Below are 121,896 nucleotides of genomic sequence, written 5' to 3'. Positions count from 1 at the left end.
CTCATCCTCTTCCCCATTGCTATTACCCTTTTCTTTTGTCAAGTACAGTTATTCAGACAGGGAAGCTTGTGATGCTCTAGACAATAGCTCTCAACCATCCATTTCATCCTAGCATTTATTCTCCCCACCCCCTTTGAAAACTTTACATACTTGGGTTAGCACACACTCATGCCTTTGTTTGTTACTCACCAAGTATCACTGCTTTGACCTTTGCATCTCAGTTCTCTCTCTTTCTGCCTCCTGTTGCTGCACCTGTAGATCCCTTACTGCAAAGCCAAATGTTGCACTCCAGCCTCCTCAGTCATGCAGTGAGACTGGCGGCTGGAAAGCAACTGCAGGTGGGCTGCGGGTACTGGGTATGCTGCAGAGGGGAGGGTCTTTGAATGGGTACACCTGCGTTAGTGCCTGCCAGAGGAGGGTGGATACATGGCCTTGGCCCATCCACTTAGAGAGGGACCGTATGGAACACTACTTCTGAGAACAAGAAGCCAAACCCCAGTCTTTAGGAGTTATGTTATAGGGATTAAGTGCCGATCGTAACAAAGACAAACCAGAGCTCAGCATAAGAAGGAAGATTATCCTTCACTATGACGTGCACTGTAATTTCAGTGAGGACGTGCTTTGCTTTGCTTTCATGTGACCCACCTGCTGAAGAGGTGTATAAGCTGTCTCTCCCTTAGCTGGCGTCTTCGCTAAATGGGTTACAGCTGCTACTAATTTAGGGCCTAACCCCATGATGACAGAAGCCATGACTTGTGCACAGGAGTTTGATGAGTCCTAGCTGGGTATTTGCACATGGTATTTCTGCAGCTCTCCTACACAGCAAGGAAAATATTTTCAGCTCAAGGAGTGTGACCTGAACTTTCATTGCTAACAAAGTGAGCTGATACTAACATGGTTAAGGTGGGCATTTATAAGTGTGTCAACAGGAGGGAAAAATCCCATGTATGTTAAGGAAGACAGAAATAAAATTAACAATGGCTCAGGGGTGGCAAGAAAGCAACTTTAACAGCACCTTAACAAAAGGAAAAGGCTCATAAGGTCACTAAACGAAAACCAGCTAAATGAGTTTCACTACTGATAATGAGCAGGGAACCCAGTGCTTGGGATCATGAGTTTATGTAAATCTGTTATTACTGCAAATTGGCATCCTAAGACCTTGATCATACAACACTTGCACATATGCTTAACTTTGTGCACATGAGCAATCTCATTAACGCCAAAGACTTAGTCGTGCGTAAAACTGAACAAATGCATGAATTTTTGTAAGACTGGGATTTAAACACAAGGGTTAGAAAACAAATTTACTGTATCATCAACAATTATTTCTGAAATCCATCAGAAGCCAAGGTGGTGCCAGAAGTCTGTTTAGTGCAGACACATTCAAAGAGAGAGAGGAGTGGCATTTTGCAGATTGCTGCCTTTAAGTCAGTCCATTAGGCCCGATAACAGTGGGCCAAACGCAGATGGAAAACAACACTGCCCAGCTTAGAATATAACTGATTATGGGTAGTGGAGACATAGTATTTCCCATCATATTTTGCAAGATAAACTGGATTGCCTCTTAGAAATACAGATTTCAAACTTAGTTTATAATCAGCTTGGGCTTGACTAAATTATTCAGCAGTATCTCAAAAAGTCTTACAAAATTAATTTAAATGGTGTTAGGTTTACGTAGATTCAGAGCTGACTGCAGCATTTATATAAATAGCTGCAATAAATACAAAGGCTTACATTGGAGGGAGGCGCCTATTGCTCTGCAGTGAGGACCGATGGCTAGTCTTACAGCTACTTTTAATTAGAATATTCAGCAATGCTTCAGAAAAGAGAATAGCTCTCTTATGTTATGAAACCTGATGAAAATATGCTAGTTCCTTGGGAATTCAAAAGAGTAAATACAATAAAATTTGAGTACTTACCAGCAAGAGAAGAAAAAACAGCTGTAAAACAATGCCTGTAGAAGTAAAGCTTCTGCCAAATTTAAAGGGATAGCTCCAGGAAAAGAATTCTGGGAAAAGTGCAACCCTGCATTGGGAAGATGTAAAAATAAGGCCTCTAAAAATAAATAAATAAATAAATAAATAAATAAATAAATAAAAATAAATAAAAAGTCTTGTTATCCTAAATAGAATCAGGCAAAAGTCATATTTCTCTTTCATGATCATTTCTGTATGCTTTTTAGGGTTTTTTTTGTTGTTGTTTTGTTCCAGTTTGAAACAAAATAGTACCTTCTCAGCAGTCAGTTTTATTGCTACTTTTTGTCATGTGGGGTTTTTTTTCACACTTGCTGTTCTTTTCACCCAGCAGGATTGCTGCTGTCAATTGTGCTGTGTAACAGTAAAGTTGACGGAATTACGGTACTTTCTGTTAGTCACATCTTTGTGGCTTGTTTTGAAGCAGCAGTTTCAGGATCTCCAGGTCCCGCGTGTGGCCATGTATCTGACTCCTGGCAAAGTCTGGATATTGCACCTCTCTTGGTTCTCCGTAGGGCTTGTTGGGAAGGGTTGTCATGGAGATAGAGAGTCTGAAAAAGGCAGTACAGTCTTTCACGTGGCTGCAGTCTATATGGACAGGCTGCCCACAGCAATGGCCATGAAAGCTGGGCTGGCAGGGAGCCAGGCAACTTGTGAAAATGCTTTAGCACATTTGCACTTGACATTTTGGTTGTGTTTAAATGGAGTATCGGTGCATTGATGACCGGCTGTTTTCAAGTCTGCATTCATCTTAAAGGCTTAATTTTCTTTAAAAATAGCTATAGGGGATGACTTTGGTGAGGTAGCATCTTCAATTCTGTAATCTCACAGCACAGTAATGCTGCGTGTCCTGAATGTATGTGAACAAAGTGAAAAGAGTAACAGAGGCTGGAGCAGGTTGTTTGCCGGGAGGACTCCTCCCACTAGCTCTTTTCCCAAAGGAAAGGAAGTGTTAACTTTCTTCAGGGGTAAAGTTTTGGCTCTTTTATCTCATCTGTGCAGGTTTCAGAAAAGGAGGTAGGACTTCTGTGACTAACTGGCACCTGGCAAGAGTGTGATTCTGAACGGGGCTTTAAGAGATTATCATGACAAAGATATAAAAAAGTGGTATTAATTGTGAGAAAAGTGATGCTGGAGGTGTAAAAAGCTGGAGGAATCAGCCCTGCAAATATCTGTTTATTCTGCCTAACCTCACCATGTGTGACATTACTTTATACAGCTGATCAATAAGATGCACAAGTTTGCAAATTCCTACCTTTGGGGTACCACCATGTTCTGAGTTGAAGGACTGTGACAACTGGAGAGTGGAGGAAAGTCTGAAATAGGTTTGAACAGTATTCAATGCCTACCTGTTTCATTCCAGTAGGTGAAGAGCACAAACGATCTGTTCATCAGCCCAGCTCTGTCAGACTGAGCCTCCCAAAGGCTGTAATGATAATTAACTCCTAAATGTTGTGGTTTCTTTGAAATACACTTCCAATTCTTTGAGGAAATAATTATTTCAGAATAAACCAGTCTTTCTTAATCCAGACCTTGTTTATTATATTCTGAAGCACACCTTGAAATGCAACACTGAACACAAATTTCTCTTTGATTGGTTTAATGGAAACAATTTCTCTCTTCAGCAAGCACTTGCTTTCAGAGCGAAACCTTAACATTCTACTTTTTATCTGTCTTGTCAATCATTGCTTTATTATTTTTTTTCCTCTTGGCCCCACCTGGAGATGTCATATACCTCTCAAAAGCATGTAATCTGAAAAGACGCCAAACAAAGTTTTTAGTTTTCAAACCAGTCAAGTAGTTACCAGTTGATCTGACAAATATGTCACACAAATTTATTTTTGGAGGAACAGTTTGTTCAGCTGATGCACGGCACTTGAGTGCAAGTTTGCTTAACAAAATCATAACTAATGGCCAACTGTTATATTTCTGATTTGATATTTTATTTCATAGACTTATAGAACAATTCAGGCTGGAAGGGACCTCAGAGGGTCATCTCATCTACCTTCCTACTCAAAGCAGAGTCATGTATGAGAGCAGGGTTCTGGGGGCTTTATTCAGTCTTAAAAATCAAAGATTTTATCACAACCGCAAAACCTTTCTGGGCAACCATTTCCAGTCCTTGACTATCCTCACGGTGAAAAGGTTTTTCCTCATATCTGGCTGAAACCTCTCTTTTTTTCAGTTTATGCCCATTGTCTCTAATCCTCCCTTTCTGCTGGGTTGGGGCTTGTGTTACTAAGGGCTGCGACAAATAAACCCTTTTATTTCTTGTCAGTATTTCTGCATGAATTAGGGAGGACAATTACAATATCCTTCAGGCTCTAAGGCAAAGAATCTAAACAAAATTTTTCTGCTCCTTATGTGCTGTATTAAAAGATGAAAACTCATCCTTGCATGTAAGGAAAACAGAGTTTCAATGAAGATCTGACCCAGAGACTGGAGAGCACAGTTTTCCTATAAAAGATGTTCTTTCATTAAAGAGACTATTGTAACCTAAACACTTTATGATGTATTTTCTTTCCAAGGAACATTTTCAATCTCACTGAGCATGCTGAAGTCATTATATAGTTACTAGACATGCTGCTTTGTCCAGACAGACTTACTATAGGTTACATTTCTGCAGGAGATTAAAAATGATGAATTAGTAGATACCCTTCTAGAAATACTCTTTTAAGTAATATGTATCTGCATCTTCCCAAACCTGGAAGAACATATACAACAGCAAAGGAAATACAGCAAATAATTCAGGGAAAATAATATATAACCATGAGAACTTTGTTACCACTGTATTTATTTAAATGAAGGGAAACGTCCAAATGTGAATGCTAAGCACTTCAGTTTATTCACATATTTTACATTTAAAGGACCAACAGAAATAATTTTTTTTTGCCCTCCGAAGAAATGACTCCTCTTGTGGTTTCAAAAATTTTGACAGAGGCATGGAATATACTTAATGAAGCATGTCACTGCAGTGCATACAATGAAAGCCTTGTGTATATGGAAAAAAGATAAAAACCAAACAAATTTGAGAATTACCAAAAAAGGTTTCCTTCAATATAAATAAAATTCAGACTAGTGCTTTATTTTAACAGACAACACAACAGTGGGATTTATTAACAACTACATATTTACAGTGCCTCACTGGTAAAAACACTGGGCTTCATCTGAGATCCTAGACACTTCCTGAGAAGGCAACGTGGACTGAGGATTGCTCAGCACTTCACATGTGCTAGGTGCTAAAAGAGTGAAATTAAAACATACTTTAAAAATAAGTAATATGGCAAAGGTGGAACTGCTGATGCATGCTGTTTGTGCCCTGGTCTAGCAAAACTTGCACCTCAAGTACTCCCTTTGATTTCAGTAGATCTCTGTATGCTCCTAAGGTTAAACACAGGATAAGTATTTCAAAACCAGGAGCCTCAGAGGAAGGCAGCTGCTTGACTCAAAGATCCTGAGTAGAGAAAACTGCTGTAATTACAATTTTACATGGTATGGAGGCACATGACCTTGAATTTAAATCTGTATTCTTCTGCATGGGTGATTTCTACCACTTCACTTTTAGTTTGATCCTATGAAGTCTGGATTCCAAATATCTGTACCAAGTGACAAACTTGTGAAAGCATCTTCTTCCCACAGCCTCCAAAATCATAGTGCCAGTTTAGCAGATCTCAGTCTTTTTGGCAGTTAAATAAAGCAAGAACCGGGTCTTTTTCAAAGTACTCACAAAATAATCTTTCACTTATAAAATGTCTGTCCCACCATTCTTGTATCAGATCTGACCTCAGCTCTTCAGATCTAAACAGTTCTTTAAAAGTTATAAAAATAAAGAATTGATTAATATACAAATATATATTTCAGAATGATAAGAGAATAATATTAAACAAATTCCTCTTTTAATCTACTTTAAATTAAAAGAAATGTTTTCAAAAGTCTGGGCTGAAGCAGATCTTTATCTATTGACTCTTTAATGGAACCCATTCCCTGCAGATGGCCACATACAACTTAATGTAAGAAGCTCATTACTACAAAAAGACAGTGAACATGCTTCCACTAGCAAAGCAATTCATAAAATCTGCTGTGCCACTTGGTTTTTGGTATCTTGCTATCAAGAACTGCAGATATTTCTAATATTAGAAACAAAACTTAAGTCATGAAAAGTCTTGAGCTTCTTTCCCTGGTCTTCATTAATATTTGTTTTGCAAAAATCCAGTTTGTTTTGTATACTGTTTGTATACAGCATAATATAAATGCTCTGCATGAATGCACTCGTATGTACAAAACCAGTCAATAATTCAGTTAAGAGATATGCCTGCTCACTAGCTCATTTCATACTTTCACAATACCAGATTTTTCTGTAATATCCATAACAACATCATCTGGGTTGCTGCCTTCTTCCACTGAGATGCTCATGCATGTTTTCCTTCCATTTATCTCAAGCATCCGAAACAGCAAGGAACATTTTTGAACAACCTATAATACTCTTCCTGAATCTGAAACAAAAATAATTGAATGCAAATATGAAATAGATTTATTAATAGGTCTATATGTCTTCAAACTCATTTTGTACTGCTCCTGTCACTAGATGTTCTAAGGTGAGGCTTCTTTTGAGTTTAGGACAGACTACTGAATAAAATATCATTTCAGGATCATGTGTGTGAATCCTGCTGCTAACTGGAAAAACTGGAGGGGTTTTATTGCACACATGTTATTTCATGTGAAAAAATTGTGATGCTGCAACCAGTTTTACAATTTTTTTTAAAAAAATTTCCATGTTTCATACATTGGGTTTAGACCTGGGAGGACATACATGAGAAGGTAAAAATTGGACAGAGATTCTGACTCCACTGAAGGCAGCAGCAAAATTTCCCCTCTTCCTTCCTCTCCCCCATCAATGGCACAAGGTTTTCCTCCCTTGCCCTAATAAACGTTTGCACCACAACTCCACTTTAGGGCTGGGCAGACAAGACTGCCTGAGTTGATTCCCACAAGGAATGGGACACTTACCTTCCTAGACAACACACAAAGAAATATGAAAATGAACATCCCCTGGAATGCATTGAAGATTGTAAAAAGATATGCAGTAACCACGGATCCCTGGACGACATGGAGGACCCCAAAGATCCAGGTAGCCCCAAGGAGGAACAGGAGAGCAAGAGCACCTCGCGCACAGGATCTAGACAGGAAGGCAACAACGTGAACATGTGGGCATGTGCTATTCTCCTTCCCTCACCGCTTTGGATGACAGATGCTGCCTAGGCAATTTTTTCACAGCTGCGAAGGCTGAGAAGTGCAGATGCATGGGCTGCTCTTTAGGGTGTGCTGTAGCACTGTGGCATGAATAAACTCACATAATCACTGCAGAAGAGCAAAGGAGTAAAACTGGAGGGCCTTAAAACACTGGCTTCAGATATGTTTTCTCTGGTGTACTGCAGCACCGTATGATTTGATTTAAATCTACTGTTAGTGTAATTCCCCAAGGAAAAACATATGTCTGTTATGAAGCATTCCCCCACTTTTCCTCCTCCCCCTTATCTTCCTCAAAAAATAACCCAGAAAAATGTACAGTATGCTCTTAGGTCAGTACATGTGCATGACATCAAAGGGTTCCCAGGCTGCCTCTCAGGTTCACTGCAGAAGACGGTGCCAGTCGTAAAACTGGGCTTTCTTTGTTTCATTCTTCCTCTTTTTTTTTTTTTTTTTTTTTTAATAAAAATTGTTTTTAGAACACAATACTCTCAAATAATTCAAATAATTCCTGGGTCAGGATATTGATGCCTTAAAATTATAGGAACTGATTGGCTATGATTTTTTTCCCCTCAACGTGCTGTAGAGCCCTGCTCACAGACTTGAGCAAATTACAGCATGTTGTCTTGGAAATAAAGCCACTGATTACTTTCTTATTCATTCTCAGCCCAGTCATTGCAGGACTTCTTTTGAACAACAGACATTTTTAGCACTGTTCCTCTGAAAATGAATAATTTTCAACTTCATTAAAACCAGGTCACCACATGAAGCTATGAAGGGTGAAGAATAAGAGAAAGTAATCAATCAAACAATTGCTAAATTCTAACTATAAATCTAGTGCATTGCATTGAAACTGCAGGAGTGTTCCTAAGCAACACAAACAGTAAGTTGTTTTCAATGTTCCCTGTAGTACACTTCAGCTTTTCCTGCACAAACGGTTTTCAAGGTCCCTATAAATCAGTTTTAAAGAGAGTGAGTTGATGGAAAAATCATAGCAGCATGCAAAGTAAAAATACTGGAGTGAATCCCCCCATGCCCCCCAACACCACAAAAGCACCATGTCCTACTGTAAACATTTTACAAATAACATGAATGTCTTGGTTCTCTTATCACTGAATTACCTGTTACCTCAAGGCAAGTATTTTGATCCCAGTTCAGGCATAAGTTATGAAATCTGGTTTGGCTTGCATAGAGGTTGTGGAAAGTACTTAAGAAAAAAGGACAATTCCTTCTTTAAGCTTGCCATCAGCCTTTACCCTCTGGTTGATATGGGCCACTTGTATTCCTCATACACCTCTCACACAACCCCAGTGTTACTGTGCAAGATATTGCTCAATCGAAGTAAAGATTGCAAAATCTACCTCCAAATCTATGAGGGATTAACAGGAACCCCCCCCCCCCAAAACAATTGAACTTTCTTTTTCTACAAATCTTCCAGAAGATTAAACTGTTATTTATGAATACTGAATTTCATCTCTGGCTGTATTTAAACTTAGTATTTAAACTTAGAGAAGGCAGAAGTTGTATTAAATGGCAAACTTACCTTATATTTTCATAACAACTCACTTCTGGTTTTAACATTGCAGTGTGTCTAAATACTTTATAAATAATCACTCCGAAAGCCAACAAATTAACCTGGGGGGAGCGAAGAAAGGAACTTTTAGTTCAGACCAGGATGATTTTGTATTTCAGTAACTCTTACACATTTAAATTAAACAGATCAGATAAAGTTGCTGTGTATTTGAAGCCTACAGAATCCAGTGCCGGGAGGAGAAAAACCCACCCTGTTCTGATCCACTTCTATTAAAAAAATGTGAGCCTTGTAATAAACATTGATCAAACAGGGCTGTAACTCTACCTTATCTCAACAGTATCACTGCCAACAGTCTGCAAATGTTTATTGATTTTATTGGTAAATCTCTTCAATTTCCTGCTGAGATTTTTTTTCCCTAAGTAGAGATATATAAGAAGAGAAGAAGAAAAAAAGAAAAGGAAAGAAAAAAGAAAATCAAATAAAATCAAATAAAAGCAAATAAAAGCAAAAGAGAGAAAAGAAAAGAAAAGAAAAGAAAAGAAAAGAAAAGAAAAGAAAAGAAAAGAAAAGAAAAGAAAAGAAAAGAAAAGAAAAGAAAAGAAAAGAAAAGAAAAGAAAAGGAAAAGAAAAGAAAAGAAAAAAGAAAAGGAAAGGAAAGGAAAGAGAGAAGAAAAGAAAAGAAAAGAGAAAAAAGAAAAGAGAAAAGAGGGAAGAAAATAGAAGAAAAGAAGGGAAAAAAAAGAAAAAAAAGAAAAGAAAAGAAAAAAAATGGGAAAAACCAAAAAAGCCACCCCCCTCCCCTTTTCTATTTTACAGTATTGTGTAGATCTTGACAAAATGTATGTCTTTTGTTGTTGAATAACACTAATAACATCATATGTTCTGAGGTCTTTGGGCTGGGAAAACTTTCAAGTGGCACAAAAAACTTTGAGGCTTACTCAAAAATACTTTTACAAAAAATAGCTTTGGTTCAAATACTCCCTGCTTTGTATTCTTTCTTATATTTTATGTTTGTTTTATAAGTGAATAATTTCAGTATGGTTTTTTTTCCTGCCTTCTTTATAATGGCATTGTTTTATTTTAGTTTGAAACAGAAAAAAGCAACTAAAAGAAACAGTTTTGTAAATGATGCTCAATTGTTGTTCTGAACCTCTGTTTGCTCAGCTAGGCTTTGCTGATCTTTCATTTAAATTTATACTGCATTCCTTTAACAATGTGGATGAGTTTGCTTTCTTGCTTTTTTTAAAAAAAGTATTTTGCTTTGCAGCATTTAACATCAGAATCTATTAAAAAGGTTGGTAAATGAACCACATTTTAGCTGGATGTCATCCAGATACTATTTGTAGATCCTTGGTTGTAATCCCTTGGTTAGTTCCTGTGGGCTTCCAGCTATAGACTGAATAGAATTAATGTCTTCCCCAACTTGTTTCTCCAGAAAGACTCTGGTGTTTTCCTCTCCCCTTCTTTTTCTTAAAAATAATAATAATAATAAAAAAAAAATCCTCTGAAATGGAAAATCCTCCGAAATGGAAACAAAAGGCTGCTGGAGGAGCACAGCATCACTTTAAAACCAATCACTTTCATTTGTTAACACTTGTTATGTATGTCCTTAGAACATTTTTGTTGTGTCAAGGGGGGGGGGAGTATCTGATATTAAATGCAGGCTTTGCTTTAATTAGCTGCACGCTCATACTTTAATACAGCATAATGTATGTACAATTTGATAAGACAGGAGATAGAGCTGATTAGCAGTTTAGGGAATTAATCCTTCACTGAATACCTTGTACTTGCGCTGATCGTGAGAGCTATTCTGAAGCTCCTTATATTTAAAATTGTAATCTATAATATCTCCTAAACCAGCAATTTTTTCAAAGTTAATTATAAGTCAGTCAGCAGTTGTGGGTAATTATATGCAGACTTACTTTTATCTTATATTTGTTGGTGAATAATATATCAAATAACTTAGTGCACACACTGTAATCTGCATAACCCACCTAATGTGTTTATTAGTCTGAAAAAGGTAGGGAAATGTGATCAAAGTACCATGAGCATGGAGAAAACACACTGCTACTTCTTCAGAAACTGCTATCAAGATTGCCACACAAACTGCGCCACCAACCTTCCTTTCTGCCAGCCCGTCACCAAGATCACTCATGTCAATGAGAGCCTTCCTGTTGCCATTAACAGGCTCTGTAAGAAGCTCTGTGGGCCACCCCCCCTTATCGTTTGGCCACAGAAAGCACCTGCAGAGCTGCAGAGGTTTTGCTGAGCAAGGGTGGGGTGGGTAATGGGCAGATGTGGGGCCCTGCAGCCCTGGACTCCATTTCTCTTTGTCCCAGGGGGGCTCCTTTACACAAATATTATTTACGCTGTCCATTGCACAGGATAATAGGATTTGGCCCTCTGCATTAAAGTAATACCCATTAACCATGGTCTTTTCATTCATCAATCCATTCTAATGGGAATAATCTGTACATATCGGGGGAGCGGGAGAGGTTAACACCGGCTTCTCGGAGTCAGCTGCCAGAACACAATTATTGTACAATACGTCTCAGGTAGCCTTGCAGGAGGTAGTATTACAGGGTAATGAGGGTGAGCTTAACTTCTGAAATACCCGGTCATTTCCAAGATTTATTAAAGTCTTAAGTCAGTTTTTACCCCATTTTGAAGCATCCCATTAATAAAACATATATATAGTGAAGTCCATAGACTGCCTTTACACGGTGTTCAGTTCTCAAAATACTAGTTTTTGGGCAACATAGTGGGTCTTTTTGATTTTTTTTTCTTTCCAACCTAAGTTAGAGGCCTTTGGAACTGCATTTAGTCCTTTGGGGGAAGAAATAGGTAACAAAAGTAGTTATAACTATCCTGGACACAGAAATGCAGCAAAACTTGAGGGAAAACCATAACATGAACTCACAGGTAAATCCGGGGGAAAAAAACTAGCTAATGTTAATAATGTGTCAAGTGTGGCCTTTAGAGAAAACAGGTAATCCAACGATATCCTAAATTTAACATAATCTGCTTTAACCCAATGCTCTGTATGTTCTTTGCTATGAACATACCAGTAGCCTCAGCTGTTTCTGGGAAATGTGAAGTATGTTCATGTCGGACAGTCGCACCGAGTGGGGATACTGAGTCGTTTGACTGAGTAGGACTAAAGAGGAAACAGCTGTTATATAACTGGTGTCCCCAAAGAGCCATGTGTATTTCAACAAATGGGATGGGAAGTCAAATCACCCACAATCCCTGGTCAAAGATACAGCCCTTAAGACATTTGAATTTGTATCAAAAACTGAGCTTCAAATGAGCAGAAGCGTGGTAGGCTGTAAAAGTAATCCAGACTGTAAAGAGGCACAAGGAATCCTGGATCCCCAAATCTTCCGGCTGGGACAAACTGAGGGAGTTTTGGATGAGGGACACCAAAACATCTAAAACCAGTTTCTACTATACAGCCAAATATTGTGTTTTATACTTACTTTGGTTATAAGCGTGTGTTTTCATTTTCCTAATTAAAGCCCAATCTTCAAATCTTGTTGAATAAACCTTTGATGACGTTATAATTAAGGCTGCCTTAAGGTGACAGGCAAGGTGGATGAGAACGGAAAGGCAAACATAAGGCACTGTCTCCGGAGAGGCGGCAGGCTGGAGGGGAGCGGGATGTGCAGGCGGCTGTGAAACCCGGCTCGGGATGGGCTGTGCACAGGCCTGGGGAGGGCCAGCCTGGGACCGCCGCTGCCGCGTGCCGGCTTTCGGGAGGGGTTACCTGGAGAGCGGGCAGAGCTACTCCGCAGCTTTGGGCAAACCCAAAGTGCGAAATGGTGCGGCGTGGCCACAGTTTTATCAAGTGAATAATGACATTACAGTGTGACACGGCAAGTTCTTCTGCCTTTGCTTTCAGTGTTATTACATGGCTGAGCAGTCAGAGAAACCGCTGCATGTCCTGAGAGGGGCTTCTCAGCAAGTCTAATGGGAGAAAGGGGAATTACATTGATTCCAAGCCCAGAACTGAATTATTTTCTTCTATTTTTTATTTTTTTTTTATTTTTAAATATATATAACAAACCACCCCAAACTGCCGTTGGGCAGACAGTGCACTTAGTCCTTACTATTTCACAAAGGAACCCCCTGACTTTCTCCCTGGAAGCCTAATTCTGTGAGGTGCTGAGCATCCTCAGCCCTCCCTCCCCCAGAGATTCAGTGGGGTTTCACTCAACATGCTCAGGTGCACTACAGGGGTAATTTTAATAATTAATCTATTCCCCCTTTTTTTTTTTTTTTCTTTTAAGTGGTTAATCAAAGACAAGGGCTGATATAGGAACAGCCTCCACTCATAGAATCTTCAGGGAATCATTTCTCCTTAAGGATATGTGTGAAAGTATTTTTTAGCTTTTTTAAATTCTAGAAATGTTGTGGTATATTTATGAACAAATAGTAGGAAACTTAAAATATATTTATGGGAAGTAGACATTAAATAAGGACAATTATTAGGATCCCATGAAATCAAGATTCTGTAGATATGGGCAACTACATTTATGTATCTGTATAACCCAGGATATCCTCCAAGGAGCCACAAATCTGAACAAGCTAGGTTTTATTGTACACCCATGACTGAGTTTAAAGGGAGGATGGTAAGTGTTTGGTACATCTCTCTTGCGGAGGTCACCTATGTGAAGGGTCACAAGGATTTAGGACTTTGGAGTGACTTCTAGCCCTGTTAAACCAATGGCAGAACTCCTGTTAAACGGTGAAACTCCCATTGCCTCCACTGTTGTCAGGGCTTTATCTCTACACATCACAGAGAGTGACAGTCTCAAGGGATTCACGGGCAACAGTGAACGCTGCTGTGGGTTTCACTCTGCAGATTAGCACTTGCGTGTATCTTGGATGCACACTGTGGTATAGAGCAGGATAGTGACATTTTTTGGCAGCTGTGTTCTGGGGATCTCCATGGTACAGTTCCCATGTTCACAGCTGTGATGTGGGTGGGTCAGATACAACTGGCACACAAGGATGAGTTCAGAGCTGTCTGGAGTGGTACAAGTCCTAGGATCAGATCTGACCCACAACCACAGCACCGGTCTTGATAATTTTCTCTTGTAAAGAAATTTGCAGGAGAGAAAAAGCAATTGCAAATTCAAAGAAATTCCCTGGTGCTTTCCTAATCATCTTGTCAACAATAAGGAGGTTTTGCTGAAGGAGTTAACCTGGGGAGCTCTGTTCAGTCAATCACATGTATTTTAGGACGGGATGGGGAAAATTGTCTGTGGTTTTAACCAACCTCCATCTAGAGGTAGGATGGCTCTGTAAATCTGTTTGCAGATTTGCGTCCCTCCCTCTGTCTCAGTACTGCCACAGCTAACTGGATGGTGTACTTCTGCACAGGCTTCTGTAACGAAGGAAAGCCACCCAACGGTGGGCATGGCTAGAACTGCTTTGGCTTCTACTCCTCACAGTTCTGGGACCACGATGCAGAATTCCACCCATCCATAGTTTGTACAACGAAATAATAGAGTTGTATGTATATCAAGACTTAGTAACATTTATGCTGCTCTTTTTCCTGAGATAAGGATCCAGAAGAGCATTGAGAAACAATGTCATCTAGTGTCTAAGCAAATTACAATCTTCTCTGTTGATTACTAATTGTATTTTGCAAACTAAGAAATAATATAAAAACGAGCATGTAGGCCCCAAAATACTAAATGTTCCAAGCTGTTTGAATTCTGCTAATAGCACATTGCTTAGCAACTGCTATATTTAAAATAGGTCCTTAATTCCACTGTTTAATGTGCGTATTTTACATATTGGAAGAGTAACACAATATTCTGTCCTCAAGTAAATATGATGTTAGTGCTTCACACTGCATGAAACTCTCTCTGTGTAGGTACAGAATGGTAGTTATTTTTAGTTGAGCACTGAATGGTATGAAATACACAAAATTTAATAAAGCATGCAAAACATCTGCCTGCAAATAAAAATATTTGCACTCATGTTGAAGAGTTGTAGTTTCTTTTATAATTAATTACAATTAAATTGTAAGATACTGAGTGAAGTGATATATCATCATTTTGCCCCATCAAGGAAGCTGACAGCTGTCAAATTTGGCAGCTAAGAAATCTTTTTCTTCCTCCCTCCCTCCCTCCCTTTTTTAAGCAAGACAAAAGAGCACTTGAAAGCTCAGAGGGAAATGGCCCATCTTTCATGGCGGTAGCTCAGTTAGCACCTAGACATCTGGTAAAATGAAACAGATTAGGGCGAGAGGCATTCAAGAAAATTTTGTCCAACATGTTTTTGCTGAAAAACGTCAGTTCATTAGCACTAAAAGACATTCACTGTTTTAGACTATCCTTTCACCAGGAAAGGCTTTCTGACTAGGATAGCTTTTCTGATTAAAACCAGAAAGGACACTCCTGAACAATGAAAATCCCTGTGGACAGGGCATTCATCCAGGATGCTGGAGACACTGGCACAATTTTCTGTTGTACTTAATATTCAGACTAGGCTATGACCCCTAGTTTCTCCAGCCTCTGTACCAGCTATTCACTGCTATTGTTCCGTCAGCGCTGCTGGATCTATTCCATACCATATAAATAATTAAATATTCACCGGAGCAGGGAGACCTGGATCTCCCTCATCGCCCTGTTCCTCATCCTGGACTATCTAAAGACAGTTCTTTTTTTAACGGTGGAGTAATTGTTTAATACAAGACTGAGTTTTTGAGGCTATTTCCAATACACATGTATTTATAGAATGAAAAAGGAATTGGTGATTTCATATATGATATCCTTGTGTAAAAGCTACACTCCTGCCTTTCAAAAGTTATTAAAACACTTTAAATACCAGTCTTTTAAGGCTCTCTAGTGTTACAAAGAAGAGAAGCTATAAGAAAGAGGCAGCTAATTCTAAAGATTCAGACATACTAGTTCTGATTCAGTCTGAGCACTTTACATTCAAACTTCAAAAACGAAACCCCCAAATCATTCCCTTTTCCTTTCTTAGTCTCTGTCTCAATAATTGATGAAACCATCTATATGCTGATGTCAGATCTCACAAAAAAGAATGAGAAAATTTCTCCTGCTGCTCTCTTAGGCATATACTTGAATTTTTTACATATATCATGCTGAATTTGGCTCTTTCAAAAAATGTCTGAAGTTCAGAGCTGCTGTATCTGTATCAGTCTTTACAATGACCCTCATTATGAGTCTTTGAATTAATGAGCTTGTGATGGTCTGAATCCTGCCACAGAGAGCAATACATTTCTGTCTTTCTGGCTGTATGGCTAATGGCTGGGTAAAATGGCAACATTCAGTGGGTCATCGTTGCTTCAGTCAGGGGAGAGCAGAATTAAGCTATTAACAATACAACAGTTTAAGCTACAAAATGAAAATGTATGCCATATTAATTGCATAAATTGGACACAAGCTGGCAGTCAAACAGTCTGGGTTTGTCTCCTGACTGATTTATCTCATTATCATGTCCCCAGTGAATATACCTTCTCGAACACTTTAGGTATACAACAGCAGTCGTATCTAGGAATAGAAAATGTAATAAAAACATTTAATAAAAAACCCCTTTAGGCCATATTTAGGGGAAATATTTTCAATAATGTAGGATTAGAATTTTATGACTCTAAGATTTAAATAATTTCACTTGTTTTAAGAGTTAAAACATAGCTAAATGAGTTTATTTCAAACCCTGTCTCAGGAAATACATAATTTTCACAAAGGTTGCTCTTTATCTATGCATACTTCAAAGCTGTTCTTTTACATACCTCAAGCTGTAGATTTAGACTCAATTAAATGTTGCCTTTATATTTTTAGAACACTCATAGCAAGCTGTAAATAAATAAATAAATGGGGCTTCTATAATTTTCATCAAACACCTTCTGAGACTTCTGGATTCAGTGTTGTTTCTTATTGGATTGCAAAGCTAAACACATACTGACCTAAATATTTTTATTTAACCTCAGTTCTGCAGTCAAGAGCAGGAGGGATGAACCAGTAGAGCTGTATCTGACCTCAGCCATAAATGTTAGCCCAGCTAGAGCCAGTGGTAGGACTGGGGTCTATCTTGCTTGCAGTGTAATTAATTACTAGATTTACTCTTCTCCTTTTCCAAGAAGCTTTTGAGAAGGTGTATTTACTTGGTGCTAATGACATAAATCAGGCTGTTTAATGAACTGATTCCAGGTGCATCAAAGACTTCAGACTACACGTTACACCTCTGCCACAGTTTCTTTGCATAAATGCAAACCTGTCTTAGGCTATATCTGGAGCCTCATGCAGGAGCCTTGCAGAAGTATTTTTACCTGGCAAAGAGAAGTGAAGTAGTTGTATTTTATCTTTTAGCACAACTAGCTTCACTGAGATACCAGGAATGAGGCAGCATCAGGAGCACAATTGAGATGTCAAGTCTGACAACAGGCTATATTTGCCATTTTGGAGGTGTGAATAGTTGGCAGAAAAGCTGTCCATGCCTTCCACAGTTTGCCAAATCCTCTACATGATTTGGCCCTTTGATTTTTAGAAATATTCACGATTCTGCTGCGGCTGTAGTGACAAAATTCCATGCTGTCGTTTATGATCCTACTCAAATCCACAAAAAGCTCTTTCAATGACCAAGTGAGATTTCCAAACAGAGTATTCACATGCAATTACTACTGTGAATTTAAATTTGCTTCTCTAAATGCCTGCCAGCGATGAATCAAAGGGGCAGTGGAATAGTGGAAGAAATGTGATTTGAGTGAGAAAATATGTAGTGTGGATGTAGTCATTATGTAATTACTAAGAAAGTCCAAAAGACATCATTGGTTTATGTTAATTATCCAAAGCAAACCTACAGCGTCCTTTCAATGAACAATTTTGGGTAAGCACATGTGTTTATAGAAATTGTGCTTATAGCAAGGCAGTGTAAAGAATGACCAAGATAATATTAAGCAATTAGAAAAAAACCAAACCAACAACCAACGACAAACAAACCAAACGAGGACTGATTCAGTTGTGTGGCTTTCCTGAAAAAAATTCCATTGAAGCTTAGCATACATGGATCCATTTAACCAGTGGGCAGAGTTTATCTTGCTAGAAAAGGAGGAGGATGCCTGGGACATTAACTGCACTGAGTTATGGGACATCTCAGGAAATCTGCACACCCAGCTGGCACCTGCGGGTGCTTTTCCCATTCCCCTTGGCATCTAGCTGTACTCCCTCACCTGCTGTTCCTTGTTGCCTCATGCTTGATGACAGAGAACACACCTGACTTTTCAAGTCTAATGTCCTATCAGTGAATCTGAGAGAGAACTTTTTCACATGTTTTTTCTTATAACACTACTAGCTAAGTTGATATTTTTTAAAAACCAGTTTTATATGGAATATCCTTCAAGGATCTTTGAGCCTTATATGATTAATTTGTTCCCGTGCAAAAACTTTAAAGTAAGTAATTTTCATGTTGTAGACTAACAGCTGCAGCCTCTTTTTCCAAGTATTTCCAGGGGCTTTAGAACAGGCATTTTAAAGACAGAGGGAAGGAAGGAAAAAAACTGAATTTCACCTGAAAGCCCTGGTCTTGCTGAGAAACTGCATCCATTGGGTATGGCAGTATAGAAGCTGTGGCTTGGAAATTAAAGCCGGTCCTGTCCACTGAACAGGGCATGTACTTTCCAACTCAGTGATTATTTAGCACAGCAGGTATTGTTGTCGCTGAACAACACTGCAGTTTGAACTAATCTGTTTCAACCAAAGTTGCAGACTCAGTCTTTAACGCCACTATATAATTAATTGTCTCCACTTTATCCACAATGGCATAAGAAATGCAACAGAGACACGTTTAACTGAAGCCACAGAGGGGCTAATGAAAAAGGGACTATTATTCTTCCATAAAGAATAATAAAGCCATTGCTAGTCCCTGTAGGAAATTTATTTCTACTAAAAAGGCAGACTGAGGAACAAGCATAGGTATAAGAAAAGTTTAAAACGGCTATTTTCTGAAAAACGTACAGTAAACTGTACAGAGTATATTTTTCTCATCTAAGAAACATAAGTAGGCATTTATCACAAATAACCTCTTAGAAAAACCCCACAGAGTTTACCAAAGCATAAATATTCACTGAAAAATGTGAGATGGTGGTATAGTTTGTTGTGATGGAGGTTAGAGGTCAAACCACTTTTCAATAGTAATCCTTAGAATATCAAGAAATATCAAGAGTAACGAACATGAGCTGCTTCACTCATGTGAAGAACAGAAATAATAATGTGAAGAAGCCCGAAGAGGCAATGTACTTGATTACACCAGTGTGGGGTTTTTTTTAAGTGGGAGAAATGGACTATAAGATCATGCTCAATATTGAAGTCTGGGAAAATGTAAAAATTAAAACTCTTGATATATTTACTTTTCTACAAGAAAGATGTTCAGTTTGAATGGCCTAGATTAAATACATGAAATTTGTGAGTATATGGGAAAACAGCAGAGTAATGGATTTGCCAGGAAATTTTTCTGCATTGATTGCAGCAGTATTACTAATCCTGAATCAACCTAAATGTACAGAACTGAATAAGTATTAAAGCTGTCCAATAAGATTTGATGAATGCACTATTCCATTAATTTTACCTTTTTTGTTGAATAAATTATTTGACAAATAATGGTAAAATTCATCAAATAAATTATCTGATGAATGTATTTTTTAAGTAATCGACTGGCTCTAATGAATATGCAGGCAGTTCCTTAATGAAAAGCATTACTCTACTGTTAGCCTGCTTTCATCACTCATATGTCACTTTTTTTTTTGTATTTTGCAACTGCAATTTGTATATTTTATTCATTTACCCATTCATTTATACATGGGAAGTTCAAAACAGTATGGTTAATCAATCACTGCATTTCTTAGAATATTTTTACTTTACGGTTGATTATTCATTACATTTATTACATACAGGAATGCTTAATAAAAAGAACTTGGCTTTCCTGAGGACACCTCTCCCAAGTTCCAAGCCAAGTTTACAAGAATGCTCTGAAAATTGCAGGGTCCATTTATAAGCCATTTCTGCAGTTGCAAACACAATTGCGAATTGTTTCAAGAAACTGGAGCTTGAAACCAAGCCAGACACCTTCAAGGTCCCTGAAAACACACATTAGAGGAGTAAAACAAGGAAGAATGCACAGGAGCCACCTCCTCACTGCATAGCACAAGGATGTTTGGATAAAATCCACCGAGAGGATTAATTGGATGATGTTCAATTTTGGAATTGTTCCAGCCTCAAAGAGCAAGTCTGTATTTTGTTATTACAGAGGTGACCTCAACAAATGATACTAATAGGTTTATACTGTTAAATGGGAAATTGCACCTGTTAATGTTGCAACATGTCACACTTCTGAGTCTTGGGTCATCACAGAGCTATGCCAGTTTATTGTGACAGTGACAGCAGGTGCAAGAGTCAAGCCTGCATGACTGTCAATACTGCAAAAGTGCAAATCATGTTATCATGGGTGACTTTGAACTTGCTGCATGAAGCTCAGCTGAACAGATTTGATGGGAGAAAGCTGTGGGAGAGAGGTATATTAGAAGGGTTGCCTATAACTGCACTTGGAGTAGCAGTGATTCTTTTCCAAGTTTTCCTTTTAATGGCTAGTAGACTTTCATTAGTATGGTGTTAATAGTTTTTGCCCAACTTTTCCAAATGATGTAATTTCTGCTGCCAGCTGGACAACAAATATATGGCTGTCCCTCACAATAGCTACAAGTGGGGGGAATTACGCTGTGTCCAAAGAATTTAAAAGGTGATGTTCCCAAAAACTTCAGCAATGCAGTATAAAGTCCTTACATAGGTCTGCTTCCACTCAACACAGAGCAGGCTGTCATTCCAGAGGCTGGGAAAGCCATGCAGAAGTCCTCCACAATGGGAAGGAGCTTTTTATTGGCTGACATTACATGCTTATCAAAATTGCAGCCACATTAACCTGCAGACAAATGGTTATTTCCTTTCTACACACTTCTTCTTACAGTGAGATTGTTATTGTAAGAGTGTTTTACAAAAGAAAAGAAAATGTCCTAGGGATTTTTTTTTTTTTTCATTTTCATACCTTTTATCTCTGGAGCTTATATTTGTATTTGCCTTAATCAGGAATGGATTGTGGTGTTTCGAAATATTTGTCCCTTAAAGCTTCTGATAAACTCACTTCTCTATTAAAAAGTTTAAATACTTGTTATAAATAATTTCTCCATACTTGTATGCTTTGATCTAATCTACTGCATAGTTTTAGCTAAAATGGTTGTGGTTCTAAAGATTACAAGTATTAGGAGAAAGAAATAAGTTGTAAAAATTATCTTCAGCTTGCAGCTTGCTTTACAAAGGTTTTAAATGCACTTTCTTTGCTAAATTTATCTAAAGAGTTTCTGACCCACTCTTTTTCATGTACAGTCACCAATCTAATAATAATAATATAATAACAATAACAACTTTTAGATGGGATCAATAAGGCCATTGCTTTGCACTTAAGAACTCTAATAGAACCTTAATATTAATAAGCAAACACTTTCAGAGGTAGTGTTTCTAGGCTTAGGCAATCAGAGGAGAACTTAGTTTGTACTGCAGATAAATGCTTGAGCTCCCTATGCTTCAATATTACTGCAGATTTAAAGTCCAAGGATGTGTTTGAAACAACGTACCCTGAGACAGAAAATCCATTGGTACAGAACCAATCCTGTTCTTCAGTGTTTACGTGGTTTCTCAAAGCCATATTACAGTATAATCCAAGGCACAAATCTCCTGGGTCCCCATTCACAGAAACTAGAAGCACTATTTGGTACATGACCATTTGTGCTGACAAGGATTTTAAGGCTTTTGTGCAAGAATCAGATTTGTGGTGAGCAGCTCTGCAGCAGCTTGATATCCAAACTCTCCAGGCTATCATGAAAAACCTTCAAACTCAATGCCATTAGTAGATGAACCTTGGGATTAAAGGTAAACTTGAAGCTGCCAGATTTTGCAGCTTTCTATATGGCGGTTGCGCTGCCCTATCTAGTTATCCCAGAATAAAATTAACATTTCCTTTTCAGAGTCCTTAATTAGTAATATTTATTTTCTTTCATTAGGTGTAGGCAGAATGGAAATCTTGGAAAAAGATTGGCTTCTGTAATTAAAAGGACTTCCTAAGTGGCACTACTTTGGAAGGAGTTTAATCTTTGTTATGGTGGTGCCCATGCATATATCTGCCCAACAGGAAGACTGGGCAATGGAAACAGAATTACCACCACCACCATGCCTTCCACTGAGCAGACATCCAACATCAATGTCATCTTCCAGAATCAGTGCCTATTTTCATAAGGTTTTCCAAATTTTCCTTAGACAATAACCTGGGTAGAGTGCAAGCAAATTACCTAGCTCCCTGCACTCTTTGAAAACATCCCTCTTGCATTCCAGGCTTCAATTTGCTATCACCTCATCAAAACAAGCTGTCCAAACAGCTTGAAAAACACACAGCAGACAAAGCAGCTTGCTGAAAGTGAGTTGCCTTTCCTCCCAGGTCCAGTAGTGCATGATTATGAAGAGAAAATAATATAAGACAATAAAGGCACGCTAATACTGTGAAAACATGTTATCACCAAATACTTCCATAACACACAAAAAATAACAAAACAATCACAGGGCTATTTGCTGTCCAGCTACAGCTCCTTTCTGTGGCTTCCTTAGGCAAGGAAGCGGGATTAAAAAAAGAAACTGGATGCTATTGCGTTGGTGCATAGGGCCCATATCAACTGCTGTCAACTCCCCTATTTTCTTTTAATTTGCAGGGGTTGCTGGAAGATCTGGAGTGTCAAAAAACAGCTACAACCCTCAGAGCCCAGCTTGCAGGATTTGCCTCTGTGGCCAGCTAGACTTGTATCAAAGCCACTACAGACCTGCTCTGCCTCTGTACTTTGTACCTAAAATCCCGCATTAGGCACAGCTCAGCTGGAGCTGAAAACAAGGTTACAGATGCATAAATTTGGGGCATTTTGTATATTTTGATAATGCAGTTTTCCTGTGCTAACAGTGCAGTGATACATCACTGCTCATAAATCTTCACCTGAAGGCAGATGAGGAATAGGAATGAGAGCAGCAACAAAAAAATCCCAGCCCTGCTAACTTCATGGAAGAAAGAGATAAGGTCCAAAGAGGAAATAGGAAATTGTCAACTTAAACCTAGAAGCTGTAAGAATTTCCTAGTAAAGGATGGTCTCACCCCATGATTTGGTTTCACTGTAGTAATCTTTTGGCTCTCAGGACCATCTGACCCCAGGCACATGGATCCAAGGAGTGTTACGGTGCCAGGCCATTCTCAGAGTCTACTGTGCTCACCAGGAGGGTGAGATGGGGTGATCACTCTGCAGTTGCATCTAGCATGTTGTTCCCAGCCTATCCCCAATCTACAGTAGGAATTTGGGGTGGAATTTGACCAGAATGATACCTGATACCTTATTCAGCTTTGAAATGGCTAATGCATTGAAATAAAACTGTTTTACTATCATCCTGTGTGTGTTAGGCACTGCCACTTCTTTTTTACAAATCCTCATGTTTGTCACCAAATGGCTTAAAAAGCAACAAAGGGTTATAACTGACTCGACCGTAGATGTCACGAGGCCTCACCATTGCACCTTCTCCTCCTGTTAGCTCCAGCTATTGCCAGATCACTGTCAACCCACTCATACACAATAATACCCCATTACAGTTGGAATGGTTTGTTAAACTTTATAGCACTTAGAAATGCTCCCGAGGCACCAAAAATGTCTCGATTCAGAATTGAACATATAATACCTGCCAAATTTGCAGGTTTGAAACCACTTCCAATAAGAATTAAAAAGGCCCTCTTCACAGCTGAAATAGGGCTATCAATACTTGACTTGTCTGCCCATGTGAAATAGCGGGTTCTTTTCTCTGACGTCGCAATTTAGTTTAAAATAGCTATGATGATGACAGGGTACATGTGAGTGATAAAACCATAAAGATGACAGTCTAATCTTACAAAGATGACCGATCACTGATAAAAGATTAAGTCACACAACATTTGAAAAACCAGATTATCTGTCTGCTAGGATAGTGTCTGTGTACACCTCCTGCTGAGCCATGCTGAGATGCCAACGACGTAACAAAGATGCTGCTTCTTAAAAACCAGAAATGCTTCACAGACTTTTTCAAACCATTGGGATAAAAGCAAGAAAGCAAGTAAGAAAAAAGGCTGTGATCTTATACTGAGCTTTTCTTGTCAAACATTCATTTTTCAGGCTAGCAAAGTATTTAGATGTACAGCATATAAATAATTTAGAGACACTATAAAAAGGTCTAAATTAGCCAATTCTGCCCTATAATTAGCACTCGCAGCAATGCTGGCAATGGGTGGGTGATTATTAAACACCTTTTATTATCGGTTTTATGTAGTACTATAAAAAATGAAAATTATACTTACAAGAATTATTAGACATGCTGGTCCTATAAAACTCCATATAAAGTTATTCTTTGTGCTGAGCCAACATCTGAAAAGTAAACAGCAGAAAACTCCTTGAAATGTGCAATTGTGACTATTGCAACCTTATGATTTGAACACAGAAACAGTGACTTACACTTCCGTGGTGCCATAGTACTTGTATCCCAGTGCAGCGGAGATTCCAACAACCACAGCTGGACTGACGTAGCCAAAGACATAGAAATTCTTGTGCAAGAAACCCTTGTTGTAGATGACGCCCACAACTATAAGGTAGAGGTGAATACCTTCAATGCACATCCATGCAAAAGCAGCTAGAAGGAAATAATGGAGTAATCCAGCAGTAATTGAACAGAAGAGCTAGAAATCCAATCAGAGAAAGCAAGAGTCATAATTTGATTAATATGTCTCTGTTAATATAACAACATATGCACAGCAACCTAGGAACTAAAGTGGTGGTCCAGCAGCCCAGTTGTAATGCTGAGTGACAAGAACTTGGCCTGCACCCACAAGCATACTTGTTCATTAGTGTTTTGTGTAGCCACTGGTAAAATAAAGAGACTACATTCAACTGTTAAAATTGGTGCACGGTCTCCCAGAAAAACTGTATGAACAAATTGACAAAGTTGGTGTCATAGTTACAGCTGAGTAGCCTATATGCTTTCCTGATCTAAACAAAGTTCATTTTTATGATTTTGATAACAAGTTAATTAGGCATCACAAGGAATTATTTCTGAAATAAACTTTTGTTAATACAAAGCATTTGTAAAATGATGTTTCTCAATCAATCAATACTGGAGTGCTACTTCAGGGATAGCAGCTCATATTTTTTCAAGTAATTTTAAATCTGATTCAGCTACTTATAGTAGGGGTATTTTGATAATTTATGCATAACCTAATTTCCTAAAATTAATCTGAGATGTAAAAATCAACAGCCCAGCTTGTATGAGAAGCAACAGGGACAGGTCAAGACCTCACATGTAGAGCGGGAAGGGGTCCTCCAGCCAGCAGTGCAGTATCTTAAATGCCAGCTTGGGACTGCAGCCCAGCCTGGCTTTTAGGGGAGACTGTCACCCGGACAGCCACCAGCGTGGCTTTGTGCAGCACCCAAACACATGTGAAAAGTAAAAATGCTAACCACATTGGGACCAAAGTCTCAGCCAAGGTGACAAAGTTCAAATGAAACCCATGGAGCAAAGTCAATACACACCAGCTCAGATGAAGACCCTGCTTCTTTAAAATGACCATTTGGTATCTCCTGTCACTAGACTGGGAAGTCAACGTCACTAGAATATTCATGCTGATGCATCTTATACTGTATATTTACAACACAAAATCAAGGTACAAGTGACAGCTACCCACCTTATTGTTGTTCATGTTAATTCCAATCAGAAAAATCAGTTCTGCCAGGAAAAGGCTGCAGCAGAGGTTTTTGTGAATTGTCGTTCTAGTGCTCTGAATTTCACTGAAGAACCAGAATGTAAAAATGCACATGGAGAGGCAAATCAACGAAATAATTATTCCTAGCTGAGTGATTCTTGTAAGAATGTTATAATTTGTAACACCCTGGGGGAAAATTATAATATAATATTTAAAAGAATAGCTTTGCACCTTCTCAAGAAAGACTTTATTCTATAATACAGTTCTTTTCGTCTTTTCTACAAAATATTAATCAAAACGGTTTGTAGAGTTTCACTGCAAATGTACACTTTGGATAATCCAAAAAGTATTGTTTTTTTGTGAGACAGATGTAATTCTAGGGGAAATTAGTAATGAACTGTATATATTCCTGCTCCGGCATTTTCTGATATTTCTTAACAAAACTTTTTTTATTAACATCAGTGTCTCCTAATATGATTTTAAAAATCAGATCATTTTAGTGAATGACAAATACACTGGCAGTAGGACATATATTAATATGACATGAACATTTTCTAATATAAAAGGGCTTATCACAGCAGTGACTTAGATAAGCAAAATTGAATAACCGTCTGACTAAATTTGCAACATGATCAAAACTAGACTCTGAAATAACGATCACTTCAAACAGATGCTATTGCAGATATGTAACATGACCATTCTCCGAAAGAACACAGGCTATTTTAATATTGGATGAGAATATGTTCTGTATAGGAATACACTTTACATTTGCTGCTTGATATTTGCACAAAACATCTCTGAAATACATGACTGTGCATCAGCATAAAGATAGTATTCAGCTGACCATAAAATGCATCTAAGTATTATTTTTTGTAAATAAAGGACCAGAGATTATTCTCCTCCCAGCCTTCTTTTCAAAATAACTGTGTAAGTACCTGCAAAGGTTTTAAATTTGAACTGAAGACTTAGAATGCTATTTAGCAACCAGGAAACAGTCTCTATCAGCATGAAATTCACAGTGTGAGAGAAATCTCTCAATACAGTATATTCATGCTAATGTTCTGCTTGCTGTCAGTCCTGATACCTTATAAAGCTGCCTCCTGAGGCAGGACCTGAGCTCCTGCAGATCCCCACATAGACCCCAGAAATCTATGGGGCCTCTTAATATAAGAAGGACATAAATTGAGTGGTCATTCTCACTCACAATTTTGTGCTGGTCATGAGTGTCCATGGTTAATAGTCATAAACTTCAAATTGATTATGCTGTTTCAAACTCTCAGGAGAGAATTTAAAACAGATGTTTAGATGCCAAGGTTAGACAAATGGGTGGCAAAGTTTTGTGAGAGAGAAATCCAGGGCCATATGGTTACTGACCACCAATGAATGCCAGTTAAATCTCACAGCAGTCTTAAAGTGGGATTTAAAATTAAAAGCAATGCACCAAAAATAAGCATAACAGACTGTGTATTTGGAACAAGATACTTTGCTGCATCACTGCTCTGTAATACTGCAGAAAGGACATAAGGAAATTCAGACACATATGGGAGGAATTTTGTTTGCTCTGTGCACAATAAATTGTGTGTTTGTTGAACAAAAACAAGAGGCAACCTAAAGGGGGAAAAGCACATAAGTTGCACTGGAATAAAAACATAAGACATGGAGAGAGGAGAAAGTGTCAGGTAAAACACTACATTAAAATAGCACTTACAACAGAGCCACCTGAGGACATCAAAACAGCAAAATGAGTCAGATGATTACATTTGCATGAGATATGAGTGGAGTTGGAATGTGTCAGCTCACAGCCTTCTGTAGCCCAGTTGCCATTCATTGTGTCTGCTGAGTAGTTCCAAAATGCACATTTAATATCTTTATCCGCAGTCTGGAACAGAAACAAGATGTTTTACCGATGGCAAAAGGCAGGATATTTCCCATCAAGAGACCTTTCTTATGTTAGCCAGCACAATTCATTAAAAATTGCTTGTTACCCTTGGAAGGTTGTGAAACTAAAAGCACATTCTGCAAGGCCTATTCCAAGCAATTAAAACATGACTGGGGATGGAAGCATTTTATCCACATAGCTTACACCCCACCAAACATGTAGTCTAATCAGATTACTGAACGCTTCTGGCACTTGCAAAGGTGTTGGAATTTTTACCTACTGAAAACATTGTTATATATATACCCCTGCACCTGCTGAACATGGACTAAACCCCAAGGTTACAGCCACATTGCTTGTCCTGCTCATTTTCCCTTCCAAATGAGTAGCTCAAAAACGGAGACGTACTCTGTGCATTTTACAAAGAAATCTGGGATAAAGCCAGGGTCGTATCACACCTGCTGTATCAGGTGTGACGACAGCGATCGTTAAGACCATTAGTATTATTTATTACACTTAATGCTTACTAACACTAGTCAAAGATAAGGTCCCCACTGTACTATAGGTTGTATAAAAATATGCAAATTTATGTAAAGGTGATCTCTAGCTCAAGTATTAGAAGGCAAATAACAAATTTAAAAGCTGCATAACAAAGGTTAACACCTTGTCCCACTGCCCACCTCCCTACAGAGTAACTCTCTTGTTATGTTTCTGATAATACTTTGTGCCATGTAAGGTGTTTCTTCACATACAAGTCAGCAAAACCTAGGTAATATTGGAAGTAAAACTTAGTTTTTAATAAATGTGTTTAGATTTCAGAAATAACAAAAATTGCAGGTTCTGCTATTACCTCCTAGCTCCAGGATAACTTTTTGTGTTAACTGTGAAGCATTTCTTCACTTCTTTTAGGGTGCATGCTTAACCATCTCATAAAATTTCAGAAAAAACCCGCCTACTAAAACAGAAGAGTCAAGATCTTGTAATAATCTCTGGTTCAGGCATCTACATTTTATCCATACTATAATCCAGCAAAGATGGTATTTTTGCTCTTGCTTTAGTCCCATAGCAATATTCAGCTGTATCATATTTAGTTAATTGCACTTAGGATGTCACATTTGAGATCAATCTTATTAGAGAAATAAATGACAAACATCAGCAAACAACAGAATTATGTCTCAGTATATCACTGCAGGTATGGTTACATCGCATAAAATGATTAGCTATTTTTATGTTTTATTTGATAATAAAAAACCCCTTACCTTGGCATACTTTAAGGTAAATGTTATTTTCTCGAGCTCATAGAGTGTAGGTGGATTTGAGCTAATTGCAACAGCTATAACTGATGAGCTTACTGTCTGTCTCTGCTCTGAAGTATCTTTCGAGGAGCGGTTTTTAGGCGATGAAAGCAAAGAACCAATATTGCTATACCGCAGAAAGACAACTGCAACAGTGCCTATCAATCAAACAGACCATGTTTAGTAGTTTGTGCGGTTTTTTATAGAAGAACAAAATTGAAGACATTAAGGAAACAATAAACAATAGACATTATTACGGCTATTGCATAAAATATGCAAAACAGATGGAATCTTTGTGGAATACTTATAAAAATGTTTTAGAGACAATGAAATATAGCTTTATTTAAAACAACATAACTGCCATTAGAAATAAAAATGTGTGTTCGCATTGGAAATTCTAATTAGGTACATGAATATATATTTTTTTCTAGAGTAATATATGCTTGCTGCTGCTCTGCAATTGGCTACACATGTGGTGTTAGGTCTCATAAACTCAAAAGGCTCAGACCTGAACTAAATCCTAGGCCTCTCTGAAGCATCTGGGGGGCTTTGACTTCCATTACAGTGGAGCCAGGATGGAAGACACGTAGGGAGAAAGAAAGCAAAAGGTATTTCTGGACACAGTGCTGATCTGAAGGAAACGTCATGATTTTTCTCCCTGAGATAAACCACATGTTTAGCTACTGATAGGTGGTGAGATCCAGACTAGCTGGAAGACTAACATTTAAAAAAATCTTTTATATATTTATTAGGTTAATTGATTTAATTCCAGACCTGTTTAAACACGTTTATTTATTTTTAGTGGTGACAGTAGTTGTAAGCCATTTCTGAAGCACTCTGAGGTCCAAGCCAAGATCTGGGACTTGCCGGTTTTAGTACTGAACAATACATGTCCTTGCTCCAGTGAGTTACTCCCTAAACAAAGAAGATGCACCCATTTTTGGAGGAGTAACATGGAGTTTAAGGGGCCGGTCCAAAGTCACACAGCAGGTCTATGGCTGAGAAAAGGATAAAGCTCTGGTCCCAACATCCAGTGTTAAAACTCATTGGATACTCACTGCACCACTGGAAAAGTTAGAAATATTAGTCTTGAGACTATAAAGGAGTAGGAGATATGGTGAAAAAATACCTTGACTCCTCTGTAGTCAGCAGGGCTGAAGCTCAGCCTTGGCAAACTGCGTATCTGGTTATTTACTAGTGGGTACAAGTCCATGCAACATGTTTATTAACCCACCTACTCTCTAACCTTTGCTTCTTACCATTATGCTGAGATTCCTCTCTCTTCTTTGGAGAGATCTTTATGTAATCTCCCCCCGTGTATACATGAGGGTGAATGTGTTTCATGTGGTGTGAATCAAAAGCAAAAACCTTGAGTGCTGCAAAAGAAGAAAAATACTGTACAAATCACAGCTCCATTACAGTCTACCATAATTTACAGTTGGTTTAATAAATGTGCTATTGGATTGCATAATTACCATGAATTTAAAGAATATATCATTGTGCCAAATATTTCAAGAAAAATGCCATTAATATAACACGTTTGCTTAAACCTCTATGTTTTGTTATTTTCATGCATACATTTTGCTCTCATACTTTTTACTCTTTCCATGAAAAATATGGTCTTTTATTTACCTCGCATTAAATTAGGCACTGGAAAGAACAATGTAGGTTTACTTTAGGAAGAGCTATTGCTTTATTAAAAATGTGTTTCTGAAAGGGACCACAAATCACAATTATAAAAAGCAAAGCATAAAGTTCTCTACTGAACAGTAACATTTGATAAAAGCCAGTTTTTGAAAAGTATATATTTTATAGTTATCTATCCATGCTACAAAATGCACATTGCACCATGAAATAATGATGTGTCTTGTCAAAAAGCAAACAAACAAGCATCACCCCTCAGGACAAAAACTACATTAGAGGACATTGAGCTCTTTACTTGCTTCATTATAGTACTGCGTTTCAATCACCCAGGATGGGAACAAAAAAAAATAAAAATCAATCAGGTCTTTTTTAAAAAACAAACCAAAACAACAACAACCAAATCTAAAACTTGACTGTTGGAGGAATATCACTAAGCTAGACCATCTGCATTGCTTATAGCACAGCACACAAAAATAATATGAGCTATTCAACAGACCAGCTGTCAGAAAATGTTTGTCAGGACGTAAGACATAGTTTTCTGTGGCTACAGCTTTGAAAAGCTTGCAGTTCAAGAGCTTGCACCATAAATAACAGTGGGGAGAGAGGGGTAATGCTGTAGGTCTTGTCCCAAAATAGATGTGTGGGGCACATATGAGCCCTGTGGAAGATATATTTATGCTGAAAAACCATAAAAAAAATACAGTGTTTGGGTCCGATTTGGAAAAGAGCTCATACAGTTTCACATTTCAGAACAAAAGCGAGCAAAAAAATCATTGACCTTTCACCATGGAAATTCCTCCCAGTTCTCTGTATCACCTTTTTTTGTCACCTTGGTCTGATTGACATCTACCCTGCCACTGGAGGCTGCACATGAATCCTCTCTTCTCGACTTTCATGGCCTCAGCTCTGCCGCCACGAGAGCCTCTGCTTTCAGTGCTAGTGATGGGCAAATGGGGGCTTTATAGCCAGCTCTGTATCTGCTGCAGAGCCAGAGGTGCTCTGCACTAACATAAACCTGCTTCTATAGAGTTCATGTCATGGAAAATATCTGTCCCTATTTTTTCATCACTCTGGCTAATTTAGTTTCAGAAAAGTGAGGGAAGAACAGGTGGTTTGACCTGCCTTGGAACTAAAGGAGGAATCTTTCTTATCAAGTCATCTTTTAAAATGGTAAACCAGTAAAAGGCACTGAAGGACTGTACTGAATCTGAAATAAGAAATCAGGTCACATACAGGTTGGGTACATTCAGAAAAATAAAGATGAAAGAGTGGCCATTGCCAAAGGAATGAGCAATGCTGTATTAGGATTTTCAAAAGCAGCTCATATTAGCCTTATTCTAGTCCCATTGAAGGAGTGGTAAAGCTGTTATTACCACAGAAAGATCAGAAGAAGTTGGTGTGAAGACACCTGCATGAAGGGAGAAGGTAGGAGAGCAAAATGCTGCAGTTGAGACTGACCAATCAATTCTCCTCCTCTGAAATTCCTCTTAAAATGAGAAATTTCTTTGAAAAGAAAGCCACTTAAGATCAGACTCACTAGATATAACCCTTATTCCAAGTTCATTTACAACACCTTCACTGAACCAAAAAGAGTGAAAAATCCATATAGAGCAAATCCAAATTTCATTCCACTGGTTTTTTTTATGCATATAAGATGCATGGGATAATTTTGTGCATATAAGTTGAATCTGGATTCACTGTGACAATGTGACTATAAGGAGAGATTGAAAGAGAATCTGAAAGGACAACTTCCTACAGCCTCTTGTTTTTTCCGGGCTCTGGGCTCAAACATTCAATCTTTGAAAATTAGGATACCTACACCGAAAGTCAGATGCTAGTTATGAAACTCACAAATTAACACCCGCGTTTTTCACATAACACCGTTTCTAATCTTCATAATTGTGCTGAAAAACTCCTCAGTGTAATCCATATCTAGAGTATACCTTAGATTAATTTTCTTTATCCTACCTATATCACTCGCATTAACATCTAGCTGTGTTGTCTTTTTGAAGTTCTGCGACATGAGAAGCGTCGCTTGTTCTGCAGTATGAAGCAGCTTAGTCAGGCTCGGTCTTTGGTTATCTACAGGAAGCTCTTCCCAGACTGTAATTTTGTCTTTTTGTAAAAAATTGTTCACAGTGTTAACCAAAACCTGTAAATAAAAAAGTATTTTTAAGTGGAAGAGTCATACGTATTTGTAAAATAAGAAATAACCCCCCAACTTTAAGGCTTGATTCACTCACGTTAATGGTTGTATTAAGAAGTTCTTCATTATCAGAAGTAGAGTAACGCATGGTATCCAACGATGAATAGGATAGTGCTTCAACATATGAAATCACATCTACAGGTAAAAGCGGTCCCAAAGTATTTTTATTAATTTCTTGCAGCATCTCCAAGGGTGTTTTTAAATGATTAATCTGAAAAATACAAGAACTCGCATCTTTATGAAAGTAAAGACACATTTCTGCAAGTGAAAGTATCTCCAATGCAAATGATTGATTTCTGTGAATTAACATACGGGCTTTTAAGGTGTGTGTGTGCATAAAATGAGGCACTATTTAAATCAGCAGGTTGACCTATAAAGTAATGGTGTTAAGCATGTCTGGTATAACGCCAACAATCAACTATGATTAAAAAACCAGCGTCATGTGCTATCATTACACATTGGTGGTTTTTTGGGTTTGTTTGCTGTTTTTTTTTCTCACAACCGCAGCTCAGTTTTATTTATCCTAGTGCTCCAAAATGAGCTGGTAAATGTTCTGCAAAAATAATTAAATATCAGTCATATGGTTACTCCGTTGACTCTTGTTAAATTTTAGCTGAAGAGGTGGGAACAGATGGGCAGTATTTGTATATTTTGTGGTTGTTTTTTTACAAATGTAGATTATAAAGCATGTAGTTTAGTGGAACTGTACTGCCTGTTTCACCTTCACTGCTTCATCTTATGAACTGCTAAATACACTTAAAACCCACTTAGTTTAAAAAAATAATAAGCTAAAAATGGTGAGATGAAGATCAAGCTTGCATGTTTTGGTCTCATGGCTGAATAGGAAAAGAATTCTTACTTCACGATACTGATATCTAATGAGATTTTATCCATCGACCTCCCCTTGACAACTGATTCTGTAAGATCCATAGTCTCTGCTGCTGAACAGTTTTTATGCAGCTTGCTTCGTCTTTGCAGCTGAATAGAACTAGAAAACAGGCTAAAAACTAGGCTAAAATCTATACCACTTTTATTTACATAAAATTGAAGTATTTTGAATTATTAGTTTGATTTAAGTTTAGTATGACTTTATATTACCAAAAATTCTCACTCTACGATCCTGCTGTGGCCTTTACCATGTTTTTGCATGTAAATGTGGTAAGCATGTATTATATTTAAAATAATGTATTACATTGCAGGTTAACATAGAAAGCATGTTAATACAATGTATATCTTACACTAGGTTAATAAAAACTTTTAAACTAATATATTTCTGAGTCTCATAAGTTTGGCAAACTGCTTAATATAAAATGCAAACATATACAATTTGTTTTAATTTATTTATGCTTATGTTTCATTTATCCTTTTAAATTAGACAGTACTATCGCTGTAGACTAATGAATAGTGAATTCATTAATATTTTTTCAATTTGCTTCAGGAATCTCTGCTTCTGGTGAAAAAAAATCTGGAGTCCGGAGTCTTTGAGTCTATAAATTCTCTACCACTTTACATACTATGCTTTGAGAAGTAAATACACGAGCGTACTAGGATGTTATTGCTCCATTTTCTATTTTGTCACTTGTTGACATTACTTTTGTAAGCTATCTTGCTGCCTTTCACTCTGAACAAGCAAATAATTGCACATCAGTAAATGCAGCAGTGTGTAACTTCAGAAATTACAGGAACAGCTGAGTGATTACCACACTTCTGAATTTTTCATGCATCATGACTCCCTTTGCTGGAAACAGAACACACTGATTCCCAGCAAGTTATTATCATGATTTGAACATACAACCCAGTTCAAATAATTTGAAATTATTAAAAAGACTTCTGTAAACATGCTTAAGTTCAATTGTATGCTCGAAGCATTCGTTAAAAGCTCCTTAAGAACCATTATAATCGAAATAACAGTTTCAAACAGAAACAATTACAGGATTTGGAAATTAATCTATAAACCAATGCTACTTACTCCAGCTAAAGTTCTATTAATGTGTTCAGTTATACAGTCTTTGTATAACTCACACTTGGCCTTCAGATTTTCTGTAGAAATAAAAAAGAAACTAATTATATATTGCAGTTTAATCAATATTCAATATATACTCATTGTAAGAGCTCTTGTCAAAGTAATTCCCAAACCACCAGCATTCTGAATGTATGCACATAAGACACATGACTCCATTCTCAAACTTCCAACTACAAAGACTTTGTTTTGGCCAAAGTTACAGCACCGGATTGGACTCTGAGCTTTTGTTTTACTCAGGTAGTGACTTTGGCCCCTTTCCTTGGGACGTTTACAGGTGAGGTTAAGAGACAGCTCAAATTTACAGAGAGGAGTACACATCTGACAACTATGAGGCAGTAACCATTATTTTGAATGGATTTCATCACACTGATTTGCAAAATACATGTACAAAATGATTATATTCTCAGGAAATGTAGATGCCACTGCCTTGCCTCTCTTTCGTGTCTTGCTGATTAATCTAACCAAAGATAAAGAGGCACTGGTGAGTTTCTCAGAAGATGTAGCTCTATAATAACACATAAACCTTTATAATATCATGTACCTTGGCAGGAAGTGCCATCATTTGGCTTAAACTGCAATTTTCCTGTGGATGGTTGATAACCTTCCTTACAGGAGCAGTTAAACCCTCCATCCACGTTTTCACATTTTGCATGATCTCCACAGGCAACAGCTCCTTCATTGCTGCACTCATCTAAATCTGCAAATATCATGAGAAATTGAATTTTTTATTAAGTATTTACAGACTAACACCTTTCTGCTTTGTTGATAATGGCCCTGCACACTGCAAGCAGTTCCATAGTAAAATTCCATGGAATAACAAAAAGCAAAACCTAAAAAGGCAAAGTTAATGGCAAAGCACCTGCCAATTATAATACTTGGGGATTAGAAGGATAAATCTTAATTGATCATACTTTTATACCACCACTTTTATTACTACATAATACTGCATTGTTCATGTTTTAAAACCATGAGTGTAAATATTAATTCTATCATAACAAAATGCTTGGCATGATGCAAATCATCTGAAACCTATTTTCCAGAGATTAGACTAAATAGATTTTCTCAGCCTTATGATTCAGTTAGACAAGAGAAAGAAAACTGCAGCTGTTTCTTTTAAGTCACGGCTTTAAAAAGATGCTGCAAAAGATCACTCTATCCATCTCGTTATAAGATTTAAGCTCTGTGCCCTTTAAGGTGCTTGGCATGCCTTTTTTAAAATCCAGATTTAAATTGCCTTTGCCTAAAATGGCTTTTGTGCTTCTAAATAATTTGCCATTAGGCAGACAGGTTCAGTAACTGGGTGGGGCATGGTCTAATAGTAAAACTGTTGGATTCCGGTAAGGGAATCCATGAATCGATCAATTTAGTAGAGCTGGGTACTAACTCCCTGGCTGAAGTAGAGATTATTTTGCATTATTTGGTTGGCTGAGGATAAAGATCAAATAACTCAACAGAGAAAGTAAACTGGGAACCATACCAAATAATTCTGAAGAATGAAGTAATGGACTGTGAAGTGCTGCGCTGGAAAGGAGAAAAAAGTGAACAGCTTTGGGACAGGTATAGCTGATGAAAAGAGTTGAAAAATGAAGTATTGATACATGAGTAGAACTGAACTGAAGGAAAGTAAAGGTGGAGCAGGGAAGGGATGAACCAGAGAGGATGGCAAACCTAAGTTAAGAACTGGCACGACACTGAATTTGGGAAAGAAATTAAGATATTGGTGAAAGGAGAACTGATTAACTGGTTAGTGGAGGAGAACTACACCTGAGCTGATAGGAGACCTTTGCGCAGCCAGATGGGTGTTAAGAACAGGCGGACAGAAAGCAGCTGTAGGGGGCTGGAAATGACTATTGGTATATGGAAACTACTTTTGCACTTTTATTTTGATATGAGATTGTTAGTGAGTTTCAAAAAAAAGTGGAACAAAAATGAGCAATAATATACATGAAATAAGGTTGCTAAAAAAATGGAAATTGTGGAAAATTGGAAAAATGTACTGCATACTGTGGATACATCTGGGGAATACAGAAAGATGTCTGAAGGATACCTAGGAGCCATCTGCCTATTTGGACAGCATTTTTGGTAACTTCCTAGAACTTTCTTTACTAATGGCAAGAAAGCCTCCATAAATAATTAGCTGAATGTGTTTTTCTGTTGAGTTGGGTTTTTTTTTGTTGTTGTTTTTTTTTGTTGGCTTTTTTTCTTTAATACAGGGAAACTGTAAAATGCATTTAAACTTTTAATGGAGTATCCCAACAGTTTCTGCATTCACATGATCGTTGCTGTTCTGTGCATAATTCCCCAGCTTATAATCCTAGAGGTCTCCCTGGGTTTCAAGAAGATGGTTGAGGTCCCATCTCACCTTCTTCCCCCTATTTTCCTCGCTGAGCAGTGGATCTAATTTGCACCTGAAATGCTGTGTTTTAAGCCTGAGGTTCAGAAGCTGCCATTGAAAAGCCATTCAGAGTGGGCACAGTGCAGATGGGAAGGAGAGATGGGGCTGGATGTGCGTTGCCCACCCCCCACCCCCCCAGCACAACCACCTCTGCTCTTCAGGGAGAACCGCCAAGGAGGTTGTATGTTTGAATGGGCTGGTACAAACACTGAAGTTTGAAGTACAAGGTTAAATTATAATTATCTGCGTTAGCGCAATAGTTTGTTCCCATATTTAATGCCCCAAACTGCAAATGTTTCTCTTTAATGAACCGAGTTTTGCATTATCTGTATTTGTGTTCCTTCTGTGACCTCAGTATTCATAGTCATGGAGCTAACCATGTTATACTTCAATGAATCTGGCAAAAGTGAAGAAAAGGGGGGGAAAAAGCAAGATATAGTGCTACTCATAATTAAATGCTGTCATTTAAAGACATAAGGCTAAAGTTCTTACTCTTGCCATTTAAATAACCTCTCACATCAGGACATTATAAAGCTTATTTTGAAACAAGTGGGTGCCTGCCAGTGCCCTGTTGTGTGACTCTGTGGAAGACAGAAAAACTTTGAATGAACTGAAGTGGCAAGAGTGAAAACCGTGATAATAACAGTTTGCATATGAGGAACACCCATCAACCTTATACCAAAGATTTCTTTGGCCTTGTCAGCTACATGGAGAAGGACACGTACATCTTAACAAGGTACTCAACATATAATGCAGTGCTAACACACCAGCAAATGACAACAAGCTTTGCTAAAACTTAGAATGACTTACAAATAAGTATTTGAATACTTTCCAGACGACCATTGCTAAGTATCAGGTTTCCATGTGATTTACTGATGCAAATATTTCAAAATTATGATATTTTGCTTTTCATGAACCTTTAGTTAGGTATATCAATTACTTGTCATTATTGGGCAGTCACACAAATTATGCTTCCCTTTGTAATTATGTCAGATATTAAGTGTAATGGAGATTTTAATGAGAACTCAGGATTATCAAAAACAACAGCAGAAACTCCAGCACCAAGGCACATCTCTGGCAAAAGGATGGCTATTTAAAGTCTGATAGAGACACCCTGTCGAGTATATGCAAATAGACTTTCTGCAGTTGAGTTGTCCATATGGAATGAATCCATATCACACTTATCTAATTTACTGTTTCCTGGAGAAAAAAAATCTCCTGGATGACAAAATTAAAAGGCAATATGCCTGATCTTGCAAGCTACTAATCAGTTTCGTATCCCTTTTAAATCAATGAGATTGTCAGGGGTAGCCAACAATTTGTGACAGTTACAAGAATACTGCTTTTAAGTTTCTGCTTTGAAATACTGTGTGCAGTAGCTGTAGGTTTTTGTTTCTTTATATTTTGTAGTTATGCCTTTTTAACCAAATATGCAATTGTTGGACCACACAAGGACAACAGCTTGTCAGTGCTTTCAGCAATCCAATTTTACTTTAGCTTTGGGGCGAGGATCTCAAACCGTCCTCCTTGATCTACTATGGGAGCGGGACTGGGCTGCCAAGGCTTGCGAGAGCAATCTTCACAGACAACATTCCTGAGCAAAGGTTGAAGAACAGCAGCTTTTTAAACAGAAAAGCATTTGGCGCAGCTCTGCAAAAAGCCCTAGCTTTTTAGTAAATATTCAAAACAAATCCCGGAGCTGAACTTTGAAGCTTTTATAATAGCTCCGATCAGAAAAATATCACCAATACCACTTAGGCTAGTGTGAAAATAGATTTATAACCTTTTATTTTATTTCTGTGCTTTGTCACTCCTCATTTACTGCAGCAGGCAAGGAAATTCCAATTAAATTAAAAGTACTGAGAACAGTTATTATGTTCATTCTTGCCAATTACTGGATTGTACCTACATCGCTTTGATTCTTCACCAGTCAGTCAAGACAGCTTGATGTCTACATTATACCTTCTGCTTATTAGTAGCTTGCAAGTGATTGAAAAGTCCAGTTGCAAAGGACTAGATGTTCCCTCCCCGTGTCTCCATACTGCGGAAGGCAGCAGCATACACAAAGTAGAAATGAAAAAGCCTACGAATGCCACAGGTAAAAGAGAAGTCAGCAATGTGGCATAATGCTGTATCCCATCCACTGTACAGCTCCTCTGTCACAGAAAAAGGTGTGATGAAGAATGGGTGCCATCCCAGTGCTCACAGAAATACCTGAAGAAAACTAACAGCATGTTCCTGGAAAAGGCAGAGTGGCACGGATGTCACTTTCATTTTACACATGGCCATTTTCACATTTTTACTCTGTTGACTGGGATGAAAAAAAATAGGTTTATATTTCACCTTTTTATCTGCAGCCAAACATTCAATAAAATGTGAAGTCTAAGGAAAAAGCATGGCTTTTACACAGTAAATAGATTTTAATAACTCGTATTCAGGACAGCAGAAAAATATCATCTTCAGAAATATCACATCTCTGCATTCCTCTTTTTCTTCTCCATTTCCTTTCTCCTTCTCTTTCTCTCTCTCTCCCTTCCTATCCTCCAGTTCCTCCTCAAGCTGCATGTTTCATTGTCACCTCTTCACCAAATCTGCCTGATAACATGGGTGCAATAATGCTGACCTTCAACTTAAAACTCAACATTCTCGTTGGATTAAGGGTGAACTGACGGTTCCCGAAGCCATTGTCCGAAGTTTTGTTTTGATCCACTACTTTAAGAGTTATAATCACTTTGTATTCAGAAGTTTAGTGTAGTGTCCGAAGAGGGGAGGTACACGCATGCACATGCACGTGGACTTCACACACACATGCGGTGCTGTACCATGCTCGCACCATTGGGAACTCCAGACAGATTTGATGGCATAAACAAATAGGTTGCTTACTGCCATACTCTCCAAAATGCAATCATTATCATTATTATTAAAGTTACTGCCATATGAACTACACACCTACCTTAAAAAGAAAACTTAAGACTTTGCAGAATTTGAAAATATTTGGGGGCCCTATAAACTTGGGTAGGATGGATACTTGGTAGCTCTGTCCTCCGGTTTGCCCTGGGTAACTTGCACTGAATTAACGATAACTTTGGTGTTTGCTTCCGCTGTGTGTGGTATGCCCTGAATACAGTACTGTCAGCTGCTCGTGTGCAACTTGTATCTACTACTTGTAGCAGCAGATCCATTGGGTACAAAATATCCTATTATGGTTTCCCTAACAGATAAAGTAGAAAATTAATTGTGGATCAAAAGGTTGTCTTTAGGACTCTCTGCTTGGTAAAGTAATTGGTACACTTGTTTAATGAGAAAAGGTGCCCACAGGTAAATTTTTATTTCAGTGTGAGTTTTGGAAGCTCTCAGCTCCTCCCATATGGATTTGAAAAATGAAGGAAAGTGGTAAACTAACCCCCAATAGAGGATAAAAAAAGATCAGTTTGCCCAGTAAAGAAAAGAGGGCAAAAGGAAAAAAGAAAAAGAAAAGGAAATTAGCAAGCTAAGTGATACAAGAACAGTCAGAGAAATAACTTTGAAGACAAAACTTCTGAAGCTGAGGAAATGTCATAATGTAAAAATCAAAGCCTGGACCAGAAACCGTGAGAATATTTACAGCTCAATGTGCTAACAGTCTCAATCCCAGCTAATTTAAGAACGATTCATAGCAGCTGGATAAAGCAGAGCTCTTTTAGATGGATGTGAGCAATGGGCAAGAAATGTTGATTAGATCACTTTCTGGCTTAATATGCAGCCATTCTGTTGATATTAAGAGCAGTAAGAGGAGAGGTTGTCAGCACTCGCAAGCTCACAGGAGACATATCTGGAATGAGACACAGTCAGCATAAAGGTGTAAAGGGCAATAGATTTATTTCTCATTTTCCCATTCCCTGAGGACCGTTGCAACATACAGAGAAAATTACCAGGAGTTTGAAAAAAGAGGAACAGTTACAGTTCTTCCATTCAAGCGAAATCCTAAAGGATTGCATAGCTGTTCAGAAATAACATTTTTCCCTGTAACTTTTCCTCCACTCTAATCTTAAACATGTTCCATCCAGCTGCTACAGGAACAGAGGCTGATGGATGGCACAGGAGGTAGGATAACTACTGGTCTTCCTCATTGCTTTTGATCAGACTTGAAAAATTACCCAAAATATCCCAACTAAAGCCCCCAAACAAAAGGTATTTGGAGCATAGTAGGTCAAATGTATAGGGGATTTTGTTGTGCCAGAACGATGTGAATGCAGAATACTTTGTCAATCTCCTTTGTTTTAAGAATATGACCGCCTTGCTCACAGATCAGTGAAGCAATGTCATGAATAGGTGGATTGGGGATTTCTGCGTTATCTTAACTATATATTCATTGTCTAAAACTGTGACACATGGAATAAAAATATTGCAAGCAGAGTCAAGATTGAAGTGCTACCGAAAGCAATGGCAGCAGCTGTGTTATCAGTGAGAAGTGTGGGCCTGAACTGGAGTATTAAGTCTGTACCAGTCCAAATTGTGGGAATTTTATATCCGTACTCCAGACTTTAAATCTGTAAGCTTTTGGCTAGGCTTTCTGTAATTAACAGAAGCAATAAGAGAAGAGTGACAATGTAAAGCTAGTTGGCAGACATTAATAACTTACCCACGCAGGAGGTTCCATCATTAGGTACAAAAGTTTGTTGACCATTGCTGGATTTGAAGCCAGGCATACACATGCAGAAATAACTTCCCACCGTGTTTGTGCAATTGGCATGCTCTCCACAAGGCTGAGTAGCATTTTCACATTCATTATCGTCTGTCAAAACATAAATTACAGAGAAATATATTTGCATTTGCCGATTGAAGAAAACAGTAAAGTAAAAGCTTAGTTTGGCCTCTGCTATTTTATTTATATGTTTTGAATGCTGAGCTGGCACTCTTGGTGTTTGTCTATATAGTTTTCCCATTGCCAAGGATGTAATCAGGTGTTCAGCATCACTCTCCTGCCCTCATCCTGTGTGAGTCAACAAATGAGAAAACCAGCAGGATACTGAAGTGAATAGTTTAATTGGATATTCACTTGGAATAAAGGATTGAGACAAGTGCATGTTCTGCTATGGTAGTATTTGATAACATTTTTGCTACCCTCCAAAAAAAAAAAAAAAATGCAGGCTGAGAGTCACCCTGAGGATGCATCTGGGAATTTTAGAATCAGAAAACAGCTCAAAAAGGATGTGAAGAAGTCAGCCACTTCATTTCCTAACACTAAAGCAGGATCAATATAGCTCAACTGACAGGTTTTTTTTCCTGTCCTGCTTTTGAAGACCTTCTGCGGTATTTCTTAGCAGTCCCAGACAACAAACTTATGGTTTGTTCTACTGACTGACTGAGTCTCCAAGTATATTGTTTTTTCTTAGTTATCCCAAAGATCTTACCAAACAGATGAGCAAGACACATGGCTTGTTCTTTACCTCTTAGCAATTGCTGTGCAAGTTACCATTTTTGTACCTGCAAATTCACATGATCAGTTTTACAGAGCTAATCCCATGCCTCCAATGATACATGAAAAAGGAACTATTCGTAGAGTTTTAAAACTACTTCACCTCTGCAGAGCCTCTGTGTGTGCTGTCGTTGTGAGCATGGGGATCCGGCTAGCTTGATCAAAGGTCAAATGAAATCATAAACTCATGCTTTGAACTGTACAGATGATCATCTGCAATGACTCAATAAAACTGTTTGCAGAATCTTCCGAGGTCCCTGTTGTCTATTAAATAATTTTCAGACCAAAACTTTCAAAAACTTCCTTATCCAGACATTCTGATTATCAAACTGAGAATGACACTCACAATACTGATAATTCCGACTTTGAAAATAGTCCATTTCTCCCAAAGCACCCCAAAAGTCTGAAATAAACAAATCAGTGAAACTCTCCCAAAGAAGACGACACTCTGAGTGGCGTTCTCTATTTTCTACATCGTGAGAAAGGAAAAGAATTAACAGCTTCCAGAGTCTACTGGGATTTTGTTCCTGTTCTCAGGCAAAAGGTACTCATAACATGATGAATGACAGGAAAGAATTCTAACTGGGAGAGAAATAACAATTTATTGCAGAAGATGAATGATTAAGGTGTGAGACAGGGAGAAGAAATATGATTTCAGAAAAGACGCACAAGGATGAGTTTTAGAAAGGTGCTTCTGCTTCCTGAATGGTCAGTGTTCTCATAAGGTGTTTACAGAGATAGGTTACGGATAAGTAAAGTGTCATGTAAGCTAGGGCAGTGGCAAGATTAAAGTACACCAAGAGCCGTACTGTTGTAGGAATCCATTTCTGCAATATAACTTAGTCACAACCCCCAGCGCAACACTGGATCAGGACATTTTTCAGATTTGAAGTCTGACGTGATTTTGAATCTTAGTTGACTCAGAGATGCAAATACCAAATCAGAACTGCAGCTTTGCTCAGGGGAATTGAGGTCAACAGTAGCAAATGGATTACACTCATTATAACTAAAATTGAATGTAATTTAATGAGGTATCTAAGTACAAAAGCACTTTTCCAACACACATCAACAATATTTATTCTACAGCTTTGGTATTCATGAGAATACAGCAGAGAAGGTGTACGGTTTGGATCTGAAAGAATGCTAAAGTAAGACCAAATTAATTTAAGTGGCATTTTGATGGGAAGGAAAAAATGTGGTGTTGATCCAAGTTCAAAAGCAAGGCATGAGAATATGAAAAATCCTGTTTGGCATGCGGCATTGCAGAGACCAGGCCCCAGACACTTTACAAATCTTGGTAACAAGGTCCACTTTTTCAAATATCATTTGCGTGTGTCTGTCTGGCAATTTAGCAATCCCAGTTTGCTCTGGGACCGTGGCATCTCATGACACACACACACAAAAAAAAACCCCAACCCCCAAAAAGTGGACTACCCTATTAAATGCCAACTAAGCTTGGTCTTGGGAAGGTATTATAGATCCTAGAAAACAAATATGTGCTGACTTCGGAAAGCTCATGGATAATAGACATGGAAGGTGAGCAGCAGAAGGACACTGATGACTGCAGGACTTCATTCAAAGTAGAGCAGTAACAGAGCTAAGGAGAGCAAAGCTACAGGCTACATGCAAGAACATTTCTTTTAGATTTGCTTTCTAGGATTTCAACTATAGTCTTTCAAATCCAGAAATATTACCTTTTTCAGGTGATCCAAAGGGTTTATAAGCAATATTAAAATGACTTATGCAGTGGTCATCAAAAATTCTTTACAATTACGCCTAATTAACTTTACTGGATTATTGGTGTTTTTTCTCAGTACTTAGTATGTCTCCAAGAGTTTTAATGGGGGCTATGTTGCCTTAACAGCCTTGCCTATCGAGGGTGCCTTTTGGATAATTTCAGAAACGTTTAGAACATTAAAGAAGAATAGCAGTAACTTACACTGCAAACACAGGAATGAATATTTTGAAGAGTTAAATTCATAGGGAGCTTTCTTTTCACTGTTCCCTTGGTCTAATGTAATATTGAGCAGACCATGCTGGGGGATAATTTACTGGACCACATCCTGCTTCCATTGAAATTAATGGAATAAAAGTCACTGACGTAAGCAGGCCCAGGGTGGTGCTCGCTGTGGAAAACTATTAGGTTAATGGGAAAGGCAAGTGAGGAAGACGTTTTCTAGAAAAAAAAGAAGAGTTTCATATACAGTCTATGTAGATGTGTTTAATCTGCCTAATTTCAAACAAAATATTTACAAGATCAACAATGATGGCAAAAATAACTTTGAGTTCTTTGTATAAACATCTTGATTTTTTTCTTAAAACAGCAGTTCAGTATAAAGCCCAGGGACTTAAAGTAATTTTCCAAATTTTATGTGATTTATAATATTACTACATTTGTGATTTTAAGGACATCAGGACAAAACAACAGTATTTATAGATAGAAAAATATTTTGAGGTTTTGGGGGGTTTCTTTAAGAAAATTTTCTGTCTATACAGAGAGGAGACTTTAAATGACAGCAAGCATATAAACCACCTGCTTTGTTGCTACCTAATTTAATTACGGCATGTGCATTCACTGCTGGCACAGATCTCCATTGAACATGCAGGCAGTATTTCAGGAATGCGCATTCCTTTAAAGATTTTTTTTTCTTTTTTTCCCAGTAACCTATGAAAAAATTGGAGACTTTCAGAGACAAGATTGGCCAAATGACAAGGTTAATTATTGTGAATAAGTAGTAATGCTGTATTCAAGTCAGTTTGATACACAAGATATTTCCTCAGTAGCTGAACTGCCTTGGGAAACAACGGTGGAGGCAGGGAGGCAGGGTGTTAGGGTGTTGGTGGGCTTTTTTTTGGGAGGGGGGAGTGGTGTTTATTTGGGATTTTTACATGGCAGTTCCATGATATTTGGACTGCTTTATAATCTTATCATTTAAAAACACAGTATAAGGAAGGTTATAGTTTCCTAGGAAATTTGTGTTAGATAACCCAAAGACGGGTGGGTACAGTAATGTGTATATATGTGTACCTGAATATTGGGAGGATGCTTACATGACACAGGTGCAAAATAAAACCAATTCGCCATTTTACCTTAAAAACGCAGCTCCTATGTATTTTACTGTACATCAATGTAATTATGGTTAGACGGAATCAGCTACTAGCTGCGTGTAATTGTATCTCTACTAGTCTCTTGAAAATGTATAAGAATCTTCAGAAGAAAAAAAATCTGAAAAGCTGATATACCTGTTTAAACTCAATTTTGAACTGAGGATGGTAATTCTGTGTTGAAACTGCTTGTGTTCATTAATAAGAGAATACCATTGCTTTAGGATTGAATAGCCTCACTAACAAGTTTGGGCATTGATGGAAATCTTCCGCTGTCAGAGGGCTATTGCATCCAGTGTTTGAACAATATCTCTTTTACATCAGGTAATATTGTTCATTAATTAAATGTATAGGAATTTTGTTTAGCATTGATAAAATACATTTTTATAAAGAGCATTCATTTCATTTAGAAAACTTCAAACAGGAATACAAAATTGAACAATAATTTGGGGGTTTTAGGGCCATGATGCAGTTGGAACCTGGAGGAATCTGATAAGATTTTAGAAAAAAAGGATAGAGGAAATTTCTTCTATTATATTCCATATCCTTTCTAAAGTGCAAGTTTTACCGTGTCATATATCCTGTTTTAATACTGGGTGGTTATCAAGTTATAACCTGTGATAGGAAAACACTAGGGCAACTGCAGCTGCAAAATGACATAATTTGTTATTATTGTGACAAGCATGAGAAAACAACGCTTTGAATTATAAATTTTAGATATAAGATTTTTGTAATGCTTTTTATATATTTTACAAGAAAAATCCACTGTCGTAAGACTTTCCCTCATGACATTTATCAGAACAGCTTTGAGGTATTTCTGTTGCACTGGGCATATCTCTGTGATAGACTTTTTGATGATATGGTGACATACAATATGAAGAATTAGTTTTGAGGTGAAACATGTCATATTGATTCACAATCACACAGAAGCTTCTTTTCTTCTTTTTGTAAATTTTGAAGTAAACTGCTTCTCCCTTCACTTTGAGTAACAAACAAGCAAGGTTAAAATCACCCAAGTTAAACAGAATGTTTTGTGCATTTGCAGTCCTCACCAATCCATGCAAAATGGGAGTGTTGTAGAAGTAAACCTTTGTATTATATAGTATATTCTGGGCTCTCTGGCACTGAATTACATTTATATCAGTCAGGCTGATGGTCTTTATTAATTGGTAAGTAAACTGACTGGAAAACTAACCATGTTGAACTTTCAGTTTGGTCACTGGTGATGGCCACCTGTGGCGAGCTGGCCCATGGCTGCAGGAGTTTTCCGCCTGGAAACCCACCACATGGAAAGCCTGCCCTGGAGCTGCATGGCCCTTGACTTCCATGCTCCTGGCTCTTCTGCTAAAAAGCTGGAATTCCCAAAGTCTTGGATCAAAATCTGCCAGTTAGACCTACACCTCCCAAGGCTTTCTGCTGGAGCCTTGCTACAGGCAGAGCACTCAAGGCTCTTGCTCCTCTGTTTCTTTGGCAGGGGCTGCAGTCCTGGCTCCCACACCGGGTAATCCATGCTGGGGCCAGGGTGCTTTGTGGGCTCTGACCTGGACAGCGAGCCAGGCTGGCCAGAGAGCCAAGGGGCTTCTCAGAGCAGCAGCAACCTGGCTGTTGGAGGTGAACTCTTTTGACACCTTGACATTCCAGAGAAGGATTTTAATAAATTAAGAACTCCTGACCAGAGCTTGAGTTGATAACTGTTCCCAAAAGCCATGCCTGAAGAGGCATAGGCATGATGGTGGGATTTTCATAAGTGTAACAAATACTTGATGTTACTAAGGTCCATGACCAGCTCATACTGAGGCCATCACTGGATACTACAATACATTCACATTGTAGTCCGTGCTCTCCACAGATGACACAAAAAGCAGCAATTAAAACATTCACAATTAATTTTACCCCAATCCAGGCCCTTTGAAGCCAAGGTCAGAGGCCTCTGGGGCATAGCTGTCTATCAAAACCAGCAGTGCAGGGCTGGGGACCAGGACTGGACACAGTAGTCTGAGGAGTGGACAGCACTGGCTGGGAAGGCAACGCAGCCGGAGCGGCTGGGGAATACGTTGATTCATTGCATCCGGCTGTTCTTTTTCGACAGCCGCCTCTGCTGCCAAAGCTGCTACAGAGCCCCCGGGGGAAACTAAAACTACCCTTCCCGAGTGTAACCCTCGTGGGAGAACACTACTTGAAGTGCCTCACTTAACCCCTCAAAAGCAAGGAAATGAAAGGCTTCCTGTAAAACAAATTCCAGCGCTACTCACCCCGCTGTGCTTAGCTTGTCTGGAGGTCTCAGAACAGTGGGTGATCTTACATACATTACTTCTGTGCTGCAGGACTGCGCATCTACACCATCAGAGCCCGAGCTAAGAGCAGCGATACCATTAACAACCTTGCCTTTCCTTCCGTGTGATGTGTTTCCATTAATGGTAATTTAACACAATTTGTTTATGATTCTCCAAAGATTCAGCATTCGAGTTTGGTCTAAATCAGCATGAAAGAGCAGATGCTTTGAAAAACCACTTGAGACTGTAGAACTGGGCTGGAAATCTCATTTAAATATGCATTGCTTTCGTAATGGGCCTGATTCATCTCTGTCCTGCACTGGGCAGGGGACTATACAGTTGCTGCATAGGAAACCTTGCCACTGCAAGCTCTGTCATGTTAAAATTTCATAACTCTGCCTCCAAGAGCTTTTCATAATGCTTTCTTGGGATGTTTTTGTAGCTTGGCAGGAATTTTTGAGCAGTTTGAACTTGATGGCTCTGCAGCTAGCTGGACTCTCAAAAGTCCTTAGTTCAGCAAGCAAATGTTTTCTCTCACATCATGGGCCAAGTGTATGTGCAGAAACAATTTCAGATCACCTTTTCATTCATGTCTGGCTGAACTAAAAGACCTCACAACAAAAAAATCCCTTAGTCTCAGTTTAAGGAACAGAGCAGAACAGTCTAAAAGAAGGAAAGGCATGTTCCTACATACTCAAAACACCGTCAGGTTGAGTTTCAGAGAATGGACAAGGTTCGGAGAGGTTAATATATTATCTAAACTGCTTCCCTCACCTCTTGCTGATATTTTCAGACATTACAAATTAAACATGAAAAGCATTTATTATTGGGTAAGTGACAGCGATGAAATTGTCTTTTGTTTAGCACACAGAACAACCTGCCTTTTCAACACTTGTGAAGTATCAAAAGAAGAAAATCTGTAATTTGTGATCACTTATATGTGAAGAATAAGAGAATAAGGGGGCAGAGGGTGGGGTAGGGGGGAAATCTTTAAAAGTGCTAGTCCTTGACTGGAAACAAACCATTTACCCAGACAAGCATCTGCAGGAATTTGAGATTAAAAAGGAACAGGGTAATTAAATTAGTGAAATAGAGGGAAAAGGGGTAATAAATAGCTGTTGAGTGGCCCTGTGCCACTTTTCCCCAGTACTACTTCCCCTCCTACTCTGGAGAGGAGGGGTCTACATGCATCTCAGAAAGCGGCAATGTGCCCCCACTTTTCCCCCAGTGGAGAACCCAGAGCTGCACTGACCAGTGGAGGCTCAAGCAAGAAACGAGAGCTCTGCAGCTGCAAGTGGGGAGCTTCAGTTTGGGTGTCCAAATCCCAAAGTAGTTATCTATTGTCTGGCTGACACCCCTTTCCTGACCAGGTCACAAGGGGCAGACCTGTGAATGCTATGAACATTCACCCCTTCTGTTACAAGCAAAACTCATAGCTGGCCAGGCATCCCCTGCTGATGTGGGGAGTGGGGTTTCAGGGTACTTGTCAGGGGTGCAGGTGAAGAGCGTAACCCACATCACAGCTCAGGCACCAGGGACCGGGAGCTGCCACTCATTGTTCAGGGAAGCAGACCGTGACCTCCTTGCACCTAGAGCATGCCACGGTTCCCTTTGTGCCTTCCTCCCAGGAACGTGGCATTAATTCACCAGCTGAGCACCTGGCCTGATGAGCTGTTAAAAAAGCAAAGCTGAAGGAGACAGACTGTAGCCAAGTAACTTCAGAGACAATAAAATGGAAAAAAAAATCCAGGTTGGAGGTTGTCTACTGGAGTTCTTGGACTGGCTTTGGAGGTGAGGAGTGACGACTGGATGAATTCTCTGGAAAACTGAACTACAGACACTGAATAGAAGGGAATAAAACAATAACCCCATTTTCAGTCCCAGTCACACAGAGCTCTGGTCAGCCATACCATGAACTCAAGCAACCCAAGTCTCCCATCTGACAGGATGCGAACGAGTGAGACGTCACCACTGAAATCTAAACATTTTGGTCCCAAGCAAGAGATAAGACAGAAGGAAAACAGCTTAGCAAAGCACTTGATTAAGGGGAAAGAAAAACTTCCAGGCAGCACTTTTCCAAATTTCAAAACAAAAAAAAGAAAGATATTTATTAAGAAAACACAGCCGGGAAATGCATCACCACTTTACAGCTTATATATGAAAACCACCGTGGCGCCAGCGTGGTATGGGTAAGCAAGATATGAAGAAGGAGGTGAGAGACAGCACAGCCTGAATGAGCCAGAGGAACATTACGCATTATCTGATGAGATCTATTAAACTTGCTACAAGCATGCAGCAAAGGCTGTGATAAGATACAGTGCTGTTCTCTGTCAGGCTGCGGGTTTAACCTTTAATCTCAAAGGACTAAGTCCTGGGGCCTTGAACACCATGTGGCAGCAGCAGCGCTGCATTCCCACTGTGCCGGGGAGCTGGAAGCACCAAGATGCTCACGGAGGGTCCTCGCTGTGCTGCTCTGGGAGCAATCCGCAGGGCACAGCTGGTGGTTTCAAACATTTCACGCCGGTGACACTGTGAGGCATGCGAGTTCATTGCACAGGTGGCACGTGGTGGTGGGCACAACTGAGAAAGTACATGGAGCTCTGTAATGATCTATAAAGTAACTCTCCAGGCACAGAGCTAGCGATATATTAAAGGCACTTGTAGTTGGCGTTGATTGGAATCGTTGATTGTCATTGTGTTTAAGGTTGTTCACGTTATACATTGGGGAGCCAGAAGTTAAGATCCAGTTGCTGAATTCCTCCCTAGAGCGGGCAAACAGGTATGTTTGAACTAAAGGACAAGCTCAGGTTCATCTCTAACTCTGAAGAAGGTTTTCCCCCAGCTGACCTGCTCTGCCTGCTCTGTTACCCCTTCTTGTGGCAGGACTCTTTCTGTGTTTATTTCCAAGAGAACAGAACAACATGCTCATGTTTGCTTCAAGCGTGTGAAAAGTCTGTTTCCATAAAGAAGCCTGACCTCACACTCACTAATATCCAAGGAATAGCTCCCATTAACCTACATCTTTGCTTTTATAGAAGCAAAGGGGCAAAACCTGCTGAGAGCAGAAGTGAGGAATGAAGGCCACGTCAGCCTTCCTTTGCTCACCCACGCAGATCTCATTACCGAGACACAACCTCAACATCCTGGCAGACACCCTGTGCCAAGCTTACCGCTCAAGGATTAGACAGAATGTAATTGAAACACATCATCAATTTCTTGGTTTGTCTTCTTCGAAAACATGGGATTCAAACAAGGTGAAATGCAGTTGAGTGGGAATACGCTGATTTCAAACTGCCAGCAGTGTGCAGGTGTCAAATGTTTTTCTGAATGCTACCAGCAAAAGGGTTATAGAAACTTCCTTGTTATTATATTACACCATTCCCAATCCAGCTTTCACTTTTCTTGCTAACTTGCTTGTTTTCACTGAAACTCATCCTCTAACCGAGACATAAAACAGGACAAGCACAATCAGAATATTTTTGCTTAAAGTAAAGCGCGCAGCACAGCAGTCCCTCACTGGGAGGGCTTTGCCAGTGGATAACTATGCCCCCTGCCGAACTGAATGGGCAACCAAAGTAGAAGTTCTGCTTCAGTACTGCAACTGCAATTGTATTTAAAAAACAAAAACCACACAAACCCCAAACAACCTATAGCCAGACAATATCTGCATTGTAATTTCTTGCAGACTCCCATTGCGTTTTCCATTTACTCTAACACTGGCATAGAATCAGGACCATGAAAGTAAATGTATCAGAATGTGAGGCTGAAATCTTGATTACATTGTTTAACCCTTTCTTCAGCTTGATTTATTTATGCTGCGTATGCATATCCCTCCAACACTCCAGTAGCCACTGTATAATAGCATTCAGGAAAGTAAGACTCAAAGTTATTGTTCAGTTCCCAATGCACCTGGTCCTTGTTATTTCCAACACTAATTTCTGAAAACTGTTTGCAGAACTTTCTGAACCAAAATACATAAACTCAGCATGGCACGTTCTGGTATTCATCTAAATCCAAACTTTCTTTTGCATATTACATCAGAATCTGTAAACTCTTCCTGTAGAGGAAACAGTTCTCTAGTAGCTGCAAAGAGATTGCATGCTACCGTGCACCAGATCTTGGGATCCATCTGAGCTGCATCCAACAGATGTTAAATGCACCTAAAGACAGGCAGTATAACCATAGAATCATTCTGTCTGTATCTAATCCCCAACAGCTGCTAGATGGATGCCTCCTACAGCCAGTTACACAGGAGTCATTGCTCAGAGGTCGTGATCCCTCTGGCTTCTTCAGTGATGCCCCACCTGATGGCAAGTGAAACACAAGCCTGGAAGTCAGGATGAACACAAGTTCCTACATCTCACATTTCCAGACTACCTCCCTAGCCCTGGGGAGATAAACTCTGTCAGCTTACATTTACCACTTTAGCAGCATTTTTGGAAGGGAAAAAAACCCACCCTGGAACTCTATTGAAAAGGTTTTTGCTAAATAATGATATAACATGATTAAGGGCTTTAGTAAGAAGTCTTTATTTGGGCAACAAGGACAGATCTGTATGTAGAAGGGACAACAGGGCTCACCAGTGTTTAACTAGAAGTTGCTCCTCATGCTTTTGAATCTGCAACTTAAAAATAGTTGATACATTATGAAGTGCAAGTGTCACGGTACTACATTATCTTCAGTAAATTTTGTCCTTTGAAAAATAATTCCCTGTAACATATCTGAAATAGTATTAAAAACGTGTCCTGCTTTTGGCTTTGAGATCTGTAATATGTTCTATTTAGGATTTAAAAAGCAGAATACAATAAAAGATGCAATAAAATTGCTTTGAGAAGTGATAGCTCAAATAACATGGAAGGCCATAAAACAAAGGCTACAGAAGCTATTTTTTTTCCCATTGTGGAACAGTATTCATTGATTTCTGAAACCACAGGCCAATTATGCTTACAGTGGACAAAGTACTTTAGGGAGTCTAGTCTGGGCATCAGAGACATTGAGTTTATGATGTACTTCTGTCAAACTCCTGTTACAGTACTCCGGAGTAGCTTGATGAAATCTGATTGCCAGTACTACTCAGGAGATGACCTAATGCTAGGTCATTAGAAGAAAACAACACAAATAGAAAAAGAATTTTTCTTTAAATCTATTATTTGCTTATTTTTAAAGTCAATACTGTTTCATTCTTGTAAAAAATTACATGTGAACTCAAGCATCTTCTGCAGTGGCCCACGTAGCTTTCATGTGGCTTGGTGACTGTGTTTTTTATATTATCTCTGTTTGTAAGTTATCCCATTTAAATGCTCTGGAATTCAATATCTTCACTACTGGATAACAGAGTAATTCACAAAAGAAAATAATTTCAATCTATAAGTGAGAAAAGCCATTAATTACTGGAAAACATCCAGTCTCCAAACCTGAAGCTATCAAATATGGCCTGGCAAGGAGGAGGCAATTAGACTGAGGAATTCTACCCAGAGGGAAAAGATGCCAGCATTACTTCAGCTAGACTAATGACTTCAACAATAACCACTGAAGTATTTCAAGCTACTGTCAATGCTGTAAGTATTTAACTCCATGGTGAAAATATCTTATCTACTGACAGTGATATTTTCAGAGATTGACCCCAGCAGTTCATTTCTGATAACAAAAGTCACTATTAAAACATAGAGGGTTTGCTGTGTCACCCATCCCCTGCTCCTCTCTTTCCTCTGATGTGAATTAAAGCAAAATGTAATAATGCAAGTAGAATTAGAGGTTATAAAACTCAGGAGGAGTTAGGTCTACGATACTAGTCAGGCTCAGTTAAAGGGCTGCAAATTTTTTTTGTAATCGTAGTAATTTTCTCATATAATAGCCAAATATAATCGTTGTGGAATTTGCTCATTTGAAAAGCATATAGCTCTCCTCCTTTCTGAGCCATCCTCCTCCAAACACCAGACTGCCCTAAAGGCTGGGCCAGATTTTCTTTTTCATCAGTCCCTCCCGAACCCTACAGCTTTGAAGCGATGAAGCCTATAGTCTCCTCACACCACATGGTCTTGATCACTTTTTCTGGACCTTTCTTTCTTAGGTATACAATCTGGAAAATTTGAGCTCCATGTCAAATGGCAGAATGAGTTAACCTTCTCAGGATCCTTAATGAAATTCAAATGTGAGGGAAGTATACAGCATGCTAATTCGATCTATAGCGACTTTTCCCTTGCACCAACAACTCTGCTCTTCAATAGTTATCACACACTAGGTTGCAATAGCCTGTGTATTCATAATCACTGTTGTCTACATAACTGTGTCATTTTCTAGTGAGGGTGTTTATTCTTAGATACAGGGGTTAGAGACTTTGTCTCCAAGATACAAAACACTTAGTAGACAAAAATATAAAAGTTCCATTAAAAACATATCTACAGTTTGGACAGATGTAATAGTTATAACAGGGAATAATGTTGAAACGTGGCACAAGTCAGAACTGAAAAGACTTTCAAGTTTGCCTACCATAATACAACCTGCCACACAAAGTGTTATTATGTACATTTTATGCCTGGGAGTACTGACAGGCGAGAGGGTATAGATACGTTGTATGAACGCCGTGTATCTTTCGGCAACCACAGATATGCCTGTGTGCCACAACGGAGGGCTGCACGGAGCTCAGAGACTGGGCATATTGCAAGCAGCAATGCTATGTTAGTGCTGCTCTCTAGCCAGGCTAATTAGCTCTTTAAACACAGTCTCTATTAGCCTGGACATAGCACTGTGCTGTACAGCCACGCTGCTTGCTCCTGCTCAGTTTAGTTTATCCATAACTACGCTTTGTCAGCTCAGCAGACACTTGGAGACAAAGTCCCAATTACAGAACACAGAGAAAACACTGCTGCCACTGATTAAAGCGAGGGGTATAATTTACATACCAAGGCAGCAGAAGCGACAGAAAAGGAGGATTGTCATAAGGTACGGAATAAATACATGTAAAACATAGCAGATTTCCACAGATTGCCATGCTGGGGATCTGTCAGAGAGGGAGGCACTGCGGAAACCTGCACTGGTATTTTTGTAAGTACTGCTCGGCTGCAAATGCTAAAAACTTGTTTCCCCAGTAAATCACTGGGAAAGCTTCCCTTCATTTGTTGAAATAAACTTCTCAACGTAAGTGCTTAAACCTAAGTTCAAGCAAACATAATCAAGATAAACATCTTGATTATCAAAGAGACTGAACTTGCAGAAGCATTGGGTAGATTTTTACAGCATGTTAAGTATCCCTGAAAATTGGGTCGTTTATGAGAGTGCTGCAAGCTTCTTTTCTGAGTGCTGGACAAGAAACTGGCTCAGCAAAAAGCAACAGTAATTATTTTAAATCCATGAACTATTACATCATGTATCAAGTGTATTGTTCATTTAAAAAAAAAAAAAAAGTCATTGCCTTTTGTCCTCTGCACGCATGTCTGGAGGTACCAGCACAGGCAGTTCTGTAGGGTATCTTTAGTTTTGCTTCAAAAGTTTCAACTCTGAAGATCCCAGAATAGTTTCCTGGGAAAGGTATTCTGTGCTTGGATTTGTTGCAAACCTTATGTTGCAGTAAACATTACACTTTTCTTTTGTTTATTCAGTCAAGTGGAGTAGGTTTACATCTGAAATCTAAACACAGACTATGCACAGAGAAAAGCAGTGTTTGAAAGACATTTATTTTCAAATAGTGAAGCTGTTAAATATGAAAATAGTGGATTAGAGCTTAAATTCCTACTCCAGCTGCCTTGGCTCCAAATTAAGCACCTTAAGCTCAACCTCCAGGATCTCCTCCAGAGACCCACTGAAAGATCTGGGATAAGGAACAGCTGGAGCCAAGGAAAAGGGCATGCTGGGGATGGGACAGCAGTATACACTGTTCAAAAAGGGTAACACTGTGCTTTGGAAAGGCTGACATTTTACAGAGGGCTGTCTATTATTCAGAGGAGGGCTTTACCAGCCCTCAAATCCACCCAGGAATTTGAGTAAGGAAAGGACATTCCCTTCCTCTTAACTGGCGACATTTGTGCTACCTCTTTTAGAAGCAAGTGGCAGACTCACCCTGTGAGTTAAGGCCCAGGAAAGAAGGAAAAAATGTTTTCTAAGCAGGTTCACTTTTAGGCCATTAAACTGCAGGATAATGATGGGTTTCTTGAGGAGCAACAGATTTCTTTAGAACTTCATTTGGTGCCTGTTTTAGCCAAAGGCTGCACTGTTGCATTATTTTATGTTTAAACATACCCTACTCTGACAAGCCACTGATGTCTTTCAAGTCTTCTCATCTTTATTGCAGTCAGTACTTTGATCTCAATGCCAGAAAAGGTCGACACAAGAACTTCAGAATTAGACTTGTTTACATCCAACATAAAATACAAATAAATGAATGTGGCAAGGACATCCCAGGCAGATTAAATAAGGCGACATTTTCCTAGTTCTACTTCAAATGTTTTTGCTTTTGCCAACCATTGTGCGAGCGATGGCATCATCAAATCCAATGAAATTCACTTATTGAAGTGCTTTCCCCCTCAAAATGTTTCATCAATCATAGCCCAGAAGGGCTCTGTCATAGGATAATTGCAACTTGGCATACCAACAAAGAGCATCCAAACGTCCTCAGCTTCCTTATCTGTACAATGGGCAGGGATGACAGCCATTTTATTAGCTGAGATATTGTTACCCCCATCAGATAAAATAGTGTGTTCTTTTGCTTTGATGTTTTCTGTCACCATAGCAGAGCTGTTGTTTTCAACTGCATGTTTAAAGAATGGCTGTGGGGGCAGCTTATGTTCCTTCACAGTAACGCTGCCTACAAACATCTCACAGAAAGAGGCAAGGAGCGTACTAATTGCACGTTATCAGAAAGAAATGGGAAAAGCAGATAGGTTGCTGCTGCAGTTACTTCTAGTCAAGACATAAATGTAGAGTCAACTCTTGTCTACATTTGTTTCCTTGAGGAAGAAAAGATGACTGGACAGTGAATTCCCTCTGAACAGATGTCCAATTGAGAAGCCACCCAAAAATTATTTCAGCCATCCCTGTTCTCCTGCCTCCACATATAGTATATTTAGCAGATTAAAATAACATTTGGGGTAACTGCTTATATTTAATGCTTCTCCACAATAGCTACCACTATTATAGCACTCGGAAATACATATCTTACTTCCACATGCTTGGTTAGATCATGCAGACTTTGAAGGCTTACAAAAAATCTGTCATGCAGAGCAATATGCAAACCCATTTAATTTTCTATTTAAATCCTTCCTGACAGAGTAGACTTTTCTTGAATTTCTAAACAGCAAGCCTGTTAACCAAACTCCGAAGGTGGAAAAGTCTGCTTGTCGACACCAGGCTTATCTCACTGTACTATCACTTGGGCAATAATTATATGAAGTGCTGTAGACACAATTTAATAATTCAACATTTGCCAGCTGCTGCTGAAGACTTCCCATCTATACTGAGCACGGAGAAGGGCTGTGGACTCTCCAATGGACTGCATAACAAATACTGTCCACATCTTTTATGTCAGCAGTGCTCTAGCACACAGATTTCTGCTGAGGGATGTTGTTGGGATGGTAATGGGAACAGCACAATTAGAAATCATCAGCCCAGCAGGAAATCTCGTCTCTGGTGGCTACTCAGCAAGAAGTTGCCCCTGATAACAAAGGGCAAAGTAGGCAAGTGTAAACTGTTCCAACAGATACAGGCATCTCTGTTGACCTTCATAGTTCTACACATACAATATGCCTCTAGAGAGTCAAAAGGCATTTTCATTGGTGCTGAATCCAAGATCCCTGACGTAACATGCACACACACACATTCCTGCCCAAGTAATTCCCAGATGCAAAAGGTGGGTTCTGCCACATTTTCCCAGCTCTATGTTGCTTTCTTCTCCTGCAAAGCAGATCCTGCTCCTTCCTTTACACAGTATTCTCCTTTCCTGATTTCTCACCTCCATCCACGTTCCTGAAGCCACCTCCACAGGTGGAGGTTGTGAACTGGATGCATCCTTGAAGATGTGACCTTGAGAGACTTACAGGTTTCATTTTCATTTATTGACTTTGCTGTAGAGTGTGAGTGGAAGCCTGGGGAATCATTTAACCTGCCTTTGTATCAGTTCCCCATCTACAAAATCCTTTCTTTTACCTTGTCTGTTTTGATTTAACCAAAACAGACTCAAACTCTTGAAGGTCACAAGTGCTTCAATAGCAATACGAACTCATTTGGCACCTTGATCTTGTTTGGGTAAGCTTAAGCCAGATAATGAATCCTAAGAAATGAAACAAACTGAAGCTTCCTTTCAAGCACTGCTCTCCAGAATGTTTTTATTTAGAGTGAAGGACGGCGCAAGAATAAGTTGCATACTTAGAAAGGTACCCTGTTTCCCCACTAGGAAGCAGACCCAAGAGGGAAATTCTGTCATGGATTCAAGTGGTCGGGAAATTTAGCCTTGAATATCCTTCTGATACTGCAGAGAAGTTACATGCTGCACATACTTTTTTCCAAGCCCTGTGCAGTTGTTTCTGCTGCTGAGCACTGGAGGTGGTCTGGAGACACAGAGGGGAGGCACTGCAGCCGAGACCGCGATGCCCTCCTTGCACTAGCTGAGTAACACAACTCTGTCAAGCAGACCAAACCCTTCCCTAAACCAAAGTTTCTTCTCCTGGAGAAAAAAAAAATAGCATGGAATTTAAGATAAAAATTGTGGCCAAAGAAAACTGTTGTGATAGCCTATTTTGAGCAGAATTGCTTGATATTTTAAAGCATCAATGGGCACCTCAAGGCTACAGTGCTCAGTGCTTTGGAAGTGCCTTCAATATACAAAATGAATACTTTTATAATATTCAGTATTGTTTTACTTCAACCTTTAACTCCTGAAGTCACATTAACAACTCCAATACTCAAAGGTTATACAACACAAAACCAAACCCAAGCATCAAACTTCTAGTAATAGAAAACGTCTATTTTACATAAAAGAAAATCACATATTTTCATGTTTTCAGTTCCCTGGTTTGCAGGGTACATGCATACATGATATCAGATTCACAGATATTTAACTTGGCAAGAAAGCTTCTGCAAATCCAGCGGTCCTACCATTTCTCTCATGAAATTCTTTGGTTTTCCAATTTTGCATATACACCCTGGGTATACCATATATCAGATTCCTTGAAAATTAATAAAATATTAAGAAATACATAACTGTGGTACCTCATTTTCTTGACACATTTTTAAAATCCTTCTTACAAAAATATGACAGATAAGGCAACAATAAAGAGAACAGAGACTAGCAAATAGTTACTGAGAAAGTCAAGGGCAGAGAATTACTCATTTCATTATCTGTACATATTCCTTCAAACAGCAGCTGCTGCCACACTTCAGACCTACAGCTCTGTCTAACACCTATTGAAAGACTTAACTCATGCCTGTCTACCTGCTTCACAGAGGGAGTAACTATGTAAGGGTCCCACTTTGCTGTCTTTACTTAAAAACATGGAAGCACTTACCCTTACCTGCATTTTTTTCTCTTTTTTTTTTTTTTTCTTCTCTTTCTGCTGCTTATTGCCATGATGTCTGCCTAAATCCTGAAGCAGGCTGTCAGTAGAAATCTCAGTGCTGTTTCCACTTCCTTCCCTTTTAATAGCTAGTTCAAGAAAGAGGTAGTAAATTGGCATCTGGAGTATTGGGGCCCAGGAAACTACTCAGCTGCAATTGAAATCTGGTGTGTGTCAGGTGTGACGAGTTCTGGGAAAAAAAAATCATGAACTTCCATAAACAAACCGCAACTGCCAGAATTACAGCACTGTGATGAACGGGGCTCTTCAATGAACAGAGTGCTCCTTGGTCACTGATAAAGGATTATTCATTTATCTAATAATTAAACCCTTCGATAACGAAATATTTTTTTAAGAGGAGGAGGAGAAAAAACAGCAACAAGTACTTTGCTTGAGCAGATGTAAAACTGACACATCTGCCTCCCTCGATACTAGCAAATTGGCGCTTTCAATATGTTTCATTTGTTCTCCTGCCAATTGCTGATCTCTTGTCAATTTACTCTCAAACTTGGAAGAAAATTAAATGGTTTGATGACATACTGGTTTCTGTATTTTATCTTTGAAATGCAAAATATATATTTCAATGATCTTAGAAATGTCTCACATCTTTGAAATCTTTGCAATTGTAAGGTGTTGGGCTTGATCCCCATCTGGAACATAAGGGCATAACTCTATCTAACTAAATTAAGCTAGGCAGTTTATCACAGCTGGTGATCTTGTCCATAGTTTTTCTGCAGATTAACACAGAACATGTCATACACTTATTTAGAAATATGCAGTGTGAAAGGGGGTGACTCCCTATACGCTTTAGGCATGCTTGAAAATGCCTGTACTAGATGATTGCCTAAAAATGCTTCCTAATAGCCTTAAATACTTAAAATGAAATGACGGAACTGTCATCACAGCAAATCACACAAGGAAAGAAAAATGATAGCAGCATTAACTGCATCAGCCACCTGCTCTACAAAGGTGATTAAAATGATGGAAACAGTATGTTGGCTATGCCATACATGCAGGCTAAAACCCCCAGCAGGTCCAATATTCTATGCTACTAGTTGTAATTTATATGCCTATAATTTATACTATACTATAATTTATACAACATTTATCAAAATGCCAGCTGGAAAAGACGGGCTGCTGAATGGGGTACTCTTAATTCCTTGCTCTGTGGCTACTTACTCCTTTAGTCACAACTTGACAAAAGGATTTTGGCACCAAAACCAGGACCTTGACAAATGCCTGTGTTGTGCTCCTTGATATGCTCAGGACTGCCTTGACCCTGCCACTGAGAAGCAGCCTAGTCCCTATTTTTTAGCGATGCCTCAATTCCACTGGGAAATGTTTGCCAAGGGAATGAGGGTCTATAAACATAGTGTGCCTAATGCACCTGGGGGAACCTGTGCTGCACTCAGTGCAGCTGAAGTCACTTTTATTCAAACACGGGAAGAAGAAAAGCAGAAAGAGAAGGAGGTAGTGGCAATGTCCTTTTCATAGGCAGGGTTTTAGCACATGGGAGTTTAAAGGCAGCCCTAAACAAGCCTGCTCTCTTCTGGTCCTGACAGCACCCTAATGATGGAGCCTCAGGCAGTGCCTGAGCAGGAACACCCCCCACCCCTCCCACTGAAGCTGCTCCCATTGGCAAAAGCAATTCAATGCCCCAAGCCCATGAGTGCATCGCTCCAGCCGGGAAAGTAATGCCTTCATGCTCGAGTCTTGATTTCAAGTTCCTGCCCTAGGGATGCCTAATGTATTTTATCCAAGAATTGTTTAAGTAAAATAATCTGTCATATAAATGAATGGAAAGAGGCTTATTTTCAGAGCCACTGCCGCTACGGATGGCCAATATAGATGATGGTGCTTACATTTGGGCATTCTTGACTGAAAACAATGGCTTCCCTCTCTTTATGCTAAGTTTACCCATCTGTAAAGCAGACACATTACAGTTTACCTAACTCAGAGAAATGGGATAATACAACTTTGGCAAAAGAAAGGCTCCATCACATTGCTTTACTAGACATAAAAAGGTAATATGAATATATGATTTTAAATCAACATTAAGATAGTGTAGACTCCGGGACATTTCTGATATTGCTTTGGCTGGATAATGTAATTCATTTTCTAACAGGCCTCTTGCTGTGCTTGATATTCCACAGAGCCAGCCTGTGTTACAAGATGTACATAGCTAATCTGCTGAGAAAAGAAATCATAAACAACACTTTATACTGCATTATTTTATTCATGAGAACATTATTCCAATCGGTACAATCTTGAAGTATGGGTTGGATCCTGGGATCATATAGCCATGCTGACATACCCCAAGTTAGTCCGCTTTAAGCATTCTTTAATTCCAGAGCAGGAAAGTAGTGCAAAATGCTTAAGGCTGTCATATCTGGTTTAAAACTTCCTTATACATTTTTTTTTCTTTCTTCTTTCGTTTTTGCATAGTTGTATAAGGAAAAATCTCATTCTGCTATTACCCATACCTTCCTAAGTGAGTAGTCTGAGCAGGGTATTAAGTGCATTAGCAGCTAGTTTCCAGGGTGGACATGACAGCCTCTGCCTCTGCCCAGCGCAGCATGTTTGGCTTTGGGGAGCACCCAGAGCAGGCACTCAGCACTGCAAGGAACAGGGACCCCTTCAGCAAGTTTATGTTGTTTTTTTTTTCCAGGAGCTGGACTGAAATTTTTGTAGTATGTACAAAGTATCCACAGATTCCATACAAGTCAGCCATCACATATTTTCAGGAGCATTGTTTTCATAGGATAATCCATAGTGATATACAAAATGAAACCTGTTATCTCTTGGATGAATGCATTTTAATGTCCAAGGATAAGCATGGGTAAGCGACACAAAGAAGACTGAAGATTTGCAGAGCAGTGACAAGAACTGGCAGAAAAGGAAACTAGTTTCTTTAGAAGTGGCTTCTCAGGGGTCATGTCCCACTATAAGTTAACTGTACAAATCCCCACTTGTGCAGTATATAGAAATTAGTACTAAACCTTCATTAGACACTATAACTAGAAATTATTTGAGAGGTAGATCCCAAGGTCGTGCAGACATTGACCAGAAGATTGTTCCAGATCAGATGCTGAGAGCTGTCTCCCATGACAGTCCTGGATACTAAGCCACTGTTAAATGTCTGTCTTGTCACAGATTTATTCTGTATGTGCTTAAAACTGAACCATGTCACATATTTGGCAGGAAGTGTAATCCCTCCACAAAGAGGATTTGATCCTTGGTGTGATCCTGCTGTTCTCAGGCAGGAATAGCTCTTGGTAAAGCCCGTGCAAGGTCTGTCTGTGTATTTCCGTTTTGAGTAAGCAACAAGCCCCAAACATGCGGTTACGAGAGCAAAAGCTCCTTTCCCCAGTTATCCGCATGGCCCAGATGGCACGAGAAGAGATGGACTACAGATACAAACCACACAGTGCACAGACATGATGCCTACATCTGAACCGGTACAGAGAAACCGCATTTTTTTTTAAAATTGCTTTCCAAAGTCCCAAGTGGCAGGTGATGCAAACAGCAGCACAAGAACCGCTGTGAAAGAGAGCAAGGCATGGCTCCTGGTTTGGAAAGCACCAGACAAAAGCACTGAATGAATGACCGCTCGAGGATCCTCCCCTAGAGCCCACAGCTTCAGAATTCCCCTGTCAAATTGACTCCCAGTTTTGAGACTCTCTCTGACTTCCCCTTCTCCTTTCTTCTCTTCAGACCATCGTGGCAGTCCTCCTCCCTCACCTAACAACCATGCCATGCCTTTCTGTCCTTTCTCTCTGACTACATCGCCTAGCTTTAGCCAGTCCTATCTCTCTGCCATTCCTTGTGCTCTGGTGGTACTCCTCCCATGTGACGCCCCGTTGCTGAAAGGTACACATGGGGGATGCCCTGCTCCCTTTGCTTCAAAACCCCTGATGTGAATCTTGGCCATGGCTGAAAGTCTTCCAAGAAAAAAGGGAAGAGTGGCAGGGTGAGCCTGCAGTTATCTTCTGGTCTGATTGCTCTCAATCTCTTCTAAAATAATGGAATAAGTAATATCAGCGTAAAAATCATCTGGAACAACAAGGGAACCATGACCAATAAATAGTTTGTATTTTCAAAGAACCGATCATGCCAGACAAATGTAATTTCTTCTTCCCCATTTTCTGGGTTAGCGTACAGAAGGAACAGAGTGGCTGCAATATATCTGGGCTGTAGTATAGCATTTGATACAGTGGCTCACAAAATCTTATTAGAAAAATAATTTATAATGTCTTGGATAAGAGTGCTGTCATGTGGATTGAAAACTGGCTGAAGGAATGTAAACAAAGGATAATGAGTCATGACAAACAGCACTGCACTGAACTGTGAAGAGGCATCCAGTTGGGTTGCCACAGGAGTTGGTGTTAAGCCCAGTTTTATTTTACATATTTATTAATGCTCCGGAAAAAGAGATGAGCAGCCTGAGAATTAAATTCACAGATGATACTAAATTACTAGATGTTGCTAATACCAATCAAGACAGAGATAATATATCGAGGGAAAGCAGAAAGAACGGGGGCGGGAAGAGGCAGTGACCAGCTTTACCTATACAAATATGGGAGGGAGGGTTTTCTGTCCCAACTGATAATAATGGGAGCCCACAGACAGACCAGCCAAAAGCAGTTTGCATCTGGGCTGTCAAAGGCTGGTGCAGAGAAATAAAACCAAAATCATCTAGGAGATAATTATTAATTATAACATTTCTCCAAAAGATCCCAGAGAAGGTTTCATTCTCATTTCTTAGTCTCACTAAATTTCAACATTTGGGGTTTTCTAAGGTTTTGTCTAGTTGCATGCTATAGATTGGTATATAGCAATGTAATACACAGTCATTTGTCTTTACACCACTATGTTATGTCGCTTTTCTAAGGAGAAATCAGTGGTAAAAACCTTGCCATTTTCTTTGCATACCTTGTTTACTTATACTATTAACATGAAGAGAACTGATGTAGTAAAAACAGACACAGAGGTAATAAACTCTTTCAGGAATTTCACTCTCTACAAGCAACTCGACCCACCCAAATCGAATCTGCTTAGTGATGTAAAAGAAAAACAAAATAAAACTCTAGCTATTTGCAGCAGCTGCCTAATAGATCCCACATTACATAATGAAAAAAAAGAATTTTTTCCCCAAGCACTACGTTCTGTGTGCTGTGGAAAAACCTGTGAAATTATTCCGTTGTCCTAATCTATATCAGTTACACTATGTGCAGAATGCTTAAGTACAACATATTTTTATTTATTTCTAATTTGTTTACAAACCACATTTATTTGATGTATTTCTAAAACTTGTGAATTAAGGTTTTGGACATTTTGTATAGATAAAAGGAATTCAGATAGTTTCAGTACCTTTTAAATGTACATAGACAATGTAAGCTATATACATGTGTGTATTTATAAGGAATATTTCCCTACTACTCTATAGCTCAAGGAGTAGAAAAATGTAAATAGACTCTAGGTCTAACCAGACTCTCCAGCTCAAGTAAAATTTTGCCTCAATTCACTCAAAATGAAGTGACACAAAATAGTTAGGAACATTTAACATAAAAATGTTTCTGAATACTTGCAGCAAACAAGACATTCTACAAAACCTGTAACTGCTGAGAACTGGCTTCCTATGATTTTTCATCTTTTTTTTGGATTTGTGCTGGAAACAGTGTTGATAACACAGAGATGTTTTAGATACTGCTGAGCGGTGCTTACACAGCGTCAAGGGCTTTTCAGCTTCTCACCCCACCCCACCAGCGAGCAGGCTGGGGGGGCACAACAAGCTGGGAGGGGACACAGCTGGGACAGCTGACCCCAACTCACCAAAGGGATATTCCATACCATATGATGTCGTACTCAGCATATAAAGATGGGGGAGGAAGAAGGGGGGGATGTTTGAAGTGGTAGTGTTTGTCTTCCCAAGTAACTGTTGCGCATGACGGAGCCCAGCTTCCCTGGCGATGGCTGAGCACCTGCCTGCCCATGGGAAACAGTGAATGAATTCCTTGGTTTGCTTTGCTCGTGTGCATGGCTTTTGCTTTACCTCTTCAACTGTCTTTATCTCAACCCATGAGTTTTCTGAGTTTTACTTTTCTGATTCTCTCCTTCATCCCAACCTGGGGGGAGTGAGTGAGCAGCTGTGTGGGTTTCAGTTGCCATCTGGGGTTAAACTTTAACACATCAGCTAAAATAAAGCCACTTGTTAAAGAACTCATTATTCCCTGTTATCATTCCTGGCTGGTAAAGACTGATATGGAAAACTGGAGAAAAATCAACCTGAGAGTGGTGCGCAGAGAGGTGCCTTCAGGTTGCTTCAAGTCATGACAGGGGACGACCTCAGCAAAGGAGTGAAAACCACATCTGGCCCCAAGTACAAATCCTGAATGCCCGAGGATCTGATTTCAGGCACAGCATGGCACAGAGTGCAGTCCATCCATGACTGCCGTAAGAGATGAAATGAATCAGCCTCTTGAAATATCGGTCACTGTCAGTGGCCACTGTTTTTTTCATATAAGTATTGCCAAAGAGACTACTAAGGGAGCAAGGTTAAAAATTTCCAGGAGGAGTTTGGTTGTAGTAGTATCCAAGTAAATATAAATTTTGGGTTTGTACAGTGCTATTACTTGCATGACATAAACCAGTAGCGTGTGGATGCTTTACTTTTTAAGGGAATGCTACATCTCATAAAATTCTTAGGACTGGCCAGGGAAAGATGCCCAGGCCTGAATTTCATTTGATGAAAACTGGTGCAGTTACTTTAAATTTAGAGAATGCCTTTCAAAAAGATAATAAAAAGTCATTTCCATGGGTTCCATTATAATTTTCTCTTTCGTCTCAAGAATTGAACACATCTTTTCTGTGGAATATTTGCAGAGACTTCCTCCCACCGAAATTTGTGCAGAAGTTAAACCCAAATTTGCCTGGAAAAGTTATGTTGAGCTTGTTTCTGGCAGCAATCTGGCAGCAGCTTTATATCTGCACAGCATGGTGATTATCTCACAAATTCACAATACTTTATAATTCCGAACCATACTATTTTCCATAGAGGCAATATCCTCGGTGCTAGTCTGAATGCTCTGAATGTTAAGTGTCTGGCTCTGGCTAGATTCTCTACATTTTCTGTCCGTGAACACGTAGCACATGGCCCTTGATTACTACTTTTAAATTGATCTGTGTCTGCTATGAAAATATATTGCTTCATAAAAGTCTTTCAGAGTATCAGCTTCCAAATTAATGATTTTTCTCTCAAGCTCTGACTTTGAGAGCTTACAGTACGGAATCGTGCAGTCCAGCTACTTGAATCAAATTGAAATCCATCCATCTACAATTCAGATCCAAATTCTTTCAGTGCTGTTGGCTCATTGCTACGTAAAGAACAGCTGTTGTCCCGTTAAAGTGACTGTAAATAATTCTAACTTCAAGCTTCAAAATTCACCCTGCTTCACCGGGGACCACTTAATCCCCAGGATGTTCCTGGGTTTGGTCTTCAGGTGGTGGGAGGTACATCAGTCTGCAGTAATGGATAGCACTGTGCTGCTTTACACCCGGTGAGGAACTGGCCCAGGGTAGAGTCAGTGCACAGGAGCGCGGTGCTGCCTGCTCTGGCTGGGTATGGGGGCATGCGGGGTCATTACGCCTGGCCAGAAACCCTGACTGGTTGTGCTAATCGCGCAGGGCGCTTGCACCCATATACTACAGGCGAGGAGGTGAAAAACGCTAGGGTTTCTTTCTCACTCTGTGACCACCTCTCATTTTTTCATCCCCAATAAGCCTGTTAGTGTCCTTTTTGGGAGGTTACAATCCATTCTGTAACACAAACAGTACCACACCAGGGAAAGACTTGTTTACAGCGGAGATTCAGTAAAGTGTCTAAAGGAAGAATTTTCCAATGAAAAGAGATGGGCCCTAACCAAGAAGGAAGGTACTTGTTGTTAAAGCAACTATATCAGAATAGCAGATGAATCATGATGTGATAGCACTATTTGAAAGGATGTTTTGAATGGAGCTGTCAGCAAGTATTTTAATAGCAAGTCTTCAATTTCTGCTTTATGGGGTTTTTAACCACCAAGAAGAAAACATAAGTAACAAGGAGGGATTCAGGAATTGTTTAGTGTTTGCCTGTTCAAAGAAAGAAAAAGAGCCCTCCACATGCATTGCAGCTAAATTACCGTTATGGTGGTTTTTTCCTCCATTTGCAGATGTTAAACACTCTAATAATGCAAAGTCCTTATGATTTTCTAAATCTTCTCAATAAGGAGGATATTATCTACTTATTTAATTACTGAATCTCCAACAGCAAGGAGCTGCTACCACCAGCAGCTCCAGCTCATTCACATAGCTCCCCTCCCTAATTAAAGGGTCTTTGCAGTTAAAAATAAAGTAATAAATCAATCAAAAGCCCAAACCGCCAACAGATGATGGGGGGGAAAAAAAAAAAAAGCACTTCAGGGACAGATTTTCAATTGCTCAGCACCCACAACTGGGATTATTCTTTTGAAACAACTCAGTCCTCCTTTAGGCACCTAGGATAGAGCCAGGCAGTTCAAAAGTGCTCAACATATATTTCTGTGGAAAATCCACCCCTAACTGTGGCTTTGTGTCCTACAGCCATTGTGGCTTGCAAAAGTCAATCATAAGTCACCTCCCTGTTGGAGGAAAGTCATCAGCATCACCCCTTCTGCAGGAAACTGTAATAAAATACATTACTGTACTCATCCGTGCTCTTGACATTGCTTAGTGCAACAAGAACAGAGCAGCAGGTATATCAAGAGACTATTTCTACCACGCTGCCAGTGAAAGCAGCAATAGCCCTGCACTTGGATTTCTGTTGCAGACTCAAACCCGTATGACCGTATTGCAGCACAGACCCCTTACTCATTTGAATATCCAGCTCAGATTTGCATGCTGCTGTCTGCACGGCATTCCTTGAGCGTAATGTGCCATTGTCAGGTTAAAGGTTTTCTGAATGTTTGTCAGTCTAAGACCAAACCTTGAGTGAAAATTCAAAAGTGCTTTACAGCTAATAAAAGCTGCAATAGGTTTCTCTGGAAACAGAGAATACAGCCCAGAAGCCTTCTAGCACATCCCTTCCCTCCAACAAGAAGCATTTTGTGGTATTAGCATACTACCTGTTTATTCAAGAGGTTGTAGAAAAAGTTCAGTTAACAGTTCTCTTCTTTGCAGCCCACAGCTGTATAAATATTATCCCAGCCTCTCCTTTGACATCTGTCTAAGCCTCAGACCTCACGTGCGAAATGATACAAATAGAGCTGAACAATTCTGTAGCCCACCACTGTGTCCTGACACACCTAGGACTGAATATCTAGCCTCTCCTGTAAGAGCAGTGACGCTGTATGATGCACCCCTGAAGCGACCTCGTTTTCTAAAGACAGCTTTACTAGGAATTTCCTAAATTTTAACCATGGAGATGAGTATGATGAAAGCTTTGTGGAATCAATGTACCAAGATTTGCATCACAAGCCTAAAAAAGCAGCCAGATCACAGCCCTGCATCATTTACAACTGCTACCCCACATAGTTTCTATTTTGATTGGCCCAGATGTAAAGTTGTGTTAAGTTTTAGAAACTTCTCATCTCTGCTTTCAAGTCAAATCACTTCTGAAGGCTATTTGCCTTTCCCATTTTCTCTGTGGTAGTTAAGGAGATGAAATTCTTTCTGTATGCACCAGATATCCCTTACACAATGGGACAGAAATATTGATGATTTTATATTGCACAGTGGGTTGTATTTATGAATTGATGCATGCTTCATCATTGCTCTAAATAATGAAATGTTTTGGATAGGTACAAAGGGCCCAAACCTGTTTGTCTGAGTACCTCCAGCTTCCACTGATCTTCCTTCTGAACTTCTTACAGGCTGATTTTGAAATGGTAGAGCTTCCTCAGGCTCAGTGCTACCCAGCAAAATGATTTATTCAAGACAAAAAGGAAGGCAAAGCATCTGCTGTAACATGATTTTTGACCTATTCCTTTCCCACCACCACAAAAAGCTAACGCATGCAAGGCTCAGAGCTCCTATTTAGGCCCTCAGAGCTTAACTGAACTCCTCTTTCAGTTCATACCAACATCCTGTGGAGTTTCTCTGACATTTTTTTTCAGGGCCTCTGATGTTACCGAGATCAGTGATGAAGACCTTCATGTAATGCAGAGATCACTGCTGCAATAACTCCCTGCCTCCCTGACACTCCTGTCACCAGCTGTGATCCAGGGCTGTGCTGCTCAGCCCATTTGAACCTGAGGGATACCCAGAAACCATTACAACATTAGGAGGGCAGTAAGGGTCACTGTACCCACTCCCAGCCCGGGATCGAACATGAAAAGGTAGGACAACAGCCGTGGGAACGGACCTGCAGCTCCGCTGCATGGATGGGGCAAGAGAGGAGCAGCGGTCTCCTGGTGTGGGATGAATTCACCTAGTGTTCCTTCGGAAATTTCTGAGAATGAAAACTGCAATACCTCAGCCTAATTTCACATTCTTTAAAACTGAGATTCAGACACTTTGCCACAAATAAATATTAAATATATAAACATGCAAGTCACCATCTATGCTTATGTTCTCTCTCACTGTAACTTATGTAGATTGCTGCCTATGTGCATAGCTTTCATTACAAATAAAACATAAAAGCCAATGCATATCCTGAAGAGCTATTTTTCTTTATTGCAACATTATTACATGAAGCCTACTAACATAAACAGAGATTGGACTTGGCTGTTTTTGAACAAATAACCATTTATTGTCAAGGCTTTTCAGGAGCTTTCATTTTCCTTTTTGAAAAACATGATCCTGTGCCAACCTAGTAAATGTGTAACATTAAGTAATAAGCAAAATAATAGGACACCCTGCCACACTGGTTTATAGACAACTTTAGGCTGTCACAGTTGTACAAGTCTAAGTTAAGACAGAAACCCGGTTAAGTAAAGCAGACGTATTAAATCAAAACCCCACCAGCGGAGTCCCTTGGGGCATAGCTGCTTTTCCTAAATGCTAGAGCCGGCCTTTCAAGAGGGAAGATGCACAGGAATAACAATCCCAAGGGGCACAGCAGCTCGTGCGCTGCTCTCGCCTCCCCGCCACTGGAACAGCAGGCAGGAGAGCACAGCCAGAGAGCCTTTTGCCTTTTCCCTGTATCATCTCCGGGCACAGAGACAAAGAGCAGAGGCCAGAGCTGTCTCAGCCCTCAACGAGCAGCCACACTTGCAGTGGGCAGATGAAAGGAGACTCCTTGTGCCACCACCACGCAGACCTGCCTGCTCGCTCCCTCCACTGCCTGGCAGCAGGTGAAGCTCTGGGCCCTGGTACTCGGTGAATGTTAATTCCACCAGAAGTCTCCATTTTGGAGTTATTGCGAATCTCTTAAACTCTGCCTGAAGTAATCACACAACAGCCTATCCATTAGACAATGAACAGAGATTATTCAGCTTCCTTGTACCCCAGCAAAACAGCAGCTTCCTTCCTGCCAGCGATTGTGGTTGTGATTAACAGCGCAGTTCAAGGTGAAAGAAGAATGCGGTTCCAGGCGTGTAGGGCTTCCTTTAACCTCAGCAAAACACAGTGCCAGATATTTCAATTAGTGTGTACCAAGGTCACAAAATCAATTTCTTATCGCCAAAACCCACACATACTGTAAATTTCATTTTCAAGCCATAATCTCTAAATTAAATCTGTGTACCTAAAAAATATACAGTGCAAAACTGCAGTCCTTCAGCCCCCTCCTCCTGCAGCCCAGCAGCATTTTCACAAACATCACCTGGCTTTGTGCTCTATATTTAGAGCACAATGTTTGGTTAGATTCTAATCTTCTTGGAGGACGTCATTATCTCTTTCTTTGGCAAATAGAGGCCCAAAGTGTCAATTACCTTCTTAAACTCTTTCATACACACAGGGCTGAGCGGGATTTGATATTCTGTCCGCCAACAGCTCAGTCGGCAATTTTTCACAGTCATACACAGAAAAAACTGTGCACCAGCATATCATCCTAGATAAATTACACATTTCAAATGAGGTTACAGACAACCTCACCACTCCTGGTCAGTTTATTCTGGAAGAGGAAAACAAACAAACACGCAAACAAACAAAAAGGAAAATTGCTGTTGTGCTTCGTCCTCTTTAGGACAAAGAGAACACTTCTACTATCAAACTCTATGAGTTACTAAACAAAGACAAAAGTAAAATGAGTATGCCAGATGGGTGGGATATTATATGTAAATCAATGTAGCTATGCAGAAAGTACATCGTTGTCTCTTATGTGTGTAATTCCTTATGATACATCCTTTGTTACGTGGGTAACGCTACCCTCACAGCCCCAAAGGCAGCTGCAGGATCTGATGGCTGCAGTGGACTCTGCCCCATGCAGGTAGATGGTGCACGTACAGAAGATGTCTCAAGGAAGCGGAATTTATGAAAGCAAATTCTTTCCAATAAATCCCGGCCTTTTCTTAACAAAAGCTAATTTCAACTGTACAACCACAGAATGAATATAACTGACAATTCTGAGATTGCTTTCCATTTTTTCATAGGAAAGGTTGCTTTTTAGTCACATGCCTACTTATAGGCATTTATAGGTGTGTATATATATATATATATGGACTATATAGGTCCTGTGTACATTTAATATACATGTATGAGTATACATGTTCTGGAAGTATCTTCCACCCTTTCACTTCAAACCAGCAAGTGAGAAGGATGTATTGTTACTGTTGGACCTTTTGGGACCACTTCAGATGCTGGAGATACAGGAAGTGAATCATACCTCTGGTAAACACAAAGTAAGCAGGCTCTGAAATAATGTTTAAAGCTCCTTAAATGAATTTTCCCACATCCTCTGAACATGTACTATATTGATTGATTCTTAGTACCATAAAACCGGATGAAAAGAGTATTTTCTCAAGAAAGGAAATTAGCATTATTTGGCAAGGGTTAAAACAGATTTTGAAGTAAACAAAAAAGAAACCATCCATGTGCAGCTGATCAGCTAGAAAGTTTGGGTACGTTCTTGAGACAAATAACTCTTTTCTACCACATCATTTACACACGTTTTTAAAACTCTCTTTTAGATGCAAAAGGACTAATTTAAAAGAGAGACTGGATATGATTACAGATGTAACAAGAGGAAGTTTGTTTCTTCCTGGCCCATTAAAAAAAAAAAATGCATTACTATATTTTAGTCATGCTCAAAGTACCGTTTCAAGAAAATGTAAACAAAAACTGGAAAAAAAGGATAGAGTTGATTTTTTTTTTTTTTGGCTCAGATCTGTGGCTATAACGAATCTATCATGAGCTTGGTCCAAGGCTTGATAAAGTCAGGGTCAGTCTTACAAACGGTTATAGTGGGGTGTATCTCCGGCCCAGATGAACTGTGTTTTCTGGCACTAGGAAGGAGAGCTAACGCTCTGAAGATTCCTCTTTATCTCATTCAAGTGAGAAACTGGCAGGGAGTTTTTCATATGAGTGAGAAAACTGGACGTGGCACTTTGAATGCATGAAACAATTTGAGTCTAAATTTTATGGACTCAGCCATTTCCAGAGGTAAGACAATTGGAGTAAGACAGCCTCCACCATGTCTTATTCAGCAGGATTGTACTGTTACCTCAAACATCCTGCACTGTTTTCCATCTGACTAATGTTCACATGCATCACCAGGCACTGTTGTAACACACCACTATCCCCTTTCACATTCCGGATTTGCTCTTAAAAGCCTCAACCAAAATATATTTTCAATAGTAGCTAGTTACAGTAAGCAATTTCAGTTATAAAAAGTAAAGTCAACTCTACAAAAACTGTCTTGTCTAACAGTGTTAGCCGAGGGTATGACTATTTTCAGGAACATAAACATAGCTCTGTCTTTCGCTACTGGAAGGCAACCATGCAACAGCTGGTTAGTCCCCAGCAGTCTACATGCATCACAGCCATCAAACCCTTCCCAAATTCACAGAAAAGTGTAACATCTTGCACATGAAAAGGCAAAAGCCATACATAAAGCCACAGGTCCCCAAATAGCCAGGAACATGCTATGTTAACGTGTACATTAACACCAACACTGTCCCAGGCAAGCGGACTGTCATGCACCAGAATATCAAATCCTCCCGGCTAATCTGTCCAGAAATTTCAATGTGGGATCAAGTGTGACCTCAGCTGGGTCACACTGCACAGCTCAGCAGTCAATTTCTGCACTTCAAAAAAGGTGAAAAACTCTCAACTACATTATGACTGATGAAGACATGGAAGGGAAGAAAACTTTCAATGTCCTGGAGAGGGACCCTGAAGGCATGGGCTTAATTAAATATGATGCCTATATATGCAACAAACAGGATGGTGCCTCCAAACTCTTCTTGGGATCACCAAAAAGCCAGACACTTAAACACTGAGTAGGAATTCTGAATTTGAAGATGGCTTCTGCCCTTTTCACACAGATTGTGCTCTGGTTTTACCATGGTCCACCCTGAAACTGTGTAAAAGATCCAGCAGAATTTGGCGGCAAGGGAGGAGAGATTGGGAGACACAGGAAAAGGTGGAGAAAAGGGTACAGGAGAGTGAGAGGTGAGCCCAGAGGCTATGAGGAGCATGTCAAAAGGGCTGGGAATCGGTGGTCTGCTTTGGCCTCCCTTGTAGCACATCCCAAGTTTTCCAAGCTGTCACCCACTGTGTTGAGCTCTGTTATTTGTGTTTGGCTAAGGCATATCTTTCTCTTGCTGTGCTATGCTAGAGCAGCTGCAATTTGCCTTTTTATAGCTTGTGGTAACTGATAGCAGTGAAATGAATTTAGGAAGTGTGTGGATTGGATCTTCCGTATCAGTGATTTCAGACTATTCAGTAAACACAGAAGTAACATCCAGTGATGTATGCCTGCTGGTAAACAAAACAAAAAAAAAACCCACCCAAAAAACAAAACCCAAAACAAAAAAATCTCTTCTGGTGAACTGGCATTGGGATTAGGTAATTTTCTATTGAAGGACACTTCTGGATAGAATGAAATGATTATACACAGTGGTTTTACAGGATCATGCTAATTTGAAAGTTAAAAATTCCGTTGGAACCGTACAGCAATTGGGTGCTGCAGAATGGCAACGGTGACACCAGTGAATCAGAAGAAATTCAGTGACTGCAATAAAGGTTGATGGTGGGACACAGTGACATCACCTTAGAGCAAGGAGCTGATGTCCCACAGGAAAGCTCCTTTTTACAGCTGGCAAAAGCCAGAGAGTTCATCATATGACCCTTAGTAAAACAAGAAAATATGTTTGTGTTCAGATATTGAGTGGGTTTTCAATTTGATTCAGCTGAGTTTACACAAATTGATCTGTGTTCTAACAGGGATTCTGTATTTTGATATGAAATACCACTTTGCACTGATGTATTTCTTGCCTCTGGAAAATGGTAAATCCTCCTCTACTGGACTTCAGAAAAAGATCCAGTGTCTTGTTTCAGTACAAAGTTTCCCTGATAGCATAAGTCCATGATCACTATTTCTGGAAGAGCTGTAACTATTTTACAAGTAAGACTGATTAATTTTGCAATATAATTTGCAAGTGACATTTACAAGGGAATATTGTGCAGGGATATCTGGGAGGGATATTGTGTTCAGACTTTTCCTGCTTGCCTGCCTACCCTCCTGGAACAAACAGCACTGCTTCATTTTCCTTCCGTATTTTACAAAGTTAAAGTAAACACTGTGATCACACTGTTTACTTTAATTTCCTGCAGTGTGCCAGCAAAGCAGCAAATTGGCAGTCAGCAATCAAGAAGCAGCCAGTATTGAAACAGCAGAGCTGCTTAGGAAAGCATCGATGATGCCAACTCATTTTTCCCTCTGTTTTAAAAATAAAATATTGGCATCTATGAAGTTTTACTTCCACCCTAATCTTCTCTAAAGGATCCAAAATTTTGTTTGTTTCCTGTAATTTTCTTTTGGAAGAAAGCTGGGATTATGAGCAACACTTAATTTATATGGCTGACTTTCTATGCAAAGAAATGGATTTACAGAAGTGGCGAATATATGCTATTTATCTGTAAAAACATGCATGGCATTTTTGCACAAGAGGAAGATAGCTTGTCTATGAATCAGTCTTATCTGGACATATTTTTATTTTTATGCCAAGAGCTCTAGCTGTGCTACTTCAATTAGGTGTATGATAATGTGAAGCTAAAGCCTCGTGCATTACATTCAAAAGACACATCTGCCCAAGAACTGAGCCCTAAAAGGCACGTAGTTATATTTTCAGAGGCCATTCCCTCTCATCTAATACTACATAAAGCAAGGAATATAAATACAAAAGAAGAAGTAAGAAGAATGGGATAGTGTTTTGTACCTCAGAGGTGTAAAACTTGACAAGGTGACTCATTTATAGCTTTCTGGAAGATACCGTACAGAAGGAATTTATTGCTATGTAAGATATAATTCCAATATACAAAAGACGCCAGATCCTACAATCAGTTATTCTCCTGACTATGTGCATTTCTGCACATATTCTTACTGAAGACAATGAGATTATGAAGAGGATTAGCTTTTTGTTAGACTGGCCAAAGTATGCCTTTGGAAAGTCCAAAACATGACCTAATTTAAAGTGGTTGAAATCTTGTGGGAAAAATCGTAAGGGGATAATTATTTTAAAAGCCATGACTTTGACACCAGGAAATTAAATTCATATATATATGTCTTTATCTATACACAGCAAATCCAATAATCTTGAGCTCTCTGCAGTCACTTAGCCAGCTGGCAAAGGGAGCAAAGTAAAAACTAACAAACCCCATTCCTAAGGTATGCTGACATCAGTGATTCATGATTCATCAATAATGGCGCTAGGAAATAAATGTAACAGGGCATTATTGCCTTTTGCAGCACAGTAAACTCAAGGGAAAATGTCTAAGTGTATCACACTGAAAACACAGCTTGCAAAGAAAGAACTTTTACTAGTATTTAAGGGGTATTACAAGCAAGTGAAAGACAAACAAATGTAAACTTTTTAAAAACAGTGAGAATGTACGTATAAATAAAAAGGGACAGTTTTCCAGCTATACAGCCTTAAGAGGACTAACGTAAAATCTGGTGGGTTTTGTTCAACATTTTTACAAGGAGAAAGAATCTGAATTGCTTGTTCCAGAATAAACCCTCAAAATGACAACTGTTCTGGTTTAATTGTCTACCAGGATAAGTGCAGTGAAGAAGTTGGTTCATTGCTATGCACAATTACTAATGTTGTTGACAGTAATTATGACTCTTGCAACCTACTTAACTAACTAAAAGGGCAAATCTGTAAATACAATGTACCATATATGCTCTTTAGAAAATGCCTGTATTAGCACATAAAATTCATGATCTCCTTTGAAGGTGACTGGACTATCTTTGTTAAAGCCTAAGATTATTAACTGAAGAAAAATGTGTAGCTGTCTCTAGAACAGCAGATACACTAGCTGCTTTCACCACGCAGAACAGCAAGATCTAATACATCATTAAAGAACTGAGGTTTTGGTTTACATTTTTGGAGCTTTAAACTATTCATGGTAGGGTTTAGCCTATATTTCTAATCCTCTTTAGAACCTACCCATTTAAAATTCAGGTTACTTGTTTACGCTGTTAGGGGACTCCTGCACAATATTAATAATACACCGTGTAACATGCTGCCCTAGAGAAACATCAACTCTCTTGCAGGGGCAACAGCCCCACAGTGCTGATACAAGCTTTGCTGCTTAGCTGGAGGGTAAGTGACTTTGGGGGCTATTGAAGTATTTTACTGGAGAAAACAGTGGTCTCCTGACATGAGCCTTGCTTCAAACCTTTGCCACTTAACTGCAAAGCATCACAAATACCTCTAGTAGCTGGTTTGCCTGGACTGACATCGGAAATATTATTTTAAAGGCTGAGTTTCCAAACACTTCATATAATTCCTAATAAACAATTAATTGTTTCACAAGATTTGTGAATATGTATTTCACTGTATTGAATTTTCTTTAAATGCTCAATAAATGTTTTTATGAATTTTGAATCTGGATTTCCCTAAGAAAATACAGGCAAAAGAGAAAGTAAGAAAAAGATACTGTATGAGAAAAAAGGACAAGGAAAGTAAGGTAAATCCATCCTCACACAAATGGACGTTATAACACCATCATTGATACATATAAAGTGGATGGATTTAAGAAGGACAGCAATGTCAGTAAAGAACAACAGTTGTCTTTACTGCAAGTTTAATTGATGATTCATAAGCACAACTTTCTAGAAAAGTACAGACAATGTAGTGGATACCAGTTCATGGAAGATAAGTAAATGCTGGTTTGATTTGTGTGAGGCATTATTGCTAAAAATTGACTTGTTTTGTTTCTTCCTCTGCATTGTTCACAAGCACAGGCCCTTGACTCTGTAAACATAATGTGCACTTAACTTTCAAATCAACCAGCTTGCTCATGGTAGTAAAATTGAATTAGTGCAAATACAATACTAGTGCGGTGAAGGCCATTCTGCCTTATTTTCTTTTGACCAGCTCAACAGACAAATAATGATTGACCTATATTCAGGGCAAGGTTGGCATTAAATTCAAGGAATATGTTTAGTGACGATGTGACACATGATGCAAAGAGGAGGCTGAGAGAACAGGATTTGTTCAGGCTTCAGAAGAGAAGTCAAAGGGGAGATCATATTGCTGTCTACAGCTACCTAATGTGGGTGGTGTGTGTGTCACAGAGCTTTACAGAGGAGAAGAAGCAAAACTGTTATTAAAAATGTACAGTGGTAAGTGCATGTGAGAGGCAAAAGTTAACATAACTCTGCAACTAGATATCAGAAAAAAAATTTTCAAAGTTACGGTAGTTAAACACTGCGACAGGGGCCCAGAAAGGTGTGTGGTCTTCATCTTTGGAGATAATCAAAACTTGGCTTGACAAGGCCCTGGGCAACCTTCTTTAAATTGCGCCTACTCTGAGAGGGGAGATGGACCAGATGACCACCAGAGGTCTCTTCCAATCTAAATTATTATATGATTTTTATGATTCCTTATTGTTCATTAGTTTAGCCAGCTGTATTTCTCTCTAAGCATTCCCACCTTTAAAAAGGTAGGCAGTTTTCTTAGGAAAAAAGTCTTTGCATTCTAAATTTTCCTAAAACAAGTGCACTTCCAAGTGCACCGTGGCAAATGAGCTATAAAAATCCAAACTAAACGTCGGTCGCTCATCTGTGCTCACACCAAACTGAAGCGCCTCTGTTGCTGCTAAATTTCCCAAGATGCATGAAACACAAAAGCTGACCAAACAGATGGTTAATATTTATAACTACTTCTCAGGACACTGAAAACTGACAAGATTCATAGCAATTTCAGCCTGCCTGCAGCTGGACATAGCTATATGTATCGAGAGAAATAAGTACCAGAGCTATTAACAGTGGAGGACAACTCAAAAATGAAGGTAGGGAAAATATCCTTTTCTTTGGATGGAAGATAGAAGTATCCAGAGGCAGACCCATCTGTAGAATTTCTGGCATATTTCCCTTGCAAGCAGCTGTAGTGGAGAAATTAACATTGGCCTCACATGCAGGCACGTCTCTGTGGCACATACACCTCCTCAGTCTTCTAGAGTAGCCCAGGAGCTGTGTTTGATCATGATCAGCTGCTGAGAAGAGTGGCCTAGTGCTATGCATGTGTGTGTGAGATGTGGGGGCTGTAAAGTAGCAGCCATGCCAACTCCAAGCTTCAGAAGTCCTGAGTCACAAGGGAAATTGCTGAAGCTAAATCAGAGGAGATATATCAGCACGCCTCATGGAAAAGGAAAGCTGGAAAACAGGTCATACTCAACTGAGATGCACAGTATGTTATATTAAAATAGTAGGCTGAGAGTAGCTTGTAAGATTTCTCAGAAACTGAAATTTTTTTTGGCTTTGAAAGCATGCCAGTGTAAGGTGTTGTGATGTGAAGTTTAATCCTTGAGCTAATAGACTCTCGAGTAAGTTTTTCGAGTGAACACATAAAAGCAATGCATATAGGTAAAATCTGTTTACCGTAACAGAACGTTATGCCATTTCCCGTATATCCTTGGGAGCAATAGCAGCCTGTTGTTCCACCCTGAACTTCACACCGGGCATCTTTGTGGCACGTCATGTTGCAGCTTGCAGAAGTGCATCCATAGTCCAGCAGACTGGAAATCAGAACTGACACAAAGGAAAACCAAACTTGTTTCTTTATCTGAAGAACTCCATTCCGAGCTCTAAAATCAGATCTGGGAACAAGGTATCCACAAAATTGGTGTATTCCAGTAAACTTAACATCATCACAGATTCAGTGATATTGCAGGGGCAGGACCAAAAACTACAGGTACTTCTTTGGTAAAACTACCCACATGCTAGAAATAGCAGACGCTGTAGATTAAGAACTTGTATATGTGCTCAATCAGTATAAAATTGGTAACCAGCGCAGAAGTTACTCAGTGATCTGAGGAAAACATTTGAAAGGCTTTCAAGGCTCTCTAGTACTTTCCAGGAAAGCACAGACATTTATTTGCACTCTGAATTATATATTGAGTGTAATCCAAACTGCCCTACACATATCAAGTGAAAATACCAAAGAGGGTTCCCCTGAAGAGAGGTTTTATTTTTACAAGCACTTCCACACTTGTGTAGCTAACACATATGCATGGTCTGCGAGAATAAAATGAAATGTCTCAATATTTACAGCATTATGACATTACGGTTTAAAAACTTAATAAAATTATTTAATCTCTTAAAATACTATTTCGGTATTATGGAAGCATTGTCTTCTTTTTTCCATCTACTGGATGATTCCTAAATGGTGTAACTACTTTCCCATTGTATGAATGCATATGCTTTTCAACACAAAGAAAAAAGAAATCACTCCCTTTGAGAAAACTCACAGCTCACTGAATAATTATACACACCCTCTAACCGGTTAGAAATAAGGCAGTTAACTCGGAAGGGAAAGTATGTTTTTTACTTTGTACTTTATTAATTGTTAGCAGGACATAGTGAGGGTTGCAGAAAGCAAAGAGCCTTTTAGCTGTTGTCTTCTCCTGCAGTTCTGCTTTTCCCTACCCAAATATTGTTTTGGATATTCACTATCCTAGTGTCATAAGTACAAATTTCATTGCTTCAGGAAATCTCACTGAAGCATTGTTTTCTTGGACAAATTAAAATTTCACAAAAAATTCAAAAGCTTGAAAATTCCACATAATTTTCTAACAATTATATATAATGCAAATCAGTTTGGATATCACCAAGTTTCATCTTTTCCCTCTGTTTTTGAGAGAGGAGACCATCTTCCAGAGTTTAAAACAGAAACCTGTGTGATTCTGTTACTGTTTTACTGTCCACAGCATGTGAAATCTAAAAACCTCCCAAGCAGATGGAGAGAGAGAAAAAACCCAAACCAAACCAAACCCATGGTAACCCGTGATGTTTCTGTTTTTTACAGAACAACACCCACAGTGAGATAAAGACTGGCATTTGTGGGATTTGGTTTTGGGATGATGTTAACCATGCAATTACCGAATCCAGTAGCAGCTCTGATCAAAGATACGGGGACTTTCAGACCCGTGTACCCACAGCTTTCCACCACCTCCAACACACTCATTTCTCCTTACCAGACCCCCACTCCCTTCCCACCTGTTACTCGCTCCCTGAGTGCGTAGCTTTCACCTACCTAGGAATGGAAGCAGTTTCATTGGTGATGCTCTTGCTGTGCAGTGCCTGGTGCAGAGTCCCTGTGTCACAGAAAAAACCTCCCTGCCTTAAAATGTAGGATCATGTGCAAAACGCGCACACATGCCTACCAGGAAAGCAACGTCCTGGTGCAGGCGCAGACCTGACACTGCCCTCAGTCCAAACTCCACGTTTCCAAAAGCTCCTGAGACTCACAGGCAGGACAGGAGGAGTCAGGAGAGGCTGAGGAACTCGTCTTCTGGCGAGTAGGGAATAAATGAGAAAGTAAAAGAGAAGCAGGAGCCTGGGTCTTGCAGAGTATATCAGAGGTGACGCAGGGGTGATTGGGTTAGAGAAGCACGGGTTAAAGGAGCTGCTTGGGACTGCAGCCTTCTGGCAGAAGGAGTAAAGGAGCAGCAGAATGGTGGAGCAGATCAGGGAGGGTGAGGAAGAGGCGGAGTGGATTAGTAACTAGCTCAGGGTTTAAAAGCTCGGAGGTAACGGTCTACATGCTTCCTTCCACCTTTTCCTGGTGAGCTGAGTATATGTGAGCTCCAAGACCTGTTGTTTGGGAGACAGTCTTGGATGACTGCAGTCCTTTCTACTGCTTTCTTCGATTTTGAGATATAGCCTTACTGCAGCCAAGCAGTGCTGCTTTAAAGATAAAGGCCTGTGAGGAGGTACAGGAAATCCACTGAACTCCACTTTGAGAGGAAAACAAAGATGTATAGGCAGGGAGGCAAAAGGCAGGAAGGCAATTGTATGGCCAGGAATCTCAAAAGCCAAAGGAGCTGAAGTTTCTATGAGGCTGTGGGACTAAAATAGTGGGTGTTGTGTAATAGGACATAATCAGTATAGCCAATTTGGTAAAGCATTTGGCATGTCTTTGTGTTACACATGAGAATGGTTCTATCCTTGTTATAGCATCCTAATTGATGAGAGTTCAGCATGTACTTATATTATGCATGGACATGGCAATAGTTTCTCTAATCTTGTTACGGATGTTGCGCATACCATCATTTCCCAGCTTCTTGGAAATGACGACTCACATATTGAAGCACTGTAAAACTGAAGCACAGATGTATGCCTGTCTTTATAGATGGAAGCCGAGGGACATGCAAAAGCAGCCGTGCTACTAGAAAAGTGGAGAATCTCTAAACTAAGTAAAATGGACATGAGGCTGTAGAATACCATTGTGATAAAGCAGCTTAAGTCTGACTAGAAAGTTTTGAGGTTCAGACATTGGTAAGGAACTGATCAGAAAGCATCAGCCTGCTTTTAGGAATTGTCTGTGGATGTGGCAACATTTTTTCTAAACTTCTTAGGAACTATTTGCTTACCGTCACTTTCCAGCTTCATGGTCACTGCTGGCTGCAGTTCAATGGGTTAAACTCTACTCAGGCCAGAGAGGTGTGAGGCATGTAGAAATAGCACGTAGATGTCTGGCTGGCACAAAGTACTTCTGTAGCACCTTGGCAGAGGGAGCGGAAGCTTCAGTAACCGGATGTTAATTTTCGATGAACTGCAGAATAATGAACAAAGGGTCCAGGTGTCGGAAGACTGTTTTTCTCCTGTTTGGTTTTGTGAGGGGGGGAGCACTTAAAGGGGAAGAGAGGAAGGGACTAAGAGTTAGTTTGTTTTGTTAAGTTTTCCCATAATCTAATGCTCGGAGACACAGGAACAGAAAGTAAGATGAACTGAGGGAAGCTTTGATCTGTATGTCCTGTCCTTCATGCTGACATGCACTGAATTGTAAGCTTGCCTTGTCTGAACTAACACAGATCCTGCTGCTAAATTTCAGTGCACTAATAAGGTCTGGGTTAGTAAAGCATATAATACAGAAGATATATCTTACTGTCTTGTGTCTTTTTAGTCCCCAAAATCAAGCTAAGAGATGTTTAATAGTAAGCAAGTGGAGAGAGCAAGAAGCTACAACCTAAAATTCAGGTCTTAAGAGCTGAAAATGTACTTTTGAAAAGTCAGAGATGTAAATTTGTATTTCATTTAGGCATCAGCTTTCTGCAAGGCATGTTCAGGTAGACTGGTTGAAGAGCAATTTCATGAATCATAGCGATGGTAAATTTGTAGTAAAATGTTAATTCCTTTTCTGATTCAAGACTTAAGTACACAGGTGGAATTGTGAATGACTCAGAAAAAAACCCATAATCTCACTATAAGAAGACAAATGTCTCCTTTCCTTTTTGCTAGAAAAGTACATGATAACTTTCTTTTTAGTAGCCAATGGTTCAAACTTATCAAGGGGACTATGCCGATCACATCCTGGTACATTCCATCTGGAATGGTATTGATGAACTGCAGGTATAGTGGACAACACCAAAAGCATAGGTGTAGTTGGTGAATGGTTTACATTGTGGCCAGAAATGGATGAGGAGAGCACACATAAAAGAAGAAAGATGTGGAAGAACAGAGCAAGGACAGAAGAAGGAAGGTTAGGTCAAGAGGAACTCTGGGTGATAAAAGGAGCTTCGATCAGATTTAGAAGGCAATAGGGAGACAGTGAAGAAGAGGGATTTAGGAATATCTTAATGAGATCTCAATACTGGGAGCAGTGGATTACTTTTGCATTAGACTACTTTAAAAACTGGCTAATGTGAGTGTCATTTAGAGGCTGAAGACAGCAAGGTCGCAGTAGGCGTGGATGTGGAGAAGGATGGACTTGACAAAGATTTTATAGGGAGAATGAAGAGGAAAGGGGAAATTTCTGAGACATTTTGGAGATTAAACCAGGAGGATTTACTGATATCTATTGGCATGTAAGGATAAGGAGTTAAACAAGTGGAGATCAGCAGGTGAACACATGAGAAAGCAGACACTTTCAAATTTGTGCTGTCAAAATTTTCAAAATAGGCTGAGAAGAAAATATTGAGGTGTCACAAAACTGAAGTATTGATGGGTACCTGTCTTTTAGGCAGAGAGGAGGGACTTGTGCATACATGCATATTCCTGGAAGACTGGAGAGTATGTCTAAACTCAGTAAAAAGGGTACAAGAATGTGGAATATCAGTCCTACAGAATCCATCCCTGCTTGCCTCAAAATAAAGAAGCATTAAAAATAAATGGTTTGTGGAAACACTCCAAAAGACAGCCTTTCTGTTCTTACATATTGGAAGCAAAGCCCCAATCCTGTATTTAAACATGTTGTTCATTTTATAAATGGGCTCATTTATCTTTGCAAGACTGAGTTAGGAGGGCATAAGTAAATGAATATACACAGGTCAACGTGCTTGACTTCAAACCACACATTTTTGATTACTGATCACTGTGATTACAATATCTTATGTGTGACACTAGAATTCTCAAGTTGCTTTTTATGCTAGTGAACTGATAGGAAGACATCAGCCTGCTCTTAGAAATTACTGGATATTTTCCAAACTTTGCATCATGAAGAAATGTATTTATTCACAGTGGGTTTGAAGATAATTGGGATACTGATTGTGTAGACAATGCTATGAAACTAACACCCAAAGCTGATGAGGGAAGGAAGTCAACACTTCTTAGAGCTCAGTCTTGGGTAGCTTTCAAAAGATAAATATAGATAAATATAGAGCAACCGTTTTCATTCCAGAAACTGCCTATAGTACCAACAAAGGACCAAAACCTGAACAGAGTTAGTATTAGAAGTGTTTCTTTTAAATGAGCATAAGCAGGTTCTACTGTACTAAAGATATTTATGTCTTTGGTGTAATCAAATTTGGACTGCTAGCTGGGTATCTACCAAAGAGTCTCACCACATTTGCGATTTTATATTACAGTGGGAAAAACCAAGTGTAGTATATCGTGATATATATTTCTTTCTCAAATTACAGATTAAGCATGCCAGTAGATACTTAGGAAGAGCCAAAAGATGTTGCCTGATGTGCATCTTAACAAATGTATCTGCAAACCCCACTTTCAGACCAGCATGGATCATCCTGAGAGTGGGTGGTGAAAGTGTGTATCAGACTGAGAGATCTTAAACACTCCAGGTAGGGTTCATACATCTTCAGCCTCCTTGCTATTGAGTTCCATGTATATTCAGCACCCTCAGACACCAATATCTAGCCCATCATTAGCGTGCTCCAATATAATCCACTCTCTGTGTGCAGAACAGCCACATGCACATGCATGCACACAATCATACATTCATCTCTATCACATAAGCCCGTATATGTATCTGTTACTGAATTGGGCTGATAAATATTTAATGCCAATAATAAAAACATGATCGTGACCTTTCCTTTCAGCTTTTGCTTTTTTTGACAAATGACTGTTCGCTTGAATCACCAAGTTTGCTGACAAAAGGAAAATGGGATGTAGAACAGACTGAGGATGGACAAGTAAGGAGGGGACTGCATTCTGACACATCCTTGGATGAAGCTTTTTCACTGATGCTTGCTGCTTTTTTAAAAATATCAGATTAATTTATTGGTTTCAAACCAAATCCTATCACTTCAAAAGTTTAGATGGTCTTTATACTACAGAAATATATTGCCTTTATCCTAGTCACTACAGCAATTTTAGGGTTTTTTTCCTAGTCAATAAAATCTGGATACAATTGAAAATGTACTTAAATGCCAGGACAAAATAATGAATTTTCGTGGTTGGTCAAAATTAGTTTTAAAATAAAAATCCAGGGAAAACATTTTTCGAACACAGACTAGTCTATGATGGAGCAGCTTACCTCAGAGGACTCTAGCCCAAAAGTAGTGTTAGCATCTGCTTTATAACTTCCTCACCTCACTGTCCTGTCTGAGTGCCTCACAAATCCTTATCATTTTATGTGCAAACATCATATTCCATCTGAACATACACAGCTGAATGTACCTCTTGGGATGATGTAACTCCAGGCAATTCTGAAGCAATAAACACACAAACACACATAAACATATGCATGCACACATCCTACTAAATCTGCGTAGCTATGTCCATCTGAAAGAAATTGCACATTTCAGTGTTCAGAGCCAGTTTCTTTCTGCTCTTTGCTTTACCTTGGATGAAGTCATGAAATGAGGGTATTTAAAGTGAATGCAATGTTTCTGAAAGACAGATTAACTGCCCTGAAATTGGGCTCTGTTTCTGCATCTGCTATAATACAGAAGAGATGTATAGACTGAGTATAAAGATCCTCACAGCTAAAAGGGATAAAGTAATTCGGTTTCCATGTCTGTTTATGTTCTCCTGGGACTGCTCATACTATGGTAGTTGTAATGATAGTCACATCTCTGCAGGAGGAATAGAGTGAACCCCCTGAATAATTACACCAATGAAATGCCAGATTACCAGTTACTTCTAATCCACATTCATTTTGTACCAGAGCATTAGAAGCAAAGGGCTCTTACAGTGCAGTGCTGATATAGTAACCACAGGATAACCAGACTATCTCCTAGAAGACCACAAATTACCCCTTCTTTGTTTTACCCACATGGGAAAAGAGTTCTGACACTTCTCATTCATCTATCATACAGTCTTAGACTTGAAGTAGTGGCAGCCACTGTCCTAACCCATCCGTGTGTTTACCCTCGCAACAATCCAGTCAATATTCCAGCAGGCCAACACCCCACAAAGCCATCCTGGATTTTTTTCTCCTCAAGTAACAGGTCAAAAAATGGTTAAATTATGACATAGCTTTGGGTCCTTATCTAATTAACTTCCTTGTCTGTTGAGGAGTGACTAGATCCTAAGTGAGGATCTTAGGATTTGGTCCTACCCTTCCCAGAAACCTCCAGCTGCCTTGGGGTTGTATCTTGCAAAGATGAAAGGCCCAAAGGGAGCAGACGAGGAGGTGTCACCAGCTAGGTATAGCCCCAGAGATGGAAAGGACTGTGGTCAGATGAGATATACACAATGCTGGAACAGAAGATGCTCATTTCCATCCTCTCGCTCCCTGCTACAAATGTCCTGGTTAACAGCCCCTAGAAGGGCCAGTTCTGCTTCTTTTGTGCTCTGCCCCCCTTCTCAGTGTCCTGCCATGGCCAAAGCCTTCTTCTCCCTGCCCTGTTCCTTCTTCACCACCTTCCCCCAGCCACATCCCTTTCTCCTTTCTCCCAGTGACTCCTCAGGAATTTGAGCATTTCCTATCTAAGAATTGTTACAGAAGGAAAAATGCTTGAGGACCATGGCAGGGAACAAAATAATACTCAGAACAGAAAAATACTGGATGATCATTTAGGTTTTAGAGTGGAAAGTTCATCCTATGAACTGCCAAAAGTACTGTAAGCCAAAACAAAACACCTGCATTAAAACAGCTATTTTATCATCGCTGACTTTTTGCATTATCCCTTCCTAGGCAGAAGGTTCTCTGAGAGGCATGGGCCAAGAAACCAATTATCCTGTAATATTCTTTCTCTGTGATATCACCTCCTTCATTCAAGGTTTCAGGAACATGTCGTCCACTAGGAAGTTGTAAAATTTGGGAAGTTGGCAGTGGCCCACAAAACGAAGTCCCTCCAACTCAGTAACAGCATGGACAGTGCTTTGACAGAGAGAAGAGCAGAAGAAACAGGAGGAACGGGTCCACGGGCATCCCCACTCTTATCTGATCACTTTTCTAGCATCTCAGTCACTCGGCAAACCATGTTGACCATGTGGACTGACTCCAGAAAGAGCTTCCCCTGGCCCCCAGTACTACACAGCAGAGAGTTCGTAGCAGCTACAGAGGAGTTCAGGCTTTGCTGCTGCCTGGGACAGTGACTTGGAGCCATATTCTCACTCACTTCTTCATGCTAGAGGCTCCTGTTCCTGTGGTGTTAGGGAACTGATGGCTGAGCTCTGGCAAGTCCTGTTGAAGCAGTTTGAAATTAAAGCTTGTAGTATGCTGGTTTGTCCCTCTGCTAGGGACCACCACTACGATTTATCTCAGTTGCCTCAATGAAAAGCTTAGCATCTTAATTTAAACCTAGTTACTCATCGCTAAACTTTTCTGTTTGTTCTCTAACACTAGCTGCTGGATTGTGGCATGTCTCAAAGAAACTCAAAATATGCCCATCAGAGAATTGCATGTTATTTTGTTATGTTGCTGATGCTCTTGTGACTCTGAAAGTAAACTAACTTGCATCCTTTGAACCACTTTTCACCTGTGTCTGCCCTTTCCTCTGGAGTTGTTTATTTTGACTATGGCCTTTCAGAGCTGCCTTTTAGCTTAAACTGGTGTAATTCCATCCGCAATATGAGAAATAAATGATAAATAAATCTGGTGACTTTTTCCCCAGCTTGGACTCCTGCACAGAGGTATTTGGGTCACTATTTCTGTCTTAGATTAACCCTGCTTATGGCTGAAGTAGGACTGAAGAGATCTTTCTGATCCACACTCACCCTTCCCATGGACTACAGCCTTTATTCCTTCTTCACTGCTGCCGGACAGTATGTCCATCCTAACCCAGAGAGGTTAGAACTAATTCATGCCCCATCAATACGTACAAGTAGTTCAAATGATTTCTTCCAGTGTTCATTATCTTCTACTTGTCTGCATTGAACTTCATCTGGTATCTTGTTATTCAGTCACTCAGGTTTTATTAGCTCCTCCTGATATTCCTTACTTTGCTCCTTGGTTTATATTAACTTAAATAATTGTGTATTGTCAGCAAATTTCAGCACCTTGTTATTCATCCCATTTCCCATATCATTAAATATGAGTGGTGAGCAAATAGCGGAGGAAATTATTCATGAATATTCATTTGAAGTTAAAAGCAAGTTCTATTTTGACAGCATTCGTGACTAGTCCTTGTTCACTTTCTGCAAACAATTGGGTGCTAAAGATTTACTAGTGCAAATGCATGCAGGAAATTCACATTTTACTCCCATATACAAATAATCCCTCCAAGCAAAATTCGATTTGCATGTCTCCAGGCAAATCTCCCATTTCAGGGGTAGAGGGGATATCTCCAGAGAGGGAACAGAGTCCCAATAGCTGAGAGTACGTCTGGGAAGATGTTTCCCTTTCTCACGCAGAGTCAATCTGACACAAGACAAGTAAGGAGGGAACTGCATTCTGACACATCCCATTCACCATCTGTATCAGCACCCACCCAACGCCAAGCAAAAACCTGCAGTCCTGACCAGCGCTCCATTGCCATCTGCACTGGCTCCTGACCAATCCTATACTTCCAACTGTTTTGGCTAATGGATTGGCTGTTCCATGCATCCTGGCATTCTGGTTTGGTCCCATCTGGTAGGGGATTATAGACTCCCGGAAGATTTGGTCGTACAGGTGCTACCTGGTATTGGTCAGCTGAGCCATTCGCAGCTCCTGCTAACAGAGTGCCAGCCGGGACATCTCTGTTTTCAGCTGCGCACCCAGACAAAGCCCCAGGCAGGTAACCAGGCTTTGTGGGACCTTGTTGACCTTAGCCATTTCAAGAAGTAACAGTCTCCCTCACCCATACAGCAGAGATTGCACTGCTTACATAAGGCACAACTTCTTTTTAAACGTTACCCTGTGTGTTTCTAAAACAATGTCATGAGATATGTCATAAATCAAGATCATAAAAGAATGAGATATTTTATAATAGCGGTTAAGAACCCATCCAGTCTGTTACCACTTCTGTTATGCATTGCACAGCAGTGCTAGCTAACCTAGATCAAGGTTATCTTTGAAATCCGCATGGATGCTAGAAAGGAAAAACAGAGAAGCAAAGCCTGTGAATGGGGCAGGGAATTTGCAATACTGTGACACAGCGCATAAGGAACACTGCTGTAGCAGAGAGATTAAATTGATTTGACTTCCTTACACCAAGAAGAGGTTGAATGGAGGTAGCTGGTGAGCAGTTTAGTTTGACTCCCCCCATCCCTTATTCCTTACTATTTTTAAGTAGCATTGATACTTTATTAAGTGTGTATATAAGGACAAGAGTCTGTTCAATAAATTCAGATCTATGCTCCACTTTCAGCTCCACATGAACACAATGTCAAAGTTCTGACATGCACGCTCACAGAGGACCATTTGGTGTTTGGGGTGATTAGCCTAAATTGTTTTAAGGTCTGTTCTGCACATCAGTATAATGACAAAACCAGAATAGAATATAGTCCACAATGTTCAAAAAGCACCAAGAAATGTGTATTTGCCTCAGTCATATATAGTTCAGTATGTGAACACCCAGGTATGGCAGTCAATTCCTGAATTAATTCCTGCCTGCAAGCTAAAGTTTGTGGAAATCGTGTTTATGCATGGCTATAGGACTTGTCCTTTAAAAGAAATGGAATAGAGTAAGTCTATTCATGTACTTCTTGAACTGCTACACTGAAGTCTTCCCTTACTAATAACTATTTTAAACATTTTCAAAATACACTGCTGCTATATGTATATGGCATAGTCAGTGCTGATTATACCATATGATACAGCTTTTTTTCATAAGGTTGCAGGAAAAGAGACGTGCGGATATTCATATGCAACTTCCTTCACAGAAATGCCTGTATTTAAAGGGAAAGGAAATTGAAATGAGATTCCATTGTTTAGATGAGAAAGTGCAAAGGTTTATGACTAAATTAATGTAATCCTGATTTTGACCTTTAGACAGAGCTTTCAAAAATGTAAATCATATTTACTTGGTGCCTATGCCTTGGTTTGCATTATTTTTTTTACTTAAAGAATAAAACAACTATAGAGTTATAATATATGTGTGATATACTGTATATGTTATAACCCTAACACTCATCACAGCTGCTTTAATTCAGATGGTGATATGCTGGACTTCAGCTCACAGATCCTGTCCCTACAGCCATGATCCTAGAAACATCTGGGAACACAAATGGATGTGTGTGAGAAGTTTCAGCGTGTTTCAGGGAACTGCCGAGATGTGGAAGATGCACATGTACATTTGCTATTCTATATTTCATGTTGTTTGCCAATCTCCATTCTTTAAAATTCTCCCCTAGGTATCTCAAATTATCTTTCATTTCAGTATTTTCAAAGCCTCCCTATCAAGAAGAGGGTTTCCTTGGAGATTTTGAGAAGATTTTGAGCTCAGTGAAGTCAAGGGAACTATGCTGTTTTATGCAAGCTGAGGATCTAGTTTGATAGTCTCATCTTTGTGAATACAGAGCAGAATGAATTTATTCAAACTTATGAAAGCCACATGAATAACTTTGTTTGAACAATTCTGTTGTATCCCCTCTGCATTTACGGTGTAATTTAGCAGACTGAAATTACTTTTTCTTCCCTGATTATGTTTTCTACAGACACTGGAAAGGTTGATGAGTACAATATAGTTTTAAATGATGTGCCTTGTTTATGCTTTTTTCTTTATGGTCCATTACTGTAGGATTTGAGTGGAACCATATGATTATAGTCTTAGGTTGTCATGCAAATGGACTCATTTTGTTCCATTTCCCATTCCCCTTACTGTCCTTGTCAATGCGATGGATAAATCTTGCTCTGTGTTCTGTTCCTCATACACTTGCAAGGCTGTCATCAGAGTGGATTAATCTTCTGCCTCTGTTATCACAAAATTCTCTGTCCTAACAATGACTTATCACTGAATTTAAAGCCTGATATACTTTATACTCAATCTGTAGACTTAGTCTTGCAACAAAAATTGTAATGAGAGCTAAAAATGGTACAAAACTAATCCATTCTTATCACAGTCTTTGATTTGTAATTTCATGGATTTCCTTGAATACAGCATTTTACTGAACAATACCCAAAAAGAGCATGGTAGAATAACATACCTGAAATTTCAGTCTCAAATGTCACCTAAAGTAAACTTCCAAATTGTTTAATTAAGTGGCCATAACTGTATTAGAGGTTATTGCCAGCACAAGGAGTTCCTTCGGTAAAATCCAGGATATGGACAAACTATTACTCAACATCACATAAAAACACCATTAAAAGTAATGATAATGGTGGGATTTAAACCTAGAATAATACAAATTTTAGAGTTACTGCTTCCACATATAATCCCTTAACTATCCCCTTCATGCTTGGCTATTGCACGGTTTTTGAACTGATGTGTGCTTGTTATTCATGCTTGTAATTTATTCTTTTCTCAGAGTTCTCACACTGGTCTACATTATAAGAAAAAGGTGTTTTAAGCATTTATCTAAAATGTATATTTACGTGTGTGCTCAAGATGCTAGGTGAAATACAAAATGTTTAATATTTCATGCTCTCTGATGTAAGACATAAAAGACTAAAAGAAGCTGATTTATGCTACTCTGGACAAAAATAAAGTCTTCTAAACTTTAAGCTATCATGATGTTTTATTAGCATATTAGGCTTGTCTACATGGGGATTTTAAAACAAGGAAAAGAAGTCAGTGCTAGACTACGATAAACGGAAGCAAGGGCTTCCACACTACTTCCTAAAGCTGATTTACAGGAATTCCCATGTTAACCATTTCATTTACAGGTTCTGTTTGTTTGACTTCATAGCTGGCAATTTTGGCAAGGAATCCAGTGCAAACTTTTGCATGTCAGCTCTGTGATTTTTCTCACCGTGCTTTATGAGATGCCTCCTAGAACTGGCAGGAGGCCTGAGACTTGCTGTGTTAAACTGCCACGATGCTTCTCCCATAACTCAGCTGTGTTTTGCCAGCTCCATTTCTAAACTGCCATGAGAGCAGCCTGGAAGACACACTGCTCACTTACAGCAGTCTTTAATATAAACAGGATAATGTCTTGTATTGGCACTCACACAGTCAGATGGATTTGGCTTTGTAGCTTTGGAGGAGTAGCATTATGGTTTCAGGAGAAGGAAATCTGGAGGATGAAGTAAAAAGCAGTATGTGGTTTGGAATTTTTTTTTTTCACTTGGAGGCATTTCTCTGCAAATGCTTTCACAAAGTGCAACATTGCTGCTTTACTTGGCGAGCTGTGAATGCCTGGTAGGATGTGATCCTGGGAGGAAAGGCAGTGCTGAAGAAATTTATGCTGGAGAAGGTGATGATCCTACGAAACACTTTGGTGCTCATTTGAAGTGACAGAATATCATATTAAATCCCTTTTTCTCCCCCAAATTTAAAGCAGTGGGATACCCTTGTTGCCTACAATACCGAAGAAGGAAAAACTGTAAAGGCAGCAGCAACAAGCAGGGAATGTACTGGGCAGTTTGGATGTTTCCCACAGGCATTAAGCAAATTCAGCTAGGTCTGTAATATACGGTGCTGCCACTGGGCGAGAAATGACTGCCTCAGAAATGGGAGAAGACCTGGTTAGCAGGACAGTTCTAAGGATAAAACCTGTCTTGAAATGAGTGTGCTAAAATAAACCATCTGCTTTGCCATGAGCTGTCCTCTATGACACCCTCATCCACACGTCTCACTTTGCACCCACAGTACTAAGAATGTTTTAAAAAATATTTAAATTATTAAAATTTCTTAAGAAGTGTTCCTAGTTCAAACATTAGCCCATATATGCACACATCTATACATTCTCATTTGTGGGTGCTGCGCAGCATTTCAGCTCTGATGCTTTCTCCGCACTATAGCACTAACATACAGCTCAGCCTTGGGAGCCAGCTTCCATTCCTGGCTTCCACAAGCTCCACAGCACAGACTCGGATGTGACCGTCATGTAACTTGTGGTCAGTGCTAAAAGTCTCCTCCTGGTCAGACCCCAGGATGTATGTAGCAAGGGTGCGTTTTTTTACCTTTATGGTATCCTGGGAGCCCGTCACCTTTTCTTGGGTGCCTGTTGGGTTACAGCAGTTTAAGAGAAACTTTCCAGTGTGCTGGAAAACACGGTGTATGCGTGTGTTGGTTGAATGGCTTGTCAAAGCACTCCCCCTTTCCCAAGGGAACAGGCAGGTGCTGGGAGCACTGACAGAGGCGCGGTGCTGTCCTTTCTTCAGTCACTATCACAGAGCATTTTTCCTTTGACTTGGCACTGGGAGCAGGAACAGGAATTACCATCTCGGTTTTATTTACTCCAACATTTGTAGATGTTTGCTTTTGTGACACTTCTCCAGATGGACCTGAGCATGCAGCTCTTTGAGTCCCTGAGCTCTACAGATGTCCAGATGGACGACTAGGGAGCACAGCAATCAGTGTGTAATTGGGTAAGTGATAGACCTGCTGCAAAGCAGCATTACCTCAGCCTTAAGGAGGATTAATTACAAAAGACCTATGATGCCAATTAATTCTCTTTAAAAAGTTGTGTGTGGATTCAAGGCACTTTAAGTCAAAGAAACAGTAGTTAATTCAACATAATGTGCCTACATAAATAAGCAAGTGTTACAAGACATTAAGCGCTTTATATATCACACAAATGGAAGTATCTGAGTTATTTTTTTTGTAAACGTATTGCATAAAGAGTAAGAAACTGATCCCCTCCCCCCGCCACCAGAGATGGTCTTCCTAAAACAGACTGTAACCTCTAGTTTTGTCTCACATACAGCACCCAGTGCTGAATACTGAATGTGAAGTTTGATCCCAAAGTGCTGATAAAATACAGCTGATTTCTCAGCTTAGGCTGACAAGATTTGTTCATGCTTAAAAAAATAACACCTCAAGTGACAAGCCCTCAAGATTTCAAAGGAAGCCTAGGAGAGTTTTGTTCAATCAGAAGGTAACAGAGATGCTCTTCCTGACACATCGCCGCAGTCTCAATGGAATAAGATAGACACCGAGGAGGGGGAAATACTACTGATCAGGTTAACATGAAAACTTTCTTTGTGAGTGCTAATTGGAATGCAAATCTTTGTACCATAAAAACCCTGAGCTATGAATAAAGCATTGGAGTTTAATTGATTAAATCTGTCAGTTTTTAAAAAAGCAGGAGATACATGCTCTGATATACTTGACTCTCAACCATTTTGTTAATAGGTATATGGTGCTTCAGGTTCCTTAGAGATGCAGGTATAACAGTCTGTATATTTTTACACTTAAGTGGATTTCCTATAAAAGGCACACAAGGAAAAGTCTGAGTCATAAGGTGAGCTGGAATGTGCCTGGCAATGGGCCCTGGCACTGCCATCACCAGCTGAACTGTTGAGGCAGCAGAGGTGTACCACAGCAAGAGGTGGGGTTAGCAGCGACTGAATATCATTGAAGTACAGAGGTTTGCCATTGTTCTATGAGAAAAATCACAATAAAATGTATTGTACATAAGCTTGTGAAATACCAGGAAATAAAGAAGAAAGAAAGAAAGAAAACCCCACTACCTTAGACTAGCTCTTACTTTAATTCAATTGCCAAATAAGTTTTAGGACTAATATGATGATATTTTTCCAGTTTTCTGCTCTAAATGGCCAGGAAATTTATGAACCACATGCTGAGTGATGCACTCACCTTTGTCTGAGTATGACAGAGTGTATGGGTGCATGTGTGCAAGGAGAACTTTGGCCCATCTGCACAATGCTTATGGGTATGCAACGGGACAACATCGCCCACAGCTGCTTTCTCATTATAACTCACCTGGGTTAGTTTCAAAAATCATATATCCAGTAAGTCAGTCTGCAGACGTTCACTTTCAGCCTATGAATTCTTTCCCTATTTCCTCTAAGAGAATTATATTTTTCTCAAATTTTGGATCAACATTTATCAGAGCATGAATTGGAAATTTTCAGAATTACTGTAATTAATGGGAAGCCTGTAAAATCCTTACTTATCCAAGGGCAAGTATGAAATCCTGCAATGAAGTGTCATTAAAAATTATGGTATAAATTAAAGCTAAACTGGAATGCATTTGTTAATCTTCCCTCCAACCCCAACTGAAAAAAAGAAAAAAAAAACGACTTCATGAACTTGGGTATACAGCACGATGTATGGTATCATACTGTTTCATTAATATGACTGCTATATGGCTTGTGTTTTATTACTGGAATAATATTTAATAGAAATTGCTTGCATTTTGTGTTGCAAACCTGGTCTCACATTTAAGCTCAGAGATTTATTCTTTAAAGAAGATAATATGAAAAGAGGAAATAAAAAAGGTAAATCAATAGGCTTATATTTCTACTCTGTGTATAACCACATGAAGCTTTTCTGATTTTCTAGCAATTCCAAAAAGCTTGAAACAATTCCAAAAACCCTGAGTCAAAAGGAGAAAGAATGAACTGCCTGAAAACATAGCATAGAGTATTAAAAATTAAAATAGTAAAGAAAAAAAATCTTCAAATGGAGAAAATCCTTTGAATTTAAAATACTGAAATATCAAGATATTGAATCAGAGCAAAGCATTTTAAGTTCTGTTTCAGTTTTTATTTGAATTTCCATCCATCTCTTCTTGACTTAAACAATTCGGAGAAATTGAAATGGAACCAAGGAAAAATTCATTGCCATCCAATCAGTTTTCTCCAAAAAATTTGACCTACCTCTAGGTCAGCTTTCTCCTGATACTTGTCAAGGACATTAATTTATTTATGAATTTTTCAAGTTTATTTTTTATGTTTTCCTAGAAAAAAAAACCAACCACGATTGGAGAGGAAGTGCCAGCATAAATATATTTGACAGCTCATGGAGAGATAACTTGCTGCCATTAATCCTGCTGGGTAATAACAGCATAAATTTACCCTGCACAGAGTCCTCCTCCTGAGGGTACGAACAGTTAGGTTTGGAGAGGTTAAGCAGAAAGTGAATGACTTGTCCCTGTGCAGGTGCATTAGGCTCTGCGGGTGTGGGTAGGTGTGGGCAACGTCCTGGGGACCCAAGCCCTAAGCTGCGGTGGGGCTGTGGCACCCAGGGGTGGGTGGTGAGGTACTGGCCCTAGCCAGCATTTTGTGGCCAAAGAACCTGCAACATGACGCTTCTGAAGAGCTACGTACCCAAAAGCCCATCACTGGCCTCACTCAAGCGAACCCTTCCTGGTTAGGGAAAATGAGTCCCCCGGGGAGGCTGTGGGCAGCAAACGTGGCTGCACACCCATCCACAGCCACAGTGCACGCTGGGCAGGGGCACACCAAGCAGAGATATGAAATGTGAACCATGACTCCTCGTTTAGGGGAATCCGGGCCTGAGACTTGCCTAGTGTAACGTTGTGCAAAATGTCAGAGCAGCCACACTTTCAGGGCTCGGAGCATTTCAGCAGAGGAGCAGAGAGCATAAATATTGCCATTTCATTAACATTATACAATATGTTTCCTGTACAAGCTGACATAACTATCTGTATTTCAAGGGGTAGGTTTATATAGCCATGGTTGGAAATGAGCAGATTTACTGCAAATACTACCATAAATAAACTTTCCCAAACCAACATCAGTAACACAAACAAACGATTATGTCTGTTGTCTGAAATGCAGCAAAAAGCAAAATTGTGGCAGGTGTGAAACCTGATAGCTAAATTGAAATTTATAGAATGCATATGGCAGAATTTCATTTTTCTTTTTCATTTAGTGATCAAAAACTAGATGACAGACAGTGTAAAATGAAAACAGATGAAATTAATTTCCACATGGATCCTGCCAAGTTTCATTTTCTCCACAAGTTCTTGGAAAGGCCAGAACCTATTCCCACGTGCATGGCCAGAATCTGCAGATTCTGCGCTTTACCTCTTCATCCTGCCATCTGACAGGTTGCCAAGCCCCGTGTGCTGCAGAGTGATTGTGAAGACAAGCCTGTATATTATGGTACCAAGATCTTTCTGTCAGACTTCATAGCCTAATTTTTATACGGAGTATAAACACAATATAATAATATTACAATATATATACGCACACGCTCACATTAGTTATAAAACTTTTCAAAGTCACAGTCATTATAATGCTTTCTCTGATGAAAGCAGAAAGACTGGATAATAAATGAAGTGGAATGGAAATTTGATAGGAGTTTTTAAATGTGTGCTGAGGTAAAAGGTGAACCTAGTTAACTAAGCAACAGATCCTTTTACTCGTCCGATATGAAACAAGATTCTCTGTGGAATAAGTTTCAGACAGGCATGGAGAATTTATTTTTAATCAGCTTTAAAATACAGTCTATAATAAGCGTGCCCTTAGGCAGTTATACTGTGCATGCCATCATAAAAAAGAAAAAAAAAAAAAGCTCACAATGAGGCTTAAGAAAACTGGTCAACTAGATGCTTTTTTTTTTTTAATCCAGGGTTGTCTTTGTCCCTGCTGAGGATTCCCATATCATCTTTTCATCAGGAGAGTTTGGCAAAGCCATTCACTGGGTGCTGTCTGTTGGTACCCACAGAAATCAATATAGGGAATATGAAGGCAGTTTTTAAAAGCAAATGTGTGAAACATTTACAATCCATGCAGTATAAACCATATATAATCTTACCAACTCCACAGCTCCAATGGATCAAACACAGCAGAAACTGTGGTATATTGCACACTAAAGTGAAATAACCTTTAAGGCTGAAGATTGATTCTTTTGGGAAAGTTTTTACAGTATGGCATACTGAGCGCTTCAGATAAAAATAACATGACTTCTCAGAACTGGGAAGTACAGTTTTGAACAAAAACAACTGGGCACTGATCTTATGGGCTGGATGAAGGGAATTAAGTTTACAGGGGAAAAGTTCAAATTGTATGCCCTTAGTAAAAAGTATAAAATATTATCAAATAGTTTTCTTTTCAGAGCATAATGTCATTCAATTCCAGCTTTGTAATTGGACACACTATTTAGAAAAATGTTTGGTGGTTTCTTGAGGACCACATAATTCATATAACATTGGTTAAAGCTCTATATACCTCTTAAACAGCTGGTGAGCTCTAGTGCTAGGAAAAAAAATGCATTTGAGAGTTTTCATGCGCTGAAGTTATCCCACTAAAATCAAGGTGGCTGTTCCAGGGAAAAAGCAAGCAAAGCACATGAACATACCACGATCTAGCCTAAAAAGATAAAAGACAGGGAGTGTTCCTGTCTTGGCTGGGTAGCTGGGAACCTGAAGGACAGAGAGGTGAGGGGACATGCCAAGGTTATGGAGGGAGTCTTTGTCAAGGCAGGATCTAAATCTACATCTGGGGAGTCCTAGAGGGTACAATATCGTCTCATTTTGAATCTAAGTGCTCTGTCTAATGCAGTGCAATCTTCCAAAACAATTATAGCCTACAGCATATGCACAATATCCTTGAAAAAAATTAACATGTATTTTGTATACAATTCCTAGCACAATTATCCTCCTAGTACACTAGCATGAAATCAATAATAAATAAAGAGGTAGGCAAAAGGAATGGGCAGTATGCAGGAAACATTAAAAAGGGAAAATCTTCACCAAACCCCAGCCAGAGGATTAAAGCAACCGTTCCTACACTTAACCCTGCCAACTTGCCCCTGTAGCGGTTGACTGAATTAACAGAGCAAAAGAATCAAAATATAAGCCTAATTGGGAATCATCTCGGTTCCTGTATAAATACATGCACAATGCCTCAACAGAGATGTGCTTTTTAAGTTTGCCATAGCAATTATGTGTTTCATGGTTCCTTTCTTGTTTCATTGAGACCTATGGAAGTCCCCAGTTAAAACTTTTGCTCTGATGTGAAGTCACACTTTTCATTATTTTACATTTTAATATTGTGGATTTTGTATTTGAAGAATTTCAGCTGAAACATTAAAACCCTTTTCCTTCAGAACAGAAGTGTATTAAGTACAGAACAGGTTTGCGTAAGGCTTCTTAAGTGAGAGAGTGCAATTAAAAATGCCCCTAACACACCTGAAATACATGCTAGCAGTCAAGAACTGAAGGAGGAAAATGAGATGCTTCAAAATACAATGAACTCTTGCGTGTTGCAGTAATAAAGAACAGAATTTTCAAGGATTTCCAGGGGAAAGAAAAACAAAAGACTAAGTAAGATTTCTGAATAACAGAGAAGGGGAAACAACCACCAAGGACTTAGGCATAGCAAAATTCCTGTGCAAATAGTTCTCTTCATACTTTTAACAGGAAAGAATCAGAAGCAGAGATGTATTGGGAACAAAACCCAGAAAACCAAAGGGAAAATGTAAAACTGATCTTCAGTAAAGGGAATGTAAACATATCCTTAAGAAGAGTTAACCGAAGAAGATCTGAAGGGCTTTGCTCGTTGGGAACAAGGAACTAGCAGAGATGTTAGCAGGGGGCATCTGACAGGTTTTGTAGACCAGTCTGTACTATGCAGAAGTTGTACACAACGTAGTGCTTGAGTTTAAACAGAGAGGAACGGATGAGCGACCAGGACATGTAAACTTTTAACCTGCCTTTTGTTCCAGGTGAAGAACTTGGAAGGATCACAGAGGAATTAATTTATGAGAACTGATGGAGTGGAAAGCATCTCAGCAGAGTTGGCCTGGGTTTGCTGAACTCAGGCTAACATAACTGATCGACTTTTTCCACATACTAAATTGGGGAAAAAAGGATGAAGCAAAATTAATCTGGACTTCAGCAAGATGTTTTGATCTAGTTGCAATCAGAAGAGCCACTGAGATAATGGAGATGAATTGCTGGCTCAAGATGATGATATGGTGGATGGTGATTAGTTTTCAGATAGAGTATTATTGGGCTGAGTGATGGTTCAGCTCAGCCAGCACTGTACGACATAATCTCCAATGATTTTTAAGGCAATGATTAATTTGGTCTTGATCAAATCTGTTGTTGGAATTGGGAGCAGCAATAAATAATTATTTCCTTAGAGCTGATATTATATACGTTAAATGCGTCTGATGAGGATTCTGAGTCTTGACAGAGCAGCAGTTATGAGCTCTTATGTCAAGGAATGGAAGAGGTGGTGAGTCACAATTTATAAATCCATTTTTTAAGTGTTATTTAGAAAGTGATTGCAGAGATAGTGATGGGGGGAAAGCAGTGGATAAAGTAGGGGAAGAATACATATAAAAAGGCCATTGAAAAGCCATTTTTCTCCCGGGATGAATACATGGGGACATAAGCGATGCTTATTGCATAGTAATATGTACCTGCATGAGCAGTGTACAAAATGCTACCAAGCAGGAACGCCTGCAGTTTCTCACCACTTTCAGGAGCATGACTGACTGCTTGTGATACTGAGTGGGAGAATTCAGGTCAACAACATTCCTGATCCAGCAAGAAGCTCCAAAGCAATTCTAAATTGCCTCAATTATATTTAGAATACCACAAACTATGCATTTTAGGTTCAAGTGGGTGAATGACATCACAAAGGGAGAAGCAGTTCATGAAATGGAAATTTAACATGAAATGCAGATTTCCCTAGTTGAGATGGAATTGAGCCTTTCTTCTCCACAACAGCCTTACAGAAGTTCTACTTTGCCTGCCAATAACACCATTCCACATAGCCCCATCCTTTATCCTCCACTATAATGCCCAGTCTGGGATTTAGGAAAGAACAAAGTGAATTGCTACTTGGAGAGTGAAACTATTATTTTCACACTTGTGTAAGGGGAAGGTTCAACAGTGCTTCTTGCAGCACCCTGGCTGTTCTTGCTGTGGTGGTTTTCAGATGCTTCTCCCCCAGGTAGAGAACAGCCTCCTGGACTGTTCATCTTACTGTTTGCTATGCTGGTCACCTTTCTGGTGTGGAGGGTACCTCCAGCACGGCAGGTAACAGCTTATAGGAGACTGATCACCATATGAATACTCTGAACCAGCCCTGCTTTCTTACAACTTGATCAGTTTGATGGGAAAACCCCTTCAAACCTTGAAATGCTCCTAGTAGCGAAGTTAGGCTGATTTGCCTTAATATCAGTGATTCTGGTTCCAATCCACATCTGCTGGAACTGGAATACTAATTTTTGTTGTGCAATGTTGTCTTGATTTTTCCTTTGTATATACAAAATCTTGTATTCCTGTCCCTCTAATAGGATGTGGTTTTACTTTTTCCGCGCTCCTCTGCCTGGCGGAAAACCACATCAACCTCTTTGTATTTACGGTAAAAAGAGATTAAAGAATAAAGACTGTGGCTTTGGCCAATATTTTGCCATGACTTATATTCTTAGAGGATGCAACTCAACAGTAGGTACCATTTCCAGAGTATTTCTCCCTGCTTTTTTATTGTCTTTTCTCCAGGAAAACAAAGAACATTTTCTTTTGGAGTGTCTGCCATCCTGACAACAAAAGGGAAGGAAACTAAGCTGGCTTTATTTTAACAAATTAACCATATGCCTGACATCAGTGTGAGATGTGCCCCGTTGCGAGAAAAGAATAGCCCCTGATTTTATGGAGAATTTTGTCGGGCTATGGACTTGGCTTCTGGTCTGCACACAGAACTTTTATTGATGCTTACAGGTTTGTCAGAACTTTTCCTTTATGCTTATGCTGATAAATACCAAAGCAGATGAGAAAAAGAAGAAACACTGCTTTAGCCTTACCTCCATAGAAGGGACCTATTACATAATATATTGTAGCCATAAAAATGGAATAACATAATATGAACAAAATAGCACAAGACCGTGATCCAAAACATGGTGACATTTCACACTTCTTGATATGGCTGAATGGCAGAAACATCTCTTTTCTTACCCATTAGAATAGACAATCAAAAGAATCTGACCCCAGAAACATTTGTGCACGTTTAACATCTACTACTAATAGTAAGGAATCTTTTCCACTGGCCTCATCACATATTTAAAGTTGGGTATAAGACCAAAGAATTCATAAGGCCAGAAATATGAGTCAGGGTTTACACAGAGAGAACTGGGGTCCAGAAGGATTAAGTGAGTTGCCAGGAAGTGACTATATATCAGAAGTAAGATTGAATTCAGACCCCTGAGACCCAGTCGTCCAACTAAATCACACGAGCACATTTCTTTTATTTAATCATTAGATAAAAACTGAGATTGAAGAAAAACTTAACTTTAGTTTGCTTGGAAACATTTTTGCTTCCATTTTGCGTTCAAATTTCAAAAGTAACATCTTTTTTCTATACCTAGACCTATCAAATTCAGAAGGGTAAATGCCCGTGGAAAGTGCCAACGGAAGGCTGATTTTCTGCTCGCTTGCTTGTTTGTTGCTTTTTTCTCTCCCCTAAAAATAATTCCTAAAGTAATCTAAAATGTCTGTTGTTTATATCTCAAGTAGACAACATTTTTTAAATATGCATACCTGTTTCTAGTGAGTTGGAATTGCAATGTAACTGTGATTTTATTACTATAGCTTTTGTTCTCTGGGTTTTTATTTCAAGGGGTTGCTCAAAATTAATGTGGTCTCTCTACCCAATGGCATTTATTTTGGTTATAAGATTAGAAATGTAAATTTGCAATAAAAGAAGAAAATAGGAAGCTGTTTTTAATGAATATTTTACACATGACTAATTAACAGAATCCCCTACAGGAATTTGGAAGTAATAAGGAATTGACTGAAAATAAATTAAAAATTAATAAAGGGGTCTCCAAACAACTTTGTTTATGAGCATTACCAGTTGCATTCTTAGTTATGAATATTTCAAGCTGCTTTGCTATGCAGGATGTTTTATTCTTGGAGTGTTCATAATTTTAGAGGTGATTAGACAAAAAAAAAGAAGAACAACACAAAACAAAATGTCTTGAAATGATAAAACCTACCTGGGGAAAACTTGCTAATGTACAAATAATGGCTTAATATCCATTGTTTTTGTCTAATAATACCTGCAGCATGATGTTCCTCTTAATCTTCAGCTTCTAAATGGAGTGAACAGATATTATCACTAATTCATTGAGACAAACAAAAAACTTTTCCAAGATACTATCTTAAGATCTGCAAACATGCAGATGAGCACATTCATTAATAATCATTATCTGAGCCTGGAGGGGGGCTTTGGTGTATGTGCGGACTGTGTCAGCAACCAGAGCTGGTCCAGCAGCAGTTTGTGGGTAGGGGTGTGGCATTGGGACTGGGATGCCAGGCAGCCATGGACAAAACCTGCACAAACGTACTTTGCTATATGGTAAAAAGCACGGCTACCTCCACCTAGCTATTCTGTACACATTTTCTCTACTAAATCTATACATCAAAGTGCACTGCAAGACAACAGGACAAAAAAAATCTTCCCTTGTTTACAGTATATCTTCATTATATCAGCATAGAAGAAATGTTACAGAGAAGGAAAAAATACATGAATGCCAAGTGTTCTCATATGTCTGTAATATTTTAGCTTGCTAAAAGTCTTTGAAATAAAAGTGAAATGACTGCATTCTCTGGTATCGCTTCTGATACAAAAAAATCCTCAGAGAACTTAAGCTAAACAATTCAGCACCTTTAGCTGTGGAAGGTCAGAATGTAAACCTCAAGGTTTGGAAAAGAAAAGGAAATAAATAACCACTACAAAATAAATAAATAATTCCACTTCACTGTTATATGATCTGAAATGATCTGATCAATCTAAGTATCCTAACACCACAGACAAATTAGAGAAAAACCAGAATAAAATAATAAGCATTGAGTGAGATTTTTCCTGGTTGGTTGTTTTTTTTTTTAATTCAAAGAAAAATGAAACTATGGCAGATTTTACACAGCTGGTCAGCTCTGAATTTTAAGAACTGAAACCTCTTCTTGGGTCATATGTTATCACTGGGAATGTTGCCAAAAATCGTGATGTAGAAGATTTTTTTTTCTTTTTTTAAAATGCAATGATGCTTCCTGATGATATCAAACGTTCATAGAGAAAATACCTGGGGACCTATCTTAAGAAGTAAAGAACCAACACATTTAGTGTAATCTGTGAAGACTGCTGGAGATCCCTTAATGAGAGCTTGAAGATCATTGCCCATAGTAAAATGATTGGCATAGTATTTTTGTGAACTTATTCCCCCAGAGTAAGTGTTAGTAAAAGATGTTTTTGTTGTCTTTGTAATCGTAGTAATGATAATAATAAATAGATTCAGTCACATACAAAAAGAAGAGAGCCCCACACCTTAAGCAGGAAATTCTAACTTCTCATGTCAGTGGCACAGTTTCTCTGCAAAACAGAGCTAAATGTCTTTCCCAGCTAACTCCCAGTGAAATGTTTGGGCATGTATCAATCCCATTTTGCTTCGGATTCCAGGCGGCCACGTCTGCCAGAGGGTGCACATCACTAGTATTTGACGGCTCGCTTCAAAGGCTGTATCAGACAAGATGTATATGTTATCTCAGCTTCGCCCCCCCCCCCCCCCCCCCCCCCCCCGGTAGACAGCTGAATAGCAAGAGGATGCTGCTACCTCCCGTGACAAAATCACCTTGATAGAAAACAAGATTAAAAAAAAAATTATGAAAAAACAATTCCACATTCTTCCAGTTCACTAATTGCTTTTACACTTTTGCTGTCACCTGAGAAGTTTAATCATGAATTAGAATATATGGTATGAGCTACTTCCTTGAAAAAAATCTCCAGATCTCCTGAGAATAAAGAAAATGGTGAGTCCATCATGGTCAAACACAAAACTTCCCTTAAAGTCAGTGAGAACCCATTACCTAACAGGCTTGGCGGTTCTCATCATAGAATTACAAGTTTCTACCCCAATGCATGGAGGCACTAGACCTTTGCCATCACACAGAGGAAGTCCATATATTTCCCTGATCAACAGCACAGACTATAATTAATTCTGTTTAAGCTTTCTAAAATAGAAGAACTTCCCTCTGTCTTTCAGGATGAAGCATACAAACATGGCGGATGTTTCACAATAACATTTGGCCTTAAGACACACCCTGGTGAAACCTGGGAGAGCTCCTAAGCCTCTGAATTCCTATCTGAGCATCACAATCTTCAGATATGTGTTAATAGCTTAAGATGACACTGTATCTTGAAAAGCCAAAGAATTATTTCCAAGTGTGAAGACGCTGGTTAGTCTGATTTTTTCCAGTACCCTCATCTAACAAAGAACCAACTAAATAACAGTCTGAGCAGTTTTCACCAATCTGTAAGTGTGATGTGTTTCTTAAAAATAAGTAACTGATGATGATGATTTAACTATCACTAAAAGCTTTTAAATAAAACCTAAAATACATCCTCATTGTAAAAAGAAATTACAGTTCCTGAGGTTTATTGATAAAGCCATTTATTAAGGACTTCTGAGCTGATTTGCTCTTTTGAAGATAAGCTCTGAACAATATTTGTTGGATATTCATTATATTCTCCACAGCCTCTAGTTAATTTTCCCCCTTCCTAATGGAAATACTTTTTTTTCTTTTTTCTTTTTTTTTTTTTTTTTTTAGGTAGAAAAATCACCTTGAGTCTTTCTGACCGGTTTACAAAGACTAGACCAAAAAACCTGGTTGAAATGTCAGTATCAATAGCTCCCAGTAAACATTGGCAAGGAAGCCAACCATTGGCAAGAACTTTTTATTGAAAGAAATAACACTCGTCTCCTTGTTGGGAGTTAATGCCTGTGGCTGCAGCGTGAGCGGAGCCGTGTGGCAGGAGCTCCCCGGGAGGGTGGTGTAACCATCAGCAGTAATAGAGCTGCGGTGCTGGAGAAGTCGGCAGGTAGTGAATGAACAGCTGGGGAACAGTTTGATTCACAGATGCTTCAATATTGCTAGAAAGGCCTGTGGTGAAATTCATGGATGTTTTACAAATAACAAACCCATAGCTATTCCAGCTGTGAATAGTCAAGTTGCAAATAATAGTTTGAGGGTCCAGGCCAATTTTCCCCAGAGCTAGAACATATTGTAGTGGATCACTATGTGGCTCTGCAATACATTTTCCCCACAGGAGTGGTGAAAGGAAGGAGGTGCAGCCTCTCCTTCCCTCCCTTTAGCACCCTAAACCATGCACAGCTCCCGTCACATGGCAGGGAAGTGCCAGATTCAGCTGCACCTTTACACAGCCAGCTGCCAGATTGCAAAAATGTTGAATATCAAAACCTTTCAAACCATTCTACCAAACAAGTAAGCTTTTAGGTAAATGAAAAGATCAAGTACAGTTCCTGACTGACGCTTTGCAAAAGTCTCTTCCCCCCACCCCCCACCCCCCCCAAAAAAAAAAAAAAAAAAGAACAACTTGTATATATTTTCTAAGGTTTTGATGTATAAATCCCTGGGAAAACTCTGGCAAAACTTTCTCAGAAGGCACGTGTAACAGGGAAGTAAACAATAAACCAGACCTCACAGGTCATATTGTTTAGTGCTAGAAAACTGGAAACAAACAGAATAAACAGTGAAAAGTAAATGATATTTTGGAAGCCTCTTGGATATAACTTCCCTAAGGAGAACCTAAGTTCTCATCTTACGAGTCCGCATAGCAGATCTTACAGGGTCCAACTCCAGAATTTGTATTTATAAAACAGAACAAGTAGGTGATCAGTAAAGGTTGTAATATGTTGCACTAGCTGTTGTAGAAATACAAATTATAATTGCAATGTTCTCTGATTATTAAATGAGAGAAATTACTAAAAGCTGGAAAATGGCAGGCAAAACAGGCTTATAAGAACGTATGAACCATATATACACTGAGTCATGCTCCACGGAAGCAACGTAATTCCTTTCCTAAAAATATAAAAATAAGGACCAGTAATGATTTGAAAAACAGAAGTCTGTCTGTGTATGAAGAGCTAGAGATTATAAAAAACAGATTGAAAAATGTGTTTAATTGACATTTTCAGCATCTGTTTTATTTTCATCTTCAATTAGGAGCCAAACCCAAAGAAAAGAAGTGCTTTGGCTCTGAGTCAAGTTAGATTTTTCTGGCTTTAGTTCATTTTATCAAACACAATTTTACTGACTTCTTTTTATTTATTTATTTTTATGGCTCAGTGTTTTTGCAGCACATTTTTATTTTGTGTACGTGGGTGAGTTTTATAGAAGTCATATGCATTAATATTTTCACTAGAAGCTACAGAAATGCTGTGAGACTCTGACATGCCTTCCTCCCCTTCCCTGCCCACGCCCCAGCAACCAGCAGTAATTTATGGCAATTATTTGAATCCATTGTCTCTCCAATGCACAGAGACTCTTGAGTCCTGGCACAAGCAGATCAGAAATAATTTGGTCTTTTACTTCAGCCTCCCAGCAGAGCTCTGCTTAAAACAAAATGAACATGATTTCCTTCCCTATCATGAATCTAACCCTAATAAGTTCATCTCTCTGCACATACTAGTGTACCTTCTGTCCTTTCCCCAGATTTCCTAGTTGCATGTTGTCAACCAACAACCCAGGCTGCTTTTGACCCAGTGGGTTCTGGGCCTTGCACTGGTTTTCTGAAGCCTAGTCCACTTACAGCTGGCCCCTCTCAGAACATCTGGGGATGCAGGTGGTGAACTGCCACTGACCACAGTGACGGCTGTGGTGGATTGCACATCCCCTTAGACATATCCTAAACTGTCTAGAGCTCTAGGTATCAACATTCACACTCTAAATCAATTCAGGGGCCCACAAGGAATAAGTACTTATTACCTACTTGCTACCTGGACACCTTGCAAAATGGGTAGCCTCCTGCATACAACAGTTTAAGTATGATTTAGCTAAGATACAGCTGTGTTTAGGTTCCTTGCCAAAACTAAGGTTGGGATCAGAGAAACAGGATCCTAATTTGAAAAGAAAAGGTCATAAGATGTGAGCAGGTGCCAAGAAATGTTTGTCTTTAACGACAGTACAGTGACAAGGACAGAACTTTTTAAAACAAAACCAACTATTCACTGTAGCAGTGAGTTCAAATAAGGTATATTTTATTGCTTATTTTCCTTGTTGCATTACCCAGGGACTGTAATGTAATTTGCTAGTGCCACCTGCCCTATTCAAATACATTAAAATAAGGATTCTTTGCTGTTTTCCAAAGAACATAGCTGCTTTGTCCTTTGATCTCAAACTTGTATTAAAAATCATGTTTGGATGTTTGATTTGTTTTTACAATGAGTAGGCAGGCAGTGTTTTGCAGTGGGTTTCCATAATCAGATATTCACTTCTATCATTCACTTTTAAATAAAGTATAAAGTGTTGGCATGGAGGGGAAGTACAAAGCTATTTTAAAATGAAGCACACTTATTAAAAATGAATAAATATGTTAAAATAATGAATCTGACTATAAAAGAAGCCAAAATCTACATTCCAGTGCAGGCAATGTATGAGGAACACAAACGGTTACCTTAAGTTTCTATTTAACTCTGCTGACAGCTATTCTCCCTAACACTGAATTAACAATAACCCCCTTTCATTTTTTCCCCCTTATATACATGCATAGATAGATAGATGTAGATAGATGTTTGTTATATGACAGATAGATACTAGTGCTGGTGTTTCTTCTGAAAACTGAACTCTGATTCAAATCTCAACCCAATAGCCTTAGAGGCTGAATTACCTCCTGTTTTCAATGAATGGTATTTCTTACTCATAAAGAGCTGGATCCCAGGACTTAAACTGAGTGAGATTTACACCTGTCTTGCCTGGGACCATCCCACTTTGACACCCTATTTAGCTCCTTATAAGAGATATTTAAACCCTAAAAGCACTTTCATGGAAGACCTTTGAGCATTCATGTACATCAGATCAGGGCTGGAATGGGTAGCTTGCTGATCAAGTCCCTTTCTCATAAAATTAAAGTATTTCTCTTTTATTTCATGAACAGTCCTTGCAACTGCTCCTCTAGCCACTAAAAATTATAGCGGAGTCCATTAGACCGTCATGTGAAGTTGATTGTACATTAAACTGAAAAATTTATGTTTAAAGTCTTGCCTTCGTGCAGGCTGGCTTTACAACTGGACTGACCTATAGCGAATAGTCAAGACCCTCAGAAATGTTATGATGGACCATTGTATAAATGGAAAGTTGCAATCAGTCAGAAAAGTTTGCACTTCAATGATCAGCTAAGATGAGAAAAATGTTCTGTAAGTGCAATTCCAAAAGTCAGGGGAATTCTTACACACCTTCTTTACCTGGAGCAGAAAACTAAAATGCATGTATTCCTCAGCACTGTGGAGCTGAATTTAAATATTCAGCAAACTATTGAAATATTGCCCTAAAACAATCAGTACCCAATATCTCAGACAAAAGGTATAGCTAAACATCTGTCGTGCACACTTCTGAACTCTTAACATGTTGCAGCAAAAGCAGCTTGCATTTCACACAAAGAAGTGTATTGCTTTTTGCATAAAGATTGGCAATTCTGAAGGTACACAGTAGGTATAAATGCTACATACTTGCCAGCATGAATTATACTATCAGGCAAATGCAGCGGTTAAAAAGATATCTATCAGAAGAAACAGGTGAAATTCACCTAAAACCTTTATAAAAGATGGGATTGGATTTTGGCCAGTAGAATCTTTTACCCAGTGCCTTATCAAGTAGAAAGCTCTCCTTCCTGGCGAATGGTACGCTGAGGGAAAAGGACAGCAGGAAAACAGAGCACTGTAAATACACTGAATGGTTTCTTTTATAATGGTGTGTCGCTAATGGCTCCCGATTAAGATTGGCTTGAGATTCGCATTTAAATCAAGGCTGAAATCCCCTTGTTTCACACTTTAATGGTTGAGTAGTCTCTAAATTTGGCATAGTAAACTTCAGAGGGGAATTTTCCTCATTATTTTCTTTAGTAAATATTTACTACAGAGTTATTAAATATTTGCAAAGGAAAGCTGCAAAGGAAACAGCTTTTCTTTTGTGTCTCATTTTCTTGGGGTTTACAGTTATCAAGCCCAGCAAACTTCACAAATACCTAAGTGCACATGTATGCGTGTACTCACATCCCTTCATGTATCTTTTATCTGGTAGCTTACTGTTAACATAGACCATTCTAGATATTCTGAGAATTAAGCACAAACTGCTGTTTTGCTAAACCAGACAATCTGCTGGAGCTGTATGTAGAGAAAAACCTTCATCCAGGCTCTTGGTCTGATGAAGATAAGTCCCTTGTCCCTTGGGTTCACCAGTCCTTTTATTTGTGTGTGGAGCCAGGCAGCCGATCACATATATATTATTATTTTTGCACTAAAGTTTGTTGTTACAATAATGGATTTTTACGATTGCATACTTTGATCCATAAAAATGGCACAATCGTAACAGTTATGGGAAAATATCACTCTGATTCGTTGTAGAGAGGAATAGCAAGGTGTTTTGTTGTAGAGAGGAACAGCAAGGTGTTTTGTTGTAGAGAGGAATAGCAAGGTGACAGAATTAGAGAACTGACCCACAGCTAATCATAAGGACTGGAAAAGCGGCTTGTGAAATCAGATAAAATCTGAATCAATTAAGTAGTTCATCATTCCTGCTCTGAAGCTTTTCTTTGCAGACCTGCTGTTAGGCTCATAACTCCTCCATTTATTCTCCTTTTTTATGCCAATGGCCAAACTCCCAGCTGCAGGACAGCCCCCATCCAACAGGCTTCAGCACTCTGATGCAAATTATTTCCTTTGTGCTAAGCCAGAAGAGATTCACCAGACTCAAGCCAAGCAAGAGGTGAGGATTTGAGTTAGACTAGGTTAAGAAATCTAAGGTTTAAGGTGGGAAGGGTTAAGGATGAGGGCAAGGAGAGAAATAATAAACCAAATGCCAGCTGAATATTAGGTAACTTCAGGGCTTATTTGCCTTTCACAGCTTGCATTACTGGGATGTACAATCTAATAACCACATCCATGGAAAAGAAAGCAAACAACAAACCAGTATGGACTTCATACAGTATAGCAAATATTTAGCTTAATGTATAATATTACAATTGGATTATGAGTGAAGGGTGGAATTTCTCTTTGATTAAGTAGAGCTGGATTAGTAAAGGAGTAGAGTCAGATCAAACAGTTTGTGGAAAGAATTAACACAGTTCTTGAGAAGTGTAGCAGCTAGCAAAAAATGAAAGAACGTTTAAAGAGCACAGCAAATAGCTCCCGACTTCAGAGGGAGACAGCTAGCCTCTGCAGCACAGTGAACCTAGGGTGCAAGTGAGAGGTTGCTGCATCCCGCCCCATGAGAAGCAGCACTGAAAAGCCATGTGCTGGAGGGATTTTCTCCTGTGTCCATCATGTTTCCTCCAGTTCCTCTGCTGATCTTCTGTGTGAAAGACCCCTTTTTTCAATTACATAAAAGGACAAGAAGAGATAAAAGCTGGGTTCAGGAAGTTATGCTGCCCAGATAATGACCCTTTCTTTGTTAAAATTCCTAAATGTGAAATCCCAAAGAGAACAAATTCAGCCTCTCATCTTCTATTTCCCTTCCTCCTTTTGTTCATGTTGCTGTCAGTCTCTTTGACACATTCTTCTTCAAACACTCCCTATCAACTCTAATATTTCCCAAAAAGGAGACTCTTTTATGTTCTTCATCATCATGAAGACACCATACATTTCTTCAGGTCAACGAACAACTTTCTCTCTGACCATTCAACCTGACAAATAAATTACACTCAGACTTCAGAAGAAAATAATACATCTATGACCAAGATCAAACAAAACCCATACTAACAGTGCGTGATTCACCACGGGCCCTTTACTCGTTTCAGTGTTACTGGAAATGTAGCTTATCAATGTTAACTAACCTAAATATTTTTGTGCTTTTAAAATCAAACAGAAATTTTAAGATATTGATTATCTGTAATCTAGAAAGCCTTTGATTATTCATTATAGCTTCCACTGATACAATAGCATTTAAAGAGAAAAGCTACCAGGCCAAACACAGACCAAAAGAGTAACACATGTAAATGATCCATCCGGGAGCCCTAATGGCTGCAAAAGAGGCGCTGCTGGTGCACTTCATGTGAGCCTAAGTGACAATGAAGCGCTGCGGGTTGTGGAAGGGAAAGCAAGCGACTATCAGAAAAAAGCCTGATGATATAGTATAGCTAAAGTAGTAGACAACTGAAGCAATGAATATTTACACCCAGGACTGTAAAATATTTCCATGGTAACAATTTAATTTTTTTGGATGGAAACATTTGAAAATTATTATGGCTCAAATAAAAACTGCACTATAGATTTGTCTTGATGCCTTTACTTAGGTAAAGGTTCACAATTAAATTCTGTTCCTGCATCACGTACCAGAGAGATGGCTAAAATGAATAGATGTTGCATGGTTGTCTTAATATTTGAAGGATTAGGGCCATTAAGGGCGTGGCATATACAAGCAGGTAAACAATATGAATTTAAGAGATCAAGGTGAGTTATACGGGGGATTTTAGAGCCTGAAGAGCATTTCACTAAGATGTGCGTAGCTTACCCAGCTATTGCACAGTATGTACAGCAAAGACGTAGAAGCTAGGAGACAGGAAATTACCTATGAAAAACAGGATGGTCAGTGTCTCTTCTAAAGCACCTAAAAACTAAACAAGATTTTAGATATCTTTTTAGATCTTATACAATATTACTATTAAACATTTTGTTTGTTTTACAAGAACTGTGTTAACCTGTAATGTGGATAACTGACTAGCTGAAAAGGGTCACATAGACATAGTCCAGCTGGCTGGACAAAAATGCACATCGCTCTCAGCTTATCTGAAGTAAAGCAAAATACACTGTCTTTGGCTGTCCTTGTTACACAATAACAGGAAGATTTTGGTGGGAAAAGAATGTTGCAGGTGGGAACAGATAACTACAGAAGAGAAACTAGGGGCGGGCTTGGTATTTAGGCAACTAACCAATAATGAGCTTAACTTTTGTAATATGTATGAGCTAATTATAACAAGGCATAAAAGGTGACTGTAAGGTACAATAAACGAAGTCTGCTGATCACTCATATTGAGCGACTGCGTCTTCCCTCCGTCTTAACACTGTAACATGGAAAAATGACTATTAGATATTCAATATTATACAATTCCTGAGCTGAACCAGAAAAACTATCCATTAAAAATAGGCATTTCACACAGCTGAAAACAGGTAAGTGGAAATCCCAAAATACGAGAAAGGACTTAACATCAGATATTGCATCTTCCCTCAATAAGAATAATAAAATACCAGTGGCTTAAAGTCATGCAGAGATGTTGAGCTGCTGAAACATTTACTGTTGGGTTTTTTTCTTCCCACGAGTATTTTGAAGATGTACATGTTCATGAAACTTTTTAACTCACAGACAATTTGGAATAATTAATACTTTAAGGAGATTTTATATTTTTCTAATGTTTTCCAAATTCTGGAACTTCTGTTTTTCTTCTGTGCACAGAAGCATTATCATGCTGTAGAATCTGTGGGGCAGAAATAGCATACAGAATATATGTATCTTTTGTGGGCAGTTTTTGAACTACTGAGAAACAGAAATCCAAACTTGTCAAAGAGTTAGTTGTTTGGCAGCATATATAAGATGGTTTCTCATACTTTAATAATCAAGTAATTTCATTAGCCCATCTCACCTATTTTCTTCCGCAGACCAAGCTTCCTACCGTGTGACAGTGATAAGTAAAATATTTTCCACCCCCCCCACCCCCCACCCCCCCCCCCCCAGAATGAAATCTGGAGTTGAAAAAAACCCACAAGTGCTGAATAATAAATTTGCTAAAAAAACAACCAAAGAAACAAAAAAAACCTTTCTCAATGGGAGGAGAGATCGTATTGGCAAATTCAGGCTGATTTATGCAAATAGTTTCAGCCAAAAAATGAAACATTTTGTTTTGACATCTTTTGAAACTGAAATGTTCAGTTTTGGAAATACCAAAAGCTTTCACTTTGACATTTCCTAGGTGAAGCTTTCTGAGGTTTTATTTTTAAATTAATTTTTCATTTGAAGCAGACCCAAATGAAAATGGGTTAAATAAACTGGAAGGGAGGGCAGAATATTTTGCTTGGGGTAAAAGAAAAGAATTTTTTTGCTTATCTTAAAGAAAACATAAAAGGAATAATTTTCAACTTTCACTCTTCCTGGAGCTACACTTTTTCTGTAATTTTTAGTTTGCTGTTAAGTCTGGGGCATACTCAGTTATAGTCAGATCCTAAAATAAATGCTACAGTCCATTCAGTTTCACTGGGCTCTGTCAGTTTACTTCAGCTGGACCAGAGTGCGTACTGAATGAGCAAAACTCAGGGACCTCTATATTCTGTGTTTAAAAAGGGGAAGACTGTAGGTAGAGAAAGGCAATGCTGTCATCAGCAGTGTGCGTGTGTGTCCCTGGCTGTCCATCTTTCCCTCCCTCATAGCTGATTTCCCATTTTCCATCTGTTTAATTTGCTTAAGCAGTTAATTAATTTATAGGCAGCTTCTGTCAATATGTTTAGTTAGCAAGTAGCTGTCACAGGAGTATCCCATCTTACTAAAGAAGCCAAGGCAGCCAGGGATTAGTGGGAAGATGATTTTTAGTTTAGATGGGACGAGAATTTGATGATGTAGATGTTGGTATTTTGTCAGAAATCCTGCTCTATATCATGGGAATAGACATAGGACAGTGTTCCTACCTTTTACTTATAGAGAAAGGATAGTCACGTCTTAATGGGATCTGCCCACCAGAGAGGGAAGGACAATTTACTCCAGCGTTTGCAAGGCCTGCTCAAAAAAGGGTTACCTGGGCAGGCTTTTTTTACACTTTGTACTTTTTAGAGAAAAGTTCTAGAAACTGTTCCTATGAAATATGTGTTGGTTTTGTTATGTTTTTACAGCAAAAGAGAAATTCTCTCATTGATTCCCTTAAGACCTTTCCTCCCACTGATCTCTGGTCCCATTTGATATTCCATAGTTTTGTATTTCGTAGGTGCTTTTGGTTCTCTCACTAGACTGGGCCATTCATGCATGGAGACATTTATTGCCAAATCAGGCTTGAAATGCCACTGGGCTTTTGCTTTTATTAAGCACCTTTACCTGATGATCATCAGCTCGGTCACTGTGACTCAGCACCGAGCATTAGCGATCTGTGTGCAGCAGATCACTGCAGTTGGTGAAAGATGTGGGCTTTGTCCTTTCCTCTCCAATAACTGAGGCTTCACAGAGAGACAGAGAAAATATTAACACCTGGAAACGAGGGGAAAACAAACAGAGCATTGTTGAGCTTCATTATAACTAAGAGCTTTAGTAAAGGGAACATCAGTGCAATTAGGGTGTAATCCAAAGCCCATTAAAGTCATTGGGAATCAGTCCACTGACTTAAATAGGCTTTGGATCAGGCCCATATTGCATATCAGAAGGCAGTGCTATCCGAGGGAGATTGCACTTCGAAGTGTGAATAACACTGCTGCACACAGCTTTGCCGTTAGAAATTCCAGCTCTGTCACATTTTCTGTTGCTGGCATCCTCTTTTCATCAACATTTGTCTTGTAGCAGATTGTGGTTATTATTCTAAATCCAAAGTGCTTTTTGAAAAAGCATCATCATCATCTGGGCAGATCTGTTGAACAGTTCTATAACACAGTGGGCATGGCCATGGCCGACACAGTGCAGTAATAAAAAGACACCCTGGAAACATGTCATTTTAATGTCCTATCAATTTTATAGACTTTTTAAATGTTTTGTAGTTCTGACCAAAACAGGCCCTGTAAGCAGAAAAAAGAGGCAATTTGGGTCAGTTGCTCAGAATGCCTGAGTGGTTTGTAGACGCCCAGTGACAAGAGGCCTTGGAATAACTGTACATCCCTCCCCAAGATGCTGCCAAGACAGGGGAGGCGGCAGAAAGTATTCTAATCAATAGTAACAACTTTGTCCCTAAATTCATTACTGGTATCAGTTGCTGGCCCAGCTAATTATGTGAAGTCAGGACAGGACACAACATTTTGTTGGCAGAATTTGGGATGAAAGCAAAGGAAGCATGCTAAGGGAGCTGGTGGCAAACACAATCCCTTCACCAACTTCTAGCACACATCAGGGTGATGGCTTTCTTCTGTTTCCAGGTGGATAAACTTTCCTGTAGGAACTATGCCCTCTATCTGCCAGCTATATTTGTCACCCGTGGCTGGGGACCCGTGCAGAACCATCATGCCCAGGAGATGCTCAAGGCACCCCTGTGCCATTGCGCTGGGAGCTTTGTTTTCTGCTGTATACCTCTACAGCTAATCCTACTTTGAAGTCAGGAGACATTGTGGGAAAGAAAATACAAGTCCAGATGGACCAGAAGGAAGGGTTTTTTGAGTTCTATGTTCCCACCCGAATTGCTGGACAGTTGTTTCCTGATTACCTCTCGCTAGGCACATTTCCAGGATGTTTCCAGAAGTTTTGTTTGTAGGAGACGTGACGTAAAGGTAGGAGAGTGATGCTTATTGTGTGCCTAACCAAGGACTAGGTGGTGAATAAAAAAAAAAAATTGATGAAAGAGAAGCAAAAAAGGTAGCTACTTAACTTGACACAGGAGTCTGAGTATATGCACTCTGCTCTATATGACTCAATCTAACCAGCCAGCAGACGTGGTGGCTCCCTGGGGCTGAGGGCAGCAGTGAGTGGAAGATCCTGTCAGACTAACCCAAAGCAAACTGATGGAGCTCACAAGTAGAAAATATTCTGTGGTGGAGGGGGTTGTACAAAGCCTTGAACAAATTAGCCTTGATATTTCAGGCCCAATGAGGTGATACTGATATTGCCAACTAATATTCATTATTGTCTTTTTTCATTACTAGCTTTCAAAGAGATTTACAAAGGAGGTCTGTATCAATACCTGACATACAGACAAAGCAAAGAAACAGCACAGGAACTACACTTGAAGAGCCCAGACATGCTTTGAACGAGACAAGAAGAGCAGAGAGAAATAATGGGGAACAAAAGATGCATTTCTTTTTCACCCATTTATGACACAATTCAAGATAACAATTAAACTAATTTATAAAATCAGGAGAATAGTCCCTTATCAAATTCTTTGACTGGACTATTACCTCTTGGATATGAGAGTATATATAAAAGAACCCAACCAAACAACAAACCACAACCTCTAGAAATGCTGTTAATGAGAGCATGAAGTTTTGCTACTGGTAGCAAGTAATAAAATATGGGAAGCCAGAATAGAAAGAGTTTGCTATCCGTGTTATAAATATGCATCCCTCCTTCACCCAGCAGAGAAGATAAATTTAAATTCTCAGTTCTTCAATCCGGCTGCATCATTTGGAATTAATTTCCCCAAAGAAAAAGCAAGGGATCAAACAAGGTTGATCTCTGTTACAGTCACCGAATAAAATTGAACTTGATGCCAAATATTAATAATCCTTGGGCATAACCAACAGTAGCAACAGCAAATTTCTGACTCAAGGCAAAATGTGTTAGTTCTTATAAAAAGGTTTGGATTAAGTTTATGATCTGATTTGCAGATGAAGCATCTAACACAATTCTATTCTGATGAACTCACATGTCAGAAACAGGCCATCTTTTCTTTTACCAGATTGTTTTGTCATGACACCCAGTGTCCGTCTTAGAATCACAGAATCCTTTAGGTTGGAAAAGACCTTTGAGATCATCAGGTCCATCCATTAACCCAGCACTACCAAGTCCACCACTACACCATGTCCCTAAGCACTGCATCTCATGTTTTTCAAACACTAACACTTCCAGGGCAGCCTGTTCCAATGCCTGACTGCCCTTTAAATGAAGATTTTTCCCTAGTATCCAGTCTAAACCTCCCCAGCATAGCTTGAGGCCATTTCCTCTTGTCCTGTCGCTTGTTATCTGGGAGAAGAGCCCAACCCCCACCTGCCTGCAGCCTCCTTTCAGGGAGCTGTAGAGAGCAGCAGGGTTCCCCTGAGTCTCTTTTCCAGACTAAGCAACCTCAGCTCCCTCACAAGACCTGTGCTCCAGACCCTTCACCAGCTTCGCTGCCCTTCTCTGGACATGCTCCAGCACCTCAACATCCCTCTCAAAGTGAGGGGCCCAAAACTGAACACAGTGTTTGAGGTGCAGCCTCACCAGTGCCAAGTACAGGGGGACAATCACTGCCCTGGTCCTGCTGGCCACGCTGTTTCAGATACAAGCCAGGGTGCTTGCCTTGGAAGAAGGTAAGAATTTTCACTTCTGTAGCTGCTTTCTTCTGAAGACACCAGAATGACTTACAAACATTGCTTCACTTGTTCAAACAAGTGAAGAATGGATGATTGCAAACAGAAATAAAAATGTCCCTGGTGGGAAACTCAGAAACTACCCACTGAAAAGTAACCAGGAGGGAAGATTATTTTCCAGTGGAAACAGTGATAGTAGTTAGGATATATAGCCTGGACATACTTACTTTTACATAAGGTGGCCAAGACCTCAATTTTACGCTGTGCATTAAGATTCATATTCAATAGCTTATTACCCCAAATACTTTCCTGCATCTTTAATTTAATGACAACAAATATTGAAATGATACTCTTTGAATAACCAGTACCACTTCCTACAGTATATTTCTTTGCCGATTTGGAAGGTCTGATAAGATTACAGTAGAAAATGGTATAACAAAGTGTTACCATGTTGTGAAGCGAAGGAAACAAAATCACATTAACACCGATTTAATTTTGAATACAAGTGCCCACAATAAGTTCTTAAAGTGATTTAACTCCACTGTTTTAATGGCAATTCAGATTAATTTTCTGGTAATCACGTAGATAAGCTGTTATCCAACAGCAGTTGATTGACAGTCTTCTCACTTCTGGGAAATGGTTTCAATGACAATTTACAAACACAGAAAGGAGTTCATTACAAATGTGACAAGTGAAGAAAGTTTGGTTATGTTTATGGTAAAGCTCTGGAAGGAACTGCCTTTTCTTACTCATTAAAAAAGCCCAACAAACCAACAAGAAAAATCTTATTTTATTCGCCAAGCCCATATATTTACTAGCAAAAAGTCAAATCACTACAGAGTGAACAAAAGATTTTGTTTTTGTTCAAATAGCATTTCTTATTCTGATTTTTTTTTTTAATAAAGACTTTTTCCCCTACAGAACAGTAACATATTTTGTTTTAAAAGTCAAAGCCAAATGATGCAGCTTTCTTAGAATTATCCACTTCTCCGAACAAAGAAAAACATGTTACCAAATATTTGGGTTGAACCTGCAACTTTGGAAGAAAAATGTTTTAGGCAAAAAATAAAAGTGTGCACCTCCAAGTTGCGAAAGAAGTGTCCATAAGAACGCGCTAGGCTAGCACCAGTTACCTGCTTTATGTATTAACTGGATAATTTAACTAGGAAGTGGCAACAAGAGGATTATATCCAGATTACTTTAAATCAATATGAAGTTCAACAGTCATGGGCCATGTAGAAGAAAGTAGGTGAATTATCACAAGCTTTTTGAACTTTACATAAAAATAAAGGCAGGAACTATATGTATCAACATGCAAAGCTTTGAAGTATGGTCAAGTCAGAGAGCGATAATTTTGCAATTTTGAACAATTTTGATCTCCATTAAGAACAACTTTCATCTTCTATTTTATCCATTCTGAAACAAGCTGTTTGTATCACGGTGTCAGGCATTGCCCTTTTAGAAATGAAATTGTATCTGTCAGATTTTAGTGGAATATTAGTATGTACCCACAGTCTCAGACCACATGCATACTAGTATCTTCAAAATGATTTTGTAAGGAAAATATTTTAAGCCATGCTTAAACAGAGCAAAATAAAACCAGCTTGTTTCTATTCCATGTATAACAGAAATTGATTTTAGCTTTACTTCGAAGCATATGCATCACTTCCACACACTGCTTCCCTTGGATTTTCTGCAAAGTCCATCCCCTCTGCCAAAACTAACAAATACAAAACATTGCTACCCAAAAGCACATGGATCATAACATGCTGTGTCTGATGGACATAGGTGTTGTGTTGAACGGCTGAATTGACATACTACCATAAGCTGGTTTGGGTAAATCTTTTTATTCAATGTGCTTTGCTGTTAGCATCTTTACGTTTTCTGTCCTCCCAGCATTTTGTTTTTAACCTTAAAAGACCTGAAGTAATTTAGCTACACTTATCTCCAAGAAGACATAGTAAAGGGACTAAGATGGAGGTGAGGAAAAAATAAGCCAGGCACCTTTAATTTGCTATTCACCAGCATCTCTATTTAGGAGTTCTTCGCTGTATTTCAAAAAGGCAGTACTCTTGCAAGAATGTGTAAAAAGACAACTTCACCTTCCTGCTTTCTTAAAATGTTTTCCCAAGGCAGCTAAAGGAAACCAGTAAAGATAGAAATATAATTGTTTTGATTTCAGTAAAAGTAACCAATTTCACCTCTCAGGTCAGGTGTTATGGTGTGATAATGCCATTTAGATGCAGAGTCATTTGTAAAGCAACAAGCATTTTTATAGCCTAAGGAGCAGTGGTCCAGCTCTTTAGCTGGCATAAATCAGCACAGTTTCACTGAAGCAAATGGAGCAACTCTGATTTACATAAGCCGAAGACATGGCCCTTTATTTCTCAGAACCACATTTTGTAATATCCCGAGGATACATATTGAAATAAATAAATAATTCAGGGCTGTGTTATTCACCTTACAAACTCTGCTTGCTTTGTTGAGCTAACACTTCAGCATACCCCTTATGGTAGCAGGCGCTGCTCGTTCACAATTTCACAGCAATACTGACAAATCTTCAGTTTGACTCGAGAATATTATGGAAACCATTTTCCCACCCTGCATCTCTATCATGAAAGAAAATCAAATTGATACTTAACACTAGTTTCTTCTGAAGAAATTGCCCATTAGACTGACATCTCATGCTTGTACAGAACATGAGACACAAAATCCTACTGTAATTAGTGTTTGATGAAGATGGAACACCCAAAGCAGGGCAAAAGCAAAGGAAACTAGAAGAGCAGTGTTATAAATAAAACTGGTTTATGCTGGTTATCAAGTGCTGTAATTTAACAATATGATAATTTTCTATACTAAACATTGGGAAGTATTTGGGAGCCCTTGGTAATTCCCCTCAGGCCCACCTGTATCCCATACTTTAAATTAAGGAGAGAGAAAAATACATTGGTTTAAATTTTACAACAATTTTGGCCTGAAGCAAACCACGCATTTTCCCCAACACAAATCAGCTGCATTTAATTCCCCAGACAGCTGGCATGAACACAGCCTCTCCACAGGACACCTGAATTACAAAATTAGCACATTCAGAACTCTAAATCACATTCCATTACATTAAGCCCTAAGGTCCAACATTACTGAGAACGAGAATAAATTGCAGAACTTCTCCTGAATTAACCCTCTTAGATCACTCTCAAAGTTAAATTGCCCTTTCCTCCCCTTTAAAGAGACATGGAAACTTAAATACTCCCTCCTGCCCTTTCTCATCTATTTCTATTCTTGCCAAGTGGCACAGTTTCTGGGA

General features: G+C 39.2%; 1 protein-coding gene across 3 annotated transcripts; it reads right to left on the bottom strand.

The window, feature by feature from the left end:
• Positions 1 to 4,795: 4,795 nt before the first annotated feature.
• ADGRL4 (adhesion G protein-coupled receptor L4) lies at positions 4,796 to 81,691 on the bottom strand. Of its 3 annotated transcripts, XM_027788243.2 has the most exons (17): positions 81,584 to 81,691; positions 81,062 to 81,122; positions 79,408 to 79,557; positions 41,645 to 41,797; positions 35,170 to 35,325; positions 34,575 to 34,645; positions 32,643 to 32,816; positions 32,368 to 32,551; positions 30,015 to 30,131; positions 28,720 to 28,913; positions 27,293 to 27,463; positions 25,567 to 25,770; positions 24,344 to 24,564; positions 24,190 to 24,256; positions 8,764 to 8,855; positions 6,981 to 7,149; positions 4,796 to 6,466 (listed from the first exon to the last, which is right to left on the bottom strand). In XM_027788243.2, exons 2-17 carry the CDS (start codon positions 81,081 to 81,083, stop codon positions 6,404 to 6,406), a joined length of 2,208 nt encoding a protein of 735 aa, XP_027644044.1. In that variant the 5' UTR covers positions 81,084 to 81,122; positions 81,584 to 81,691; the 3' UTR covers positions 4,796 to 6,403. The 3 variants fall into 3 exon arrangements, with proteins under 3 accessions (XP_027644044.1, XP_005238505.1, XP_027644045.1); XM_005238448.4 differs by lacking the exon at positions 81,584 to 81,691 and having other exon boundaries at positions 81,062 to 81,557; XM_027788244.2 differs by lacking the exons at positions 35,170 to 35,325; positions 81,584 to 81,691 and having other exon boundaries at positions 81,062 to 81,559.
• Positions 81,692 to 121,896: the final 40,205 nt, after the last annotated feature.

Source organism: Falco peregrinus, chromosome 10, assembly GCF_023634155.1.
Source record: "Falco peregrinus isolate bFalPer1 chromosome 10, bFalPer1.pri, whole genome shotgun sequence".
Lineage (NCBI taxonomy): Eukaryota > Metazoa > Chordata > Aves > Falconiformes > Falconidae > Falco > Falco peregrinus.
This window is presented reverse-complemented; position numbering and strand designations above follow the sequence as displayed.

Excerpts from the sequence above, each read along its gene's own strand:
- ADGRL4 (XM_027788243.2), bottom strand. The coding sequence starts at position 81,083 with ATGAAACTGCTTCCATTCCTAG. Across the intron at positions 24,565-25,566 it reads TTAACATGAACAACAATAAG|CTCTTCTGTTCAATTACTGC; the intron begins GTGGGTAGCTGT and ends TTGGATTTCTAG. Across the intron at positions 7,150-8,763 it reads AGTTGTTATGAAAATATAAG|ATCCTGTGCGCGAGGTGCTC; the intron begins GTAAGTTTGCCA and ends CTTCCTGTCTAG.